The 115,575-nt window shown below is 40.5% G+C and overlaps 6 protein-coding genes across 11 annotated transcripts; 5 read left to right on the plus strand and 1 right to left on the minus strand.

The window, feature by feature from the left end:
• Window positions 1-2,024: 2,024 nt before the first annotated feature.
• SSBP1 (single stranded DNA binding protein 1) lies at window positions 2,025-19,344 on the plus strand. Of its 6 annotated transcripts, none has more exons than XR_006334927.1 (9): window positions 2,116-2,312; window positions 2,786-2,852; window positions 5,408-5,468; window positions 6,515-6,655; window positions 6,878-6,965; window positions 8,544-8,632; window positions 11,941-12,014; window positions 16,137-16,328; window positions 19,089-19,344. XR_006334927.1 is itself a non-coding variant. In XM_043872357.1 (8 exons), exons 2-7 carry the CDS (start codon window positions 2,829-2,831, stop codon window positions 11,982-11,984), a joined length of 447 nt encoding a protein of 148 aa, XP_043728292.1. In that variant the 5' UTR covers window positions 2,025-2,109; window positions 2,786-2,828; the 3' UTR covers window positions 11,985-12,014; window positions 19,089-19,344. The 6 variants fall into 6 exon arrangements, 4 of the variants coding, with proteins under 4 accessions (XP_043728292.1, XP_043728291.1, XP_043728293.1 ...); XR_006334928.1 differs by having other exon boundaries at window positions 19,201-19,344; XM_043872357.1 differs by lacking the exons at window positions 2,116-2,312; window positions 16,137-16,328 and adding an exon at window positions 2,025-2,109.
• A 6,141-nt stretch (window positions 19,345-25,485) lies between these two features.
• Window positions 25,486-27,369, plus strand: TAS2R3 (taste 2 receptor member 3). The gene has a single exon (XM_043873133.1). It carries the CDS (start codon window positions 25,486-25,488, stop codon window positions 26,434-26,436), a length of 951 nt encoding a protein of 316 aa, XP_043729068.1. The 3' UTR covers window positions 26,437-27,369.
• Window positions 27,370-37,358: 9,989 nt separating this feature from the next.
• On the plus strand, window positions 37,359-38,249 carry TAS2R4 (taste 2 receptor member 4). Its single transcript, XM_043873459.1, has one exon. The coding sequence runs from the start codon at window positions 37,359-37,361 to the stop codon at window positions 38,247-38,249; it is 891 nt and encodes a 296-aa protein (XP_043729394.1).
• A 7,827-nt stretch (window positions 38,250-46,076) lies between these two features.
• Window positions 46,077-49,164, plus strand: TAS2R5 (taste 2 receptor member 5). Its single transcript, XM_043871801.1, is given in 4 exon segments — window positions 46,077-46,338; window positions 48,296-48,628; window positions 48,631-49,069; window positions 49,071-49,164. Coding segments are annotated over 4 exon segments (1,128 nt in total).
• An 8,684-nt stretch (window positions 49,165-57,848) lies between these two features.
• PRSS37 (serine protease 37) lies at window positions 57,849-64,243 on the minus strand. The gene is made up of 6 exons (XM_043872576.1): window positions 63,515-64,243; window positions 63,093-63,197; window positions 61,093-61,234; window positions 59,591-59,844; window positions 58,624-58,760; window positions 57,849-58,102 (listed from the first exon to the last, which is right to left on the minus strand). The coding sequence occupies exons 2-6, from the start codon at window positions 63,124-63,126 to the stop codon at window positions 57,962-57,964; spliced, it is 708 nt and encodes a 235-aa protein (XP_043728511.1). The 5' UTR covers window positions 63,127-63,197; window positions 63,515-64,243; the 3' UTR covers window positions 57,849-57,961.
• Window positions 64,244-74,651: 10,408 nt separating this feature from the next.
• On the plus strand, window positions 74,652-83,543 carry LOC122674362 (cationic trypsin-like). Its single transcript, XM_043872622.1, has 4 exons — window positions 74,652-74,917; window positions 81,312-81,562; window positions 82,379-82,515; window positions 82,923-83,543. Exons 1-4 carry the CDS (start codon window positions 74,862-74,864, stop codon window positions 83,067-83,069), a joined length of 591 nt encoding a protein of 196 aa, XP_043728557.1. The 5' UTR covers window positions 74,652-74,861; the 3' UTR covers window positions 83,070-83,543.
• Window positions 83,544-115,575: the final 32,032 nt, after the last annotated feature.

The raw sequence follows: 115,575 nt of genomic DNA on the forward strand, positions 1-115,575 counted from the left end.
TTCAAGATAAGATTTAGGGTGTAAAGAAAGTGAACTGGGAAAACAAAGAAAGGATGATTTGCATAAAGAATTTTGAAATTACAGGAAAGGACACTTCTGATGATGAAGACACAGCAAAACAATGCTGAAGTATCTGCCATGTTGGGAAGGAGGATCTATTTGATAACAGAAGATGTTTTAACTCCATTCTGCCATGACATCATACATCTTAATATGATTTTCTTTGTCAAAGTAGACAGCACTTGCAACTTTTTCCAGCCAACAAAGGAGAATGTGAATTGGGAATTCCTGTCTGAGAGAGAATTCAGATTAGCCCAGATTCTCCACTAAGATATTATTCATAAAGTTTTGCATGTGACTTTCAATTTGCATGGTGCTTTCTGCTTTTTTTTTTAAATAAACTTTTTCACATTCCTTTCTCCAAAGTGTTTGTGAACAGAAAGAAAGAGGGAGTGATTTGTGGCCTAATAAAGAACTTTCAAGGCCAAGTGACTGGATGTGGATTAGCAGATATGGGTGATCAGGGAGAAGTTTCAAAGGTGATTTGAAGTTCAGGTCTGGCAGAATCTTGGCACCATTAAAACACACAAGGCACTTAGAAGAGGGAAACTGACTTTGAAGGAAACGATGAATCTGTTTTTTCACTTGACTCAACAGCTCAAGTAAAAGTAGGATTTTTCAATATGAAATCATTAGAGAGGAAGTTACAGTTGTAAACGGAGGCATGTAGGATGATTAATGTCTGAGCAAGGCCTGAAGGCAATTAACATGGTATATTTCCAGGACAAAACATGTTGAAGGTGGAAGTAAAACAGGCAAGCATCATGAAATATACCAACTAGGAAGTCATAACTGTTCAGAATGGGTTAAGGTATGTGTTGGAAATCACATGAAATAGTTGATATTTTTTCCTCTTAGGGCAAAAATGGGCTATTGAAGAGTTTTAAGTAGGGTTCTGAGGAGATTTGCTGATTAGGATGACATGGGTGTACCTTTCCTAGAAGTTGGACAGTGACAGGACCAGATGATGGAGAGGCCTGGGGAGGCGCCCCCCAGCCTGTATTCTACAATCTGTCAGCCTTCTTTCCCCTCTCTCACCAAGGCCAGGATTAGCGGGCCCAAGACAAAATTTAAGGGATGGCTAGGAAACCCAGCACTCAAGACTAATGCTTCATTTTAAAATTATTAAAATTAACGAAATCCACAATGAATTCTAAATGAAGTCAAGATCAGTAAGCTTAAGTTAATTAAGAATGCCACTTCCTCGAGAAAAATTATCAGAGATGGAAATTCTTGCAATTGGAAATAAGGTAATCAAAGGCTTTTGAAAATATTATCGATTGTTTTACTTCCATTCAAGGTAGGAAGGTAAAATTATAATTCTGTTTTTGGTATTAAAAAATACTTATCTTAAAACAGCGTTGTGAGTTTTAATACACCGAATTTTAAAATATTCAATATTTCTTCAAGTATTTTAATGTTCTGTGAAAAAAAGTTCAAATACATAACTTGTACACAGGCGCGCACATTTTTCCTGGTGCCTTAGCAATCTACTTGGCTCATGTACTGTATTTAATACAAATTATATGTTATTCACGGATTTGTTCCTTAATTCTGACTTAAAAATATTGCACTAATATTTATTTTGATACCCCCCCTTTTTCTGGGTGACCCTTAAATTTTGCACTTTCGGCTCTTTCCCCATTCCTTTTTCTGTTTTATTTTTATTTGTTGCTACTGTTTTTTTCTTCTTGCTTTTGGAGGCTTGAACCTTTTTAATTTTTTCCAGAGGCGCAGCTACCCTTTGTTTCGCTCACCTTGCCGAGTCCTGGGCGGGCCCCGGAAGCTCTTCAAATACAGTAATTTCATTTCATTAAAAAGTTAAAATCTGGTTAACTCGCCGATAGGCAGTGTTGATATATTGCTCCCGTCCGGAAGGAGGCTCCCGGAACTACCGCGTTAAGGGGGCGTGTTTCCCGTAGCACCGGCCGGCTGCATTTTCACGGTGCACGCAGAGGACTTTCCGGTTCTTCCTTCTCGCGAGCCTTGAGTCCCGGCAGCACCCGGAAGCGATTCCCTGCCTGGAGGCTGTGCGGCCCAGAGCCTCAGGTGAGGGCGGGAGAAAGGGCGGAAGGCCAGAGTGTTGCGTTAGGTGTGCGTACGGCTGTTCGTTGCCCGGGAGGAGTTGCTTTTTCGGCGTGTAGACCTCCTCTTTTCGCGCGGAGGACTCTTCTTTCGTCGCACCTCCCAGGCTCTTTACGTTGTTGCTTGGGAGCGTCAGCTTTGAGCCAGGGCGCGCGCCCATTTCAGCGGTGAGAGGGAGAAGCCCGGGGATCGCCTTGTTCTTTGCAAACGGGATTGGAGGCAGTAATTTTTGCGGCAGCACGTTCCAGATTGCAGCCGCATGATAACATTTTAGTATTTGCTGAGCTCTTACTTTGTCTTAGGAGCTGTTTTAGAAGCATTGGGTGTAACCGTGAAGAAATGAGGCAGGAATCCCTGCCAAAAGGGAACTTGCGTTTTAATTGAATTTGAGAAAACAATGGAATAGAAATGAGGGTAGAATCAGAATTTTTGTATGGGTTAAAAGAAGAGGAAGTTAAGGGGGACCAAAAAAACAGGTACGAGAGATTTTGGGGAGCGGGAGGGAATCCTTGTCTAATGTGCAGGGGTGTGATATGTTATGGTTGCAAGGTTGGTTGCATAAAAGCCCTGAATGCTTTTAGGAATTTTGGACTTAGTGAACTCGTGTTCGTGCTATAGGATATAATCTCTTTTTCTTCAGGAAAAGACTAAAGATTAGATTGGAAGAAAAGAGAGTAGAAGCCATGTTTCGAAGACCTGTAGTACAGGTAATCACTTCACGTTAATGTTGAGATGTGTTACTATAAACCATAGTGATCACATTTCTTTAGGGTTTTGCCTGCAGAGGCAGAAGTCCTTTGAGCCCACCTATCTTATGTGTACTTAGTTGATATGAGGGTTGGAGACAGATTTTGGTGGTAGGTGCAAGCTCAGTCATGTCTGACTCTCTGCTACCCCATAGACTGTAGCCCACCAGGCTCCTCTGTCCATGGGCTTCTCCAGGCAAAATACTGGTGTGGATGCCCATTTGCTGCTCCAGGGGATCTTCCCAACCCAGGGATCGAACCTGCATCTCTGGCATCTTCTGCATTGGCATGCAGATTCTTTACCACTTGAATAAATAATGTTCACTAAAGCAAAAAAAAAAAACAAAAAAAACCCACCACATTTCTAGTTTATTCACATATGTGATGAGAGTAATTACTTTTTAAAACGTGTTACTTGCATGTAGATCAGTTAGAGAGCATTTAAAGTCCTTATTGATCTAAAATCAATGAGAATTGTTTCAGCTTTTTTTTTTTTTTAAAATCACGTGGTTTGTTTTCTGACCACCGAGTTCTTTTGTTGTCAGTCTGCGTCCCCCACCACAAGCCATCTCCCTGCTGAGGAGAGCAGGTAAAGTTTCAGCAACTCTACAGATGAACTATGTTCAAAACTCCTCATTTCACCCAGTCAGACTCCTCACCTAATCTCTTCAGTCAATCTAGCCAGCCTTGAGTCAGCCTAGACACTCTTCCTCACTTACCTCATTTGGGTACGAAGTTGTATAGATTCTCCTTTATAACACTTTTCTCATAACGTCCATCTTGTTAAGGAAGAATCATTTCCTCTGTGAAGCATGTTCAGGTCTCCTCCAGTCTGCTGTAGAATTGGCTCTATGTTCTTGGATCCCTATTTTAACTTACACATACTTTTAAAATATATACTTTTTAATGTGTTGAAATGTGAAACCTGGAAAAGTTACTCGTGTCTTAATACACAATTCTACAGTATTAAGGTAAATTTAATACCATATATAAAAGAGTTAGAAGTTTAGTTTTAAAAAATTATCCCAGTTAAATAATTCATTCCCTATTTTTGCTTCTCTGGTAGGTCTTGATTTTTGTGTGCCCCCAGTGGGACAGATTATTATTCCATAAATCATGTGAGCTCTGGCTCATCTGAGCATCAGGTTAGTACATTTCTAGAATCATGACACAAGAACCAGTTAGGTTGATTCTTTACTATGTGGTAACTCATATTTTTATTTTTCTACCCATCCTCTGCCCGCAAGCATAGTGCTGGGATTCCACAGCCAAAAGTACACCTGGAATGGGTGTTGTTTCAATTGGTAGATGCCTACTGTATGTTAACAGTGCCAGTTCTGGACACATGTTTCTCTGAACCCAGTGGCCTTCTCAGTAATGTGTACTCAAATCTTGGCAGTAGCCCTTAAACAGAGGCAGCAAAGGGCAGTGGGAAAGCCAGCAGCCTTGGGGCAGGGAGCCCTGGGTTCTAGTTGTGACTTGCCACTTCTTTTCTGTAGGATTTTGGGCAAGTTACTCTATCTCTGAACTTCATTTTTGTCATCTGTAAAGTGGTGGTAATTTTACATAGTTTATAGGTTTATTCTGAGGATTAATTGATAAGAGGCAAAGCACTTACCTAGTATTCACTAATGATGGACTCCTGTGGACTATAGCTTGCCAAGCTTCTCTGTCCATGGAATTTTCCAGGCAAGACACTGGCATGTGTTGCCATTTCCTTCTCCAAGGGATCTTCTCGACCCAGGAGTCGAACCTTCGTCTCTTGCATTGGCAGGCAGACTGTTTACCACTGCGCCACCTGGGAGGCCCTTTCAGTAATGATGGCTCTGGTTATCACTGGGTGCTGCTGTTACCCGGCAGTGACTGTCTTTCTCTGACAGACTGATTCGAACAGTCCTACTTTCATATTTAATCAAAGAACCATATTTGCTTATCTTAGATTTTTTTGGGGGGCTGTCAGAAGCATAGATTTTTCCAACACGTGTTGTTTACCTTTTTGTGTGCAAGCACAGAAGCACCGTGTCAGAAGGTTGCCACCGAAGCAGCAGGAGGGGCCTGTAATGGACTCTGTGTACTCCCTCGGGCCTTCTTTGTGCCTGTGGGCTTCTGCCGGAGGCTGCCCCTAGGTGTGTGTGTGGCCCTCCTGGCTCTGTGGGGCTTCCCCAGTGGTGCAGTGGTAAGAAGCTCCCTGTAATGCAGGAGATGTGGGTTCAATCCCTGGGGTTGGAAAGATCCCCTGCAGGAGGGCATGGAAGCCCACTCTAGTATTCTTGCCTGGAGAATCCCCTGGACAGAGGAGCCTGGTGGGCTACAGTCTACAGGTTTGCACAGAGTTGGACACTGCCGAAGCCACTGAGCGTGCACGCGTGCCTGGCACTGTGACGGGTGCACCTCTAGTGTGTGGGTGTGTGCCTCGGGGGCTGCTGACTGGGTGGTGACCAGGTGTGAGCTGGTCTTCTGTTTGCATTTGCCTTTCCCCCGTACTAAAGCTGTTTTACTCCTTTGCTCCACTTTAGGTGCTTCGCCAGTTTGTAAGACATGAGTCTGAAGTAGCTAGCAGTTTGGTTCTCGAGAGATGTGAGTAGTAGCTGATTTCCAGTTTTTATAGCAGTTTGCTCATGTTCTCAGATATGTTGCAGAAGAGGTGCATTCATCGGGTTATACTCTGTTAACCATCATGCTTTTGGCTCATATCTGCCTCTCTGATCTTGGCCTTCCTATCAGGCTGCAGGGGCCTTCTGTAAACCTGGTCCTTCTTTCCTTATCAATCATTTTTTACCCACTCTTATCGTCACTTTCCTGCCAAAGAAATTCCTTGGGTCCTTTTTGGTTACCTAAGACATCCAAGGCTGTGTGCTAGTTGGCTGAAGTAGTGAATGTTTGTGAAAAGTGGTTGTTTCACAGAAATAGTCCCTGTATTTATAAAGATTTTCAGATCTCAGTTTTATTCTTTTAACCATACAACAGTTTAAAAAAGTTTTTTAAAGGTGCTTAAAAGATGAATCGATGCTTTTGAACTGTGGTGTTGGAGAAGACTCTCGAGAGTCCCTTGGACTGCAAGGAGATCCAACCAGTCCATCTTAAAGGAAATCAGTCCTGAATATTCATTGGAAGGACTGATGCTGAAGCTGAAACTCCAATACTTTGGCTACCTGATGCAAAGAACTGACTCATTGGAAAAGACCCTGGTGCTGGGAAAGATTGAAGGCAGAAGGCAAAGGGGACGACAGAGGATGAGATGTTTGGATGGCATCACCGACTTGATGGACTTGAGTTTGAGCAAGCTTCGGGAGTTGGTGATGGACAGGGAGGCCTGGTGTGCTGCAGTCATGGCGTCGTAAAGAGTTGGACATGACTGAGTGACTGAACTGACTGAATTGAAAAGAAGAATTTAGATAAAGAGCTTAATGCTTGTTTTGTGGGGTTCTATGGATATTTTCTCCTTTCTTGTCAGTCCTCTTTTTTTCCCTTCGATCCTCTTTTTATTTGCTCCTCACACCTGTTTTCTGACCTTCTAGTGTTTGGGTTTTGTTTAATGCTGAGATTGAAGTTGAAGTAGTATTTGTAGCTGTTCCTCTTCTGGACATTTCTGTCAGTCTTATGTTATCTACATTGCTTTTCAGCTCTGAATCGCGTGCAGTTGCTTGGTCGTGTAGGTCAGGACCCTGTCATGAGACAGGTAGAAGGAAAAAACCCAGTCACAATATTTTCCCTAGCAACAAATGAGATGTGGCGATCAGGGGAAAACGAAACCTACCAAATGGGTGAGTATAAAAGACTGGGTTTTACTTTTATCTGTAGTAAATAGACATTATTTAGTGTGACTTGTCTAATTATACACTTTAAGAATACTTTCAGAAAGGATCTTCCCTAACTGTCCTGTCTCTTAGAAACGGTGGCATGGTTTAGCTGGACGTGATACCCTTTGGCAGTCGTCTTTTGCATTTGTAACCACATTCCCTGTCCTTGTGATTCTCGTGACTTAGGTGATGTCAGTCAAAAGACAACATGGCATAGAATTTCAGTGTTCCGACCGGGCCTCAGAGACGTGGCGTATCAGTATGTGAAAAAGGGGTAAGTTGAAGAAGGAGGGATCTTACAGGTTGAATGTTTAAAAAACAAACAAACTGGGAACGTGTTTTCATGGACCCTGTAGCTCTTCTATTTATAAAGTACTGCTCATTACTTTGGGTTAGCCCAAGAGGTATTTATCAGTGCTTAATACTGTATGCATAGTGTCATATGTGACTAGTTTGAAGGTTTAACATGGTTTAGCCTTTTAAGAACTTAGGACAATAGGATGTGAACTTGCACAGCACTGATGAGGTAAGAGAGAAGGCAGAGGGTACCGTGTACCTCTGAGCAGGTGCAGCAGTGCTCGTGGGAGGCCCCAGGCCGCCACGGCCAGGGACCCCGATGGTGGTGTCTTCCTCTTGGCATCCATGTGGTGGCTTGACAGAGCATCTAGGAGGTTGGGAGCCTGACATGGTGAGGTATTCTGGGGATATTCAGAGCACTTAATTCGTATTTGATAATTTTATATGAGCTTAGCAATTCCGTTTTGAAATATTTGGATTATGTATAAGAAGTATCTTTTCCAAACCCACAGAAGGACAAAAGATTGTGTTTAACAGCAGCTGTAGTCATAGTTTAACTATTATAGAAATAAAACATTTCATGAAACATAAGTTTAGCAATAATTAAAATTTCTATTTTTTTCAGTAACTGCGTACCTTTTCTTCATATGTACCTCCATTGTCGTGTGTGTATAGTATGTAAATATGTATATACACACATAAAACACGTAGGGGACATTTCAAGGAAAAGGTATCCAATTTCCGTTACTGGTTGATGAATCTGTGTGACTGTTCCCTTTGGTGCCCAGTCATTGTACTAGTCTGCTTTCTATATTGTACAGTATCAGTGCTGCTAGATTCTGAGATTGGTGCCGCTGTGGCCATTTTCTACCCTTTAAAGTCGGCATTACATTTGTCTTCTAGTTCAGCCTTCTAGAGAGTGCAGAATAGTCTTAGTAATTAACTCTGGGTGAAATACTAAGCTGAAAACTTGTATTTTGAATTTTAATAATCTAAAGTCATTTGAGAGTAAGTTCATGAACCTCACTATAGAAAGGAACTGAAAAATAAGTGAAAAAAACCCCAACAAATCTGTTAGATAATTCAGAGTCAAAGGGGATAGAAAAATCACATGTTGGAAATCAGTCATAGAGATTTAAAGGATGCTCTTCATTTTCAGGGTCTTAAGGTTGCTTTTTTAAAAAATTTTGACTTAAAATTTGGAACTTTTTCCCTTAAACTTCATAAAGGCCACAGGCAGCTAAAAGACAAAAACATCGTTTTTTCCACAGTGTGGCAAGGCAAGTCCACGTGTACTTTATGTTTCGGTACTCTTGTTCTTTGGCTGTACCTCGTGGCTTGCAGGATCTCAGTTCCTGGATCAGGCAGTGAAGGCGCAGAGTCCTAACCATCAGGAAACTGTTTTAGCACTCTTAATTCTGAATTTTGAGAAGTGGTATGTGTGATTATCTATTTCATCCTTGAAGAGTATACTCATAACTCTTCTCTGACCTGACTCTGCTGTAAAGCATATTGAAATCTCCAGACTAAAACTGGTAAATTTTATTTGTATCAGGTCTCGAATTTTTGTGGAAGGGAAAGTAGACTATGGTGAATATACGGATAAAAATAATGTGAGACGACAAGCAACAACAATTATAGCTGGTAAGGCTCTTGTGATAATAGCTATTCTTTTTCTTTTTTTTCCCTTTGAAAGCTTGGCTATGTTGCAGCCTTACCTGAGGCTATTAGTACTGATGCTTATGAGATTGTAAGGCACCTCACCAGGAGAATCCCGAGTGGAGTTTGTGGGCCTGCTCCAAGTTTCTATATATATATATATCTTCTTTCAGAAAGTGATCTCTGTACTCACAGTTTTAGTTCACAAGTAACTTTAGAATTATCTGTTGTACTGTTGATCCCTCTTTGAAGGACATGGCCTAAATGGAAAAGCATGTACCAAGAAGAGTTACACTAATATTGGCATCAGACATTTGTACAGATTCACTCAGAGCCTGTTTGGTACTTAACGTGATGATTTTGTTTTAAACTCCTGCTCTCATTAAACAAAATACAAAACAACATGGAAAAATGGATGCACAGAGCTTACAGGAGGTTAAGAAGATATCCTCTAGACAAAGAGTGTTCAAGCTTTTCTGAAAATTCTGCAAGAATTTTGAAACCAATATACCCCTTTGGACACGTTTAGGTTGACATTAAGAGTTTTTTTCAATATAAAATTATGTTGCTGTTAAAGGTATTAAGGGATCTAAATACCATAACAATTTGGTATCCATCATCATTAAAAAGATACAAGCTCTTCAACATTTGGAAAGTTTATGATTCCCTTTTCTCTGAATTTGTTTTTCAATTCCATTTTCTCCTTAGAAGTGTATCTTAATATAATATATTGTATAGTCAAAAATATTTTATTATTCTGTTAAATGTAACAAAAGTACATGCATAAATAGAAATTTTAAAATATTTTAAAAACTTTGCGATAGTGGGGCTCTAAATGTTAGGTTTCTCCTTGAATAGGTTATCATTACAGTTGTTTTTAGAATATAATTGACCAAAACAACTGTAATATGTAAGTACCAAAGCTATAACGTTTTATTGAAAATGTGTCTTAATGAGATAGATGATGCATTTTTTGTCTTTTGGATTAATTGCTAAAATAAAAGTTATTAAGCATTCATTCTGTTTTCTTGTTTTTTATGGATCTAAAACTCAAGAAACTATTTTCTTAAATAAGTTGATGAGAATGAAAGAGCTATTTATGAACTTCTGAGATATGCCCAAATTAGATATTTAAAAGTTAATTTTTTATTATGGAAAATGTCAAACATACACAAAAGGAGAGAGGAGTGAAAAACAAAAACTCCCATCATGCAGCTTCAGCAGTTATCAGCAGATAGCAAATACTATTTCATCTATGCCCCAGCCCACTTTTCCCCCACCTGGATCATTTTGAGTGAATCTTGAGACATTGTTTCATCCATAAATATTTCAGTAGGTGTCTCTGAAATGTATGGATTCCTCTTTATAGTGCTATTATCAGAGCTAGTATTAAGAACTCATTGTTAAATTCACCTTTTACTAGATGTCATAGTATTGAAATTTTTTTGCTTGCTTCATGAACAGCAATCTATACGTTATATTACATGGTTTATGTATATCTTAAGTCTCATTTAAAAACAAAAAGAATTTAGATTTGGGAGGCTAAAAGCCTGACAACTTAAGTCTTCTGACAGATTTTCCTTTTGTAGTCAGATTTCTCTTTTTACTTGTTCCAGAGTTCATGTCTTAACTACTATGTGTTATTGATAAATTATAATTTGTTATAAATAATTAGCATATATTTTCTTACTGCTTTCTTGAAAGTATATTGACCTTGAGAACCAATATAGGTATCTTCCTCCCCTTATTATTAAACCTAAGAGGAGGTTCTTTCTGACCCGTTTGCTTTCATATTTCTTGAGTGTCTTGAGTAAATCACTTCCTGCCTGCCCTCTTCCTTGGCTTATTCTTGCAGAGGTATCTACCTGTTCAAAAATTTTTTTCCAGACCTGTGTATGGTATAAAACTATGCCTGTGATTTCAGCAGTGGAAAATCAAGCTGTCTAATAAAATAGTTGACATATTTATGAAGCATTTAATACTTTGATCTTCTACTGTGAACCTGTTGTGTGGACAAATTTCAAATTTAAATTGTGTGAAGTTTTATAAACCAGGTCAAAGAGAAACATTTCAAATTATCTGCCATTTTTTTCTTGTCACTATTATTCACCAGCATGGATGATTAAGCAATTAACATAGGTTTATGGCTAATAGTAAAATGAATAGGTCTTTAGTGCCTTTAGGATGGAAGGGAATAGAGTATAATTTGGCTCATCTGTTTTATGGGCTATATATTTTTTTCTCCTAGAAATCAATGTAACTTAAAAATAGCCACCAGCAGGTGGCAGTCTCGTCTTTTTACATAGTGATGTCAACTTGGATAATCTCTTCTGAAATAACTATTGTATACCAAAATACTCTAGTTTTAGAAGACTATAGTCATGAAGAAATACTCAGTTATTGTATAGTAACCATTTTTGGGATAATTCTAAAGTTTTAAGAATGTCAGTGTTTTGGTATTTTGTAGAAGGTACTGCTTCTTTTCCTTTGCTTGTCCTAAACTAATTGTTTTTGGACAACCTTTTAGGAGCAGTGTCTGATGTTTTTGGATAAAAATGCTCCCTCTGAAGTATTGATTACTAGAAAATTTCCCTGGAATAAGTGTGTAAAACTCATTTTGTTTGGAAATTTAGAAATACCGCGTGTTCTGTATGAGTGTTCAGACTTAAAAATCACAAGTAGATCTCTGTCCTGAGGGGGCCATTATTGAACCCCGTCCTTCCCTCTTCCCTCCAGCATGTGGTATGTGATGCCGTGATCCTCTTCTGTGTGAGGATGTGCTCCTTGGTTTACTGGCATCTATCTGAGTGTTGCAAGCATCAAAGTGTGTGACTAGCTCTTTTGTAGAAAGTTGCTACTGAGAAGACCTTTGCTACCTTCAGGGAAGACAAGAAGTATCCCACCTTTTCTCACAAGGTCTGAATTACTGATAAACTGTCAAAGCCCAGCTGTTAACCTCCATTATGCCCATCATAAATACCTGTCAAGAACATCAGTTAGTTCAGTCACTCAGCCGTATTCAACTCTGTGACCCCATGAACTGCAGCACACCAGGCTTTCCCGTCCATCACCGATTCCCAGAGCTTGCTCAAATGCATGTCTATCGAGTTGGTGATAAAATCCAACCATCTCATCCTCTGTCGCCCCCTTCTCAGCAGGAACCTAGTATGTTGAGAATTGTCTAAAGTCTCTTTGGTGAATATTACTAAAATATGTATGTGGTAGAAGGGAATGATTAAGTGAGGTGGAGAAAGAGTTCTGAAAATAACATTTGTGCTTTGGCTTCTTTACAGATAATATTATATTTCTGAGTGACCAGATGAAAGAGAAGCCGTAGACTGGAGGATTCTTCTCTGGCCGGTGTTTGGTACAGTCTCATTTCCAAATCATGCTAGTGTTTATAGTTCCTAAGGACAAGAATTAAAATACTCTTCGTTATAAAATGAGTGATAACATTTTCCTGACTCTCACTCCCCTTCCCCTTTTTGTGTCATGAACTCTGATAGCTCCTGCCTGTTAACGGTATTCACTGATTGTTTATTCTTTAAGAGAAGGTTTCTGTGTACAAAATTGTGAACTTTTAGGTTCATCCATGTTATGGCAGAGGGATGAATGTCCTTTGGGAAGGCCCCCTGACCGTCCCCCCTTTTTTTGTGCACACTTCTATTATAGCATTGAGTCAGCCACCACAGTGTTTCTGAGCATTGCTGTATGTGAGACATTTAGCCCATGGTTGCAGATACTGATTTCCTTATCTGGTTTATGGACCAGAAGGCAAGGGCTGTATCTTCTTTGTGTACTTGTGTGTTTAACCAGTGCTTTGCACAGAGTAGGCAATAAATGTTGACATGTGAATGATCCCAATAGGATAATGAGCTTTTAGCCCAAAGTGAAGGGGTTTGCTGAGCAGCAGTTAGTATCTAACCTAAATAGCTTCAAGACTAAGCTACCTCAGTCCTGTCTTTTGTTTTTGGACAGTTTCACTAGTAGCATTTATGAAACAGTTTACCAGCAGTAAAGACCTAAAGTGCAACTGGGGATGAAATTGTTCATCTCCAGGAGGTGATACAGGGACTCTGGTTTCACACTATTTTCTTTCTTTCTAAGCCCCTATTCTCTGTCCTTTTAGTCTCATCCGGAGCTCTCTCTTTTTAGGGAGCCCCCTCTGGCAATGCGTCTCTAGGTTAGCACCCCAGGTATGACATTTCCCTTTAGTTTTTCTACGTGGTTTCCTGCTGTCCATACTGCGTACACTTGTGTACACACAGTCACTTTCATTATAAGATTCTAACACAGAGCACTAACAATTTACTAATAATGATTAAATGAAATAAACTCAGTGTTTTAAATGCGTCTGTACGTGTTGAAGTTGGCATCAGTCCCTCCCAGGAGTGTGTGCCCGTTCGCTGCTGTGTTACAGAGGCTGGCCGCTGCTGGGCAGGTGGTCGGCTCACACGGCAGACGTCCCTGTTCTTGGCTCCCGCTCCGCCTCTGGCCCAGCCTGGTTGTTTGTGTCCCAGGCTGAGTGTCCTCTCCCCTGCCTCTGAGTGTGGTGCTCACTGGGGCGTGCATCCTGCTGGACTTAAACGAGAACCGCATTCACACGTTGCTTTATGGGCCCTTGGCTGTTTTAGGGTATATTCTACACACTTCAGCAGCTTTTTGTACTCACACTACAGTTTGGCTAGGGAAAATTGGAGTTCCTTAGTTTATCCTTTCCATGCCAAGACATGTGAGAAAATTACTGTTTCCTCGTATCAACTGTCTTTAAATTTAATTTTTTTTTTCCAGTCACCTTTTTCTTTTTTCCTGTAACTGGGACCATTAATCAGCATGTTACATCTGCCCTCTTGGTTCCCACATTAACACTCTGGTGTTGTAGTACCCACTCCTTGACCCCACATTCCTTAAAGCAAAATTGTGAAGTACATAAAATTTGTTTTGGGGGCAACTTTTTATTGTCCTCAGTGAAGCTACTTTTATGCTCCTTCAAAGTTGTAAGAGGTCATGCATATAAGTATTCCTGTTTAAACTGGGTGATGAATCTGTGCTTTGGGAAAGTGACATGGTGAACAAAACAGCTTAATTGCCAAGTGATTCTGAGTCTGGGTGCAGGGGCCAGAGACAGTGTCCTCTAGGATCCTGTGAGCTGAGGGGGTCTTCTGCAGACTCCCACTGGAGTTCACTCGAGAGGCTCTGAGGTGGGCAGCGGGGCTTTCAGAGTCAGGTGTTCAGGGCGGAGGCCTCAGCGTGCACGTGATGCTACAGACCTGGGGTCCACAACCTGCTGGGCTGCAGGAGCATCAACTCTGCCCTCCCCTGCAGGCAGCCCCAGCTGCTGAGAAACTTCCTGCTGTTCCCAGGCTGGTCTCAGAGGAGATGGAGAATCCGATAGCAGTCACAGACCGTAGGGGTCTTCTAGTTTTGTGTTCTGCCTTTCCTTATTTCATGGTCTTACAATGTCAGGGAATGTACCTATAGAAGACTGCTCTGTGACTTTGATTTTGGGATTCCGTGTTTAATGATGAGTATGATACGTGGAAGTGTGGGAGAAAAAGTGTCAGACAGCATGTGTGGTTTGAAAATATATCCCGTATTTGAAAAAGAAGTAATTGATAATAGATATATACCTCAAGAAGTCTAGAAGGAGAAAAAACAAAATGTTCTGATGATTTCTGAATGGGAAGATTGTATATGATTTACTTTACACTTTTGTATATTCTTTTTTTTTTAAGCATTGAGTATGTATTACTTTTATAATAAGAAATAAAGCTGTTTACATTTTTGAGGGAAAAAAAAAGCTTTTCCATTATTTCCAAGCCAGGCTTGCTCTCATTCACATTAAGCTAGTACCATCTCATGCTTAGACACGTCATCTTTTTTTTCTTGTATTCTCCTCTTTAAGTATGTATAGCCTGGAAGGGCTGACTTTAAAGACTATCACATATGAGATCCACTATTTGCTGCGAGGTGCAGTTCTCAGAGAGTCATCCTTTTCTTAAAAATCGCTGGGTGCTTACTTGTCCAAAGACATCCAGAATCATCAAAGACATGTTTCTGTGGCTGTTTTGGCGATTACCTGTCATTGCCAACTGGGTTTCAGCCTAACCTTTGTAGCTGGGGAAATTAATGGTAATTTCTCGTTGTTCCTAAAAGACAATGTGCAGTTCTTGAGGGCAGGGTTGTCTTTTACTCAGACTGCCCTTTTACCCTTGTCCAGCTCAGCCCAGCGCAGTGATGGTTTAGGGCTTTGTAAATGCGTGTTGTTCCTGCAGACTGCACTGAGACATTGACATGCAAATGAGGGCAGGATCACCTTACTTGTTTTGCTGTCAGGGTTTGCATTATATGCCCTGAAGATTGGTGGGAATAACAGCAAGCAAATCATCATAGAAAACAAGAGGTGGTCACAAGGTTAGTGAGTACAGAGAAATATCTTACACGGTGACAGTAATCACATTGGTGGCTGCACACCGGGCCTGAGCTAAGTACTCTCTACTATTGACTCATTTAACTAGGACGCTGAGAAGTAGGTCGAATTATCCCCATTCTACACGTGAGGAAACTTGGCATTGAGAGATTAAAGACACACGTCAAAGTGGTGCAGCTCATGAGAGTCACATCTGGGGTTTGAACTTGGATACATGAGGTTTGCATTTTGCTTTCTGCTCACAGCCTCCTTAGGGGCTTCCCTGTAGCTCAGCTGGTAAAGAATCCACCTGCAATACAGGAGACCCCGGTTCGATTCCTGGGTTGGGAAGATCCGCTGAAGAAGGGATAGGCTACCCTCTCCAGTATTCCTGGGCTTCCCTGGTGGCTCAGTTGGTAAAGAATCCACCTGCAGTGCAGAAGACCTGGGTTTGATCCCTGGGTTGGGAAGATTCCCCTGGAGGACGGCATGGCAACCACTCTGGTATTCTTGCCTGGAGAATCCCACGGACGGAGGAGCCTGGTGGGCTACAGTCCTTGGGGTCACAAAGAGTCGGAAATGACAGTAACTAGGCACAGCACAGCACAGCTTCCTTCCCACTCCTGTTGACCTTGAGTAACCAGAACCCCACTGCTGACTTCTGCCTGGAGCCCTGTGCAGGGTGCATCTGAATCACACCAGGATCCCGTACCTTCTAGGCTTTAGTGGGGGAAGAATTATGAGTGATGGAGAAATACCGCCACCTCTTCAGTATTCATTCTCGTTTTCAGTTTAATGATTCCCACAGGAAAATAAGTCACAGTTAATTTCCCTACCAGGTTATCTTTACATATTCCTCTTCTTTTTTATCAAGCAGTGTCTCCTTACTGGTTGAAGTAAGTTCAGGGTGTCTGCTCCTTTTATTGTTTCCTCCAGTTGTTTCCTTCCTTCTGAGTGTTGAGATTGTCTGGAAGATTGTTCAAGAATTTGTCAGGCTTACTTTTTAGAGAGTGAGACTTTTGGCCGGCACCAGTATCACTGATGTCCCCTCTCATTCTCTCTTTACTGTTCATCCATTAGCTCTCTGCCATCCTTTGAACCTCAAAGTCCTGCTTGTCCATATTGGTGTACATCTTGACACTTTCTTGTTTTTCTCCTCTACCTGTCATTTGGGGAAAAAACTGGTCTGCCATAGTAGTTCACTGAAGGCTGTGCAATCAGAGAGCCTGCATTTGAATCTCTGCTTTGGTCAGAGCAGATGAGTGAACTCTGGTGAGTTTCTTAACTTTGCATGCCATGATTTTTGTTGTTTTGTTTTCCAATGAATAAACCAGGGGTAATGGTAGCCCTACTTTTATGGCCCTGCTGTGAAGAACATAGTAAATAATATGTGTAACTTATTTACATGATGTAATAATAACATGTGTAACTCATTTATTAATAATAATGTATTATTTATTAATATTAACTTATTTATTAGGTTAAATTAATTTATTAAGTTAACTAATTTATTATAAATGTTAACTTATTTTAATATACATATTATTAATATGTGTAACTTAATAATATGTGTGATGTATTATTATTACATGATGTAATAATAATACATGTAACTTATTTACTTGATGCACATAGTAACTGCATCAAGTGCTCAGTACATACTGGATATTATTACTGTTGTTGCAGTTATTTTAAATAAGGTGTATTTTTCTTCCAGTCACTTTGTCCATCTCACTGGGTCTCATGAGATCCTTAGAGAGCATTTCAGTTTATTGTACTTTACCTTTTTGTGGTTGTATTATCAACACCCATGGATTACTGAGCACATATTCCACTTTGGTCATTCTTTTTTCTTTGCTTTATTGTTAATCTTCTATGGCTATTTCCCATTAACCTGGGTATCTTTTTAAACTCAGAAGCCATTTGGGCATCTGTCATATGCATGCATCCATGTAGCCAGGACATAAGGCTGAATATAACAGGGCTCCTGCATTGAAGGAACTCAGGGTGTAGGATGGTGGGGGTTGGGTGGGGAGGACGAAAGCAGGAGGCTGTGTAGTCGAGTGTGATACTCGTCACAGTGGAGACAGTCCTGCGGGGCCCAGAAAAGAATAGTTAAGTTAGGAAACATCATGAACAGGGGTCCAGAAACTTAAAGGTCTGTGAAACATTGACAGGTAAAACGTGAAAAGTGGTTTGAGGGTAGACTGCAAAGGGCGTTGGAAGCTTGTAGAGAACTTTGGCAGTAGGAGCCCTAGCAGGGTTTACAACAGGAACATCTCATCAGAATTGTCCTTTAAGAACTGTGGAGACAGGTGAAGGGTTAGAAGGAGGAAAGTGGAGAGGTCATTAGGAAGCTACTGAATAAGCCTGGGAAGGGTTAGTAGAGTGGGGATGAGAGGTGACATGACGGCCGTATGGGATTCACGTGGACTCATTCATCTCTGTGCCTACTATGTGCCAGATCCTGTGCTAGGCCCTGAGCTGGGGACACAGAGAACACATAACTCCTACCCAGGATCTAGTGGTGACAGAACACATGTGTTGGTGGTATGAGAAAAGTCAGAAGATAATGTGGAAACTTCTGCTTAGGCAGCTGTGGAGATGGCGACATTTTTATTTGAGACTAAGGAACGTGGGTACTGGGGCCTTGAAGATCCCTCTTCATGGATCACAGCCTTGTTGTGGCAAAGGGGCTTGCATAACTCGCTGAAGCTATGAGCCATGCTGTGTAGGGCCATCCAAGATGGACAGGTCATAGCGGAGAGTTCTGACAAAGTGTGGTCCACTGGAGGAGGGAATGGCTAGCCACTCCAGTATTTGTGCCTTGAGAACCCCACCAACAGTATGAAAAGGCAAAAGACATAAGACACTGGAAGATGAGGCCCCCAGGTCATCAGGTGTCCAATGTGCTGTGGGGCGGGGGAGTGCGACAGAGGCTGAGGTGGTTGGATGGCATCACTGACTCCATGGCATGAGTTTGAGCACACTCAGGGAGCATGACGTGCTGCAGTCCATGGGGTCACAAACAGCTGGGCATGACTTAGCTGCTGAACAACACAACAAGGGACGTGGATGTGGGAGCAGGTTTGAGAAGAGGGAAGATGGTTTAGTTTTGTTTAGTTGTAGACTTTTTAGCTTTTATTTGGGAGGGTGAAGGTTAATGAGTCTGGTGCTCAGAAGCCACGCTGAGGCAAGAGTGACATTTTTTTCTTCCCGCCAGACACACTGTAAGCAGATTTTTGTGAGGTGACCTTCAAATGTGGCCAGGATTCCAGCTTTCTGTTGTGGGAAGTGATGTGGGAAAGATTTCCAGTTGTCTCCTTGTTTTTACGATACGGGGTTGGTTTTAATCAGGGAAGGGTGTGATGACAGATACAGAGGCAGCTGTCTTTGAGAGAAGGGTTCCTTCCTTGCAGTTCTCAGGGGAGGGCATGGGCCACACCATGTACACATGAGGAGGTGCCAGGGTAAGTCAGGAGGCAGCAGGAGCGAGGGGGAGGCGGGGGTTTCCTGGGGGAAAGAGCGGGTGAGACAGGATAGGCGAGCCAAACAAGTTTAGAGTTAGTCAGCTCGAATACATTTCAGTAGGCAGTGGGTGGTCCCTCGGTATCATCAGGTTGTGGGGGGATTTCAGGCAGAGGAAGAGTGTCCTGGTGAGGGCTGTGAACTCAGGGCTGCTTGATGTGCATATCAAAGGCATGCTTGTGGGCAACTCCTCTACTATTTCTAGGAATCAGCTACCCTTTGGGGGTGGGGTGGGGGCGGTGGCTCGCATGATCTGCCAGGCCCCAAGATGTCAAAGCATCATAAAATACAGAAAATAAGACGCATTGTTTAAAAAAAGAAGCATGCATTTGCTGCCCAGTATCTGTTATTCCTTCTACATTTACGGAACCCATATTTTTGGGGGGTGACTGTGAACAGCAGAAGTACTGCATTCCTATTCTCCTTTGCAGTTAAGAATTGCTCAGGGCTGGGGGGTGGGAGGAGGGGTTTGTATAAGCAGAAGTCATTTGTTGGCATTTCCAGGAAAGTTCCTTCAGTGACCTAAGTCTGCTGGGAGTCTCATCCTGTGTGCTTCTCTTCACCGTCGTCTGACTCTTTCTTCCCTAAAATGTGGCCGTGGTGGCTGAATCTCCAGGAGCCATCTTGGAACGTGAGGTGGTCTTCAGGCTGGAAGACAGAGGAAGCTGGGATCCATGATGACCGTGGGCCATCATACCAGTCCCGGACAGCCTACTTCTGGACTTCTTTTGGCGACACAAATAAATCTGCCTTGTAACTACTTGTTTGTGCTTTGCAGTTAAACCTATTCCTTAACGAATTCACGCGTTTTTAACCTTTTATCTCCATACACATGATCAGCTCGTTACTCTCACCTTTCTCTTGCATGACTCTCCACTGTGAGTAGAAGTGAAATCTTAACTTCTGCTCACACAGTCCTCCAGGCTTTTCACTTAACGTCTCATTCTGAATTCGAGAAGGAGATTGGGACATAAAACCTACACAGAACTTTAGCAGTTAGCATTTCAAAGAGTGAATCTGAGCACCCTTGTCAAATAAATACTGTGCAGTTTTGCTTGAAGTCCCTAATGAGGACCCTTAATTTAACAGCTCCCTGTTAAATAAAGGAGCACTTAAGAACAGAAATACTACCCTCATACTTCCCCTGCAGTATAGCAGACCAGATAATCTGGAGTGAGATTTCCCAGAGGAAAAGTAACTGAATCCTGAGTTTAACATAGTTTTTATTGCATCATTGAATGTCTTAATTGAGGCTGCTATAACAAAGTAGTATAGACAAAGTGACATAAACAACAGAGGTTTATTTTCTCACCATTATGGAGGCAGGGAGTCCTAAGATCAGGGGGCCAGCATGGTTTCTTGTGAGGCCTGTGCTCCTGGCTTCGGGGTGGCTGCCATCTTACTCTGTGCTCACATGACCTCTTGATTATGAGTGCTGGTAAAGAGCTCTCATGAGGAGCTAATCCTGTTGTATCCGCGCAGTGAGGAAATGAAAAAAAAAGTATTAAGATAGCAAAGAAAGTTGCAAATGCTGGGATTCCATAGAAGGTACAAGGGAATCAATAGATGAGTAATTAGGAGTTGCTGGAAATAAGATCAGTGTACGAAAGTCAATTGCAAACAGCAAAGAAAATGTAATTTCAAAAAGATCCTATACACAAGAGCATCAGAAGATGGAAGGTGTCCTCAAGTGTGTGGTCCCTTTAGAGGATGTTCTAAAACTTTTGAAATGCATGAAAAGAAGATAAACTGGTATGCCGTGTTTATTGGACGCATCAAAATATAATCAGTCCTCCCCAAGTTGATGTTTTACAGATCAAAAAATTCCCAGAAGTGTTCTGGGGGCAACTGGACGAGCTGATTGTAAAGATGTATTCTTGAGCAAAAGTCTGAGACTAGGCAGTATGCTCTTGAAGAGGAACGGTGAGATGGGGGCTTGCTCTGCCAGTTGGTAAGACAGGTTTTTGTTTTTTATTTTTATTTTTTAAGTAATAAGTATACTATGGATGCAGAAATAAGCAAATAAAACAGTGGTATAGAATAGAGAACTCAGAAACAGGCCATGCATATATGGAAATGATAGGGTGAAAGTGGCATTATAGATCACTAGATTAAGTATCAGTAAATATTGCTAGGAAAATTTATCATCCATATAGGAAAAAAATGAAATTGAATCTTTACATCTTATGCAAAAGTTAATTCTTGGTTATTTAAAGAGTGTAAGGAAAAACAAAATTTTGGAAGAAAGTACAGTACAATAGCTAGTTTTTTTAAAATAAATCTTGAACATAGAAACAAGTGATAAATTTAACTTAAAAATAACCTTTTTAAATCAGAAGTCACCACAAAGAAAGCAAAAGGACAAGTCACAAACTGGCAGAGAAGATATTTGAAAATAATATAACTGAAATAGAGTGGAATATAGAAAGGCCTAGAGAGCAAAAAATATGAGCTGGAATATATGAAAAACTACAAAGCAAGAAAATGAGAGCTTAGTAGAAAAATGGTCAAAGACAGAAGCACTTAACAGGAAATATAAATTATACACTAATGTATGAAAGACTGGTCAATCTTGTTAATAAGGAAATGCAAAACCAGAAATTTCAATAAACTTTCATTTTAAGACCTCCGTGCTAGCAAGTTTCAACACATTTGACAGAACGAAGTGTGAAGGAGGATGTTGTAGACCATGGAAACTAGTGGGGGAATGTAAGTTGACACCTTTTGAGGGACGTAACTTGCCTTATTTGAGAAAACATTTTGACATTAACTTGTAATGTTGAAATTTCACCCAGTTATTCTACCTTTAAGATAGACTCTGTAGAAAAGTCTTGCCATGTAGACCAAGAAACAAGTCCGGAGGTGCTTATAGCAACAATAGGTAAGAGTACAAAACCAGGAACAATCCAAGGTTCATCCACACAGAATGGGTAAATAAATGCCCCCACAGTGGATTATCATACACCTGGGTAAATACAGTTATCTTGTAACAAGAATAATTTTATAAACATATACTGTGTTCGTATCAGGTTGCAGAGGATATTTGTATAGCATGTTGTTTTTTTACAGGTTAAAATCAAGCAAGTATACAGTATTTTAAATAGACAGGGACCTATGTGATAAAACTATTCAAAAAGGGAAGGAGTGATAAATACAGAATTCGATCACTCTTATTACAGGAGATTTATACTGTAAAGAGGAAGGTTGTCCAGAAATAACCCTCGGAGTTCAATCTAGGTTGCCTGGTCGACCTGTTATTTGGGAAAAGAGAGTCTCTTGCACTTACATGAAGCACTTCTGTATTTCACACAAGCTCAGTTCCCTCAGAAAGACTAGAGATCTCCTCAAGAAAATTAGAGATATCAAGGGAATATTTCATGCAGAGAAGGGCACAATAAAGGACAGAAATGGTATGAACCTAAGAGAAGCAGAAGATATTAAGAAGAGGTGGCAAGAATACACAGAAGAACTGTATAAAAAGATCTTCATTAAAAAAAAAAAAAAAGATCTTCATAACCCAGATTACCACAATGGCATGGTCACTCACTTAGAGCCAGACATCCTGGAATGTGAAGTCAAGTGGACCTTACAAAGCATCTCTGAACAAAGCTAGTGGAAGTGATGAGATTCCAGTTGAGCTATTTCAAATCCTAAAAGGTGATGCTGTGAAAGTGCTGCACTCAATATGCAAGCAAATTTGGAAAACTCAGCAGTGGCCACAGGACTGGAAAAGGTCAGTTTTCATTCCAATCCCAAAGAAAGGCAATTCCAAAGAATGCTCAAACTACTGTACAATTGCACTCATCTCACATGCTAGTAAAGTAATGCTCAAAATTCTCCAAGCCAGGTTTCAACAGTACGTGAACTTTCAGATGTTCATGCTAGATTTTGAAAAGGCAGAGGAACCAGAGATCAAATTGCCAACATCTGTTGGATCATCGAAAAAGCAAGAGAGTTCCAGAAAAATATCTACTTCTGCTTTATTGACTATGCCAAAGCCTTGTGTGGATCACAACAAACTAGAAAATTCATCAAGAGGTGGGAATACCACACCACCTGACCTGCCTCCTGAGAAATCTGTATGTAGGCCACGAAGCAACGGTTAGAACTGGACATGGAACAACGACTGATTCCAAGTCGGGAAAGGAGTATGTCAAGGCTGTATACTGTCACCCTGCTTGTTTAACTTATATGCAGAGTACATGTGAAATGCCAGGCTGTACGAAGCACAAGCTGAAATCAAGATTGACGGGAGAAATATCAATAACCTCAGATATGCAGATGACACCACCCTTTTGGCAGAAAGCAAAGAAGAACTAAAGAGCCTCTTGATGAAAGTGAAAGAGGAGAATGAAAAAGTTGGCTTAAAACTCAACATTCAGAAAATTAAGATCATGTCATCTGGTCCCATCAATTCCTGGCAAATAGATGGGGAAACAATGGAAACAGTGAGAGACTTTATTTTTTGGTGCTCCAAAATCACTGCAGATGATGACTGCAGCCATAAAATCTTTTAACACTTGCTCCTTGAAAGAAAAGTTATGACCAACCTAGACAGCATATTAAAAAGCAGAGACATTACTTTGGCAACAAAGCTAGTCAAAGCTGTGGATTTTCCAGTAGTCATGTATGGCTGTGAGAGTTGGACTATAAAGAAAGCTGAGCACCAAAGAATTGATGCTTTTGAACTGTGGTGTTGGAGAAGACTCTTGAGAGTCCCTTGGACTGCAGGGAGATCCAACCAGTCCATCCTAAAGGAAATCAGTCTTGAATATTCATTGGAAGGACTGACACTGAAGCTGAAACTCCAATACTCTGGCCACCTGATGAGAAGAACTGACTCATCTGAAAAGACCCCGATGCTGGGAAAGATTGAAGTGGGAGGAGAAGGGGATGACAGAGGATGAGATGGTTGGATGGCATCACCAACTCGATGGAGGTGAGTTAGAGTTAGAGTAAGCCCTGGCATTTGGTGATGGACAGGGAATCCTGGCATGCTGCAGTCCATGGGGTCGCAAAGAGTCAGACACAACTGAGCGACTGAACTGAAGTAGACTTATTACTGGACACTGTGCATTCTTCAGGTCAGGACTTTAAGGCCCTGCAAGGCTGCAGACCACTTATCATTTTATATGTATTGCTGGTCTCTCTGCTGTGTACACTCAACTCTGCTGATTTCCTTCTGTGTTCTTCAGATTAGTGAATTTTGGTATAAATGGATATTGTCTAAGATTTGTCTTGATGTCAGTCTGAGTGTACTGCTAACAGTTATCCACACAATTGTCATGCAGAGTAGTATCAGAAGCAGGAATGATGCAGAGACTTGGACCATGATGTCTAAGTCCTTGGGGAGAAAGTGCCAAGAATAATGAAGGGGTGGAAGATGAGTCTTGTTGGTCTGCTGACCTGTATTCTCTCAGCTGACTCTCTTCAGGGTCTCCCAGCTGAAAAAAATCTCAGGTAATGGTCTGGGGGTCCCCTCTACACACAGCTCTCTCTCCGGGAGTGGTATCATATTATAGTGCCCTCTGTTCCTGCCCTGGGGTCCTAAACTATTGGTTTATAGTTTCCCTAATACTCTGTCTTCATTTAAAAAATAATCCCTTTTTAAAACACTTCTGGAATGACCTAGTCTGTGCAAATTATTTTTGCCAGTGCCCTGACTTACCTTACTTACTTTGGTCTTTTACTGAAAAGAATGGTTGAGAGCAAGTGTGTGACCTCAGTATTCTTTCTAGGTATCTGCAGCCTGGGTTGCCACAATATCACAGCTCTAGTATTGATTTCTCCAACAAACTGCAGGCTTAATAGAATGGAAATACATGTGGTTACTTGGTAGACCATGGTCAATGTACATTTTGGAAGCAGCCTTTACTAATGATGTGGTTTTAGTTATAGTATGATGGTTCTACTATTTATCTTAAGAAATGAGAATAGTTATAACTGTGGGCTCATAATTCATATCACTGGTACCTGATGGAATGATGGCAGTGATAATGATGATATTCAACAAAGTCATTTGAGAAATTGAACTCTGGTCACCAGCTAATGAGATATACATGGAAGTACACTGTCCTGGGAAATTTGTAAGGCCCTGTTTTGGTTCACAGAGAGTGTCTGTATGCTTTTTTGGTCAGCCTGAATTATTACTGACATGTCAATACAGTGGTCAGGCCCTCTGAAAAAATCCATCCTTTGAGCAGCTTGTATGATACTTCATTATTGTTATCATTTAAATATTCAGGTACTTAAGAATTTCCTATGCCATGACTCCCTAGAGATGAGCTTGTAGCCCCTTCATGTGAGGCATACTCTAAGAAAACAAGGAAAGAGGCAGTAGGAGGCACTCCGTTTAATTCTGATCCAGGACCACTGACTCTGAATTTTTCCTATTTTATGAATGTAAACCTCCCTCTAGGATGATTGTGATAGTGCCGTATGGTGAAATTCTGATATTTCCCCCTTTTGTATGTGTCCCTGAGTCATTCCTCATGAGTGATTCTGTGTGACCCTTCTGGTGACCCACCTTTTCTACTCTGGGTTTCCACTCCACTTTGCACTCAGAGCCCTACTACCTTTGAAATGGAGTCCAAATCCTCCATCTTCTTGGTGACTCATCTCTTCCTTCTCTGCGTGACACCGGACACTACTCTATTTGCATTTTGGCAAAGAGCTTCTGAGTTTAGATCATAGATGGAACGTGACAAACCAAGTCGTCCTCTGAAGAGGACAGACTAACCTGAAAGAGCCAGAAGGTCTGCTGTGTTGTGTCTACAACAGACCAAATTGGGCAGAGATAAGAGAAGCAGCAGGTAGAGGTGATTAACAAGAGGAATTTCAAATCAGCAGGAGAATGTTTGTCAACGGAAAGAACAAAGGCCAGGTCTGCTGAACAGCTAACATGTTGAGGCTCAGCAAGTGGGGGTTTCTGGTTCTGACCACCCTTCAGTTCATGCTGGGAATGCTGGGGAATGGTTTCATAGGGTGGGTCAATGGCAGCAGCTGGTTCAAGAGCAAGAGGATCTCTTTGTCTGACTTCATCATCACTAACCTGGCTGTCTCCAGGATTGTTTTGCTGTGGATTCTCTTGATTGATGGTGTTTTACTGGTGTTCTCTTCCAAACTACATGATGAAGGGATACTCATGCAAATTATTGATGTTTTCTGGACATTTACAAACCATCTGAGCATTTGGCTTGCCACCTGTCTCAATGTCTTCTACTGCCTGAAAGTGGCCAGTTTCTCCCATCCTGCATTCCTCTGGCTTAAGTGGAGAGTTTCCAGGGTAGTCGCATGGATGCTATTGAGTACCCTATTGTTATCATGTTGCAGCGCCATCTCTCTGATCCGGGAATTTAAGATGTATTCTGTTCTCAGTGGAATTGACAAAACTGGGAATATAACTGAACTCTTCAGAAAGAAAGAAAAAGAATATAAACTGATCCATGTTCTTGGGACTCTGTGGGACCTCCCTCCCCTAGTCCTGTCTCTAACCTCCTGCTTTCTGCTCATTCTCTCCCTGGGGAGGCACATGCGGCAGATGCATCAGAACCGTGCCAGCCCCAGAGATCCCAGTACCAAGGCCCACAGGAGGGCCATCAGAGTCATCCTCTCCTTTCTCTTTCTCTTCCTGCTCTACTATCTTTCCTTCTCAGTGTTAACATCCAGTTATTTCCTGCCAGCAACTAAGATGATTTCAATGATTGGAGAAGTAATTGCAATGCTATATCCTGTTGGTCACTCCTATGTTCTCATTCTGGGAAATAGCAAGCTGAAGCAGATGTTTGTGGCGATGCTCCGGTGTGAGCCTGGTTGTCTGAAGCCTGGATCCATGGGATCTGTTTATCCATAGAGCATCTTGGGGTGTGGGAGGGAGCCTAGGAGTCCTTAGACCTAGGAGTCCTTAGCCAGGATCACAGGGCTCTTCCTAACCCTCCTGTGGCACCAGTTCTGTAATTACTGCTTCATCCTGTCCTCCTCGGGGACCCTTCTCACGGCCTTTCCTTGTATGGTTGCTTTGAAGAGGTGGAAATAGTCTTTGGAATATATAGACATGGAGTTGTATTTTAATAAGTATCAACTCAACATAATGAGCTGATTACTAGCTTTAACTTCAAGTTTATACTGACAGTGATGTAGTGAACTAGAAGGGAGAGAGCAAAAGCATTGTAGATCCACAGGCTCGGGTTTGAATTCTGGTTCAGTCCGTTTTCCAAGACTTTTTTTGGCCTTAGGGGAGTTACTTTAATTACCTGTTTGATTCTGGCTTTCCCCATTTTAAAATGCAGACTGTGATACTGACTTCACAGGGTTTTAGAGATTCAGAAGACAATGTGTGCTGTCATTTCAGCACAGCTTATTGTGTCAGGATTATATCAGAATTAGAGCAGAAGGGGGTGGTTGGCTGGCATCACTGACTCAATGGACATGAGTTTGAGAAAACTCAGGGAGATGGTGATGGACAGAGAAGGCTGGCGTGCTGCAGTCCATGGGGTCACAAAGAGTCAGACATGACTGAGCGACTGAACAAGAAGGAAATCTGCAGGAGGTGAAGCTGTTACTGTAACAGTGAAGTGTGCTGCAGCAGCAATTACCACAGGAGACCTGTTTCCACAAATCCATTGTGTACTGACAAGCAGAGAAATACAAGTCAAGACCCTTGGATGCTAGGTTCCAATCCTGTCTGCTGGTTAAGTCATTTAAATTTCAGTAGTCCTTTGCTTTCTTTTATCATTTTGCTAAAGCAAATTTTCAAGTAATTTGTAATTTTTTAGATTGGGCAAAATAATCCAAGCAGGTTTTTTTTTTTAATTATCCAAGATGTATATCTGTTTTTAAAATGTCAGAGTTTTGTGAAAAATAAGCGGTTTTTCTAAATGTAATCATTTTTATTTTAATAAAATTATATAGGCTTTGATTTCCTTCCTGTCACTGAACAGTGCTGACAAGTCAGTGAGAATATTATTACTTGAGATCTCAAACTTGTAAACAAATTTAGGACACATGGTAACTCTAAATCTGGATTTCTGTCACTAACAGGGCTCTCAGGTATAAAGTTTTTTGGCTAAAAACGTAGACCAGATAGCCTGAGCTCAAATCCTGACTCAGACCTTAATAAACTGAGTGACCTTGGGGATGTTTCTTAACCTCTATTTCACTTTTGTCATATAGTCAAAGCTATGGTTTTTCCAGTAGTTGTGTACAGATGTGAGAATTGGACCATAAAGAAGGCTGAGCGCTGAAGAACTGATACTTTTGAACTGTGAATTGTGGTGCTGGAGAAGACTCTTGAGAGTCCCTTGGACTGCAAGAAGATCAAACCAGTCAATCCTAAAGGAAATCAACCTTGAATATTCATTGGAAGGACTGATGCTGAAGCTGAAGCTTCAGTACTTTGACCCACCTGATTCGAAGAGCTGACTCATTGGAGAAGATCCTGATGCTGGGAAATATTGAGGGCAGGAAGAGAAGGGGATGACAGGATGAGATGTTTGAATGGCATCACTGACTCAATGGATGAGTTTGAGCAAACTCTGAAAGACAGTGAAGAACAGGGAAGCCTGGCGTGCTGCAGTCCCTGGGGTTGTAAAGAGTTGGACATGACTTAGCAACTGAAAAACAACAATTTATAAAATAGAAATAGTAATAGTGTTTCCTTGATAGATTGTTGAAAGGAGTAAGTGAATCAACATAAGAAAACTAGAGTCCCACGTGGAGTAAGTCAATAAATGCTGCTATTATTATTGTTTTTGTTCTTGTTTTGTGAAAGAGGTTACATTCTGACATAGCATGAAGAATTAACACATTTCTTAGCACTTTGTCATATGTAGCCCAAAGTGAGTTTTCAGGTTGTTCTGATTTATACATTCATTTTCAAAATTATAGAAATAAAATGTTTTTTGGTCTGTATTGTTTGCTTTCAAATTGATATTTGCCTCTTGGAGGTGCTAGGAAAATTCCTAATTCTGACATAAAGTTCTCTTTCAAAAAGGTATCTATGGAAACTTAAAATAATGATTTTTTTCTTAATAAAAATTTAGTTTGGAGGAAGAAGGGATTTTCCAAGATGGTGTAGACACACAGAGAGAAACAAATGGGAAAAAAAAGCTAAAAATATATAGAGAAAAATTGTCAGTGGAAATAATGATTTAATATTCATGCATAATTCACTAACATAGAAGGATTCTAAAAGGAGAATTTCTGTAATTAAAAAATCTGTGCTTCTTTTCAGCACAGGGAAGTATAACTGTAGAAAAACTGCAGTCTCAATTGCTATGTGCTTTGTTCACCTTGAGCCCTACTCCGGTTTATCCTCTCTGACTCTTGAACACTTGTTCTTATTTCTTGTCATTTTGACAGCTTCTCCACCTAGCCCTGACTTTCTGGTTTTTTAGTCCTTACCGGAATTTCTGATCCTGCCTTCTGCCTTGGGTGTGGGGATTTTCTTCTCTTTTAATTGAACATAACATTTTTTTTTTCAATTATTTTTATTAGTTGGAGGCTAATTACTTTGCAACATTGCAGTGGGTTTTGTCATACATTGACATGAATCAGCCATGGAGTTACATGTGTTCCCCATCCCGATCCCCCCTCCCACCCACCCCCCCCCCTACCCGATTCCCCTGGGTCCTCCCAGTGCACCTGACCCGAGCACCTGTTTCATGCATCCCACCTGGGCTGGTGATCTGTTTCACCATAGATAATATACATGCTGTTCTCTCGAAACATCCCACCTTCGCCTTCTCCCACAGAGTCCAAAAGTCTGTTCTGTACATCTGTGTCTCTTTTTTGGACATAACATTTTATTAGAGATTTTGGCTTGGCTGTTGTTTCTTTCTTGGTACCTTTGGCTAACTCCTGGATGTTTCCTCCTCCTTTTTCTACTGAGGTTTCATTAAATCCTACCCCGATCTAACAGATTCAGATGGGTGGGTCCAGTCAACTTGCTCAGACTACCGCTAATGTTCATTCCACTGGAACCTGAAGTATGGGTGGAAACTGTAGAATCCCCCAATAGGGAGTCTGTTGTCGTAGTCCAGTTGGCTGAGTGCAGAGTTTCCCTCCCTGAGAGCAAATGAAATCAGATTCATAGGTGTGGCATTCCCAACCCCTCCCCCGTTTCCTCTTTCAGAGAAATCTGGAGGTGACTCCTGGGAAAGCTCAGACTTTGTTATGTGACTTCAACAATATATTGGCTGCCCTTAATCAAAGACTGGTGTGGGAGTGGGGACGTGAGTCTGAGTAGTGGGTGATTTGCTGAGGAAAGGAGTCTTACTTGTGGCTAGATGCATCCTGAAGGGAAGTTTAGCTCTTTTGGAGAGGATATGGTCTTCTGAACCCACCAGGGAAAATACTTAATCTGCCAGTTCCTGACAGTCCAAGGCCATAGGGGAGAATTACCTAACACCTTACTCCCATTTTTGAGACACCCTGGAAGTGGTCATCTTGTTTGTTTTGTTTTCATTAAATTAACTTTAGTTGCTAAATCCCTTAAGACTCTTACATCTGGCCGTTTCATGCACAAAGGACCAGAGCATATCTTTTCCCTACTGTAACCAGGTTCTTAGGGTCAAAGTATGAGAACGAGAATCGTTCTTGCATTTGGAGTCCAGTTATAGGCTAGAGCTTGTTCCTGAGGCCACGTGTCTCTGCCAAGCACATGTCTTCTTTGGTGTATGGTGGAAGGGCCTTTAACATATGAGTCAACAGTAACTTAAGAACAGTACCTCACAAAACCTTCCACCAGGTTTCCACCAGGGCCCCCTATATATTCTTGTGTCTCAGGGAACTACTTCTCATTTTTGATACTCTCTGACCTCTCTGGCTTATCTTGATTCTACTTCATTCTTTCATACTACAGACACTTATTTAACATGCTCTCTGCACTTAACAGTGTACTAGATCAATCATTATTCTCAGAAGCATTGCATGTAGTGGGCAATAAAGATGCAGAAATGAGTATTCCATCTCTCCATCACTGAAACAGATGCTTCAGGTATGATGAAGGGATGCTGTCATTACCAGAGGGTTCTGGCCCAGGTGATCTTTAGCTCTCTCTTTCTGACAGCTATTAAAATGTACTGCTATAATATTGTAAAGTAATTAGCCTCCAATTAAAATAAATAAATTAAAAAAAAATGTACTGCTCGCTTCTCTTGCCCTGGGGAGCAAAGTTGACTGAGGGCTCCAGCTGCTGAGGCCACACTTCCTGCAGACTGCTCCCAGCCAGTGATGGAGACCAGAGTCCTAAGGTAGGTCTGCTCCACTGACACGAGACTCTTCCAACAGGCAGTTTTGGCCCAAGGACTCTCCATCAGCTTGGGTGACCCTTTTTTGGAACTGTGCTGCAGTCTAGAGCTCTTCTTACCCAATTCTTTCTTCTCTCTCTCTCTTTATAGGTATCAGACCTCCATTGCTATCTGAATATTCACCTTCCTTTGCTTCCTGCCACCTAAAATCTCTTGCATGTCTAATCCTATTTCTGCCTGTGTTTCTTGTATAAAAGATACAAGTGTTGTGTTTTTTCAAGTGAACTAGAATTTTGAAAATCACCCCAGATTCTTCCTTTTCCTTCAGTTTTTGATATTCATTTGGTCATTAAATCTGTTTGGCTGTACTCTAAAACTTTTTCTCTCAAATGCCTGCTAGTCTCTGTTTGTATTCTTTTCATTCCTTAAGAGTGACTGCAGCAGGATTTATTTATTTATTTTAATATCTATCTATTTATTTAGCTTCACTGGGTCCTAGATACAGTGTGTGGGATCTAGTTCCCTGACCAGGTATCGAACCCGGGCCCGCTGCATTGGGAGCTCAGAGTCTTAGCCACTGGACCAACAGGGAAGCCCCTGCAGCATGATTTAACTAGTTTCCTTTTCCAATTCCATCCTCTTCCAGCAAAGCATTTCCACATTACTGGGTTGTGGGCTTCATACAGTGAACATACAATCACGGTGCTCTTCTCTTAAAATCCTGCAGTGACTCTCCATTGCTCACCCCAGTCTTTTGCTTGGATAACCCCTTTGCCTCTTCAATAGTTACTTTATATGTCTCCTTAAGAATGCCTTTTGTGAATCCTCAAAGCAGTGTTAAAGGCCCCTCTGGAGCACTCCTAGTGTACCCTTTGTTTTTTCTTGTTATAGCACCTAATACATGATCTAATTGTCTATTTGTCTGTCTCTCCCACTATTCTGTATGCTCTTTGAAGGCAGGGTGTGCTGTGGGTGATTCTTCCCTGTTTCCTTAGCACATAATGTATAAGTGACTGGCTGATAATAACAATTTACTGAATGAATGAACCAATGAGGAGCTGCCTAGTGTACTGGACAGAGCTCAGTCTCAGAAGACCTTCCAAATTAGCCACTGATTTTCTGTGACATTTGGCAGTCACTTACTCCCTTTGACCTGAATTTTCCTCATCTGGAAGTAGGAGTAACCAGATTTCTCTCCTAGAACTGTTTTAAAGATGAACTGAGATTTATAATGCCTAGGAACATAATAAGCACTCAAAAAAGTCTAAGAAATATTAATAGACATTTCTTCTAAGCAACATTGGTACTCTTTTGAAAACAATTCAAAGTTTTTAATTCCTGTTTATCTGCGCCTGATCTCATTCTTCAAAGTCTTCATCAAATAAACCAAGTCATCCTTTTGCTTTGACTGTTTGCCCCAAGACTTTTCCTCCAGATCTACTGAGTAGCAAAGTATGGACTCAGGACTGCACTGTATCCACCCTGGGTCTTCTTGGTCTCTAATAAATAAACAAACAAATGATCAGACTCACAAGACTGTCTTAGGACACTCTGGCACCAGTGTACTCGGATGGGTATAGTTCAGCGATCCAGTTCAGCAGCAGGGGAATGTCAGACCTTCTTTTGCAGTGTCCTTGCTGCCAGTTATACGGTTCAGGTACAAGGAGAAGAGATCTACATTTAGGTAAGGGTAGAAGCTGCCCTAAAATAAAAGCCTCATGTCTCAAAGAATCAGTTTCTCTTGTAATAATTTCATAGCCTTAGTTTCCAGGTTGAGCCAAGGGATACACACCTAGGAGTTATCCCTCACATTCAAGGAAGCAAGAGGCCTCCATAATATATTTAACTGAAGGTCAAATTCTATGCAGGGGGAGAAGGGATTTTGTTAATGGTTTGCCTATAGTGACCCTTTCAGAAATGACTTCAGATAGAACCAGCTTACTCATTGCTCTTGCTAATTGACATGATCGCATCTTAATTCCGTGCCTCCTGCTACTGAGAACTCAACCACTTCGTGTATCAACCTCTGAATGTGGCCTATTACTGCATGACACTGGGTTTCCTCTTCTTTTTTGGAACACTTACTACTTTTTTCTTTTAATTAAAGTATAGTTGATTTACAATGTTGTGTTAGTTATTGGTATATAGAAAAGTGGTTAAGATATACACATAAATATATATATATATTCCTTTCAGATTTTTCCACTATATTGCAAGATATTGAATATAGTTCCCTGTGCTATACAGTAGGTCCTTGTTATTTATTTTATGCATAGTAGTGTGTATATGATAATCCCAAACTCCTAATTTATCCCTCCCTTACCTTTTCCCTCAGGGTTGCTTTGGCAGCTCTGGGTCTTCTGTGGTTACATATAAATCTTAATATTTGTTTTAGTTCTATGAAAAAATATCATGGGTAATTTGATAGGGACTGCATTAAATCTGTAGATTGCTTTGGGTAGGGTGGCCATTTTAACACTATTAATTCTTTCAATCCAAGAGTGTGGGATAACTTTCCATGTGTTTGTATCATCTTCAGTTTCCTTTATTGGTGTTTTATAGTTCACAGCATATAAGTCTTTCACCTCATTTGTTAGTTTTATTAAGTAGTTTTTTAGATATGATTTTAAAAGGGATTTTTTTTCACTTTCCCTTTCTGATATTTCATTGTTGGTATAAAGAAATGCAATTGATTTCTGTATACTAATCTTCTATACTGCTACCTTTCTGAATTTGTTGATCAGTTCTAATAGTTTCTGTGTGGAGTTCTTAGGGTTTTCTATATATAGTATCATGTCATCTACATATAAGGATGATTTTATCTCTTCCCTTCCAATATGGATACCCTTTGTTTCTTTTTCTTGTTGGATTGCTGTGGCTAGGACTTCCAATAATATGTTGCATAGAAGTGGTGAGGGGAGGGCATCCTTTTCTTGTTCTGGATTTAGTGGGAAGGTTTTTAGCTTTTCACTTTTGAGTGTTATGTTGGTTATGTATTTGTCATAAATGGTTTTTATTATGTTAAGTTCCCTTGATATCCACTTTGGTAAGAGTTTTTATATCATGAATGGATGTTAAATTTTATCAAATGCCTTTTCTGTATCTACTGAGGTGGTCGTGTATTTTTGTTTTCTTTTGTTGATGTGGTGTATCACATTGAATGATTTCCATATGTTTAACCATCCTTGTGACCCGGGGATGAAGCCAGCCTGATCATGGTGTATGATCCTTGCAAAAGCTAACAAAGTTTTGTCAAGAGAACACACTGGTCATAGCAATACCCTCTTCCAACAACACAAGAGATGACTCTACACATGGACATGCCAGGTGGTCAATACTGAAATCAGATTGATTATATTCTTTGCAGCCAAAGGTGGGAAAGCTCTATAGAGTAAGCAAAAACAAGACCTGAAGCTGAGTGTGGCTCAGATCATGACCTCCTTATTACAAAATTCAGGCTTAAATTGAACAAAGTAGGGAAAACCACTAGGCCATTCAGGTATGACCTAAATCAAATACCTTATGATTGCACAATAGAGGTGATGAATAGATTCAAGAGATCAGATTAGGCAGACAGAGTGCCTGAAGAACTATGGATGGAGGTTCATAACACTGTACAGGACATGGTGACTAAAACCATCCCAAAGAAAAAGAAATGCAAGAAGGCAAAGTGATTGTCTGAGGAAGATTTACAAATAGCTGAGAAAAGAAGAGAAACAAAAGGCAAGGGAGAAAGAGAAGGATATACCCAACCAAATGCAGAGTTCCAAAGAATAACAAGGAGAGATAAGAAAGACTTCTTAGGTGAAATGCAAATGAAATAGAGGAAAGCAATAGAATGGGAAAGACTAGAGATCTCTTCAAGAAAATTGGAGATATCAAGGGAACATTTCATGCAAGGGTGGACATGATAAAGGTCAGAAATGGGAAGGACCTAACAGAAACAGAAGAGATTAAGAAGAGGTACCAAGAATACACAGAAGAACTTGCAAAAAAGATCTTAATGACCTGGATAACCACAATGGTGTGGTCACTCGTCTGGAGCCAGATATCCTGGAGTGGAAGTCAAGTGGGCCTTAGGAGGCATTACTATGAACAATGCTAGTGGAGGTGATGGGATTCCAGATGAGCTATTTACAGTTCTAAAAGAGGATGCTGTTAAAGTGCTGTACTTAATATGTTAGAAAATTTGGAAACTCAGCATTGGCCACAGAACTGGAAAAGATCAGTTTTCATTCCAATCCCAAAGAAGGGCAATGCCAAAGAATGTTCAAACTACCATACAATCGCACTCATTTCACATGCTAGCTAGGTTGTGCTCAAAATCCTTTAAGCTAGGCTTCAGCAGTATGTGAACTGAGAAATTCAGATTTACAAGCTGGATTTAGTAAAGGCAGAGGAACTAGAGATAAGTTGCAAGCATTCATTGGATCATAGAGAAAACAAGGAAATTCAGAAAAATATCTATTTCTGCTTCACTGACTATGCTAAAACCTTTGACTGTGTGGATCATGACAAACGATGGAAAATTCTTAAAGAGATGGGAATACCAGATCACCTTACCTGCCTCCTGAGAAACCTGTATGTAGGTCAAGAAACATCAGAACTGGACATGGAATAACAAACTGGTTCAAAATTGGGAAAGCAGTATGTCAAGGCTGTATATTACCACCCTGCTTATTTGACTTATTGCAGAGTACATTACGTGAAATGCTGGGCTGGATGAAGCTCAAGTGGGAATCATGGTTGCCGGGAGAAATATCAATAGCCTCAGATGTGCTGATGACACCACCTTAATGGCAAAAAGTGAAGAGGAACTAAAGAGCCTTTTGATGAAGGTGAAAGAGGAGAGTGAAAAAACTGAAAAATCAACATTCAAAAATGAAGATCATGGCATCTGGTCCCATCACTTCATGACAAATAAATGGGGAGGAAATGAAAACTGTCACAGACTTTTTTCCTTGGGCTCCAAAATCACTGGGGATGGCGACTGCAGTGATGAAATTAAAAGATGCTTGCTCCTTGGAAGAAAAGCTGTGACAAACCTAGACAGTATTTTCAAAAGCAGAGACACCATTTTGCTGACAGAGGTCATATAGTCAAAGCTATGGTTTTTCTAGTAGTCATGTATAGATGTGAGATTTGGACCGTAAAGAAAGCTGAATGCTGAAGAATTGATGCTTTTGAACTGTGGTACTGGAGAATACTCTTGAGCATCCCTTGGACAGCAAGGAGATCAAACCAGTCAATCCTAAAGGAAATCAACCCTGAATATTCATTGGAAGGACTGATGCTGAAGCTCCAATACTTTGGCCACCTGATGTGCAGAGCCAACTCATTGGAAAAGATCCTGATGCTATGAAAGATTAAGGGGAGGAGGAGAAGGGGGCAACAGAGGATGAGATGGTTGGATGGCATCACTGACTCAATGGACATGAGTTTGAGCAAACTCCAAGAGATAGTGAAGGACAGGGAAGCTTGGTGTGCTGCAGTCCACAGGATGGCAAAGAGTCTGAAATGCCTGAGTGACTGAACAAAAAAATTGATGAATATGTATTCATTGCTGCTTTGAACCTTGTTTTCCAGTTGATTTTGTATTTCTTTTTGTTCCTTTCTTTTCCTTTTTTGTTTTTCCTTTTGTGGTTTGAAGGTTTTCTTTGTATCATGCTTGAGTTCTCTTGTTTTTTGTGTTTGTGAATACATTGTATGTTTCTGATTTATAACTACAAACCTTGGTTTTCAAGTATTGAACGTTAATTCTTATCAGTTCAGTTCAGTTGCTCAGTTGTGTCTGACTCTTTGTGACCCCATGGACTGCAGCACGCCAGGCTTCCCTGTCCATCACCAACTCCAGGAGCTGGTGATATAATTAAGATGTAATTCTTGTATCTTATACTATATTGTTTATTCTGTTTAAATGTGGTAGGTATAATATTTAACACAATTACTTCAATGTAGTAATCAATTTTGTAGATAGCTAAGTGGAAATATGTGCTCTGATATAACCTTTCCTTTAATTGTTTCCTTGCTTGCTCACTCTGTGTTGCCTGTTTGATGTGGCCACCTGTGGTTTTGTGTGTGTGTGTGTGTGTGTGTGTGTGTGTGTGTGTAGGAGCGAGGCATGGGAATTCCCACCATATTCTGGGTTTGCTATGAAGAGAAGTCCAGACATGCTGGACTAGAATTCAATCATTTGATTTTGATAACCTTGGAGTCTGCTGTAATTCTTCCCTCTAGCATTCCTTCTCTTGGAGAAGTGGACTCCCAGGTTCACTTTGGTGGTTTTAATTAGGCATTTCTAAGGAAAACAGGATATGAATGAAGAAATAGTAATGCAATCCTTGGAAGATTTGCATCTCAGTAAAAGCAGCTGGCTCTTAGACCACTGATGGTTCATTTGCCACAGTGGGGAAATTAAAATAGGAAATATCTTTCCTGGCTTGGTACTGGTGCCTACTTGTACATTACAATATTTTCCCTGCTCCCAGCATCAGCACCGCATCTCCTGAGTCCTCAATGAGTAAAGATGCTTCGGATAGTCTTTTTTTCTTCTATTGTTGTCTCTGAAATTTTAACTTTTATAGGACTCATAGTGAATATCTTCATTGTAGTGGTCAGTTACAAGACTTGCATCAAAAGCCACAGGATCTCTTCTTCTGACACACTCCTGTTCAGTTTGGGCATCACCAGATTTTTTATACTGTTACTGAATGTTGTTGTCATCGTCTCTCCAAATGTGGAAAGGTCAGTCTCCTTATCCTGTTTTCTCCTGTCATGTTGGATGTTTTTGGACTCTAGTAGTCTTTGGTTTGTAACCTTGCTCAACGTCTTGTATTGTGTGAAGATTGCTAACTACCAACACTCAATGTTTCTCCTGCTGAAACGAAATCTGTCCACCAGGACGCCCCGGCTGCTGCTGGTCTGTATGCTCCTTTCTGTCTTCACCACTCTCCTCTATGTTATGCTCAGACAGTTGGCACCCTCTCTTGAATTTGTGACTGTGAGAAATGGCACAGTATTTGACATCAATGAGGGACTCTTGTCTTTGGTGACTCCTTTGGTCTTGAGCTCATTTCTCCAATTCATCATTAATGTGACTTCTGCTTCTTTGTTAATCAATTCCTTGAAGAGACATATACAGAAGATGCAGAGAAGTGCCACTGTTCTTTGGAATCCCCAGACTGAAGCTCATGTGGGTGCTATGAAGCTGATGATCTGTTTCCTCATACTCTACATTCCATACTCAGTTGCTACCCTGCTCCATCATCTCCCTTCTTCTATAGGGATGGATTTGAGAACCAAGTCTATTTACGTTATTATGTCCACCATTTACCCTCCAGGACATTCTCTTATTATTATTCTCACACATCCTAAACTGAGAACAAAAGCAAAGAATATTCTTTGTTTCAATAAGTAGTGGAATTTCAATAATAAAAGGTGCTAAAGTCACCTCAGGGGGAGCAAGATTTTCTTTGTTGGTAGTTTTCCCAGTGATCTGAGAAATTGATTTTTGTATTTACTGATCTGACTCTATAAGCCTTTAAGTGCCCGTATTTCAGTTCATTCTACAATATATTGTTTAGTAATATTTTAAAATCAGGCATTTTCTATAAGGAACTTGGAGGCGTTGCTTATCGTGTGTTTTGCATGGGCATCGCATCCCTGGATCTTGGAAATCACCACACTGTTCCACTGGTTACAGAAGTGTAATGGGTAGTTCCCCCAAATTAAGCAATATATTAGAGGTCACTTCATAGTTAAATTTTTGAAGTTTAGCTGAGGAGCCCTGGGTAAGGGATCAGCAATGGGTAAATGGTCATCAGGAGCCACTCAACTGGCTTAGGTATAACAAGCGGGTGCAGCGAGACAAAGAGGAAGGGAAAGTTTCAGAGAGAAAAGAGAGGAAAGAGAGACATCAAAGGAGATAGGTATACATTATGTCTGATGTAGAGAAAAAGGGTCCTCAACTTGCTGAGGGACAGTAACTGCCAGGAAGCTCAGGACTGAATTTATTCTTTTGTTCTGGAAAAGAGGGAAGGGCCAGAATTGATGGGTGGAAGGGAGTGACCAGGATTAAAGAAACCCAATCCAGGATGGCTTTAAGGATCTTCAAATCTGGGAAGCCAAGTTCAAAAATTGTGCCAAAGAGTGAAATCAATATGATACGGAGTTCAGTAGAAAGCTGAGAGGAGTCACTGGACTGGTGGTGGAAACGCCTGCCCTTTGGTGGACTTCTGTCACCTCTGTGTGAATTTATGCACTGAGTTTTATGGGCACTGCGTGATTCTCCAGAATGTTGTGCCTTCTGCTTGTTTGTTTGGAACAGCAGGACTGTGGCTACAGAGGAACAGAAATCTGAAGTTGAAATACTGATGTTTTAAAATGGGAATTGGGAAATAATTTATGTAGTTTTTTGTGTGTTTACAGGATATGTAATATTTACACATTTCAAAATAATCTTAATTAAAATAACATTCTCCTTATTAAAAATTATCCCGAGAAATCTCCAGATTTTACAGCCTACCTGATATTTCTCATCCCAGCCACCAGAATCTTGACTAGAGTATTCAGTAAGATTACCCAAACCAATATTTTATACTCCAAAACCTGGAGGTATCTGTTAGATTAGAATCTGAAGGTTAGGAGATAAAAGGATTGCTGAGAGTGATTAAGCTACACTATGACATCAGAACTCTGAATAGCAGAAAGCCCGATGGACCCCAACATCTTTTCTTTTCCCCCATAAATTCATAGTTACAGAATTTTTAGCTACTTAGAATTCTGGTAGCTTTCTCTTGTAAGTAGGTCTTTCCATATGATTGAGTTCTGCCAATACAGTATGAGCAGAAGCTGTGTATATGATTTCTAGGTGGTGTCCCCAGAACAGGTGTTAGTAGATGCCTTGCCTTCCTCTTTTCCCTGGTCCTCTTTCTGTGGGCTGGAACACTGATACAGGGACTGGCCATCTTGCACCACAGATGAGGTGATGGCCTGGGGATGGTGGAGCAGATTTTCATCCTAGACTTGGCTGTGTGGTTCCTAACACTGTGGAACTGCCTTACCTTAACTCCAGGACTGTTTATGAAAAATAAACGTCTCTATTCTGTTCAACTCTGTAGTTTGATGTTTCTGTTGCCTTACTCAAATAACATGCTATACTGTAAGTATGTACAATAGCATACATCTTTATGATGAAGTAATGTGTAGCTATTTACTACTTTATAGTCAAGGAACATTTTTATATGATCTGATAAAATACTTATACTACTAAGTGAAATAAAAATAAAATAATTCATATGCAAAAAAATTGAAAACAACAATTATTTTTAGGTAGAAAGTTTTGAGTTTTGCTTCCCTGGTGGCTCAGATGGTAAAGAATCTGCCTGCAATGCAGGAGACCCAGGTTTGATCCCTAGGTCACGAAGATCCCCCGGAGAAGGGAATGGCAGTCCGCTCCAGTATTCTTGCCTGGAGAATTCCATGGACAGAGAGGAGCCTGGTGGCTACAGTCCATGGGGTTGCAAAAAGTCGGACACAACTGAGTGATCAACACTGACTTTCAGAAAGTTTTGGGTAATTCCACCCCACCCCCGCCCCCACAAAGTTTCCAGGTTTTCTATGATGAACATATATTTCTTTGGTAATCAGAACAAACTGCATACTTTAAAATATAAACAGTAAGAAATTATCTCTGTCTGTCTGTCTAAAGGAGCTGTGGGGTCTTCTGATGTCAAAATTCTATTTTTCCTCACTAAGAAAGGCTGCTATTCTTTGGGTTTATCTGGATTCTTTTTCTAGTATTGACAAAGTTCTGCTAATTCATTTCTTGATTGTCTTATATTGTATTCATTTATTTCCTATTTGGACTGGAGGTATTGGTTTTGTATTAGGAAATTTTTAAATTAGGTTTTGCTATTTGAAGAAAGTCTCGAACCTTCCTTCAACTTGAGACTCTTTCTTCAAACTCTTTCTTGAGAAGAGTCACTTTCTGAAATGAATGGCAGGCACCAGGACAATGTCTGTATAACATCATGAAATATTCACTGTGGTAGCTATAACTGGGGGATTTGTTACTTAGCTTTTAACTGCTACAAGTCCAAATATTCTCTGGGGTACATTTTCACGTGCTATTTTATTGGTTCCTCACGATTTCTTTGGTAATGTAGGTATCATTATGCCCATTATGTGACTGAGAAAATTGAGATACAAACAGATAAAGTAAATGACTCATAACAGTAAAACTAGGAGAGGGTAGACCCAAGGCTCCAATTCATCTTCTGATTCTAAAATCCAATTATTTTTCCCCTGTATCACAAGATGAGTGGGAAGACATAGTGACCCAAGTAGAATAATGTCCAATTATAAAGCTTTATTTTCTAGGACAAGAAAAAAGTATTCAAAATGATGTCTGAAGCAGGATGTATCTAACCTGAAAATCTCACCCTAAGGCGCTAGATTTATATTTATCTATTTATCTCTATCTGTCTATTTATCTGAGAGAGGTAGGGGAGATATGAAATCTTGTGGGTGCTTAGTTTCCTTCCAAAATAAGTATTATGGGATCCGATAGCTACTGGGTTTTTAGGCCCTGTAATTTATGTGAGATATGCTTTTTAAACCAGCAAGTAGGGACATTAAAGAAGAAACCATTTTATAATTTCTTTTGAATGCTACTATTTGGGAAGGAATAGGCCAATAGAAAGAGGGTGGGAAGGTAGATAAAATTCATGGAAAAACTAAATGAGATTCTTGGCCTTTTCAAGTATTTTGAAGGTTTCTCTGTATTGCTGAAATTTCACTTAAACATATGTGACTTTGGGTTTCCCTGATCGTTGTTACAAGCTTTTTTCAGTTGTTCCAGTTTAAAAAAAAACAACACTAACAAAAGAAAGAAGAGATTAAGAGGAAGAAGACAGTAGTGTTTGAAAGCATAAATTGAATGTAACTTTTAAGATCGCCTCAAATGCCAGGCGATCGCCTCAAAAGATCACCTCAAAAGCTGAAGCTTATTGAAAGCACTTAGAGTAGGTTTCCCAATAATGTTCTTTTTTTAAGCTCAAGCTGGAGATGTATCCTCTCATCTGCCCACTGTTTCTCAGAGAGCGCTGGAGAAGCTGGGACTTTCGAATTTTGTACGCTTGCTTCCTGTTCTTCCTGGGTGAGTAGAAGGTGGAAGTGGTAATTTGATAAAGCTCCCTAAGGGTTTAGATAACTGACCCTTGGCCAGTTTGATTCCTTAAGTGAAAAAGGGAGAAAAGAAACTCCATGGATGTGTGAGAAGTTGCCTGGCATGGAAATCGACTATAGGTAGGTGATAGAAGTTACTGGAGGTTGGGGAGGGGAGGGAGGGGGAGAGGGTCAGTGGGTAAGGACCGCAGCAGGGGAGGGGCACGGACTGCACAGCAGCCTCCCCGAGGCTGGGGGGGGGCGTGTAAGGTCAGTCTTCTTGGGGCATGCCAGCAGTAGCTTCACGTCGGAACAGCTGGCTTATTCTCTGGATGATGGCTGAGGGCTGTGTAGGGTCTGGGAAAAGGCAGGAATGTACCTCCATGTCAGGAGGAAGGAGCCTGAGGCCCTGGGTGATGGCTCCATGTGTGTACAACTTGCTTGCAAATGAGGTGTCTAAACACAGTTACATGATTTGTTTCATGATTTTCTGACCTATTTTATATATAAAGTGAAGTTGCTCAGTCATGTCTGACTCTTTGCGATCCCATGGACTGTAGACTACCAGGCTCCTCCATCCATGGGATTTTCCAGGCAATAGTACTGGAGTGGGTTGCTATTTCCTTCTCCAGGGGATCTTCCTGACCCAGGGATTGAACCCAGGTTTTCCGCATTGTAGACAGGCGCTTTACCATTTGAGCCACCAGGGAAGTCCTATTTTATATATTTATTTTTTAAAATTAGAGTATAATTGTTTTATAATGTTGTGTTGACCTATTTTAAATACAGAAAATTATTTGTCTCAGCTTTGCTGCTTTTATAAGTTGGGACAATGACTATATAATGACCTGAATTCAGGGCTCTCAAGAAATAATCAAATATATTGATACTACTCAAAAAACCTCTCTAACTCTCACTTATTCCTGTATATCTTTGACATCTCTGCCTGTTTTTAAAGGCCTGTCTCCTGTCATTACTCTTAATGTCCAGAAATTCTAAAATTGTGTAGAGCTGATCACCTTTTTTAGAAGCACCATCCCAGTTCTTATATTTGCATACTGTGAATACCAGCAGACTTCAGATGCTCCCCTACTTTGTTGACAGGAGTGAGTATGGAGAGAAATCACCAAGGAAGGAAAGAAAAATACTGACATTAATTTGTAGGAACCAGGCTAGGTAATTTCATATGTCCTTTTATCATCGCACTATCCCTGTGAGGTAAGCATTATTATAAAAACTTTCTTTATGAGGAGGAACCAGGAGCTCTGAGAGCTTAATTGACTTGTTGTAAGAACACAGCTTCTGACTGGTTGAGCGGGGAGGCACACCCAAAGCTGTCGGATTTTGAAGCAATGGTGCCTTTCTGTGAGTGGCCCCAAGGGCCCCTCTTTAAATTCCCCTTACAAGGAGCTTGTCGAGAGATTTGTGTCCCATTGAGGGTTAGATATCCGGAAAGTCCTGTCTGCCATCTCTGTCGCTCGACTCTTTTCTTAGCATGATCTTGCGAGGGGAAAACCTCTGTCTCCCAAATTTCCTCTAGAAAAGCACAAGTTCTAAAATGTTAAAAATGTGATTGTCATGTGAACAGCCTTCTGTAACTGGGTTTTATGTAACTTTTCAAAAATAAAGTTTGAATTTTATTTTGCGGAAAAGTTGCAAAGAGAGTATGTAGGATTCTTATATTCTCTTCTCTCAGCTTTTCTGATGTTAATACCTTACATAACCTGATATATTTGTTGAAACCAGGAAACCAGCATTCATATAGTAACTGTTAACTAAACTACAGACTTCATCCAAATTTTACTGGTTTTCCCACACATGTTCTTTATCTGTTCCAAGGTCCAATCCAGGATATCACATTGCAGATAGTCTTGGTCTCCTCTGGTCTATGATGTTTCTCAGTCTTTTCTTGTTTTTCATGACCTTGACAGCTTGGAGGGTTACTGTTTGGGCATTTTGTAAAACGTCTCTTCACCTGAGTTTGTCTGATGTTTTCCTCACAGTTAGACTGGGTTTGAATGCCTTTGGGGAAGAGTACAACAGAGGTGAAGCACCCTTCTCATCACATTACATCACATCACATCATGATGTCATCATGACTATTCATTGGTCCTGTTAACCTGGATTGCTTGGTTAAGGTGGTGTCTGCAGGTTTCTCCACTGCCTGCTCACTCTGCTTCCCTTTCCAGACATTCTAGTTTAGAGGTAAGTCTTTGCATCCAGTTCACTCTCAAGGGAAGCGGCATTAAGCCATGCTTCCTAGAGGGTCTCCCAAATCTTGTCTATCTTACTTATTTCTCCTCCCAAGTTTTCATACTTACAGAACCAGAGAAAATAGCTCCTGCTATCCTATCTGCCAGGTCTCCTCACTACCATTTACTTTTCCTGCCCCAGCAGTGCTGCTGCTGCTTATATTCTTACACTGGTCCTTGTAATGCCAGGCACGCCAGGTCCATGGCACGCCAGCCATGGAGGATGATGCACTTTGGCACTTCCTTCTCCCTGTAAAGACCTGAATTCTAGTACCCAAGACATGGTACCAATCCGAGAGAGCAAGAACTCCACCTCTTCATAAAGTGGTGGGAAAGAATCTGTAAAGACAATATATGTGTATTGATAGTTTTGGTTACACGTGCTATTAATAACATGCTTAATTTGCTCAATATCTGAATTTTTAGACTCATACAGTGTATTAAGAGAAGAATTAATTTGCTCAGGTGAACAGCTGCTATAGGTGAATTGCCTTCTAGATGCCTTCTGGTGGCAATGTGGGCACAGTTCTGGGAAGCATTGAAAAAGGCTGTGTGCAGGAGTACAGAATGGTTGAGTCCCTGAGATATGTCAGATGTAGGAGATGGAGCTGGACTGACTCTGGTAGCTTGTAGGTGAAAGGTATTTTTTGGATGAAAGTGTCAGACCTGAGTCTTTGAAACCAGTCTCTTAGCTGCTTCTTCCTTCTCCACGTGGCTTTCATGCCTTGGCTAGCCTCTCTGCCATCATCTCCAGCTCTTCCTCTGCTGAACCCACTACTGGCTCATCTCTGAGATACTCATGGCTGCCTTTACATATTGGGCTTCCCTGGTAGCTCAGCTGGTAAATAATCCACCTGCAATGCAGGAGACCTTGATTTGATTCCTGGGTCGGGAAGGTCCCTGGATAAGGGCTAGGCTACCCACTCTAGTATTCATGAGCTTCCACTGGTGACTGAGACGGTGAAGAATTTGGCTGCAATGTGGTGAGACCTGTGTTTGATCCCTGGGTTGGGAAGATCCCCTAGAGGAGGGTAAGGCAGCCCACTCCAGTATTCTTGCCTGGAGAATCCTCATGGACAGAGGAACCTGGCGGGCTACAGTCCATGGGGTCACAAAGAGCTGGACACGACTGAGCGACTAAGGACATTTCGATTATAATGGTTAGGAGGAATCAGACCTGTTGAAGAATTCTATGGACGGTGTCCACAACATGGGAGGGAGATCAAATCAGCCCTTACTCTAGAGAACTGCCAATAGTAAAATTCACTTACTGTAAAATTAACTTATTATAATTAACTTACTGTAGAGTTAATTAAATTTCTGTCCTCAACTCTTTTTCTTATGTCTTCTTTAAGTTTGAAATAAAATGAGAAAGTAATGTGGAAAACAGAATAGAAACCAGAGCTGTTGCTCTCTAAGCAATGCAAAGTGCTTGTTTTGTTAAACTCCGGATGTCAAAACTGAGTTTTCATGTTTTGCATGGAAGGGATCACATTTTTCTAAATTATTATAGGTAATCTGGTTCTCTTTGCCAGTGTAGACTATGTATCCCCTGATGAAATGAAGTAAAAAAAATAGCTGTAATTTTGAAATAATGAGTGTTAAAAAGACTTGAACCTTGCATTAGTTGCTAGATGTTTTTTAGACAAACATTTTTCTTATTAGAGTTAGCTAATTATCTCAGTTCTCTATGTGGTTTAGCTCATAATCTGTCAAGAAACCATCTTTTTGTTCCTGGTGGTTTTTTTTGAGGCAAGACTGGGCTTTCTGGATACATGTCAGTGGCTTCCCTGCTTTGCCTGAGGTTCCACTGCCCAAGACCTCGAATGCGGCAGGTAGGAGAGAAGGACAGTGGCACCTGCTGCCTGAAAAGTCACCACAGAAGCCTGGCTCCTGGAGAGGTTCATGCCTCATCCCGGCTCTCTGACCAGTGGCAGTTGTGGTCTTCCCCTTGCCTCTCCACAGCTGCAGGCGGGGTTCTCAGGCGCCAGGCCCTCAGGTGGGTGGGCTGCGGCACAGCGCTTGCAGCCTGGGCCCAGGGGCTGCTCACTGCTGTGTCCCTGTGCCTGCCGCGCTGCCTGGCACATGGTGCGCGGTGTGTGTCTGACCTCAGTGAACTGAAAGCCAGTCCTACAGTCCATTACATTTTCAGTGGAACAGCTGAGACCTCGCGAGGGTGCTGGCTCACTTGCAGCTGCATAGAGTGCCCCAGGTGCTGCTGGGACATGGGACAGAACTCTTCACTATGCCCGTGCTGCCTTCCTAAGAAGCCAGCCTGGCCTTTCCCCTCCAATCCAATTCCACTGTCTTCTCATTTCCTTTATGGTTGTTTCTAGCCTATATCGAATACCATACTGGTTTTCTGTTCTCTGCATAGCAAGACAAGTTTAGCAGCTTCAAACAGCATACTTTTATTGTGTCATGGTTTCTGTAGATTAGGCTCCCAGCACAGCCCAAGTGGGCCCTCTGTGCAGGCTTCTCAAAAACCACAGTTAAGATGTTGGCTGGGCTGTGTTCCTTCTGGAGCTCAGGGTGCTTTCCCAAGCTCCTGGTTATTGGCAGGGTTCAGTTCTTTGCATTTGTAGGATGAGGTCCCATTTTCTTGCCAGCTGTTAGATGGGGGTGTCAGTCTAAGCATCTCAGGGCCTCCTATAGTTCCTCAACATGCAACACTGTCATAACATGGCAACTGGACTCTTCAGGGCCAGCAGAAGGGCTCAGTTCCTCCTCCAAGACATTAACTGATTAAATCAGGTGAATCTCCTTTTTGATTTAACTCAAACTTGACTGATTAGGGCCTTGATTACATCTGCAAAAGCCCCCCATCTTTGCCATGTAATATTACCTAATCACAGGAGTGACATCCTCTGTTATTCATAGCCCTGCACCTGCTCAAGGATTATTCAGGGTGTGTACACCAAGGGGTGGGAACTTTGGGGGCCAGTTTAGAATTCGGCCTATCACAAACATATTTGCTTTTGGCTGGATCCAAGGAAGTTGGAATCTGAACAATAAATGAAGCACTTTCCCTCTATTTCTTGCTAACTGTGCTAGTTTTTTTTTTCACTTCTTGGAGCCAATCTCCTTTCTCTTAAGATTTTGATGTGAGGTGTACGCTAAGTCAAGTGTGTGTGGATAATTGATCATAAGGCAGATGACCTCAGAGATCATGATTAATAGTGATGGTTTCTGTACCCTATCTCCTATATATTTTTTTTATTATTTGCCACTTAAGTGGGATATGTTCTGGTTCTCTGATTACTTTCTTTTCCTGGACTCCCCTAATTCTGTCTTTAATGATAAAATATATTTTGAATTTCTGAGTTTATTCAGCTTTCATGCTTACATGTTCAAAGTTCTTTTTATGAAAATAGAATTTCTTTTTTATATGAATAAGCTCACATCTGGCATGGTATAGAATCTAAGAATGTTTTGACTTGGTCTCTCTTGTTGATGTGTGTATATGCTAAGTTGCTTCAACTGTGTCCAACTCATTGTGACCCCATGGACTGTAGCCCATCAGGCTCCTCTATGCATGGGATTCTCCAGGCAAGAATACCGGAGTGGGTTGCCATTTCCTACTCCAGGGCATCAACCCAGAGATCAGACCCTGTCTCTTCTGTCTCCTGCATTTGGCAGGAGGGTTCTTTACCACTAGTGCCACCTGGGAAAGCCCTTATTATATAATGTGTTAGTATCTAATGTTAACCCAATATCCTTGAGAAGGAGACTTGGTCTCTGTGATGTTTCAAATGTCTAGTCTCAGGGTTTGTTCCAGGTTCGTTCATGCGAATGCAAATAGAGAGAAATTTGTAACTTCTAAACTCTTTGCTTCTGGTCAGAGCTGTTCAGTCTATGCTTGAGGACAGATTGCAGAAGGGAGCGACTGAACTGAACTGAAGACCAAATCCAGATTTTGCGATCTAAGACTTTATGTTGAGTGTGGTATCACCTTCAGGGAATCTGCAGTGTAGCCAAGAGCTGTATACACCTATCTGCACTAAAGCAGAGCACCTTCTGCGACAGCAGTGAGAGACTTCCCCAGCCGTGCCGACTTCTGTCCTAGGACTGCTGATGCTGGTGGCAGTGGCTGAATTTCTCATTGGCCTTGTTGGAAATGGAGTTTTTGTGGTCTGGAGTTTTCGAGAATGGCTCCGAACATCCAGGGAGTCCTTGTATAACCTCATTGTCCCGAGCCTGGCAGTCTGTTGGTTGCTTCTGCAATGGTTGATTGTGGTGGACTTAAGTCTGTTCCTGCTTTTCCAGAGCAGCCATTGGCTTCGCTATCTCAGTGTCTTCAGGGTTCTGGTAAGCCAGGCCAGCCTGTGGTTTGTGAGTTTTCTCAGTGTCTGCTACTGTAGGACGATCCTGACCGTGAACATGCGGTCTTGTGGCTGAAGCAGAGGGCCTGTTACCTGAGTTGCTGCTGCTTCCTGGTGTACTTCACGATCAATTTGTAACTTACAGTCAGGGGTGGCTTAGACTTCTCCAGTCCTTCCCAAGGAAACAGCAGCATCTTATTCCCCCTTTCAAACTGGCACTATATATGTGTATTACAGCTCAATACAGGAAGCATGATGCCTTGCATGATGTTTCTTGTTTCCTCTGGGCTGCTGATTGTCCCTTTGTATGGACACTACAGGAAGATGAAGGTCCATACAGCTGGCAGAAGAGATGCTCAGGCCAAGGCTCACATCACTGTCCGGAAGTCCTTGGCCTGTTTCCTTATACTTTACGTGGTCTACATCCTGGCCAGCCCCTTCTCCATCAGCTCCAAGACTTTTCCTGTGAATCTCATCACTCTCTTCATCTCTGAGACACTACCCTTCTCCTCATTCTGTCATACTGATCATGGGGAACCCCAGGATGAAGCAGACATGTGAGAGAATCCTGTGGAAGACTGTGTGTGCTTGAAGAGCCCAGGGCCTGTGAGCTGGAGAGAGAGGAGTGGTCAGGAGACTGTTTTGAAATAATTTTTTGATAGCTCTCCCAAAGAGGACTGACTTAAAAAATTTTCTTTCTCCCCTAAAAAATTTTTTATTTTATATTGGAGTATAGTTGATAAACAATGTGTTAGTTTCAGGTATACACAGAGTGATTCAGTTATACATATACATGAATCTATTCTCTTTCAGATTCTTTTCCCATTTAGGCTATTACACGATATTGAGCAGAATTCCTTGTGCTACACATTAGGTCCTTGCTGGTTATCTGTTTTAAATTTACCAGTGTATACATGTCAGTCCCAAACTCCCAATCTGTCCCTCCCCCAAACTCTTTCCCCCTGCTAACCATAAGTTTGTTCTGTTAAGTTTGTGAGTCTGTGTCTCTTTTGTAAATAAGTTTGTTTGTATCAACTTTTTTCTTTTTAGATTCTGCTTACTAGCTCAGCTGGTAAATAATCTGCCTGTAATGCAGGAGACCCCCGGTCGATTCTTGGGTCAGGGAGATCTGCTGGAGAAGGGATAGGCTGCCCACTCCAGTATTCTTGGGCTTCTCTGGTGGCTCAGCTGGTAAAGAATCCGCCTGCAATGCAGGAGACGTGGGTTTGGTCCCTGGATTGGGAAGATCTCCTGGAGAAGGGAAAGGCTGCCCATCCCAATATTCTGGCCTGGAGAATTCCATGGACTGTATAGTCCATGGTGTCACAAAGAGTCAGACATGACTGAGTGACTTTCACTTTTTATAAGTGGTATCATATATCTGTCTTTCTCTGTCTGACTTATTCCACTTAGTATGATACTCTCTAGGTCCATCCATGTTGCTGCAAATGGTGTTACCTCATTCTTCTTTAAAATTTTTTTTATTGGAGTATAGTTGATTTACAATGTTATGTTAGTGTCAGGTGTATAGCAAAGTGAATCAGTTACACATATTCACATATCCATTCTTTTTGCAAATTCTTTCCTATACAGCCATTGCAGAGTATTGAGTAGATTTCCCTGTGCTATACAATAGGTTCTTATTATCTATTTTATAGTGTGAATATTTCACTCTTTTTAATGGCTGAGTAAAAACTTTCCTTCTTTAACACTAAATCAACAAATGGGAAATAGAAAATGCAGAATAAAAATCAGTATTTCTCTCTTGACAATATGAAGTACATTATTTTCATGTATTATAGAAATCAAGGCTGGGGCTTCATGTTTGGTAAAAGAAGTGTTATGTTCTGTTTATATATAACAAATAATTCATTTCTTTTAAATTTACATATATAAGTTGTGTTTTTCCTATTATATGAAATAGAGGTTAGGAACAATTACTATAGTGATCATTAATTTTTAAGAAATTTCATCTGTCTGTTAATGTTAGTCATTTTAGATAAGTTAAAAAAAAAAAGTACCAAAGGATTTTCCCATTTCTCTAGTTATCTAACTGAAAAACAAAACAAAATATATTTCTATTTCTGGAAGTTTCTTTGAGCCCTAGACTTTCCTTTTAGGATAAAAGTCAATTGGCTGCCATAATTGGTATTAAGTTCTGATGCCCAGGACCTGGGGGAAGCAAGATGGGAGCAAGGGGCACTTGCTTCCGCTCCCCAAAAGAACACTGCTCCCTTCAGAGGTCAAACCTTATTTTCTTTGGTCTTTAGCCATCCTGTCTGTCCACTCTGGCCTCTCCACAGCCTAAAGGCAGAGTTTTAGCACGTTGGGTCTTCGAGTTGAATGGAGATCATCCAGCACATCAAATCCATGGCAGTAGGAACTCTGCCTGTTTTTGTTTCCTCCTTAGGTTCCTGGTGCCTAGAATATGACCTGGGCTATAATAAACAATTTCTAAATGATTGATTTGCTGTGTGAAGTAGCCTTTTAACTCCTTTTATATATTATAGAGAAAATGAGGCCCAGAGAGGGTAATGGGCTGCTCCAGAGTTTCACAGAGAGCCAGAACTAACTTTCCTGACTCCTATCCCAGACTCTTTCTTTATATCACATGACTTTCCTAAGGAGTTAGCTTCGCATCCTTTGTATCTACTTCCTCAGCCTTCTTTTTAGGCTTATTTGAACACATTTCCCCTCTGTAATCTAAAGAACAGTACTTGATATACTTACATTTTTTTCATTTCTTACTCACCGTGCTAATCTACTTTCATTAACATGTTCTAACACATATCTTTTCCTTATCCAAAGCTGTGAACTGAGGAGTGTCCTAGGTGCATGTGGATATTGGTCATCGTTCAAAGGAGGCATAGCTCCACTGATGTCACTGTGAGTTGTGTGAGGCCAAGCACCATATTAGTCTTCTGGAAATGATAATAATCATCCTTTTCAAGTAGAGAGATACCTCTCTCTGGCTATATTTTTAGTAGTAGGATAGATTTTCCATTATGCCATGCCTATACAGCTGTCTGCTGTGACCAGTTGTTGTAATAATGATACTTACCTAACATTTGTATTGGGCTTTGTATCATGTGTTCTTATATGTAGTCTATTATCTCATTTGATTTTATTAGCAACTCTATGCAAGTGGTAATTGTTTTCCCATTATGTAGATGACAAAACTCAGGCTGGAGTGATGATTTGCTCAAGATCATCAGCTAATAAAACAGTCCCAGAGGTTTGAACCCCCAGTCTTGTGCTTTTTCCAGTAAACCTTAAGTTCTTCTTGTTCATACTTGTGAGACTTCATGCTGGGATTAGCCTGTGGCATGCTCAAGTTTTTGAGTATTTTTAAACAGGTGAAATAAGCAGCTAATCTTTCAAGTTTGGTGTTAGTGGGATGCTTGGAAGCCAAGATCCAAAATCATGACAGACTGAAGTTTCTGTGACTTGCTTTTCTCAGGGACAGAACACTTGCATTTTCCTAGTCATCTTTTGGGATTGAATTTCCTTCCTCTTCTGTATGTGATTTAGCTCATGATGGATGTGAGGCTACTTTGTGTTTTACCCAAGAAAACAAATCTGGAGGCAAATCTGTGCTCTTGAGTTAAATCTTGTGTAATTAAATCTTTTATAGTTTGCATTCTCAGAGCTGCAGCTGGGTCCGTGTTCATGTGCATGTGCGCGCGTGTATGTGTGGGTTCAGCTAACCTTCCTTTCTCTTATGGACTGAGATCTCTGATGGTGCAGCCTAGAGGGGAACTAGGAAGAGATGTAAACAGTACAGACAGGTAGAAAATGCCCTGACATTAGTCCCAGATGTAGTCACATTTTACCTTTTGTCGTCATTCTTCTGGTGATGACTTTCACAACTCTAAATATTTTGTCTCTCTTACTTGGTTTATTAGCTTTGAACTGTAACTTTTGAATCCCATTCATCAAAGTTTGGGGATTGTCTCACTTAACCTCAAATTTATTCCTCTCTTCAATATTTGATTATTTTTATTTACTTGTCGTTCTTCTGGTCACTAATTTTTGTGAATTTAAGTAATATATTTTTTACTTTGCTTTTTAAAATCATAACTTATGACAGTAGCTACAGAATCTGAACTATGTAGAAGGAAGAAATTAGTTCTTTAACTCTCCTGTACCCTCCCCACATCCCAGCTCATGTGTCCAACTTGATATGACTTAAGAATAAATTTAATTCATTGGAAGGGAATTGGCTATCTCTTGGAATCAAAGGGAAGAGGGAGAATCAATATCAGAAAGGGAATCAAGGGGTCTAAACAACTGAGAACACAACCAAATCATTCTTGAGGGACTGATGCTGGCACCACATTCACAAGGTCAGCATTGTGACCTTGACACTGCCACTGCCTCTGTGTGGCACATGTCCCTCTGTGCCTCACATGTCCCTTTGAACTATAGTACCGAGGTCTGAAATCCTGGCTAAGAACCTCTGCTTGGTTGATTCTAGATCATACCTGCCGTAGATGACAGGTCCTGTGGCGAGAAAAAATCTAATTCCACTTTGGTTTCTGAAACATGTATTTTTAGATTAGATGACATATTCAACAGTGACATTAAGCATCAGAATTGATACAGCTGACGGTGAATTAATGAACTGGAAGATCAGCTCAAAGAACGTTCTGAGAAGGTATCAGGAAACAGTAAAAAGATGGAAATAGGAGAAACAGACCAAAGAAATTAAGCATGTAGATTGAAGACAAAATGAACTGTTGGCGACAACTTACTTTTAATTAAAGAGAAAACATTAGCAATGTATGAGCATTTTAAGAACAAAGCTGAAAACTTTGCTGAGGTTCTTTCCTTTAGTGGGAGCTAGTGGAGTAGCTTCAAAACTTCAACATTCTACATTAAATACAGTTACTGTATAAGCCAGCAATTCCTCTCATAGGTATATAGCCAACAGAAATGAGAATATATGTCCACACAAAAACTTACCAATGAATATTCACAGCAACACTGTTCATACTAGTCAAGAAGTAGAAACAACCCAAATGTCTGTTGTCTGATGGACGGATAAACAAAGTGTGTGTGTGATGTGTGTGTGATTACACATAATCATGTAATAGAATATTATTCAGCCGTAAGAAGGAGAGAAGTACTGATACATGGTGCAGCACAGATGGACCTTGAAACATGCTCACTGAAAGAAGCCCGTCAGGAAGACTTCATGTTTTATGATTCCCTTTATGTGAAAGGTTCAGAATAGGCAGATCTATAGAACAGAAAGTAAATTAGTAGTTTCCAGGTGCTGGGGATATAGGTATTGGGTAGTGACTGCTTATGGATATATATCGTTTCTGTCAGGGTCATGAAAATGTTCTAGGTTTAAATAGTGCAGTAATTGCTTAAGTCTGTGACTATATTAAAAAAAACCCACTGATTTATATGCTTAACAACAGATTAAAGAAATAAAACATGTGAATATTAGAAAAGAAATAAAACTGTCATTATTTTAAGCAGATATGGTTGTCTACATAGAAAATCCCAATAATTAAAAAATTTTAGGAAATAATTTAGAAAGGTAACTATATATAAGGTCAATATCTAAGAGTTAATGTGTTTCTATACAGCAGTATGAAGCAATCAGTAAACACGAGTTTTTAGAAAACCATTTTTTGTAGCCTCTAGTGTTCTATAAAATTCTAGGAAATATTTAGATAGTACATGCTTCATGGTTAGTTTCAAGTTCTCAGTCTTGGCAGCACATGAGAATCACTTTGGCAGATTAAAAGGTATCACGAATGCCCAAGTCTTGCCCAAGAGCAATTCCGCCAGAGTCTCTGAGATAGGACTCAGGCATGATGTCTTTTAAGTGTGCAAAAGAGGTTAAGAAGAGTAGAGTATTAATCTCACTGTAGTTTTCTTAGCATAGTATCATTAAGATGAACTTATCCTGAATTTAAGGTAAAAGATAACTTTGAAAATCAGGTATCAACAGTTTAGGCTTTCTTTCTTTTAGTAAGGTTTTGTAACTCAGCACTGGGTATCTCTGAGGAACTAGTAGAAGAGTTGGGGGAATATCTGATGACAGCATCTTTCACTCCCAGGCCCCTAGCTTTGTAAATTGGTTTTGGGCTTTCCCAGTATCCCCCGAGGAATGGTAGCCAATTCAACCCTTACTCCTGAGATTCCTGTCCTGGATGTTCCCTAGATGGATCTCTTATTTTCTTCCCTTCTTCTGCCCATTTGTCAGCATCAGTGCTTTCTGGGGACGTTCAAGACTCAGGAGCCACATTCTGTCACACTTTACTATCACAACTTGTCATAAACATATTCCTCATCCTCACTTCCTCACTCCTGGTCATCGCATTTTGACTCTTCTATGTTAATCAACGATTTCTCTAGGAGAGCAGACACTGCCTTTCCCAACCACCTTTCAACTCTATTTTCTGCATTTCCAAGAAAATTTCATAGAACCTACTCCAGCTTTGGGGATCCTTGTTGAGTAATTCTCAATGTATGCTCTCTTTAAAATGTTACCTCAGTACTCTAGTTTTTTTTTTCATAGTACTTACCTGACATAATACATTTTAAAATTTACCTGTGTCTCTAAACTAGAATGTATACTCCATGAGGACAGAAATCTTTGATTTTCTCCTGTGTCTTCAGTGTTTAGAACAGTAGATATTATTGAATGACCACACATGTTATTGTGTATGATTGTACTGCCTTTTAAAAAATGAGCCACACTCTGTGGCTCCCCACCCTACCAGTGTTTTGCTCTCTATGGTGTTACAGTGAACATCTTGTAAAACTCTAAAGGTAGACATCAGAGAATATGCATATGCATAGTGCTAAAGTTTATCATATGCATTGCCAAATTCTTACAGAAGATGAACGTGCACCAGAAGTGGGGTCTTAATTTTAGATAGGGTAGTCAGACAAGACTTTACTAAGAAGATATTTATTTAAGTTACTTATTTGACTGCACCGGGTCTTAGTTGTAGCATGTGAGATCTAGTTGCCTGACCAAGGATTGAACTCAGGCCCCCCTGTATTGGGAGCATGGAGTCTTAGCCACTGAACCACCAGGGAAATCCCTGTAGTCTTAAAAAAATGTTTTTATTTATTTACTTTTGACTGCTCTGCGTCTTAATTGCTGTGTGGGGGCTTTTTCTAGTTGCTGTGAGTAGGGGCTACTTTATTACAGTGTGCAGGCTTCTCATTGTGGTGGCTTCTCTTGTTGCAGAGCACAGCCTCTGGGGTGCATGGGCTTCAATAGATGTAGCACGCAGGCTCAATAGTTGGAACTCTCAGACTGTTTAACACAGGCTCAATAGCTGGAACTCTCAGACTGTATAACGCAGGCTCAATAGGTGTGGTGCGTGGGCTTAGTTGCTCCGAGGCATGTGGAATCTTCCCAGACCACAGAGCAGACCCATGTCCCCTACGTTGGCAGGCAGATTCTTATCCACTGTGCCACCAGGGAAGTCCAGAAAATATTCAAACAAAGATTTTAGGGAATGAGGGAAGTAGCCATTCAGGAATCTGGGAAAAGTGTGAAAGTTTTGAGTAAAAAAGTGTCTAATGTGTTCAATGGAGAGCAAGGAGGCCATTGTGGCTGGAGTAGAGGTGTTGTGGGTGATGAGGTCAAAGGGGCAGGGGGGCCCATGGTTTTAGGGCCTTTATAGTCCATTGTACACATATTTTGTTTATTCTGAGTGAGGGAACCATTGGAGAGGTTGTCGCTGCTAAAAAACAGAGACAAGTGACAGAACTTGACTTAAGTTTTAAAAGAAGTTGTATTGAGAACAGGTTGAATTTAGTAAGGCAAAAGTGGGAGATACTGCAATACTCCAGGTTTACCAGAGTGGTAGCAGTGGAGACAGAGAGAAGTAGTAAGATCTGATAGACAGAGGGCCTGATGAACTATGGATGGAGGTTCGTGACACTATACAGGAGACAGGAATCAAGACCATCCCCAAGGAAAAGAAATGCAAAAAAGCAAAATGGCTATCTGGGGAGGCCTTATAAATAGCTGTGAAAAGAAGAGAAGCCAAAAGCAAAGGAGAAAAGGAAAGATATATCCATTTGAATGCAGAGTTCCAAAGAATAGCAAGGAGAGATAAGAAAGCCTTCCTCAGTCATCAGTGCAAAGAAATAGAGGAAAACAGAATGGGAAAGACTAGAGATCTCTTCAAGAAAATTAGAGATACAAGGGAACATTTCATGCAAAGATGGGCTCAATAAAGGACAGAAATGGTATGGACCTAACAGAAGCAGAAGATATTAAAAAGAGGTGGAAAGAATACACAGAAGAACTGTACAAAAAAGATCTTCATGACCCAGATAATCACGATGGTGTGATCACACACTTAGAGCCAGATATCCTGGAATGTGAAGTCAAGTGGGCCTTAGGAAGCATCACTATGAACAAAGCTAGTGGAGGTGATAGAATTCCAGTGGAGCTATTTCAAATCCTAAAAGATGATGCTGTGAAAGTGCTGAACTCAATATGCCAGCAAATTTGGAAAACTCAGCAGTGGCCACAGGACTGGAAGAGGTCAGTTTTCATTCCAATCCCAAAGAAAAGCAATGCCAAAGAATGCTCAAACTACCACACAATTGTACTCATCTCACACGCTAGTAAAGTAATGCTTAAATTTCTCCAAGCCAGGCTTCAGCAATACGTGAACCAAGAACTTCCAGATGTTCAAGCTGGTTTTAGAAAAGGCAGAGGAACCAGAGATCAAATTGCCAACATCCGCTGGATCATCGAAAAAGCAAGAGAGTTCCAGAAAAACATCTATTTCTGCTTTATTGACTATGCCAAAGCCTTCAACTGTGTGGATCACAATAAACTGTGGAAAATTCTGAAGGAGATGGGAATACCAGACCACCTGACCTGCCTCTTGAGGCCTTACAAATAGCTGTGAAAAGAAGAGAAGCAAAAAGCAAAGCAGAGAGGTAGCAGGGAACAGAAGCCAGTATCTGTTGTAATGCTATGGACTTGCCTATAATTTCAAGGCTAAGTGCATAGGGCTAAGAATCCAGCATTTTGGGATTCCATTTCAGGCTCTGACAAACTACCACCTATAGATAATGTTAAGTAACTTCTATTTGTCTCAATTTTCCCATTTGTAAAGTGGGAAGAAAAGAGAACTTTGAGGGTTTGTTATAAGCTTTAAATGAGATAATATATATAACCCAGGACAGTGTGGAAAATGCTTATTTCATGTTTCATTCTTGGTTCTTCAGCTCATTATGGGATATGCACAGAGATACAAATGAGAAAACACAAGATACTGGTGTGGTAAATCCAAATATTTCTATTTGGACGTTTTATTTTGAATGTGGGGTAAGTTGTGGTTGGTATCGTCCATGGCAGAGCCACTGGGACGCTTAGGGAGAAAATGGTCTCATTTGTCTTTAGTGGTGCTCTCAATCCAGGTGATATATTTCTGAACGTTGGTGTAGATGCCCACATCCCCTCCCATGAAGTGTCCGACCTCGATCCCCTGCAGCTTGTTTTTGCAGATGACAGTAGCAACGGCCACCTCCTACAAGGGATCACACACAGAGAAGGGGGCAGACAGATGCAGTCAAATCTCCTTATAGAAGCTCTCTAGTCACTGTGTGGATGCGCCCTGTCTAGAGGTAGCATGCTGCATCAAGGTAAGAGTCTGCAGACTGGAAGCTTGGTTCTTTTATGTAACTTTGTCGTAACTAGCCTTGTGTGACATTGAGAAAGTCAGAGAAAAGCCTTTCTAGAACTCACATGTAAAATGAGTCAAACTCCATTTACTTGAACTGGTGAAGCCTGTTTCAGTTTGTGAAATATTTGAATTAATTTTTTTTAAAGTGCTACAAAAACCAAGCAAAGTATGCATGATGCCCTTTAATGAATACAGGTGTCTCTAATGAGGGCCCTTTACTGAAGATAATGGGAGGCTTTGCTGCAGCCTTACCAAATTCTCAAAAATTTGTGAAGTTGTGGGCTTTCTATTTTTTAAATACCGTGGTTAAATAGTTAACTAGACATATCCAAAGGAATGAAAATTGAATAGAGAGAAAAGATTACCCCAAAAATTCGACTGAACACTTTTAGAAATTTAACGCATATGGAGTTTCTGTGGCTTTTTCCTTGTTCGGTTTCCTGGCAGGCTGTGTTGGACATCACAGGGGCCTCCAGGTTCTGCCTTAAATCAGGGTGTCTGCCTGAGGGAAGACAGGGATAAAAGAAACCTTCCTGTTCACAAATGTTATTTAGCTCTCCAATCCCCAGCCTCTGTTTCAACTGATGTTTTGTATCTGTCTGAACAATACTTGAACCACCGGATGTGAAGAACTGACTCATTTGAAAAGACCCTGATGCTGGGAAAGATTGAAGGCAGGAGGAGAAGGGGACAACAGAGGATGAGATGGTTGGATGGCATCACCAACTCAATGGATATGAGTTTGAGCAAGCTCTGGGAGATGGTGATGGACAGGGAGGCCTGGTGTGCTACAGTCCATGGAGCTGCAAAGAGGGCTGAACTGAACTGAACAAAATAATGAGGAAGAAAGAAGACGTGATTTTGTGCATGGTTATGAGGGTTAATCTTGAGGATTTTGAAATGGCCTTTATGTCTCTTTAAAAAGCAGCATTTTCTTTCTACTCTGTGTCTATTCTTGGAGGAATAAGAGGTGACCTGACTCAAGTTGTCAGGTGTCCTCCACAAGAGAAGTGAGCCAGTATGGGAAAGAGGAGCCTTTTTAATGTGAACCGTGCCTCTGACAATCAGGAGGCGTGGCCTTTGTGCTGAGTCGGGTGGCCTGGTGGCTCCATCTGCCAAAGCTCTGAAGAAGCAGTGGGGCTTTAGACACCCTGGGAAAGGAGGACTCTGGACTTCTGGGAGGGTCTCTTTTTGCCAGACCCCTCCGGTAGTACCTCCCCTTGGTCTCCACCCCACCCTCCTCTGCTCTCAGGTTTACGGACATGGGCTCCTCCCCAACTTGTCTCATCAGATATAACTGATGACCTGATGTTCGGTGGCAGGTGCACTCACCATTGTTGTTTTGGCTCCAGTCCAAACCTGAAAGCATGCAGATGGTGCCTGGCTTGACGGTGCTGGTGGCGAGGGCAATGGGCTGGACTTTTTCGTTGAGGGTGGCGGGCTTAGCCAGCCTAATAAGCATGAGGTCATCTTGGGGCGAACTATGACTATGGTTCCAGTAGCGGATAATCTGGATAGGGTTAATTGTTTGCTCTGTCCCATCTCTGACTCTGACCCTGAGATTTCCCAGCATCACCTTCAGATTTCTGGAGGGATAAGGGGTTGGAAGTCACCATCATCATCACTGTTGGTATCATCATCAAAGCTGATGTTACAGTGGGCCAGGTGCTTTGCCAAGAGCTTTGTCTGAATCCTGGATTCCCTCATTTACTACTCACAACAAGGCAGTGAGGGGGATTTTGTTTTGAATCCCCATGTTACAGATGAAGGAATGGAGGCACATGAGAGTATTCACCCATGGTCACACAGTTAAGTGGTGGAACCTTTAACTTCTCTGTTTTCATGTAGTGGGAGAGAAAAGAATGCATGGTCTAGAAATATTATTTCCCCTCCTTTCCAGCTCCAGCCTATCCGGGCATTTCCATTCTGGTGTCGGGAAGAGAATGAGGTGACTTTAGTGTTGGACAGCTCCTGTTTGCTTTATCAGATCTCCTCGCAACTCTATTTCATCCTTCTCTGTACTTTGGAAGGTGAAATAGGTGGATTAAGTCAATGAGCTTTCTTCTCCTCTGGCATTTGATTCTATTTGGCTGATAAGAAGCACCAAAAAGGAATTGGAAGGAAAAGGGAGAGGTTGGCGTGTTTATCCTCCCACCTGCACGACCCCGTTGGGTTGCCATAGGGTTGTGGCCGTCGACTGTCTCCTGACCAAAGGTTAGAACCTCCATCAGGCAGTCTGTGCACAGTGCACTCTCCTCTCTCACTGACTGTTTTCCTCTCCCCGCTTAAAGTCATTCTCCCCCTGCCCCTTTAGGTCTGGGAGTAGTAAGTGCATCTTTCTAGTACTGAACCCCAGAGGAACTCAACTGTTGTCTATGTTTTCCCTATAACTAGACCATACCTTTGTCATTAGTTCTTTTTATAAAGTCTCCTCAATTTAATAAAATCTGAGTGTACCATCTGTTGCCTGCTGGTTCCTTAACTGACAAAACTCATATTGCCAGTAAAAAAACCTTGGAAAGACTGATGGGAGACCGAGGAGGCATACTGCATAGGACAGGGCTCCCCAGCAGCCCTGTTGACATGCGGGGCTGGATGACTGTGTTGTGGAGGGGCTGTCATGTGCCCTGTAGGATGTTAAGCAGCATCCTTGCTTGCCCTGGCGTCTGTTCACCAGGCAGATGCCGTTAGCACAGCCCTCCCCGCAGCCCTCACTCTACTGTGACAACCAAGAGTGTCTTCCTTTGCCAAATGTACCCTGGGGGGAACGTTGGCCCTGTTTGAGAATCACCAGTGCGAAATGAGTAGAGTGGGTGAGGACGCTCAACACTCACGGTAAGTAGCAGTGAGCAGGGGCCAGCACCCAGTTGCTTTTGATGAGGACGCCCACACAGGGGTTGAAGTGAGACTTGAGGTAGGCCAGGTAGGGGGAAGGGTCGTCTTTCTGCACAGACGAGTGAGCGGAGAAGAGCGTCCCTGAGGGATGGAAATGAGAAGTGCTTAGGACAAAGGAGACAGTCAGCAGCTTCCCAGCTGGATGGAAATGCGGACGATTTTAAAGTGACAGTCATTTGGGCAGGAAATGTGAAGGTACTTGACATTAAAGAATAAAAATGTACATAAAAATGGCATACCATTTTATCTAATAGTTTTAATAATCATTTTTGTCTAATGTTAACAATATTCAGCCTAAGAGAGTACAATGAGAAAGACTCTCATTTACTGCTTATAGGAATGGGAATTGATTCTGTCTTCTTCAAAAGCAACTTAAAAATGAGCATCAAGAATTGTAAATGGTTTGTCACCTTTGACCTAATAATTACAATCCCAAGAATTCTTGATTCTAAAGAAATAATCAGATGTAGACCAAGATTATTAGTAAATGTGCTCATTTTAACACTATTTATAATAGGTAATTCTTTGGCTTCCCTTGTGGCTCAACTGGTAAAGAATCTGCCTGCAATGTGGGAGACCTGGGTTCTATCCCTGGGTCAGGAAGATCCCCTGGAGAAGGAAATGGCAACCCACTCCAGTATTCTGGCCTAGAGAATCCTGTGGATGGAGGAGCCTGGTAGGCTATAGGGTTGCAAAGAGATGGATATGACTGAGTTACTTCACTTTCTTTCTTTCTTATATGAATGTCCAATACAGTAATGTTGGATATTGAAATACAAAGGGATGTGAACAAATGGAACAGCATATATATTAAAACTGCATTTATAAAGAATATTAAACAGCAAAGGAATACTAATAACCTTTCAGTTAAAAAATAATAAAAATGTACATTTAATCTAGTAATCCAATTATCTAAGAACAAGTAAAGAAACAAAAATAAGCCATTAAAATAAATAAAATAAAGCCTGGGAATAAATTCAAACAGTGCATTAGCATGTGTTGACTGAGGTGGGACTATGAATGATGTTTATTTTTTATACTTTTTAATATTTCTCAATTTTCTAGTATGACCATGCAGTGCTTTTATAAATGAATTATTTTTAAAAAAAAGAGAAGAAAGAGGAGGAAGGCTGATTGTAATATCAGAAATATTGTTTTTATTTCAGCTGCCCTTGGTTCTTATTTTAAACCTTTCCAAGCCCAGGCCGGTACCTCACCATACCCTTTTCTTTGGAGTCACACTGTTAGAAACCCCAAGGAAAAAGGGTGGGGTATTAATAAGGACAAGAGCCATTGCACTCTTGTTCTAAATCTTCACAATGATTCTATAATGTAGGTAGGAATATTCCCATTTTGACTGTAGAAACTGAAGCCCAGATAGATTAATTAACTTGTCCAAGCTCACGCAGCTAATTTGTGATGCAACAACCTAGGCAGTCAGGGTGTGGTGGGAAAGCCCACTCTGGAGAATTCAGAAGAGCTTCATGATAGTCAGGGAGTACAGGATGGAGGGTCCTTGCATTTGATATTTTGTTCCCATCTTCTCCATTCCCCGAATTCTGAGTCTCTAAGCTTTTACAACAGGGAGGCATATCAGTTGTCAAAATGAGTTCTCTGTCCTTGTGACTACACTTGAGACTTGCCCCTGTGTGATGAAGCCCGTATTTTGGAATAACCAAGGTGGAACACTCACTGTTGAGTGTTGAGCGTGGAACTCTCCAAGGCAGACATACACCATAACCTACCCCCCAGGCTTAGCACTGGGCTTCTCAGCCTGTCCAGAGAGCCTGTGGCGAGAGTCTGAGGGGAATCCCCAGTGCTGCTCCTGACAGTTTCTCTTGACTCTCTTTTGCGCCATCCCCACATCCTGCATCTGCCCTCCTCCGTTCTATATTAACCTATGCCTTATATGACAGAGTAGAAAGTCCTGGATACATACCAGCAAGGACACTCAAACAGAAGGTAAACTTCATAGTCTCCCTTTGTGAGGGGCAGAAGATCAGCAGAGTATGGAGCTCCCAGTTCAGTAGTTTCTCTGGAACACCTAGTAGAACCAGTGGGTATGGTTAGGCAGAAGGGTTGAAAAGCAGCTCTGGGCATGAACACAACAGGGAAGGAGGGCTCCAATGGGCAGATGGAGGCCCTTCTGTTCCAGGGAAGGTGGGGGGCTATGCCTCTCACGGAAAAGACAAGGAAGCTTCATGACTGGTCTTCTGGACCCAGGTCCCTCAGTTTGCTGTCCCTAAAAGCCCATCTGCCCAAAAGCAGTTCAGCTGTCTGTGGGAAAGGGAACTCCAGGCTTAGGACTTATGTCCCCATGGAGTTTTTCAGGCCAGGGCTGTAGGGGACAGGATTCTTCACCTTAGTTCAGGAAGACGGTGTGCCCAGGTTTGCTCTGAGCCCCCTAATATATAAGCCCCCTAATATAATAAGCCCCCTACTTATACTTTTCTTCAGCCCCTCCCCTCTTTGTTACATTAGCTTCATCTTTCCCTGGGTTCACTATTTCATCACTCCGCCATCATCACCAGCTTGGCCTGGTTGTTGTGATCAGCAGGTCTGAGCTAAGGAAATGGGGAAATGTAAAGCATTCATTGAGCAGTCATTTTGACAGTCAGGGAATGATTTACATTAGATCTAGGATCTATGGAATGGTTGGCAGGACCTCTAAGTGCTTTTTACCTAATGAAGAGATTGGTCAGCCAATAATAGACTGCCATGTCATCCTTGGATAATTGGAAACACAAAGAGCCTGGATGCTAATAGCCAACGTTCTGTGAGCCTTTACTGCATCCCAGTCACTGAGCAAAGTTCTTTACAGACATTGTTAGTGGTGATTTTATATCAGGTTAGTCTGAGATACAAAATTAAGTAAGCTTTGTATCATTCTTACCCCTGAAAATTTCCTAAACTCATAGTCTTATTCCAGTGTCACAGCAACCCTGGAAAGATGAGGCAGGGCTGGTATCATTCTTTCTTTTCTCCTGATCTATAGTGACAGGACCAAAACAAAGAATTTAAATGATTTTCTCAAAGTCACACATGGCTGGAAAAACTAGAAGTACAGTATCTATATTTTATTACCGGATACCCACCACTTTTTAGCCACATCCTCCAGGCTTCAGCTCATCAGCTAGCATTCATGAATCTTGGAAAACTATACAGTCCCTCACACAAATTTCCTGAAGTGTGGAATGAAAAGTTAACATGGGGACTTCTCTCATGGTCCAGTGGTTAAGAATCTGCCTGCCAGTGCAGGGGAGACGGGGTCAACCCCTGCTCTGGGAAGATCCCACATGCCTTGGTGCAGCTGAGCCCCTGAGCCACAACTACTGAGCCTGAGCTCTAGAGCCCGCAGGCCGCAATGACAGAAGCCTGCGTGCCTGGAGCCTGTGTCCGCAGCAAGAGAAGCCACTGCAGTGAGAAGCCTGGACACCACAAGGAAGAGCATCCCCCGCTTGCCACAACTGGAGATGGTCCGCGCATGGCAGCGAAGACCCCGCGCCACCAAAAACAAATCAGTTTTAAAACGTTAACATGGCACATACTTTCCTAAACCTCACAGTGAACACAGCCACACTGGGACTAGGGCTTGTTTATGAAATACACTTGAGATTCCTGGACAAGATGGAGTTGTGGAAGGTTTTCTGTGGTGGGGGTGGGATTAGTTAAATAGAGGTTAAAAATTTGAGAAAGAGAGAGACTTTACTGTCAGATGGTTTTTCCTGGTTCTTTTGGAAAGATTCTGGACCAGGAAGGGAGTTTGTCTGGGGATGTGAGGACTGAGAGCAGAAAAGCAGATTTTCTGGAGAAGCTGGCACTGGGGTCTGCTGCCTGCTGATGAGCTTCACATTGGTATCTGTAGCCCAGAGCTCTGGTCACGCATACACGACTGCTTCCTGGGAACCACTGTTTGCATCTCCTCTCAGCTCCTGAAATTTAGCCTGTCAAGCTAAACTCCTTATTCCTCTAGCTTTTCAAGTTCAGTCTTCTGCCTGTTTTCCTCCTTTTAGGAGACAACTCTACCTTTCACTTTAAATTTTTTTCTCTTTTTCTGGCCACTCAATCCCAAAGTCCATCCTGCTTCCCCAGATCTCTTAAATCCATCCATGTCTTTCCATTCTCACTGCTGTCACCCTACTCCAGGCCATAATCTTGACTCACTTGAACTAATGCATGTGCCTGCCTACTATTGCTCGACTTAACATTGTTTTACTCAGACATCTTTCCTAAACTGTAGGGGAGAGAGTATTAGTCTCTTTCTTAAAACTCTTGAGTAGTTCCCTACTGACTGTAGAATGACCCCTAGCATGGTTTAGGGAGATCCCTTGACATCACCTCATTTCATCTCTTCTCATCCCCTCTTTGCCACCCACTCCTGCCTGCCTACCCCACACACTTATTTGCAGGCCTACAAAACTACTTTCAAGTGTTAATTTTCTTGTTTCAATAAATAACTTTTTTTATGATACATTAGCCCTCAAATGTTTCCTTTTGTTTGCCAATTTCATTTTTTTCCCCCTTTTTGTTTTGAGATATTGATATCTGATATTGACAGTGTTCTTAAAGTTTCTCTTTGTGAAAGATAACTTTAGAATCCTATGAGTATGTATGTATATGTATGATATTCAACATTTCCTCGTGTTTGTAAATTTCTTATCATTAAGTTCTTTATTAGAGTTATTATAGATTCCATACATATATATACATGGAGATATACCTGTCCATGGCCTCATTCCTAATATCTATCTAAGGCCTCATATCTAAGGTTTAAAGCGACTCTAAATCTATTATTGTTTCATTCTGCCATATAACAAGATTTTCTATTTAAGTAATATCCTTGTTGTATTTGGGCTTCCCTCATAGCTCAGTTGGTAAAGAATCCGCTTGCAATGCCGGAGACCCTGGTTCAATTCCTGGGTTGGAAAGATCTGCTGGAGAAGGGATAGGCTACTCACTCCAGTATTCTTGGGCTTCCCTTGGGGCTCAGCTGGTAAAGAATCTGCCTGCAATGTGGGAGACCTGGGTTTAATCCTTGGGTTGGGAAGATCCCCTGGAGAAGGGAAAGGCTGCCCACTTCAGTATTCTGGCCTGGAGAATTCCATGGACTGTATAGTCTATGGGGTCGCAAAGAGTAGGAACACGATTGAGTGACTTTCACTCAACTTGCATTTGCTGCCAAAAAATCCATTTAAATAAGGCAACCACAGAGAAAGGAGAGAGTGAGTGAACAAGAGTACTGTCCAGAGGGCAGCGTAGTAGGAACAGTGCTGCTGTCCCAGAGGGCAGTGTAGTAGGAACAGATTTGGAGATCTGACGGGGGCCTCTAGTACTGGTGTTGGTTGAGAACTTTTCTTCAAATGGTATTTGTGAATACAACCGGTACAAGTGAAGTGGTTCTGAGGAGGGGTGGGCCGAGTGTGACATGAATAAAGGAGAAGGGAGTCCGTGTCACAGAGAAGGGTGGGGACATAGCTCTGCTTCGTCAGAGTAGCCCAGAAAGCAGAGGGTCAATGGGACATGTAGAGGGAGGGCTGCTAGTTAAACTTTGTGGGGAAGGAACTGGTGAAAAGAACTGAGAAGCTAGGGAAAGAACTTGGGATGAATTTTAATACCACAGAAGGTTCACTCTGTTCTTACTTCCTTAGATAAGGGATAAAGCTCAGACCCCTGAAACTCATCTTCTCATAGGGCAGATATCAGTTAGACTGCTAGGATTTCTGTGCTAATTGACTGAGAGAGTTGGCAGGTGTAACTAATGAATCCTTTTTTACTAAGGATCAAGACTGGAAGAAGCAGTCTCTAAATGACAGACTTATAGAATCCACATCCCAGTTCTCTCATTTGCACTTAATCCTGCTGTTGAGAATCCCTGAGTGGGTTATAAGTTCTGTTCCTGCTTTGTGCCTGTTTCCACTACAACCTTATCCTCAGGACAAGATTCAGGCATCACCATGAAGTGTATCCTATTAACCTTGCTGATGATAACTGGTGAGTGACTGAAGGCATCTCTCTCTCGTTTGATTGGGCCTCAGCTGGAGATAAGGCTGTAGAGCTCTGTTGGGAGGGAAAGCTTATGGGTCAGAACCGGGGAAGTTTGGGAAATATGTCATCTACCAGTCGTTTTCTCTACAGGCTGTGCAGAAGCTTTGTAGTTTGGTGTACCATCATTTGTTGATTTTTGCTTTTGTTGCTTGTATTGTTACTGTCGTAATCAAAAAAATTGATAAGACCCATGTTAAGGAGTTTCTTCCCTATGTTTCCTTCTAGGAATTTTATGGTATCCCATTTACAATAGCATCAAAAACAATAAAATACCTAGGAATAAATTTAGCAAAGGAAGTGAACGATCTGTACAATGAAAACTATAAGACTTTGAAGAAAGAAATTAAAGAAGACATAAACAAAATTGAGATATCTCACGTTCATGGATTGGAAGAATTAATGTTAAAATTTCCACACTACCCAAAACCATCTATAGATTCAATGAGATCTCCATCAAAATTCCAATGACATTTTTCACAGAAATAAAGGAGCAGCCTTAAAATTTATATAGAATCACAAAAGACCTCAGATAACCAAAGCAATCCTGAGAACAAAGCCAGAAGCATCACATTTCAAACTATACTACAAAACTATAGTAATTAGAACATTGTGGTATTGGCATAAAAATAAAAACATAGCACAATGAAACAGAATAGAGAGCCTAGAAATAAACACTTATGTATTCAATCAGTTGATATTTGACAAAGGAGACAAGAACACTCTATTTTTCTTCAATAAATGGTGTTGGGAAAACTGACTAACCACATGCAGAAAACTGAAATGGAAAACCTGTCTTACACCACTCACAAAAATTAAACCAAAATGAATTAAATACTTAAACAAAAGACCCGAAGCCTTGACATTCCTAGAAGAAAACAGGAAAGAAGCTCCTAATTGATTTTCAAATGTTGAATCAGTCCTGCATACATAGCAGAAATCCCACGTGGTCTTAGAGCATGTATAATTTTTTTTATACTTTGTTGAATTAGATTTGACTGATGTTTTGTTGAGGATTATTGATCATGAGAAGGTTTTTTTTTTTTGTTTTTTTTGTAGTTTTCTTGTAATGACTTTGTTTTTGGTATCAAGATAATGCTGGCCTCATAGAATAATTTAGGAAATAGTCCCTCTACTTCTATCTTCTGAAAAAGATTGCAGAGAATTGGTGTAATTTCTTACTTAAATGTTTGGTAGAATTCGTGAGTCAGCTCATCTGGGCCCAGTGCTTTCTCTTTTGGAAGGTTATTGTTTAATCGGTATCTTTAATAGATTTAGACATATTTAGATTGTCTATTTCTTCTTGTTTGTGTTTTGGCAGAGTATATCTTAGACAGAATTCATCTAGGTTTTCATGTTTGTAGGCACAGAGTTGTTTATAGTATCCCTTTATGGTCCTCTTGGGCTTCTGGGTGGCACAGTGGTAAAGAATCCACCTGATGATGCAGGAGACATGGGAGATGTGGGTTTGATCCCTGGGTCAAGAAGATCCCCTGGAGTAGGAAATGGCAACTCACTCCAGTATTTTTGCCTAGAAAATTTGGTGGACAGAGGAGTGTGATGGGCTACAGTTCATGGGGTTGCAAAGAGTCAGACATGACTGAGCATTCATGCTAACAAGAGATGGTCTAGATTCAGGGATAGATTGTGGGAGTTAAATAAGACTTAGATTTATGTGCTGGAAGAGCTTAGAGTAAGAAGGAATGAGAACATTGCCTATGCTGGTGGTTTGCAACCTTTTTGACCATAAGAACCCCTCTTAGTCTTATTAATAAAACATGATGTATTAACATCATATATCTTCAGAGTCCCTTGGACTGCAAGGAGATCAAACCAGTCAATCCTAAAGGAAATCAACCCGAAATAGTCATTAGAAGGATTCATGTTGAAACTGAAGCTCCAATATTTTGGCCACCTAATGTGAAGAGCTGACTCAGTGGAAAAGACCCTGATGCTGGGAAAGACTAAAGAATAAGATGGTTAGATATTATTACTGACTCAACGACCATGAATCTGAGCAAACTCCGGGAGACAGTGAAGGACAGGGAAACCTGGTGTGCTTCAGTCTATGGGGTTGCAAAGAGTCAGACACAACTTAGTGACTGAACAACAACATTAACATCATAAAAAGATTCAAAATATTTTAAGACTAAAAGGAGTTCTTATGCTAAAAAAAAGTTGTGAAGCAGGTGGCGCTAGTAAAGAATCCACCTGCCAATGCAGGAGATGCAAGAGACACGGGTCTGATCCCTGGGTTGGGAAGACGCCCTGGAGTAGGAAATGGCAACGCACTGCAGTATTCTTGCCTGGAGAATCCCATGGACAGAGGAGCCTGGTGGGCAACAGTCCATGGGGTCGCAAAGAGTCTGACATTACTGAAACAACTTAGCATGCATTCATGCATGCATGGCAGAAACCAATTAGTATTCAACAGATTTAAAAAATGCACACATGTATATATTTGGACAGAACTACACATGTCTGTATACATAATATTAGCTTTTAGTGATGATTCTTGCTTTATATATGAATCCATAAAACCCTTGCATTAATTTCAGAGCCTTCCAGTGACCCCTTTCATGCAAAGTGAGTTTTACTCTAATCTCTCATTAATTCATTTGTATATGCTGCCGAAGCGAGCACTCGTTAATTCATTTGTATAATACCTATGTATTGAGTTTATGCCATGTGCTGGGCATTATGCTGAATGCTTGGGGATATAGTATAAATCATTGTTCTTTTACTACTTATTAGATGAAAACCCATAGACCCAGAAATATAAATTGATATAGCAAGAGAAACCCCAGTTGGAACATAGATTTTTTTAAAAAAAGTAATAGTTTTATATTTTCCTGTCTCCTTTCCTGAACTGGAGAAAGCAATATTTGACCTAACTTGTTGAACCCACTAACCAAATGCCACCAAGAAAAACACCAAGAATTTTTTAAAGTGAGGTTTATTTAGCTTTATGCAGCAGGGACAACACACTCCAGAGAACCTCACGTGTCCCAGTAAAGGGAACTTGGGAGGGGCGTCTTAAAGGGTTTGATGGATAATTCGGAAGATGGAGTTAGAGAAATGGAGTCAGTTCAGAACTCGGTGTTGTCAAGAAGGAACATTCTGACTCTAATTGGGGTACCCTAACCCTAATTGGGTTCTTCAAATTTTTAATTAGTAGGTAGGAGGATTAAATTAGGGCTGGAGCTGTCACTGATAAAGAAGTAGCAATAACACAAAAAAGCAGGGTGATATCAGTCAGTATCCAATGTTTAGTTATTTGGTAAGTAATGGAGAGGCTTTGTCTCTATCTTTTTCTGAGTATTAGTTTGCCATTTATCAGTGTAAAAATATTCTTGAAACTGCCATAGTATAAAATAACATTTATTGAACACACATTATATGCAATATATGCCAAGCATTCTTTCAAGCTATTTACATACATTAATGCATTCAATTTTCACAGCAACCTTAGGAGAGAAGTTTGTTTGTGATTTCGGTGTACAAGTAAGGAGATTAAGATATAGAGATCTACCTAATTTGTACAAGTTTCTACTACTGGTAAGGATAGAGCTAGGATTTGAATCCAGATAATCTGTTTTCAGAGAATAAGTACCGTCCTATATTTAAGTGCCCATCTGTTCAGAATATCTCTCCCTATATTTTCAAGCCAGAATTAAAGTTTTAATTTTGATTAACTAATGAACTTATTGCTGTTGGAGTCACAATGACTGGTCTCTGAGCATCCCTGCAGTGTGCTAGTAGAAACAGTCAGGGGCTGCAGGACAGGCTGCATGACTATGAGTGTGGAGAGAACCGAGAAGTCTTAAGCCATTGGGAGATTGGAAATGAGCTAAGTCATCCTGGAAAACTGCAGACAGGGTGAAGAAAAGCGGGAGATTGTGTGGAGGAGAAGGATGTACATGGGATTTGGAATCAGACTGAAATTGGGATCCTTGAACAAACCATCATTTACTAGTTGTATGACTTTTAAGTATATTTCCTAAGGTTAAGTTCTTACTTTGTAAAATAACATAAAATGTATCTACTCTATCTTTTTGTTTCCCATGAAAATTTAAAAAAAAAAATTTTTTTTAAAGTACTTAAAGTGCTTAGTGGGGCTTCACAGGTGGTTTCAATCCCTGGTTTGGCAAGATACCCTGGAGGAGGAAATGGTAACCCACTGTAGTATTCTTGCCTGGGAAATCCCATAGACAGAGAGGCCTTGTGGGCTACAGTCCATGGGATCTCTAAAGAGTCAGACATGACTGAGTGACTAAACAACAATAACAAAGTGCTTAGTACAGTGTTTGTATAGTATGGAACTCGAGTACCATGAAGTGAAAAGTGAAAAACTGGAGTAGGTTGCCATTTCCTTCTCCAGGGGATCTTCCTGAACCAGGAGCTGAACCCATGTCCCTTACATTGGCAGGTGGATTCTTTACCACTGAACCACCTGGGAAATCCCACTGAGCACTTGCAGTTCAGTTCAGTCATTCAGTCATGTCCGACTCTTTGCAACCCCATGAACTGCAGCATGCCAGGCCTCCCTGCCCATCACCAACTCCCGGAGTTTACCCAGACCCATGTCCATTGAGTCGATGATGCCATCCAACCATCTCATCCTCTGTCGTCCCCTTCTCCTCCTGCCCTCAATCTTTCCCAGCATCAGGGTCTTTTCAAATGAGTCAGCTCTTCGTATCAGGTAGCCAAAGTATTGGAGTTTCAGCTTCAATATCAGTCCTTCCAATGAATACCCAGGACTGATTTCCTTTAGGATGGACTGGTTGGATCTCCTTGCAGTCCAAGGGACTTTCAAGAGTCGTCTTCAACACCACAGTTCAAAAGCATCAATTCTTTGGTGCTCAGCTTTCTTTATAGTCCAACTCTTACATCCATACATGACCACTGGAAAAACCATAGCTTTGACTAGAAAGACCTTTGTTGATGAAGTAATGGCTCTGCTTTTTAATATGCTGTCTAGGTTGGTCATAACTTCCCTTCCAAGGAATAAGTGTCTTTTAATTTCATGGCTGCAATCACCATCTGCAGTGATTTTGGAGCCCAAAAAGATAAAAGTCAGCCACTGTTTCCACTGTTTTCCCATCTATTTGTCATGAAGTGATGGGACCGGATGCCATGATCTTAGTTTTCTGAATGTTGAGTTTTAAGCCAACTTTTTCACTCTCCTCTTTCACTTTCATCAAGAGGTGAAAGTTCTCTTTAGTTCTTCTTCACTTTCTGCCATAAGGGTGGTGTCATTTGCATATCTGAGGTTATTGCTATTTCTCCCGGCAATCTTGATTCCAGCTTGTGCTTCCTCCAGCCCAGCGTTTCTCATGATGTACTCTGCATATAAGTTAAATAAGCAGGGTGACAATATACAGCCTTGACATACTCCTTTTCCTATTTGGAACCAATCTGTTGTTCCATATCCATTTCTAACCGTTGCTTCTTGACCTGCATACAGGTTTCTCAAGAGGCAGGTCAGGTGGTCTGGTATTCCCATCTCTTTCAGAATTTTCCATAGTTTATTGTGATCCACACAATCAAAGGCTTTGGCATAGTCAATAAAGAAGAAATAAATGTTTTTCTGGAACTCTCTTGCTTTTTCGATGATCCAGCGGATGTTGGCAATTTGATCTCTGGTTCCTCTGCCTTTTCTAAAACCAGCTTGAACATCCAGAAGTTCACAGTTCATGTATTGCTGAAGCCTTGCTTGGAGAATTTTGAGCATGACTTTACTAGCGTGTGAGATGAGTGCAATTGTGTGGTAGTTTGAGCATTCTTTGGTATTGCTTTTCTTTGCGGTTGGAATGAAAACTGACCCTTTACAGTCCTGTGGCCACTGCTGAGTTTTCCAAATTTGCTTGCATATTGAGTGCAGCACTTTGAGCTCAACTGGAATTCCATCACCTCCACTGGCTTTGTTCATAGTGATGCTTCCTAAGGCCCACTTGACTTCACATTCCAGGATGTCTGGCTCTTGGTGTGTGATCATACCATCATGATTATCTGGGTCGTGAAGATCTTTTTTGTATAGTTCTTCTGTGTATTCTTGCCACCTCTTCTTAGTATCTTCTGCTTCTGTTAGGTTCATACCATTTCTGTTCTTTATTGAACACATCTTTGCCTGAAATGTTCCCTTGCTATCTCTAATTTTCTTGAGGAAATATCTAGTCTTTCCCATTCTATTGTTTTCCTCTATTTCTTTGCACTGATGACTGAGGAAGGCTTTCTTATCTCTCCTTGCTATTCTTTGGAACTCTGCATTCAAATGGGAATATCTTTTCTTTTCTCCTTTGCTTTTGGCTTCTCTTCTTTTCACAGCTGTTTGTAAGGCCTCCTCAGACAGTCATTTTTCTTTTTTGCATTTCTTTTCCTTGGGGATGGTCTTGATTCCTGTCTCCTGCACAATGTCATGAACCTCCATCCATAGTTCATCAGGCACTTTATCAGATCTAGTCCCTTAAATCTATTTCTCACTTCCACTGTATAGTCATAAGGGATTTGATTTAGGTCATACCTGAATGGTCTAGTGGTTTTCCCTACTTTCTTCAGTTTAAGTCTGAATTTGGCAATAAGGAGCTCATGATCTGAGCCACAGTCAGCTCCCGGTCTTGTTTTTGCTGACTGTATAGAGCTTCTCCATCTTTGGCTGCAAAGATATAATCAGTCTGATTTTGATGTTGACCATCTGGTGAGGTCCATGTGTAGAATCTTCTCTTGTGTTGTTGGAAGAGGGTGTTTGCTATGACCAGTGCGTTCTCTTGGCAGAACTCTATTAGCCTTTGCCATGCTTCATTTGTGCTCCAAGGCCAAATTTGCCTGTTACTCCAGGTGTTTCTTGACTTCCTACTTTTGTATTCCAGTCCCCTATAATGAATCTTTTTTGGGTGTTTGTCTAGAAGGTCTTGTAGGTCTTCATAGAACTGTTCAGCTTCAGCTTCTTCAGCATTACTGGTTAGGGCATAGACTTGGGTTACCGTGATATTGAATGGTTTGCCTTGGAAATGAACAGAGATCATTCTGTCATTTTTGAGATTGCACTTTAGATACTTTAAAAATAGATATTTTTAAATTTTCACAGGAAATAAAAAGGTGGAGTGGATGCATTTTATATTATTTTACAAAGTAAGAATTTAACCTTAGGAAATTTACTTAAAGTCATATAACTAGTGAATGATGGTTGATTCAAGGATTCTGACTTCAGTCTATCTGATTCCAAATCCTGTGTATGTCCTTCTCCTCTACATGATCTCCCTACTTCTCTTCAGAAGGAAATGGCAGCCCATTCCAGTGTTCTTGCCTGGGAAATCCCATGGACAGAGGAGCCTGGTGGGCTACAGTCCATGGGGTCACAAAAGAGTTGGACATCACTGAGCAACTAAGCAACAGTAGCAAAGTGCTTAGTACAGTGTTTGTACTAAGTATGGAACTTAGTACCATAAGATAGGCTAAGTGATTAATGTGGTAAATATTGATACTATCTGACACTGGTATCTTAAAATCTCTATAACCATGCCAGTTCCCTTTAATCAGCTGGGTTATATCCCAGTGATTCTTCTGTTTGTGTGTTTCAGGTGTTATTTCAGTTTTTATTGAAGATGTTGCAGACCTAAGCAATCTTTTCTACTTATTATATCTGAAATCCAGTTACAAGTCCTGTATGGGGACTCTGATTGCTCCTCAGTGGGTGATAACGGCAGCACACTGCTTCTTACCGTAAGTGGTGGGCAATGTTCTACTCTATTAAGGCTTCCAGGCTGGGGCTCAACACTCCTGTGGAAATTCTATAAAACTTGTGCTAGTCAGGAAGTCTTAATGATTTGATGGTAAAGGGGAGCTCAAGTCTACAGATAAAATTTAACTACACACTCTTATGTTTAACATGTCCAGAAAGGAAACAGTTTTATGGTATAGTACAATATTTCATATACACATAAAAATAAACCTGCACATTGTTCTTAACATTTTTAAGATTCATCCAAAACTGTTAGATGTGACTGTATTTAATTTTTCACTGCTGTATAATTTTTCAATGTGAATGTCACAGAGTTTGGTTCATTCTTTTCTTTATAGATGTTTCAGTTATTTCTAGCTTTCTGCTATTTTGAAGTGTTACTGTAAACATATGATGTACCTTAGAACTTATTCTTGTATATGTATCTGTGAGATATATTCTGTATCTATATATGGTATCACAACATATTGGTTTATATCTGTGAGTACACCTCTTGGTATATAAATAGAATATATAATAACAAGTGGAATTTCTTGGTTGTAGAGCTTGCAAATGTTTACTTTTACACACCCTCCAGCAATTTATGAATTCTTCCAACATTGGGTATTGTCAAGCTCTTTAATTTTTTTGCTGATTAAGTGTCAATTATCTTAATTGGGTTACTTTTACCAGTACTGATGATCAACATCCTCCCTCCCCATCCTCCTCTTCCTTCTCCTGACGATAATGTATCTTTTGGGAAATAATCTTTTTTGTCTTTTGAACATTTTGTGTATTGTAAAAATACTGCTTCATAGGATTTCTATAAGTGCTCTAGATATTACTTGTTTGTCAGTTATACATGTTGAAAATATCTTCCACTCTGTGGCTTTATCTTCTCTTTATGGTGTATTTTCATGCATAAGAGTTCTTAACGTCAAAAAAAAAAAAAGAGAGAGAAAATATATAAATAAATAAATATTTATAAATAATAAATGATATATATATATAAATAAATTAAAAACCCAAATGGTACTTTGCAACTAATGTTTAAGACATGTATTCAAACATATACAGCATGCAAGCTTTCAATGAAAAAATAAGTGATTCATTAATGTAAAAAGAGGCCTTAACTTCAGTATAATTAAATTTAAAACTTAAATTATCAGTCTCTCTTTGTGGTTATTGATCATTGTACCTAGTTAAAAATATCTTTTATGTTCATAAGCAGAAAGGTATTCCTTTACATTTACCTCTAAAGATTTTAAAGCTTTGATTTTCGTATTTAAATTTTTTGTATAATTTGGAATTGATTTTTGTGAATGGTGTGAAGTAGGGATCCAATTTTATTTTTTTTAACATATTAAGCGAAATATCCAAATATCATTTGTAAGTAGTCTCTTCTTTCCCCACTGATCTACAGTATCTGTTTGTCATCTATCAAATTTCCATCTGTACATGGGTCTGTTTCTGGGCTGTCATTGTTGTTCCATTGGTTTATTTATTACAGACCACAGTGCCTTAATAATTATGACTTTATCATAATTTGTGATGTGTGATGTGGTTGGCCAGCCATCTTATTCTTCATCAGGAATGCTTAGGAATTCTTTTACATAAATTTAAAAATCAACTTGTTGCATTCTATGAAAAATTCTATTGGGATTTATTTGGAAGTGCTTTGACCTTTTATATCAGTCAGACAGTAGTATCACTAATTATTAAAGAAATGCAAATCAAAACCACAATGAGATATCACCTCATACCTGTCAGAATGGTAATCATGAAAAAATGTACAAATAACAAATGTTGGAGAGGATGTGGAGAAAAGAGAACTCATATACACTATTTGTGGGAATGTAAATTGGTGTGCCAGTGTGGAAAACATGATGGAGTTTCTCAAAAAACTAAAAATAAAACTGTAACATGATCCAGCAATTCCATTCCTGGTCAAATATCCAGAAAAAATGAAAACAGTAATTAAAAAAGATACATGCACCCTTGATGTTCATAGAAGCATGATTTACAGTAGCCAAGATATGGAAGCAACCCAAGCGTCCATCAACAGTTGAATGGATAAAGAAGTTGTGAGATATATATATATATCTCCACATATATATGTTCAATGAGAAGTTACTGAGCCATAAACAAAAGGAATTCTGCCATTTGCAGCAACATGGATGGACCTAGAGAATATTATGCTTAGTCAAATAAGTCAGAGAGAGACAAATATGATATGATTTCACTTAAATGTGGAATCTAAAAAATAATACAAATGAGTGTATATGCAAAACAGAAACAGACTCCCAGATATAGAAAACAAGCTGAGATTTACCAGAGGGGAAACAGATGGAGGAAGGGGAAAATTAGGGGTATGGGATTAACAGATACAGACTACTGTGTTTGAAATACATATGCAACAAGGATATATTGTATAGAATAGGGAATTACAGCCATTATCTTGTAATGACTATGAATGGAGAATAATCTGTAAAAATACTGAATCACTATCTTGTACACTTGAAACTAATATAATGTTGTAAATCAAATATACTTCAATAAAAAGCAATAAAATAAAATTTCCACTTGATTAAATCTTCCATTTGTAAGTTTAGAATTTTGGGAGTCAATTTTCTAAATTTTTCCAAATTAAAAAAATGTTTTGATAAGGGAAACTTCCTTCACTGTTGGTTGATGGGGATGTGAATTGGTGCAGCCATAATAGAAAGCAGCATGGAGGTACCTTAAAAGATTAAAGTAGAGTTACCGTATGACCTAGCAGTCCTACTCCTGGGCATATATCCAAAAGACAGAAACTCTAATTCTAAAAGATATATGCACCCCATTGTTCATAGCAGCATTATTTATTGTACAATAACCAAGATATGGAAGCAACCTAAATGTCCAATGACAGATGAATAGATAATGAAGATGTGGTATATCAATATAAAATGGGATATTACTCAGCCGTAAAAAAGAATGAAATAATGCCATTTGCAGCAACATGGATGGAACTAGAGGTTATCATACTAAGTGAAGTAAGTCAGACAAAGACAAAGATCATATGATATCGCTTATTGTGGAATCTAAAAAATGATACAAATGAACTTATATAAAAAACAGAAATAGATCCACAGACGTAGAAAACAAACTTATGGTTACCAAAAGGGAAATGTAAGGAGGGATAAATGAGGAGTTTTGGATTAACAGACACACACTACTGTTTTGTGGTCTGAGAATGTGATCTATGTGATACTGATTCTTTGAAAATCATTGAGACTTAGTTTTGGGACTAGTATGGAGTCAGTTTTTATAAATGTTTCTTGTGTGCTTGAAAGAAAGTGTACTCTCTAATTTTATGGGTGAAGGTTTTATGTATGTTCAGTATATCCAGTATATCAAACTTTTAAATTATGTAATTCAAATCTTCTATAGCCTTTCTAATTTTTTTTTTTTTTTTTTTTGCTTGATACCAGGAGATGAGAGGATTGTGTTGAAGTTATTCCTCTGTGTTAGTAGACTGGTTAAATAGTTCTATGAATTTATTTTTATTTTTGTTTTTTAAAAATATATTTTAGGCTATTTTATTTGGTATCTATAAATTTAGGTATATTTATAAATTTAGGTACTTGGTACATTCCTGGTAAAATCAAATCTGTTATTATGTCATTTCTTTCTCTCATACAGTTAATATGTTTTATCTTAAAACCTATTTTTGTCAGCTTTTAATACACCACCCCTGGTTTTCTTTTGGTTACTGTTGTCCTGGTATATCATGTTTACATCTTTTCTTTTCCACCTTTCTGTATCCTTTTGATTTAAGCATGTATCTTAATTTATATATAGCAGGACTTAAAAAATTTAATACTATAATTTGTCTTTTAATTGGTTAGTTTAGGCCATTTGTGGTTATTTTGATTATTGCTATGTTTATATTTACTTTTTACCTGTTTTGAATTTCTACTGTATTTTGTTTGGCTAAAATTACTTTTGCTTTCTTCTTAGGTTAGTAATTTAGATAACTTTTTAATTTTCCTTTTTTCTATTCTTTCAGTTATTACTTTGTAAATTTTAATGGCTTCCCTGGTGGCTCAGCTGGTAAAGAATCCACTTGCAATGTGGGGCACCTGGGTTCCATCCCTGGGTTGGGAAGATCCCCTGGAGAAGGGAACGGCTACCCACTCCAGTATTCTGGCCTGAGAATTCCATGGACTGTATAGTCCATGGGGTCACAAAGAGTCAGACACGACTGACTTTCACTTTCACTTTTCAAATTTTAATATGAATATTTAATAAAGTCTTAAGTTAAACAATACCCTAATGTTCATCCTGTACTCCTTCTCAGTTGCTTTCCACTCATATTTCTCAGAGGTACCTACTATTCTGGTACTTTTTCACCGTAATTTAGTTTTCTGAAACACTATTTTATTTTTGGCTGTGCCGTGCCTTCGTTGCTGCAGTGGGCTTTCTCTGGTTGCAGTGAATGGGGGCTACTCCGTTGTGGTGCGTGGGTTTCTCCTTGTGGAGCATGGGCTCTAGAGCACAGTAGTTGTGGTGCACAGGCTCAGCTGTCCCGCGGCATGTGCCATCTTCCCGGACCAGGGATCACACTGGTGTCTCCTGCATTGTCAGATGGATTCTTTACCACTGAGCCATCAGGAAAACCCTCCTCCATGCCATAGAGTTCTTTTAAGCTGAAATTCACTTACCATAATTTGCCCAAGAATCACATTTACTTATGAATTTTCTTCAATTTAAGTAGACTTCTAAATTATAAATATAGCTTACGATGCTGTTGTTGTTCAGTTGCAAAGTTGTGTCTGACTCTTTGCAATCCCATGGACTGCAGCATGCCAAGCTCCCTTATCCTTCACTATCTTCTGGACTTTGCTCAAACTCCATGTCTATTGAGTCAGTGATGCTATCTAACCATCTCATCCTCTGCCACCCCCTTCTCCTTTTGCATTCAGTCTTTCCCAGCACAAGGGTCTTTTCCAGTGACTTGACTCTTTGCGTCAGGTGGCCAAAGTATTGGAGCTCCAGCTTCAGCATCAGCCCTTCCTATGGACATTCAGGATTGATTTCCTTTAGGATTGACTAGTTTGATCTCCTTGCAGTCTAAGGCACTCTCAAGAGTCTTCTCCAGCACCACAGTTTTATCTTATAAACTCCCAACAGAGTGACAAGAATAGATTGAGACAAATTATACTGCTGTTAGGAGACAAATTTAGCATTTGGGATTGCAACAGAAAAGTGGTGTTCAGTACCAATATGATATTTATTTCACTGTTATGGTTGGAGAGACCCCTGAGTGGGAGACTCAGGGGCCTCAGTGAAGTGTCCTGTTCTGAAGAATCTTGAGCCATGCTAGTGAGTGGATTTCAACTGGATCTCAGTGGAACATCCAGTATTTTTGACTCTTATTCTTGTAAAGGACCATCAGAAAACCCTGTTAATTCAGTGAATTTTTGATTGAGATGAGCAGAGCATAGTATATCTGGATGATCCTCCCTAGCTTTAAAATAATTCAATTCTCTAAGCTGTTAATTATTTCATTTGTACAATCTCATATTTCTTGTTTACCCCCAACACCCAAAGAAGTCCACTTAACAGAAACTACTTTCAGAGAAGACTTGACTATCCACTTGTGTGCTTCTCTCAGCTATTTTTGGGTGTCAGATTGAAGCTTCTCCCTAGAAATATGCTAAAATTGGAGACCAAGCTATTTGTATGCCTTAAGTCCTGGAGGCACCATTCACATTATAGTCTGGGTTAACGGCAACCATAAAGAAGGCTGAGTGCTGAAAGATTGATGCTTTCAAACTGTGGTGTTGGAGAAGACTCTCGAGAGTCCCTTGGACAGCAAGGAGATCAAACCAGTCAATCCTAAAGGAAATCAACCCTGAATATTCATGAGAAGGACTAATGCTGAAGCTCCAATACTTTGGCCACCTGATGCGAAGAGCTGACTCATTGGAAAAGACCCTGATGCTGGGAAAGACTGAGGGCAGGAGAAGGGGGTGACAGAAGATGAGATGGTTGTATGGCATCATCAACTCAATAGACATGAGTTGGAGCAAACTCTGGGAGACAGTGAAGGGTAGGGAAACCTGGCATGCTGCAGTGCTTGGCGTTGCAAAGAGTCGGACATGACCAAGAAACTGAACAACAACAATGGCAACCAGCTACATTTTATGGCAGACAACCTACATGACCACAAGTGGTAGCTATGTATAAAGGTTCAGATGGACAAATATGAGAGGAGGTTAAATGGATTACTATGGAAGGAAAGTGCACGTGACTGTGTGTGTGTGAGGGAGATAGAAAGAGAGAGAGAGAGATTAGCCTTGTGATATGTGGTAGTAGATAATATCAACCTTTTTTCTCTCCATTTTCCAGAGATCTCCAGGTTATCTTAACTGGTGGAGCCATCACTTTTCAAGAGTTTATTGGGGAAATTCTGCCTTATGAGGAGGTCATTGTTCACCCAAATTTCACTTTCACTTCTCCTAAAAATGATCTTATGCTGATAAAGTTGTCTGTACCTCTCACCTTCTTCTCTACCAGCATGTTTCAGTTGCCTGTTTCCAATGCAAGTGACATTTCAGATTGCTTGGTTTACACCTGGATGGAAGAAAAAAGATCTTTTGGTGAGTGACTGTCAACAAAGAATAGTTAGCTGTATTCTTGGATATGTTCACATATTCAGGATCTCTGAGGAGTCAGGGGAAGGAATTGGAACTAATTTTTAAGCATCCAATTATAACAGTAGAAATAGAGCAATGGTGTCAGCTCTTTAGAATAGAAGGGATCATCTCCTTTAGGGCTTTGGGAACCAAATCCTAAATCAATGTGTTGCGTGTATGTATCACATTGGTACACACTGCAGAGGGCTGAGGCTCAGGGATTTATGTTTGAGTTTTGGTTCTGCCATTTATTATATGATTACTGACAGATCCTTTAGCTTCTCTGAATCTTTATTTACAAATTGATGAAAATCATATTTTTCCTTTACCTGCCTATCAGTGATATGGTTATCACTTACAACAATGATAGATGCTACCATTTGCTGAACACTAATTATGTCCCGGGCACTAAGCATCTTATATGTATTATTCAGTCATCATCATATATCATGTAGATCAATTTTCTTAGGATTTATATCTTATAAATGAGGAAACCAAGACTCAGGGAGGTTAACTAGTTGTCCAAAGTCATAAACTTCGTGATGGCAGAGCTTGGATTCAGATATTGTTTGGAGTGTCTTGGTTGGTACCACACCTTGATGCTGATCATCTTTCAAAGATGATAAATAAACAGGAGGACATGTTTAATCCATGATCTATTCCTTCAGTTCTTTCTCTGCAGTCCATTCTAACTGAAAAGAAGCCCTGAAGGAGAGGGAGGCAAAATACCTTATGAAAATGCAAATATGACTGAAACCCTCCTTTATTTATTATGTTTAGGAAATACAAGAGGTTACCTGCAGAGCTTCATGACTGAACTGAGTATTGATTCAGTCTGCAGAACATTACTGCATGAAAAGTTTTTTGAAGACTTGTTCTGTATGGGACGCTTAAGAAAAAACACAGAAGAATGCCAGGTAACCTTTCTCATTTCCTTTGCCCATAAGCTCAGTCTCTGTTCTTTCTCTTTGTCTTTGTGTCTCTGTTACCTCTCATCCTTCATGAGGGTCTATATTTTGCAGACAGACTGAGAGCTCAGAGAGTAAAGGGCTGAAGAATGATGAGTCTGTCTCCTCCATCCTATGTGAGAGATGAGAGAAATAGATTGTTGAGGAGTGTAAGGCTGTCTTCCAGCTACCATTTTGAAATTTCTGTCCAGGGATGACTAGGAGGTAGGAGTGGTTAATGCAGTGGAAAGCAGCTTTCAGACTATTGCATCCCAGGGCCTTTTGCATGGCAGATATAATGGCCTTTGCTTTTGTTCAAGAGTTGACAAATTTCCAGGTGGGAAGGAAGTTCTGATCCCCTCTGTTCTGTCTGGCAGGTGACCACAGGTGCACCAGCCACATGTGGCGATAAATTACAAGGAATTATGTCTTGGACAACTGGATGTTTTCCGACAGATCTTTCTGCTGTCTTCATTAACATCTACAGCCACATTCCATGGATCAAGAACGTTATTTCTACATAAGCTGATTGGCAACTCCATTGACACCCTCGCTACATCCCAGCTGATCCATGGAAACCACATTCTGTATCTTAGTCCCAATTTTTCCTAGCATCTAGGCTTGAGTGGAGTGTCAAAAGAAATCATTGATGACTCCTTGGTGTTGACATTTCTCTAGTTTCTTTAGCTACTTCTTTGCTTATTCCCAGCTCACAAACAAGTGTTTATATAACATTGAAAACATGGATGCTGGTCTCAAGAAGTGTAGTCCTACTAACTCAGATACTTCTGTTAAAACACTGCCTGTTTTATCCTAAGAACACAGAAGACAAGTGGGTATGAGGAACAATAACTACTAGGAGTCTGTCTGGGCATGATGCGAATCACATAACTGAGTAGTAATTGGCTGAAATTAGTTAGAAGATTTAGTAATTCTTCTAGTGACCAAATGTCTCCTGGGTGAGTGAGTGAGTGAGAGAGAGAGAGAGTGTATGTGTGTATGGGTGTTATAGTTAATGTTTCCATTACCTGCTTAAAAGATCTGTGAAATCAAAATTTTCTGAGGTTTGCTGAGGCCACCCATAGGTCAGTGTAATTTTGGAATATGGGTTTATCTGAATTTTATAATTCATATTACAAATATCAAGGATTTCATAAGTGGTTGGATTGTTTTTTTTTTTCAATATATTTTCCTTCCAATACATTTTCCTTTCTTACAGGGAAATGCAATAGTAAAATTCATGAGGATTTTGGCTGAGAGATTTTATGCATGACCCTGAATGCATTCTCTAGGCCATGCATATATTCGTGAGCACACGCTTTTATTCTCAAGCACACCCAAAAGACACTTGTTTGTTGTTCCACAAATATATTCTCCACATATCAAGTTTCATTAATTTATGATAGAGTAAACTGATTTTGATCTAAAATCTGCTAATTTTTATATAAAATACTGAGTGGTCAAGAAATTTAGTATCTGACATGTAAAACACCTTTTTTTTTGTCCAATGCAGTGAAATATTGGGATTCTTTTGTTCAAATTGGTGATTGATATGAATTGCTTACTTTCACAAAGCTTCTCAAAATCAAAGCTATTATTCCTTCTAAGACTATCATGGTGATCAGAGATAATGTGTTAAGTGCTAAGTATATTGGAATGCATAGGAGGAATTCAGGAATTGGCAACAGTTAGTAATTTTAAGTTTCCAACTGTTTCATTTTTTGTTGCCTACTTAATTCCTACTCCAAGTTGTTAGAGATTTTCTCTGTCCTTACATGATATGCCAGATGGTATATTGTCCTCAGCCATTTGAGCTAGTTGCAACCTGAACTTTTCATTGGCATGATTTTCCTAACAATCTACCTGTACTTCTGTCCTCCTTTTTCTGGCCTCATTCTTAGAGTTCTCAATGTGTTCATCCCACTGCAGTTGTTCTAGATTCAATCAGGCCCTCTACTTGCAAGCCTATCTTATTGATTGGGTCACCAATACTTCAACCATTGGGCATTTTTGCTTCTTCATATCTTCTGACTTTGGATTTTCCTGGTATGAATTGCCTTCTTTCTATCTCACCTTGCTCTCCAATGTAAAAAGGAAAGAGTAAATCATTGCCTCTATCTATTTAATATTAATCTATCTATGAATGTGCTTCCTTGGTGGCTCAGATGGTAAAGAATCTGCTGCAATGGGGAAGGTCCAGGTTTGTTCCCTGGGTCAGAAAGATCCTCTGGAGAAGGAAATGGCAACCCACTTCAGTATTCTTGCCTGGAAAAACCCACGGACAGAGAAGCCTGGTGGGCTACAGTCCATGGGGTCACAAAGAGTCGGACACGACTGAGAGACTAACACATGAGTGGACAGTTAATCAATCTACTAATTTGTGGAGAGTGTGAATACCTTTCTACTTATCCAGTCAATTTCTTCTAAACTCAATACTGTATAAGAAAGAAAGTGAAAGTGCTAGTCACTCATTCCTGTCTCACACTTTGCAAGGCTATGGACTGTAGCCCACCAGGCTCCTCTGTCCTTGGGATTCTCCAGGCAAGAATACTGGAGTGGGTTCAGAAGACTGAACCCAGATCTCCCATATCATAGGCAGATTCTTTACCATCTGAGCCATCAAGGAAGCCCCAATCTTGCATATGGTTGATTGCAAAGCCTTTTCATTTCTATCCCACATTTAACTTGGTTTATCAGTAACTTCAGGTAGCCTGTGCCCTGTCTTCCCTCACATCCACCTTCCTTTCCTGACATATCCACCAATCACTGTTGTATTCCCTTTCTGGTTCCTTTTTCTCTTTCCATGGATTGGGGTTAATATCCCATGCCCTTCTCTTTAGCTTACATCCATTCCACTGAATGGACCCCTGATACAAAACAGCAGATTTCAATGTGGTAAGTGAAGAGCACAACAAAAATGGGAACATGAAGGATGGCCTGGTCAGGCAGCTGGTTCCCCTCTGCAGTGTGGAAGAGAACTATCTTGTCTCCAACCCTCTGATTCAATCATGTCTGGTCTTTAGCTCATGAGAGATATCACCTTTCTTGGGTCTATAACTTATAGATTGTTTCAAAGATCCTTTCTAAACTCATGTGTAAATGTTGCCTATTAACTTCTATTTATCCCTAATTTATTCTGTTTTTATTTATTTATCTTAGACCCATTCTAGTGTCCTGAAGGGTTCATTCCAAAATCTGTTTATGGGTCTATTTCTATTGGTTCCCTTGGTAAACTATTCTAATTGCACCACCTCTATTATTACCACATACTTGCCTACTTTTGCATACTTCTGACATCACATCTTTCCTTCCTCAGTCCACCTTCTTCTTTGGAAATATGTGAGGGATGATATGCAGTAGATTGTGGTTCCTTTATTAGAATTTACAGACTATGTAAATTTAGAAAATCATTGGGCTTTGGCTTTTAGATTTATTTGATATACAAAACAAAAGAATTAAACCTGTGGATGCTGTGGTTGCCTTCTCAGCATCCACTTCTACCTCTCCTCTATTATGTCACAATGATGCACTAGGGATGTGACCTGCTTGTCCTAAGCTTAGCAGTGAAATCCCTGTGTTTGGTTCAGGAGTGGGTATATGACACAGTTGGTCATATTAAACATCAGACCCTTTATTTATGTTCAGTGTTGGGATAACACAGAGTGAGCTGTGTTGAGACATTGCTCTGAACATATGAACATGGCCGATGAATGAGAATCAAACTTGCTGCTGTCATTTTGCAGTGACCACTGGGGAAACTGCCTAAGGATGAAGCCCTCGCACAGAAGTCAAAAGAAGAGAATTGCCCAGAAGTGGAGCAGAAGTCCTAATAAAACTGTGACAGAATGTAGGCCTTTTCTCTAGACATTTTTCAGTTATCATCTACTAAATTCCTTTCAATGTGTAAGATAGTTTGAGTCAGGCTTTCAGTTGCTACAATTAAAACCATCTCCAGTGATAGTTTCCAAAACCTCTTCCATCTCTGCATCAAGCTATACTTAATGCTTGTGCTATCTAGCTATACTTGTGATATATGGCATTCAGTTCATTTCAGTTCAGTCGCTCAGTCGTGTCCGACTCTTTGCGACCCTATGAATTGCAGCATGCCAGGTCTCCCTGTCCATCACCAACTCCCGGAATTTACTCAGACTCATGCCCATCGAGTCGGTGATGCCATCCAGCCATCTCATCTTCTGTCGTCCCCTTCTCCTCCTGCCCCCAATCCCTCCCAGCGTCAGGGTCTTTTCCAATGAGTCAACTCTTCGCATGAGGTGGCCAAAGTATTGGAGTTTCAGCTGCAGCATCAGTCCTTCCAATGAACACCCAGGACTGATTTCCTTTAGGATGGACTGGTTGGATCTCCTTGCAGTCCAAGGGACTCTCAAGAGTCTTCTCCAACACCATAGTTCAAAAGCATCAATTTTTCGGCGCTCAGCTTTCCTCACAGTCCAACTCTCACATCCATACGTGACCACTGGAAAAACCATAGCCTTGACTAGATGGACCTTTGTTGGCAAAGTAATGTCTCTGCTTTTTAATATGCTATCTAGGTTGGTCATAAGTTTCCTTCCAAGGAGTAAGCGTCTTTTAATTTCATGGCTGCAATCACCATCTGCAGTGATTTTGGAGCCCCCCCAAAATAAAGTCTGACACTGTTTCCACTGTTTCCCCATCTATTTTCCATGAAGTTATGGGACCAGATGCCATGATCTTAGTTTTCTGAATGTTGAGTTTTAAGCCAACTTTTTTACTTTCCTCTTTCACTAGCTATACTTAATGGTAGAACAAATGCTTTATATGTTTATTCTTATTTTCATGGCATATCCGTGGGTTCATTTTAATGGACACAATTCTATAACTTCTCAGATCCTCTCAACCACCTCTTCTTTCCAAGGGCACTGCCTGCATCCTGGGTCATACTGCTATCACCTTTTCTGGGCCCTTTCCAAGCTGACTGGAGGTCACATGAAGCTCTGAGCATGAATAGCTCTCATGTCCCTGAAAAGTGAAAGCAAAAGTTGCTCAGTCATGTCTGACTCTTTGTGACCCCATAGACTATACATTCCATGGATTTCTCCAGGCCAGAATACTGGAGTGGGTAGCCTTTCCCTTCTCCAGTGGATCTTCCCAACTCAGGAATTAAACCAGTGTCTCCTGCATTGCAGGCAGATTCTTTACCAGCTGAGCCTCAAGGGAAGCCCAAGAATACTGAAGTGGGTAGCCTGTCCCTTCTCCAGCGGATCTTCCTGATCCAGGAATCAAACTGGGGTCTCCTGCGTTGCAGGTGGATTCTTTACCAACTGAGCTACCAGGGAAGCCCGTAAGCTGAACCCATCCAGGCCAACTTGCCATACTACTTTAAAACTTGTCTGAAAAAACACATTTTCAGACCTTGCTTTGGGCTTCCTGGGTGACTGTCAAGGGAAAGATGATGCTATCGTAAATTCTGAGTAGTTATATCCTGGGATATGAACCTTGACCTATGAAAAATGAGATAGGGAGCCATACAGATAAACTGCCAAGGGCTGCTCTGAGCTGTGTTTTTGTCTATCACATCTTCCTATAGCTTTACTTCATGTGTCTTCCTACTTCACTTCCACTTTCTTCTCACCCTTCCTTCCCTAGTGTTCAAATTGTGTTAGTTCTTTAATCCTTGCCTCTGCTGCTGAAAGAACCATCTTTATTCTAAAAAGGTAGTAGCTCAGGTATTAGCTTATTCAGGATCACTCAGTAGCAGCTCCTGGATTTGCATCTGGGTCTCATAGGAAGCCAGATTGCCATAAATGTTTCTGAATATTTACTTTGCTTGCATGCTTGCATGCTACGTCGCTTCAGTCATGTACGACTCTGTATGACCCCATGGACAGCAGCCCACCAGGCTCCTCTGTCCATGGGATTCTCCAGGCAAGAATACTGGAGTGGGTTGCCATTTCCTTCTCTGATTTAATTGCTAAGTCACATCTGACTCTTTGGAACCCCATGGACCGTAGCCCTCCAGGCCCCTCTGTCCACGGGATTTCTCAGGCAAGAATACCTGAGTGGATTGCCATTTCCTTCTCCTAATATTTACTTTACAGTTTGTAATTTGCTTTTCACAGAACACTTACAAACAGTTTAAGGACCACTGGTCATTGGACCACACTTCACATAGTGCTGTTCATACTAGCACTACAGAAGCTTCAAAGTCTCCAGTTGTGTTCTTTTGGCCTCTTCACCTCAGGCATCCTTCCCGCCACACTTGCTGCCAGTGGACTTGACTGGTTGGGAAGATATCAAAGGGACTTTAGTCCATTTATTTATGCATTAAGTAATTCATACTTCATGGCATACCTTCTTTATTTGGAGATGGAATCCATGCTTTTGGGCCCTGGAACATCTCCCAAGAGTTTGTAATGGCATTGTGTTTGATGCAGGGGGAAGATCAGAATTTGTTCCCTAGGCTTTTAGTTTATCTATAGATATCTATGGGGCTTCCCTTGTAGTGCAGTCAGTAAAGAATCTACCTGCAATGCAGGGGACCTGGGTTCGATCCCTGGATTGGGAAGATTGCCTGGAGAAGGAAATGGCAACCCACTCCAGTATTCTTGCCTGTGAAATCTCATGGACAGAAGAGCCTGGCAGGCTATGGTCCAGGGGGTCACAAGAGTCGGACACAACTTGATGACTGAACCATCACCATAAATATCTATAATATTCACAAGTATTTTAGCTTATATTTCACTTAGGCTGTATCCTGTCTTCCTGAATTGAGGCCCAAAGCTCTGCCACTAAAAATATTTCTAAGTTTATTAGACATGAGAAGAAGTTAATTTGTAAGGAAAATAGTAGATGGTAGGAGTTGATATGAAGCTGTATAATCAGATAAGTCTAATTTCAAAAACCAGCCTCACTATTAATAAGCTGTGTGTCTGGGGGAAAATTATTTAAACCCTCTGATCCTTAGTCTTGTCAGTTCAAAAGGGGAGATAATAATAAGTAGTCACTCTAAGGGCTCAGTCTATAGAGTAGGGCTGCTGGCATTAGCATCCTGGCTTTATTATTTATACCTAATGAGAATCTTGAGTGTGTTACATAACTTCTATTTCATTCTCCTTCGGTTCAGTTGCTCAGTCGTGTCCAACTCTTTGCGACCCTATGAATTGCAGCATGCCAGGCCTCCCTGTCCATCACCAACTCCCGGAGTTTACTCAAACTCATGCCCACCAAGTCTGTGATGCCATCCAGCCATCTCATCTTCTGTCATCCCCTTCTCCTCCTGCCCCCAAACCCTCCCAGCATCAGGGTCTTTTCCAATGAGTCAGCTCTCTGCACCAGGTGGCCAAAGTATTGGAGTTTCAGCTTTAGCGTCAATCCTTCCAATGAACACCCAGGACTGGTCTCCTTTAGGATGGACTGGTTGGATCTCCTTGCAGTCCAAGGGACTCTCAAGAGTCTTCTCCAACACCACAGTTCAAAAGCATCAATTTTTCGGCACTCAGCTTTCCTCACAGTCCAACTCTCACATCCATACGTGACCACTGGAAAAACCATAGCCTTGACTAGATGGACCTTTGTTGGCAAAGTAATGTCTCTGCTTTTTAATATGCTATCTAGGTTGGTCATAAGTTTTCTTCCAAGGAGTAAGCGTCTTTTAATTTCATGGCTGCAATCACCATCTGCAGTGATTTTGGAGCCCCCCCAAAATAAAGTCTGACACTGTTTCCACTGTTTCCCCATCTATTTTCCATGAAGTTATGGGACCAGATGCCATGATCTTAGTTTTCTGAATGTTGAGCTTTAAGCCAACTTTTTCACTCTCCTCTTTGACCTTCAACAAGAGGCTTTTTAGTTCATCTTCACTTTCTGCCTCACTCTCCTTACCTATGTATAATACACTAAGTCCTCACTTTTTAACTTAAAGGGGAAACAGTGACAGACTTTATTTTCTTGGGCTCCAAGATCACTGCAGATGGTGACTGCAGCCATTAAAAAATTCTTGCTCCTTGGAAGCATGACGAAGGAGCTGTGACCAAGCTAGACAGCGTATTAAAAAGCAGAGACATTACTTTGCCAACAAAGGTCCATCTAGCCAAAGCTATGGTTTTTCTAGTAGTTATGTGTGGATGTGAGAGTTGAACTGTAAAGAAAGCTGAGCACTGAAGAATTGATGTTTTTGAACTGTGGTGTTGGAGAAGACTCTTGAAAGTTCCTTGGATTGCAAGGAGATCAAACCAGTCAATCCTAACCTAAAAGAAGTCAGTCCTGAATATTCATTGGAAGGACTGATGCTGAAGCTGAAGCTCCAAATTTTGGCACCTGATGTGAAGAGCCGACTCGTTTGAAAAGATCCTGACGCTAGGAAAGAACGAAGGCAGGAGGAGAAGGGGACGACAGAGGATGAGATGGTTGGATGGCATCACTGACTCAATGGACATGAGTTTGAGTAAACTCTGAGAGTTGGTGGTGGACAGGGAAGCCTGGCATGCTGCAGTCCATGGGGGTCACAAAGAGTTGGACATGACTGAGCAACTGAACTGAACTGAAAGTCTCAGTACAAGGAATTGTTCTGTGTCTCAAGGCAACAGATCTGCTTTTGCCTCTTGGACACTGAGAGTCACGTAGAGTGATCATTCCTTGGCTGGTAGAAAGTTCTAGACTGAATCTGAAGCCCACTGCTGGCAAGTGATCTGGGAGGGGTGTACTATATATGCCACCTACTTCTGGTTTCATCTTTCTTTCTTTTCATATAGTGTCCCCACTTATCCTATGTATCTTCTTATAAGCAGCTTTATATTCCTTTTGGAAAGAGGATACATGTGAAATAAACATGAAAATGAATGTATTAGTCACTCGGTCATGTCCACCTCTTTGCGACCCCATGGACTGTAGCCCATCAGGTTCCTCTGTCTATGGGATTTCCCAGACAAGAATACTGGTGTGGGCTGCCATTTCCTTCTCCAGGGGATCTTCCCAGCCCAGGGATTGAACCCGGGTCTTCCACATTGCAGGCAGATTCTTTACCACTGAGCCACCAGGGAAGAAAATGTTAAGTGCTTCTTACAGAATTATACCCAACAAATGAGTTTCCTTGGTCTTTGCCTAGTACTGTGCTTTACTGAGAATATCAAATGTTTGTAGCTTGGTCTGTGCCCTGTACTGACGGATTCCAGTGAATGGAGCTAGCTCTAAGCAGAACTGCCTGTGATGAATCCTCCTTTCCCTTTGCTGTCCATTTTAAATAAGAGGTAGGATCCAGCTTAGTTTTGAGGAAGAATGGCCCAGAATTTTGAGTACACTGCAATTGTGAGTGCAAAGTACAATGTAACTTGAGGATCATGAGCAGACTCAGTACAGAACATGCCACTAGTCATCTTGAGGCTTAAGATAGGAATTTTTGTTTGATGAATCACTGGAGTGAGATCTGTAAATTTCTGTAATTCTGATTCTTTGGTCTCTCCTAAAACAAATATATCATCAGCTTTAAGAATCCCATAAGGTAAAAATTCTACATACCGGAAAAGTCTTAAAATTGTACCAGGCGTGGGCTTCCCTGGTGGCTTAGAGGTTAAAGCCTGCAGTGCGGGAGACCCGGGTTCGATCCCTAGGTCGGGAAGATCCCCTGGAGAAGGAAATGACAACCCACTCCAGTATTCTTGCCTGGAAAATCCCATGGACAGAGAGGAGCCTGGCAGGATACAGTCCACCGGGTCGCAAAGAGTCGGACATGACTGAGCGACTTCACTTCACTTCACTCTGTGAGAGAAGAGTAAGAAAACTTGTTTGAGTGGTGGTATTTTTTTAATTGAGATATAGTTGATTTACAGTATCATTTAAGTTTTATAATTTTTAAAGATTATATTACATTTATAGCAATTATAAAGTATTGGCTATATTCCCTGTACTGCACAATATACTCTTGTAGCTTATTTATTTTATACATGGTAGTTTGTACCTCTTAATCCTCTACCCTTATTATGTCCCTTTCTTCTTCCTCTCCTCACTGGTAACCACTAGTTTTCTCTATATTTGAGTGTATTTCTCTTTTGCTGTACTTACTAGTTTTTGTTTTAATTTTTAGATTATGCATACAGTCTAAGTGGTAACATTTATTTATCATTTTCTGTCTGACTTATTTCACTTAATGTAATGTCCTCCAGATCCATCCATGTTGCTGCAAATTGCAAACGTCCTTCTTTTTTAATGGCTGAGTAATATTCCACTGTATACATGTACCATATCTTCTTTATCCATTCATCTGTTGTTGGACTCTTAGGTTGCTTCTACATCTTGGCTATTGTAAAGAATGCTGCTGAGAACATTGGGGTGTATGTATCTTTTCAAATTAGTGTTTTCATTTTCTTTGAATATGTATCTAAGAGTTGAATATCTAGTTCATATGATAGTTTGATTTTTAGTTTTTTGAGAAATCTCCATACTGTTTTCCACAATGACTGTGCCAATTTCTATTCCCACCAACAATATACAGAGGATTCAGTTCAGTCCAGTCACTCAGTCGTGTCTAACTCTTTGTGACCCCATGGACTGCGGCATGCCAGGCCTCCCTGTCCATCACCAACTCTTGGAGCTTCCTAAAATTCATGTCCATTGAGTCGGTGATGCCATCCAACCATCTCATCCTCTGTCGTCCCCTTCTCTTCCTGCCTTCAATCTTGCCCAGCATCAGGTTCTTTTCCAGTGAGTCAGTTCTTTGCATCAGTTGGCCAAAGTATTGGAGTTTCAGTTTCAGCATCAGTCCTTCCAATGAATATTCAGGATTGATTTCCTTTAGGATTGACTGGTTTTATCTCCTTGCAGTCCAAGGGACTCTCAAGAGTCTTCTCCAATACCACAGTTCAAAAGCATCAATTCTTCAGTACTCAGCTTTCTTTATGGTCCAACTCTACATCCATACATGATTACTGGAAAAACCATAGCTTTGACTAGATGGACCTTTGCCAGCAAAATGATGTCTCTGCTTTTTAATATGCTGTCTAGGTTGGTCATAGTTTTTCTTCCAAGGAGCAAGCATGTTTTAATTTCATAGCTGCAGTCACCATCTGCAGTGATTTTGGAGCCCAGTAAGATAAAGGCTGTCACTGTTTCCATTGTTTCTCCATCTATTTGTCATGAAGTGATGGGACCAGATGCCATGATCTTAGTGTTTTGAATGTCGAGTATTAAGCCAGCTTTTTCACTCTCCTTCATTTTCATCAAGAGGTTCTTTAGTTTCTCTTTGCTTTCTGCCATAAGGGTGGTGTCATCTGCATATCTGAGGTTATTGATATTTCTCCCAGCAATCTTGATTCCAGGTTGTGCTTCATCCAGCCCAGCATTTGGCATGATGTACTCTGCATATAAGTTAAATAAACAGGGTGACAATATACAGCCTTGACGTACTCCTTTCCCAGTTTGGAACCAATCTGTTGTTCCATGTCCAGTTCTAACTGTTGCTTCTTGGCCTGCATACAGATTTCTTAGAAGACAGGTAAGGTGGTCTGGTATTCCCATCTCTTTCAGAATTTTCCACAGTTAGTTGTGATCCACACAGTCAAAGGCTTTGGCATAGTCAATAATACCGAGGATTACTTATCTATCAAAATAGAGGTAATGCAAAAAGCAAGGAAGAGAGGGAAAGGAATGTACAATTAAATGCAGAGTTTCAAAGAATAGCTAGGAGAGACAAGAAGGACTTCCTCAATGAACAGTGTTTAATAAGAAAACAACAAAAGGAGAAAAACTAGAGGTCTCTTCAGGAAGGTTGGAAACATCAAGGGAGCATTCCGCCCAAGGTTGGGCACTATAAAGGACAAAAATGGTAGAGACCTAGTAGACACCAAAGAGATCAAGAAGAGATGGAAAGAATACACAGAACTGTATAAAAATGATCTTCATGAACTGGATTACTACAATGGTGTGGTTAGTTACTCAGAGCCAGACATTCTGGCATGTGAAGCCATGTGGGCCTTAAGAAGCACTGCTGTTAAAGCTATTGAACGCAATGAAATTCCAGCAGAACTATTCAAATCCTGAAAGGAGGATGCCATCAAGGTGTTGCATTCATTATGTCAGCAAATCTGGAAGACCCAGCAGTGGCCACAGGACTGGAAAAGGTCAATCCTTATACCATTCCCCAAGAAGGGTAGTACTAAAGAATGTGCTAATCATCGGACAATTGCACTCATCTCCCATGCTAGTAAGGTAATGCTTAAAATCTTGCATGCTAGGTTTCAGCATGATGTGAACCAAGATGTTCAAGCTCTTGGTTCCAGATGTCCAAGCTGGGTTTAGAAAAGGAAGAGGAACTAGAGATCAAATTGCAAACATTCACTGAATTATAGAGAAAGCAAGGAAATTTCAGAAAAGCATCTCTGTTTCATTGACTATGCTAAAGCCTTTGACTGTGTGGATCATGACAAACTGTGGAAAACTTAGAGGTATGGGAATACCAGACCATCTTCCCTGTCTCCTGAGAAACCTGTATGCGGGTCAAGAAGCAACAGTTAGAACCCTGTATGGAACAACTGATTGGTTCAAGATCGAGAAAGGAGTACGACAGGGCTGTCTGCTGTCACCCTGTTTGTTTAATCTGTACACTGAGCACATCATGAGAAATGCTGGGCTGGATGAGTTACAAGCCAGAATCAAGACAGGCGGGAGAAACATCAACAGCCTCAGATATGTGGATGATAACCACCCTAATGGCAGAAAGTGAAGAGGAACTAAAGAGCCTCTTGATGAGGGAGAAGGAGGAGAGTGAAAGAGCCGGCTTAAGACTAAATATTAAGAAAATTAAGATCTTGGCATTTGATTTTTTCAATTTTGTTCAAAATTTCAAATTTGTTCGAAGTTGATGCTTTTGAACTTTGATGTTGGAGAAGACTCTTGAGAGTGCCTTGGACTGCAACGAGATCAAACCAGTCAATCCTAAAGGAAATCAGTCCTGAATATTCACTGGAAGGACTGACGCTGAAACTGAAACTTCTTAGATCCCTAAGACACACATCACCTCTTTTTGAAAATCATAATATATGCATGCATACATTAAATAACATTTGGAGCTTTAGTTGACAAAACTTTTCTAGAAATGAGAGCCCGAGGAATTCCTTAGTTATTCACATAGACATTTATTTCTCTTTTTAACAAAATCTTACTGAATACGTGCAATGTGCTAGATACTGCACCAGACTCTGTGAAGACTGTAAAAGTGAGCCCTGTACCTGAACTAAGAACTTTGAACTAAAAGCTGCATAATTGGGATAAGACATATCCACAAATAACTATGGTACAGTGCTAAACCTCCTAAGTTCTAGCGGAGAGTTACTACAGAGTGCTTGAGAAATTCCAAGGAGGAAGAGATCACACGTGGATGGAAGAACAGGTTACTGGAAAGGTAATCGTTTGTACTAGTCCTTAGGATATGAGTGGAATATTGATATACAATGATGGGAAGAGAAGGCATTTCAAGCATTAGAATCAGCATGAACAGAAGTTTGAATTCAGGAAGATACGGACAACATTTGGTAAGTCAGCATTTGGCAAACAGTAAGAATGGGATAGTATAGGGTATGTGAGCATAGATTAGCTGAATAGAACTAGAATGGTAGATTGTTAGATAAAGTGTAATAGATTATTAGGATAGTTACATTTATTCTGTCTCACTGGTTTCTAGAAAGAAAGGTTGTTCCCAAACACACCTGACCCTTTACCCTACTCCTTCCCTTGCTCCTCCTGATGAAAAGTGGGAGGATCTTTCTGCTCAATGAATTCAGAGGCAGAGACCAAATTCAGCTCTTTGTTAGTCTTCTATGGCTTCTCTGACAGCCAGCGATGTACAAGAAGCCTAGCAACTCCATGCAGTGAGCTTTGCAGGGGGCAGAGCCTGCAAAAAAGGGGCAAGGAGTGGGTCAGAGGGAGCCTGCAGCTTTTTCTCCCTGCCTGAGTTTCATTCATCTCACCTTTCTAAGCCTTGCATATTAGCTGACTTTTATCAGTGATAGGCTGCTATATATTTGTTTATGTTTACATGTTTATCTCCATCAATGTCTGTTCCTTTTATGTGTGTTCTTAGAGATGTTATGTCACAAGACATAACCCCAAATATCAATCTCCTGTTAGTATAGAGAAGAATGAATCTTAAAGCTCATCACGGCATAGTAGATGGAAATACTGTTACTCCACTCTCTCCTTCTGTGAGCATCTCTCAAAGGAGTTGATCATTAGAGAAAGCAGTTGTTTTTTTTTTCCCCTCTGTTCTGCCTCAGTCTTCCCAACAAATCATTTTTACCAGTCTGATAGATTAGAAATGGTATCTCATTGTAATTTTAATGTGAATTTCTCTTATAATGAAGGGAGTTGAACATCTTGTTTGTAAGGGCCATTTGTGTATCTTTCTCTGTTTATTTCTATGTTTTTACTTTTTTCTTTTGGGTCTTTTCATCTATTTTCTTGACTTTAAAAGCTTTTAATATATATATATTCAGGAGACTACCTTTTGTCTGTGGTAAAATTCATCAATATTTTCTCTAAATTTGTCTTCTGTGTTTGACTTTGATTAAGGTCATTTTGGCAGGCAAATGTTCAACTTTAAAAAAAAATTATGGCACGAAATGTATCTATCATTTCTTTTATGCTTGGATATTGTATCACAGTGAGAAAACCTTTCTATAATTGAAAATTATAATGGAAAATTTTCTTTCTGTTTTGGTTTTCAAGTCTTAGATTTAGCTTTCCTATTTGGGGTTTACTCTAGAATAAGAGGTGGCTAATTATGGAATTCTCCAGGTCAAAATACTGGAGTGGGTAGCCTTTTCTTTCTCCGGGGGATCTTTCCAACCCAGGGATCAATCCCAGGTCTCCTGCATTTGCAATCCCATGGAGTATACAGTCAGCGGTTTTTCCAGTAGTCATGTATGGATGTAAGAGTTGGACTATAAAGAAAGCTGAGTGCTGAAGAATTGATACTTTTGAACTGTGGTATTGGAGAAGACTCTTGAAAGTCCCTTGGACTGCAAGTAGATACAACCAGTCCATCCTAAAGGAAATCAGTCTTGAATATTCATTGGAAGGACTGATGCTGAAATTGAAACTCCAATACTTTGACCTGATGTGAAGAACTGACTCATTTGAAAATACCCTGATTCTGGGACAGATTGAAGGCAGGAGGAGAAGGGGATGACAGGGGATGAGACAGTTGGATGGCATCACCGACTCCTTGATGTTGGTAGGCTCCATGAGTTGGTGATGGACAGGGAGGCCTGGCGTGCTGCAGTCCATGGGGTCACAAAGAGTTGGGCACGACAGACTGACTGAACTGAACTAGAATAAGAACAATGAATAAAATTCATTTGACATCTATTGTGTGTTAAAATGAAGCAATTTCTACAAGGATATCTTTGAATTTTATAATATCAGAATTTGTAGGTTCTAAAAGATCATCCAGGACAATTTACTATTCATAGGATAAAAGTCATTCAGTTGTGTCCAACTCTTGCAACACCATGGATTATACAGTCCATGGAATTCTCCAGGCCAAAAAACTGGAGTGGGTAGCCTTTCTCTTCTCCAAGGGATCTTCTCAACCCAGGGATCGAACCCAGGTCTTCCGCATTGCAGGCTGATTCTTTACGAGCTGAGCCACAGGGGAAGCCCATTCATAGGATATCCTCCACAAAACAGAATTTGTCCTAATAATGAATACTAATCTAGGAATCAGGAGACTCTGGTCAGTAAATTTGTTTTGCTAGTAAATTACGTGTAATCTTGAGTTAAGTTATTTGACCTCATATTCACTAATATTAAATATTTGCTACCTTGAACTCCAAAGATTTTCTCAGTTTATTTATTATTTATTGGTCAAAATTAAAGTACTCCTTTAGAAGAAAGATAGTATTCCTACAATTTATTATGATAGTAATGAATAACTCATTTGGGCAAGAATTAAAGTAGATTGAATATATGTATACTGAAAAAAGTCATACATTTTTGCCCTGAACTACTAAAGGATAATCACCAGACAGTTTAAAACAAATGTGAAGCTGTCTCTGTTTGTACAAATAGCAAAGTTTATTGAACAAAAACTGAGAGAGAAAAAAGAAAGCAGTGAAGATCACTTATAGTATAAAAAATAGCACAAGAGAAAACATTTAACAAAAACGAAAGAATATAATCTTGGAGTGGGACTTCGTAAACAAAACACAAAACTGGAAAGAAAAGATTGAAAAATAATACTGTGTAATTAAAAAAAAATTCATACCAAAGCATAATCAAAATTAGCAAGCTAAGAAAGGTATTTCAAATATATATTAGAGTAAAAGAGGATAGTTATTTTATTGTATACAAAAACTTATTAAAACTCATAAGTGAAAATCCACCAGACCAATAGGAAAATAGCAAGTATGTGAAGAGGCAATTTTCAGAGAAACATATTCACATGGCTTTAAAAACTGTGAAAATACGCTTAACTTCACTCTGTTGTTGTTATTTATTTGCTAAATTATGTCCGACTCTTTGTGACCCCATGGCCCATAGCCTATCAGGCTTCTCTGTCCATGCAGTTTCCCAGGCAAGAATACTGGAGTGGATTGCCATTTCCTTCTCCAGGGGATCTTCCCAACCCAGGGATTGAACTCGCTTCTCCTGCATTGGCAGGCAGATTCTTTACCACTGAGCCACAAGGGAAGCCGTAACTTCACTTACAGTTAAAGAAAAACAAAAATATATTGTCACTCCCTTAATACATGACAGGGACTGTGAATATAGCAGGGAGGAAAAATAGAATGATCTCTTCCCTGATCTCTCCCTCTGATACAGAGGGAAGGACCAACAGTGATTACTTACAAAATGAGTCACAGAAAGCCTTCCTAAGTGACCTTTGAGTAGAGTCTGCAGGATGTAAAAGTTAACTATGAAATCTGGATGGGAAGGGGAAAAACATTTAAGATAAAGGAAATAGAATGTTCAAAGGCTGTGAGACGGGAGGAGGAGGCAAAACTTGGTCAGTGAGCCAAGAGAATATCAGGGTACCTCAAGGGGAGAAAACAAAACAAGTGGGAGTATGAGATGGGGAAGAAGCGGACTGGGACCATATTACTATATAACGCTGAAGGGTTTGCTAGGTGTTGGAGAGTTGCCCTCAGAGCATTGAAACATGTTGGAAGAGTTTTAAGCAGGGGAGTAAAATGTTGCAATATGGCTTTCAAAAATATTACTGACCACTTCACACCCACTCGGATGGCTTAATCCCAATTAAAAAAAAAAAAAAAAGAACCCTCCCCCTCCCATAAAATACAATAAAAAACCCAAATAGGAAATAAGTGTTGACAAGGACGTGGAGAAACTGAAACTTTTTTTTTTAAATGGCAATAATACATGATATTTTATTCACTTTAAAATGCTTCAGTTGATTTTGAAGATTTCATTTGGGAAATAAATATTTAAGAAAATAGCCTCTTTAAGCAAAGGGCAGAAAAAGATGGCAGGAAAGAATTTGCAGAGAATCTGTTTTGTGTCTGGATTCAATTTTTATTCAGATTTTTCATCAGTTCTTTTTTTAAAAAATTATTTTTTAGGGGTGTGCAATTTATTGAAAGCACTGAGCACCTGCTGTGCTATGTCCTGAATCATCACAAATGAGATGATGGATAGAGCCTGACTGTGCAGTATTGACAGGAATGTAAATGGTGTGTATGAGTAAGTGAAGTCGCTCGGTCATGTCCGACTCTTTGCAACCCCATGGACTGTAGCCTGCCAGGCTCCTCCGTCCATGGAAGTTTCCAGGCAAGAGTACTGGAGTGGGTTGCCATGTCCTTCTCCAGGGGATCTTCCCAACCCAGGGATTGAATCCGGGTCTCCCGCATTGCAGGCAGATGCTTTACTGTCTGAGCCACCGCAAAGCCTATAAAATGGTACAGCGTATAGAAAACCGTGTGGTGGTTCCTTAAGAAATTAAAAATAGAATTATCATATAATCCAGCAAATTCTGCTTTTGGGTATATACTTAGAAGAATTGAGAACAGAGAGATACTTGTATTCCCGTACTCATAGCAGCATTATTTACAATAGGCAGAAGGTAGAAGCAACCCAAGTGCCCACTGACAGATGAATGGCCATATGTGGTTTAGATGTACAATGGAATATTATTCAGCCTTTAAAATGAAAGATTTTTTAGATATGCTACAACATGGATGAAACTTAAAGACATTATACTAAATTGAAGTAAGTCAATCAAAGAAAGACAAATGCTGTATGATTCCACCTTATATGAGAGTCATCAGATTCATAGAGAAGAAGAAAAATGGTGGTTGCCAGGGGCTGGAGTGAGAGGATGGTCTCATAGGTGCAGAGTTTCAGGTCTGCAAGATGAAAAGGGTTTTGGAGATTGATTGCACAACAGTGCAAAAGTGCTTAACAGTACTGAACTGTGCACTTAAAAGTGGTTAAGATGGTACATTCATGTCATGTATATTTTACCAAGTTTAAACAAAAAAGATCTTGAACTTGCTTCTTGCAGAATGGAGTGGAGGAAGTTGAGAACTGATGTAACTGAAGAGTTTCTGTTTAATTTTCACCTCCTGAATGAAGACAGAAGATAGTGTTTACCAGTTTCAGGGATCTTAGTTTTCTCTGGCCCATGATAGTTTTTCCTTTTCATCCTAGATAGTCTCCTTTCTGTAATTTGGAGGGAAACAAGGAGCCATGAACTTACTTAGTCACGGAAAGAATCAGTTATGGAATTCAGAACAGTAGGCTCTTTTTACTGATGATCTGATAGGGCCTTGAATTTAGTCTAATTTAAGGAATCTAGGATGTAGGACTGATATAAGAAAGTTGGTTCTGAAAAAGGAGTTCTGAAAGGTTTCGAGTCTATGATATTTGGATATCTTTATTTGCCAGCAACCCTCCTTTCACATTTCCACATCTGTCATCACATGACCCAACACTGCTGCTCTAAGGCCAACAGGCAGATAATAGCAAGAGGCTCCCTGGGTGGCTTTCAGCATTGTTCCCATGGGCCGAGGACCTCTGGGATATGTCCTTCTTTCCAAGACTCTATCCAATTATTGATTTCTATGATCTGCACAGAGTTAAGAGTGAAATGGAAACATCTTGCTTGGAAGATTTGTGGACAGACCTTGAAAAGATCTCTTGACCTCGATAAAATTCAGGGGAAGGCAATCTGATAAAAGATAGAAAAGTTTAACATAATTATTTACAGTTATATATTTTAAAAAGTATGGGGCTTGCCAGGTGGCTCAGTGGTAAAGAATCTGCTTGGCAAACAGGAGATGTAGATTCGATCCTGGGGTAGGGAAGATGCCCTGCAGAAGGAAATGGCAACTCACTCCAGTATTTTTGCCTGAAAATCCCATGGACAGAGGAGTCAAGTGGGCTGAAGTCCATGGGATCACAAAAGAGTTGGACATGACTTAGTGACTAAACAGTAGCAACAACTTTCAAAGGTACAGAGGCATATATACAGGTGTTATATTGTGGTATTGATCAAAAATTGAAAACAACTTAGTGTTCATCAGTAAGGAAATGGTTATAGAGTAATGGCATATTCATAAAGAGAATATGAAGAAATTATTGAAAATACTGTAGACATGGGCTTCCCTGGTAGCTGTGCTCCACCTGCAATGCAGGAGACCCTGGTTCGATTCCTGGGTTGGGAAGAATACACTGGAGAAGGGATAGGCTATCCACTCCAGTCTCTTGAGTTTCCCTGGTGGCTCAGCTGGTAAAGAACCCACCTGCAATGTGGGAGACCTGGGTTCAATTCCTGGGTTGTGAAGAATACACTGGAGAAGGGATAGGCTACCCACTCCAGTATTCTGGCCTGGAGAATTCCATGGACTGTATAGTGCATGGGGTCGCAAAGAGGCGGACATGACAGAGTGACTTTCACAGTAGACTAGACTTTCACAGTAGACTTAGATGTGCTACAATATATTACATGGAAAAAAACAAGTTTCAGGACAGTATGTGTGATGGAGTACTACTTAAAAAAGCACATGTTATATAGATGGGACATCTTTAGAGAGATGTTTAATTTTTAACTATCCTTTTATACAGGTTTAATTTTTAACATGAGCTTTTTTAGTTTTTAATATATCAGTAGTTATTTATCCAAAAGCAAAGCTAAGCATGTTTATCATTTTTATAACTTTCCACCTCTGCATTTTGACACTCTACCCTGTACCTCTCACTGCAACCAGCTCAGGGAGGTGACCCCACAGATCTGAAGGGAAGTATATGGCTGAAAAGCCAGTTGGAATGCATGCACATTGGATAGGCTAGAATGGCCATGAGGTTGGATGGGTGGCAGATTCTTTATTTCTCTCTTACTGAGGTTCCCATTACAATGGCCAAAGGATCCTGGGGGAGGGGGGCGGGGGGGGGGGAGTAGTGCCAAGATCATCTGGGGAATAGGGTCTTGTGAGGACTTCAAGATGAAGACAACATTTTTGACAGAAGCCCATTTGCCATTTTTCCCCATCTCTCTTAAATACTCATCATGTCAAGGTCTTTTTTCTTACTGTGGTAAATAAATATAGCATACCATTTACCATTTAAATAACTTAAAGTGTAAAACTAGGGCCTCTTAGGTGGTGCCAGTGGTAAAGAACCCACCTGCTAATGCAGGAGACATAAGAGATGCAGGTTCGATCCCTGGGTTGGGAAGATCCCCTGGAGGAGGGGATGGCAACCCACTCCAGCATTCTTGCCTGGAGAATTCCATGGACAGAGGAGCCACGGGAAGAGGGCTACAGTCCATGGGGTCACAAAGAGCTGGACATGACTGAAACGACCAAACACACACAACTGTAAAGCCAGCACAGTTAATTACATTAATTATTTTCACAATGTTTTGCAGTCATTGCCAATATTTCCAAAACTGTTTCATCACACCAAACAGAAGCTACTCATTAAGCAAGAATTCTCCATTCTCCTCTGCCCGCGGCCTCTGAGAATCTCTAACCTATTTTCTGTCTCAGAATTTGCCTATTATTGTTATTTTGTATAAATGGAATTATACAGTATTTGTCCTTTTGTTTGATTTATTTCACTTATCATAATGTTTTCAAGTTCATCCATGTTTTCAGAACTTCATTCTTTTTTTATGGCCAAATAAAATTCCATTTTATGTGTATACTGCATTTTGTTTATCCATTCATCTGCTGAAGGCCACTTGAATTTTTTCCCACCTTTTGGTTATTATGAATAATGCTCCAATGAGCACTGCCATACAAATGTCATTTGTGGCCCTCTTTTCAATTCTTTGGGGTATATGCCTACAAGTGGAATTTCTGGGTTATATGGTAATCCTATGTTTAACTTTTTAAGGAACTGATAGATTGTTTTCCACAGCAGCTGGACCGTTTACATTCCCATCAGCAATCTATAAAGATTCCAATTTCTCCTTATCCTTATTGTTTTCTCTTTGTTTTAATGGTAGAAGGTGTGAAGTGGTTTCTCACTGTGACTAGTGACATTTTCCTAATGACTAGTGATGTTGAACATCTTTGGTGTTCTATTAGTGATTTATGTATCTTCTTTGAAGAAATGATTATTCAAACCATTGCCCATTTTGGGGGGATTGATTTGTTTTTGTTGCTGTTGTTGAGTTGTAGGAATTATTTCTATATTCTGGATAGTAAACTCTTATCATATATATATATGGTTTGCAAATATTTTATCCTATTATGTAAGTTGTCTTTTCATTTTCTTGATTCTCTCCTTTGATGAACAAACATTTTCAATTTTAATAAATTCTAAAATTCATCAAGATGAATTCTTCAAATGATGAATTTGATGCATCTATTTTTTTGTTTGTTTCTCATGTTTTAGATAGCTAAGAAGCCATTGATGAAATAAAGGTCATAAATATTTACCTCTATGTTTTCTTCTAAGATTTTTATGGTTTACCTCTTGTATTTAGGTCATAGATCTATTTTGAGTTAATTTTTGTAAATGGCATGAAGTAGGGGTCCAACTTGATTCTATTACATGTGGAAATCCAGTTGTCCCAGTACCACTTGCTGTAGAAATTATTCTTTCTGCATTATTTTTGTCACCCTTGTTGGAAATCAGTTGGCCATATGAGTTTATTTCTGAATTCTCAGTTCTATTCTGTTTGTCATGCATTTTTTCTTATGCCTGCACCATGCTGTTTTGGTTAATATAGTTTTGTATTCAGTTCAGTTCAGTTCAGTCACTCAGTCCCGACTCTTTGCAACCCCATGATCCGCAGCATGCCAGACCTCCCTGTCCATCACCAACTCCTGGAGTCTACTCAAACCCATGTCTATTGTATTGGTGATGCAATCCATCTCATCCATCTCATCCTCTGTCATCCCTTTCTCCTCCTGCCCTCAATCTTTCCCAGCCAGGGTCTTTTCAAATGAGTCAGCTCTCTGCACCAGGTGATCAAAGTATTGGAGTTTCAGCTTCAACATCATTCCCTCCAATGAACACCCAGGACTGATCTCCTTTAGGATGGACTGGCTGGATCTCCTTGCAGTCCAAGGGACTCTCAAGAGTCTTCTCCAACACCATAGTTCAAAAGCATCAATTCTTCGGCACTCAGTTTTCTTTATAGTCCAACTCTCACATCCATACATGACCACTGGAAAAACCATAGCCTTAACTAGATGGACCCCTTTCTCTTTTAGGGGTTCACCTCTGTGAAGGAAAGAGTAGGAGAGGATCAGGATGGGAAGTTGTGGTCCTGGCTGGTGTCTAGATAAAGGACACTTCGAGCCTGAAGAGTAGGCCAGGGCAGCAGCAGCGTGGAAGGACTCATCTCCAAATCCCCCTGCATTGCAGAGGGGAAGAGCTGAGTCAGCTCTTCCTTGACTTCATGCTGGACACAGGCACAGCTCCTTGCTGTGGTTAGGAGCCTCCTCTTGTCTTTGTGTTCATTTAGTCCCGGCTAAACAGAAAACTGGAAGCTCCACTACTTTCGTCACCTGATGTGAGGAGCCGACTCATTGGAAAAGACCCCGACGCTGGGAAAGATTGAAAGCAGGAGGGGAAGAGGGTGACAGAGGATGTGATGGTTGGATGGCATCCTTGACTCAACGGACATGAGTTTGAGCAAGCTCCAGGAGAAGGTGAAGGACAGGGAAGTCTGGCATGCTGCAGTCCATGGACTCGCAAAGAGACATGACTTAGTGACTGAACAACAACAAAACAGAAATTGTGGAAGGCAGACAATTAGGTTCTCCCAACAAATATACCCTTGTTACCCAATTGCCTTTTATAAGAGATTTCCTGAGAGAGGGCTGCATGTTGACAGGGAAGTGTTTCAGTGAAGACAGAAGGGCAAGTTTGCTTCAAAATTGGCCAAAGCCAGGACTAGATACGCTTTGTTCGTAGATTCTTTCCTTAATTGATTGATTCATTGGTTTGTTCATTCAAAAGTATTCATTGAGTATCAGAAACCATAAGTAAGCATGACAAAATTTCTGGTTTCATGTTGCTTACATTATGAAACAGGAGACAGGAAATAGGCCAAAAGTAAACATCGTTTTAGGTGATGAGAACTAAGGAGATAAACAGATCCTTGTGAGGTGGTAGAAAGTAAAGGATGGTATGTGTTCTCTTAGAGAGGATGATGAAGAAAGGCTCCTTGAGCTTTGGCACTTGAGCAAAGGCCTGAAGGAAATGAGGGAGGAGCCCAGAAATCCTAAGGGGCTCAGATCCTTGGGTCCATTTCATGTTACTGACAGCTCAATCTTTACTCTTTTATAGGATTTTGGAGGAAAAAACTGGTCATAGAAGAAACATTGTCTCTGTGGACACTTTCTGCTTTAATTATTATTTTTTGAAAAATTTATTCATTTTTAATTGGAGGATAATTGCTTTACAATGTTGTGTTGGTTTCTGCCATAAATCAACATGAATCAACCATAGGTATACATATGTCCCCTCCCTCTTAAACCTCCCTCCCATCTCCCACCACATCCCACCCTTTTAGGTTGTCATAGAGCACTGGGTTTGAGCTCTCTGTGTCATATAGCAAACTCCCACTGCTTGTCTATTTCACATATGGTAATGTATGTATTTTAGTGCTACTCTCTTAATTTTCACCTGCTTTCTCCTTCCTCCACTGTGTCCAGAAGTCTTTTCTCTATGTCTGCATCTTCATTGCTATCCTGCAAATAGGCTCATCAGTATTATCTTCTAGATTCCATATATATGTGTTAATATGTGATATTTGTTTTTCTCTTTCTGACTTACTTCACTGTATGATAGGCTCTAGGTTTATCCACCTCATTAGAACTGACTCATGCACTCCTTTTCACAGCTGAATAATATTCCATTGCATATATGTACCACAACTTCTTTATCCATTCATCTGTCAATGGACATCTAGGTTGCTTCCATTTCCTAGGTATTATAAATAGTGCTGCAGTGAACACTGGGGTACATGTGCTTTTTTCAATGATGGTTTCCTCAGGTTTTATGCCCAGTAGTGGATTGGTGGGTCATATGATTGTTGGAGGGAGTGTAAACTGATACAGCTACTATGCAGAACAATATGGAGATTCCTTTAAAAATTAGGAATAAAATTACCATATGACCCAACTTCCCTGGTGGCTCAGAGGTTAAATCGTCTGCCTGCAATGCATGAGACTTGGATTCAATCCCTGGATCAGGGAGATCCCCCTGGAGAAGGAAATGGCAACCCACTCCAGTATTCTTGCCTGGAGAATCCCATGGGCGGAGGAGCCTGGTGGGCTACAGTCCACGGGATCGCAAAGAGTCGGTCACGACTGAGTGACTTAACTTTCACTTTCACTTTCATGACCCAGCAATCACTGCTTAAATTACTTCTATGCACGATGCCACATTCAACTTCAGGATTTAACTTTTTCTGAGGTTCCTGGCCCAAGGTCCAACAGTGACAGTACACCTGTGTGGATCCTCTCAGCTGGTAGTTGTGAGAAGAACTCACTCACAACCCTGACATTATACCAACCTCATGGCCAAATGGGTGTGTTAATGCGGACAAGTCTATTTTCAGTGGGCTTTCTCAGAGTGTGGAGGGAAGTTCTTGGAAAGAGACATTCTCTTATCTAGCATCACTCACATCGTCATGGCAGCCCTAAATTTGGGAGGGAAATGGCTGGGATATGGCAGCTGAAGGTGACAAGGGAAAACCACCATGCTGTGTCCCTGGGTTGAGGGAGGATACAGAGGGGACAGAGAAAGAGAAGAGAAGTGGCATCTGGCTACTTCTCCCTGCCTTTCTCACACTGTGCAATCTGACCTGTGCCTTTCATCTCTCTTCTCTCTTACCTATGCCAATCCCTCTTGTCTAGTTTCTTTTCTGATTCTTCCTCATGTTTCACTTGCTGGGGTTGCCAGATTCATTTCTGTGTTCTCTTTCTTCTCCCATCCCCACCCTCAACTTTACCAGGCTATCTTTCAACTCTACTCTGAGCTTCCCACTCTGCATGTTCCTATTCTAATATTGTGCTATTTCAGTCCCTTTTTCTGTCACATCACTATTGCCGATGCTTATTTCTGCTCTTCTTGCATGGCCAAGCAGGGGTCGAAGAACTGTGCACATGTGACTGTGTCACCAACTTTACAAATGTATGACCTGACCTCCCTGAAAAGGGAGAGGCAAAAGGGAGTAACTTTGAAAAACAGTGTTATTATCTGGAATCTGGAAGGCTGAGTTAAAAAAAAAGGAACAGTGCCAATCATAGTACTCTTGCTAGTAAGTTTGTTTCTCCAGAGGGTGTGAGTTAACAATTCTGAACTAGCTGTATGTGTGTATAGCAGTTGAGGAAGTGACTAAAGGTCTCACTGTGGTTAGGCAAATTACAGACAAGCAAGGAGAGAAGGCTGGAATAAGGCATATGGTACTGGACTACAGTTGGAGGCATCAGTATGCACTCAGATTTATATGAATGTATGGACATAGGTGGATAGAATAGTATGCGATATACATAAAGAATTGACGCTTCTTTTTCAAAACTTATGGTTATTCCATTGCCAGAGCCTGCTGGCCAACGAACTGGTCAAGAACGCAATTACCAGAGTACTTAAGAAAAATAAGACTCAGAAAGATGGGGTTGAGAGGGACGGAGTCCGCTTGCGTCTGACTCCGCCAACTTTATTGAAGAATACTACGCCTATACATACACTAACAGGAGTTACTAAGAATAGATCGAGGGTTTGCATACGTGCAGAGCTACAGATGTTTTAAATTCCCACACTCAAGATCAGTAGAGCATTAATTACCCTAGCGCCCAACATGATTAAGATCAATAGAACATTATATAGAAAACAGGCTTCATCAATAGAACATTATACAGATGGAAAACAGGTTTCGAGCATGATGAGTTTATCAGCACCAGAAAAACAGGCAAAAGGTCACCGGTGTGTTTTTTCCCTGAAGGAGACAAATGCCAGTCTATACTTTTAACAAGAAGAGGTGGCAGGACAAAGAGAGACCCTTTGTTCTCTCTTAGGGCCGTAAGGGGCCTGTACATTCAGGCCCGCTCCCTGCATTCCATTACCATTTTCTTTCTGTATAAATCTTAGAATCAGTTTGTAGATATCTACTACAAAGCTTCAGTTCAGTTGCTCAGTTGTGTCCGACTCTTTGCGGCCCCATGGACTGCAGCATGCCAGGCTTCCCTGTCCATCACCAACTCCCGGAGCCTACTCAAACTCATGTCCATCATGTTGGTGATGCTGTCCAACCAGCTCATCCTCTGTTGTCCCCTTCTCCTACTGGCTTCAAACTTTCCCAGCATCAGAGTCTTTTCCAATAAGTTGGTTCTTTGCATCGGTTGGCCAAAGTATTGGAGTTTCAGCTTCATCATCTGTCCTTCCAATGAATATTCAGGACTGATTTCCTTTAGGATGGACTGGTTGGATCTCCTTGCAGTCCAAGGGACTCTCAAGAGTCTTCTTCAGTACCATAGTTCAAAAGCATCAATTCTTCAGTGCTCAGCTTTCTTTATGGTCCAGCTCTCACATCCATACATGACTACTGGAAAAATCATAGCTTTGACTAGATGGACCTTTGTCAGCAAAGTGATATCTCTGCTTTTTAATATGCTGTCTAGGTTGGTCATAGCGTTTCTTCCAAGGAGCAAGTGTCTTTTAATTTCATGGCTGTAGTCACTATCTGCAGTGATTTTGGGGCCCCAAAAAATAAAGTCTGTCACTGTTTCCATTGTTTCCCCATCTATTTACCATGAAGTGATGGGACCAGATGCCATGATCTTAGTTTTCTGAATGTTGAGTTTTAAGCTAACTTTCTCACTCTCCTCTTTAACTGCAAAGCTTGCTGGGATGTTAACTGTGGCTGTGATGAATCTATAGTTAAATAGTTAAAGCCCCAAGATACAGGACTCTCAGTTTATGTATGATGACGATGGGCTTGCATGGGGTCAATCCTTCATCTCCCCTCTATCTTTCATAACTGTTGTCTGTATCTCATTTCAAATGTAAGCATAGTTGTCTTCCCTCTGTGACATTAGGCTTGTTCCTGAGTCTTCCATCTCTTTGTACCAGTGGTTGTTCTTTCATATTGTGTGTCTACTATCATGATGATATTGTACAAAACTGTCTGGTAGGTTTAGATAAAGAAGGCATTTATCTTTATCATGTCACCCTTGTGTATTTGAGTCCTCATCTGTTTTACCTGCAGCCACCTCTCCTCCAATCCAAAGAGCCAATATTGTTTTTATACTCTATGCCTGATGCCATCTGTCCCACTCAGGTACATCGCCAGCAGTTAGCAATGGTCGGCTGCTTGTAATAGACTCTGAATGAGAGGAGTCAACCCAACCCCACCTGGGGTTTTTTCCCTTTTACTTGTCATACCTGGAGAGTTACTTTTATATACCAAAGTTTATATAATTTGCTATTAATAACTTGAGAGTCCAAAATAAAAGGAAACAGTAGCATTTTTTTTCAATCATAGCAACATTATTCACAATTGTTAAAAAGTGGAAATAACCCAGAAGTTATCACATGAATATACACCCTAAATGTGGAATCTGCCTACAACAGAATATTATTCAGACATAAAAAGCAATGAAATTCTGATACATGTTGCAACATGGGTGAATCTTGAAAACATATGCTAAGTGAAACAAGCCAGACACAATAGGACAAATATGTATGATATTCCACTTAAATGAGTTACCTGGAATAGCCAAATTCATAGTGATTGAAAGTAGAACAATGAGTAGCAGGGACATGGGGAAGGGAATAATGGGAGTTACTAAGTAATGGGAACAGAATTCCAGTTTGGGATGATGGAAATATTCCAAAGCTGGTCAGTGGTGGTGATTGTGCAATAGTATGAAAGTACTTTGTGCTATTGAATTGCACACTTAAAATGGTAAATTTTATGTTATATATTTTTATTAAAAAGAAAAGGCATCAAATAATGCTAAATGATTTATACAGTAAATCATCAGGTTGTTGTCTTTTTCCTTTCTAATCCATAGTTTTGCTCTTCTGAGGCAACCATTTTTAACTTTCTACTGCTATATATTTATAACAATTTATAACAATAACAATACAGGTTCTTCTAAATTATTCAATTGATTTTTCCTTTATTTAACAATTGCCTTATTTGAAATTTTACTGAAACAGTCCCCTTCTTTTTTCTTTTTTTAATTTTTATTTGTTTTCATTTATTTTTATTAGTTGGAGGCTAATTAGTCTACAATATTGTAGTGGTTTTTGTCATACATTGACATGAATCAGCCATGGATTTACATGTATTCCCATCCCGATTCCCCCCTCCCACCTCCCTCTCTACCAGATCCCTCTGGGTCTTCCCAGTGCACCAGGCCCGAGCACTTGTCTTATGCATCCAACCTGGGCTGGTGATCTGTTTCACCCTAGATAATATACATGTTTCGATGCTGTTCTCTCGAAACATCCCACCCTTGCCTTCTCCCACAGAGTCCTTTTTCTTTTTGCAAGTTTCAGAAATCTTAAACTTCTTAACAAAACCTTTGTGCTACATAGGCCTTTTTTTCTTCATTTGCTTTCAGGTTTTGATGGAGCAGTACTGCTTGTATTCTTCTAAGGGAGGACTCAGGTGAGTTTTCTGAGATTGGATATTTTTACTCCAGCTTCATCATTCATTGCACTTTGGCCGGATAAAAACACCTGGGGCGTCGTCACTTGCCAGTGCACCCAACGCTCTGTACCTCAACACTGACCCCCAGCGCTCAGTACCTCACCCATCCCCACGTTGTGGCTGACTCCTTGTACACATTCCCAGGGGCTGCTTGAGTGAACCTTGGTGGAAAGCCAGTGAGCACTCACAGCAAGCTAATGTCTATGAATAGGAAAACTATTATTAAAATGTCAGTTCTTCCGAATTTGGCCTTTTAGGTTTGACCCCACCCCAGTCAAATTCCCAGTAATTTGTTTTGTGCATATTGCTAAATCAGTACTTGTGTTTATATGAAAAGGTGAAACACTGAATATAGCCGATGCAACCCTGAAGAGCAAAGTCAAAGTGCTGGTACTACCAGTACTGAAGTTACCAAGAGTGTGTGTTATCGGTGAAGCAACAGAGCAACATGTCCAGGGAATAGAACAGAAAGCTAAAAATCAGGCCAACACATATGTTATCAACTGACCTTTGACGAAGAAGGAAGACAATTCAGTGGAGAAAGGATAGCTTTTTCAAAAAATGGTGTTGGAATAACTGGACTTTCACATGTAAAAAAAATAATCTGGAAACATACCTTACATCTTTCACAAATATAAACTCACATTGGTTCATAGACCTAAATGTAAATGGAAAAGCCTATACCACAGCAATATACAACCTAAGAGAAAATTAGGTATCTTTTGGCTTGATGGATAATTTTTAGATACAACACCAAAAGCATGATCTATGAAGGAAAAACAAAAAAAAGAAGGAAAAGTTGGGCTACATTAAAAACTGTGCTTGGGAAAAAAATGACTCTGACACTGATTTCATTTTTGTTTTTTTTTAAACTCCAGATAGTTAACTCAATTTTTCATGGACACTGACAGAGTATCCCACATATTTAACTCAATTCTGGCACTATTTATCTATTCAGTTCAGTTCAGTTGCTCAGTCGTGTCTGACTCCGGGCGGCCCCATGAATCGCAGCACGCCAGGCCTCCCTGTCCATCACCAACTCCCAGAGTTTACTCAAATTCATGTCCATCGAAACGGTGATGCCATCCAGCCATCTTATCGTCTGTCGTGCCCTTCTCCTCCTGCCCCCAATCCCTCCCAGCACCAGGGTTTTTACAGTGAGTCAACTCTTCTCATGAGGTGGCCAAAGTATTGGAGTTTCAGCTTCAGCGTCAGTCCTTCCAATGAACACCCAGGACTGATCTCCTTTAGAATGGACTGGTTGGATCTCCTTGCAGTCCAAGGGACTCTCAAGAGTCTTCTCCAACACCACAGTTCAAAAGCATCAATTCTTTGGCGCTCAGCTTTATAGTCCAACTCTCACATCCATACATCTATGGATTGTGTCATATTCCACAGGTTAAGGGTCAGTGCCTGTGCTTGTGACCATAGATCAGATCAGATCTGGCTATAGATCAGAGGCTCCCCTGACCCTTTTCAACATTTCATTAATTCTGCTCACAGAACTCAGGGAAATATTTAATTTATTAGATTGCTAGTATATTATAAAAGGAGATAACTCAGGGACAGCCAGATGGAAGAGATGCATAGGGCAAGGTATGTGAGAAAAGGGTACAGAGCTTCCATATTCTCTGAGCTTCTGACTCCCTGAATTGCACATTTTCACCAACTTGGAAGCTCTCTGAACCTCTTCATTTTGGGTTTTTATGGAGGCTTTGTGAAATCAGTTGATTGGATATTGGCCTTTGGTAATTGATTCAATTATCCAGTTCCTTTTCACATCCTGAAAATAAAGCATGTGACTGAAAGTTCCAATCCTCTACTTATGGTTGGTTCTTTGACAACCAGGCCTCCATATTAGGGGATTTCTGGAAGTCACCTCATTAACATAAACTTAGTTGTGGTTGAAAGATCCTTGATGTGAATAACAATACACCCATTTCACCTCTATGGCTCTGAAGGGATTTCAGGCTTTTAGGAGCTGAGGTCAAAATACCAAATATAATAACAAAGGGTGGCTTTTATTGCCTAGGAAATTTCAAGGATTTTGGGAGCTCTGTGCTAGAAAAAGAAGACAAAAACCAAATATATATTTCTTAATATAAATTACATGTCACAGAAAGACACTTAATAGAATGGAAAGAAAAGCCCCAGTTTGGGAGAAAATATTTACAAAACACCTATGAAATATAGCACATGTATCCAAAATATTGGGGGATTCCCTGGTAGCTCAGCTGGTAAAGATTCTGCCTGCAGTACAGGAGACCCCAGTTTGATTCCTGGGTCAGGAAGATCCACTGGAGAAGGGATAGGCTACCCACTCTGGTGTTCTTGGGCTTCCTTTGTGGCTCAGCTGATAAAAAATCCACCTGCAATGGAGGAAACCTGGGTTTGATCCCTGGGTGGGGAAGATCTCTTGGAGAAGGGAACACTCCAGTGTTCTGGCCTGAAGAATTTCATGGACTGTACAATTTATACAGTCCATGGGGTTGCAAAGAGTCAGACAGGACTGAGTGACTTTCACTTCACTTCACATCCAGAATATACAAAGAACTCTTAAAACTCAACAATAAGAAAATGTAAGATAAAAATAAAATGGCCAAAGTATCTGAACAGACACTTCCATAAGAACATATGCAGATGACAATATGCACATGAAAAGATGCTCAGTATCATAGATCATCTGGAAACTTCAGATTAAAGCAACAATGAAATCACACTACACACCTAATAGACAATATGCACATGAACAGATGCTCAGTATCATATATCATCTAGAAATTATAGATGAAAACAACAGTGAAGTCACACTACACACCTAATAGAATGATTCTAATCTGGGACACTAGACATCACCAAATCCTGGTGAGCAACAGGAACCTTCATTACTGATAGTGGGAATGTAAAATGATGTAGCCACTTCGGAGGACAACTTGAGAGTTTCTTTCAAAGCTAAATACAGAGGGTCACCAACTTCTAATGGCTTGACTTACAATTTTTTGACTTTAGGATGGTGCAAAGAGATATACATTCAACAGAAACCATACCTTGAATTTTGAATCTTGTTCTTTTCTCTGGCTAGTTATACTGAGAGGGTAACAGGCAGGAAGGCCAGGGGTCTCCAAACAGAGGAAATAGGCTGTAAGTGCCAGACATTTTTGTCTCTTTTAAGCTGCAGGAGGAAACAAACCAGTGACATTTTTTTCTTCTCTATACAAATTTAAAAGGAGGTTTCTCTTAAAATGCTGTGTTGCCATGACACCTGGTTTCACCTGAAGCTAACTATACTCAAACCTTGAGTTAACCAATACATTTTTTTCTTATGGAAATGTTTGTCTTAAGCTATGTTAATGTGCTATGCATTACCCCAGACTCTAAATTCCGCCAAAATGGCTCAAACTATACTGAGATATTGTTCCCCTAATCTATGTAAATGAAACTATTTGTTTGGTAATCTGCCCTTCTACAAGATTCAAGTCAATCGTTTATGGCCGGAGATGAATTATCTGGTGCCATTCTAAATGTTATGACATCTCTTTCTTTTCATTAACAGAATGCGAGTGACTATATAACATACAGCTAAAGACTAGCAGGGGGGTACTCTTTCTGCCCCCTTCTCATGCCTATGTCAGAAGCTTTCTCTATCTCCATTATGCTTTAATGAAACTTTATTACACAAAAGCTCTGAGCGATCCAGCCTCGTCTCTGGCCCCGGATTGAATTCTTCTCCTCCGGAGGCCAAGAATCCTGGCGTCTTCTTGTTCAGCAACAACCTTTCAATATGAGGTATGTGATAGACTTGTAATGCTAGGCAGCAGCAGCAAGCTGCCACTCCCACCTAGCCACTTGATCACAAGGATGAATAACTGATACAACCATTCTGTTTTTCTACTTTTAGTATGGTATGTAATGAATTACATGAG

Source organism: Cervus elaphus, chromosome 18 (assembly GCF_910594005.1).
Source record: "Cervus elaphus chromosome 18, mCerEla1.1, whole genome shotgun sequence".
NCBI lineage: Eukaryota > Metazoa > Chordata > Mammalia > Artiodactyla > Cervidae > Cervus > Cervus elaphus.

Bases quoted from the DNA above. Each gene is read 5' to 3' on its own strand.
- SSBP1 (XM_043872357.1), top strand. From the start codon at position 2,829: ATGTTTCGAAGACCTGTAGTACAG. The intron at 6,656-6,877 runs GTGAGTATAAAA...CTCGTGACTTAG, and splicing joins AAACGAAACCTACCAAATGG to GTGATGTCAGTCAAAAGACA. The intron at 8,633-11,940 runs GTAAGGCTCTTG...GCTTCTTTACAG, and splicing joins AGCAACAACAATTATAGCTG to ATAATATTATATTTCTGAGT.
- TAS2R3 (XM_043873133.1), top strand. From the start codon at position 25,486: ATGTTGAGGCTCAGCAAGTGGGGGTTTCTGGTTCTGACCACCCTTCAG.
- TAS2R4 (XM_043873459.1), top strand. From the start codon at position 37,359: ATGCTTCGGATAGTCTTTTTTTCTTCTATTGTTGTCTCTGAAATTTTA.
- PRSS37 (XM_043872576.1), bottom strand. From the start codon at position 63,126: ATGAAGTTTACCTTCTGTTTGAGTGTCCTTGCTG. The intron at 59,845-61,092 runs GTGAGTGTTGAG...TTATCCCTCCAG, and splicing joins CCTGCTCACTGCTACTTACC to AAATCTGAAGGTGATGCTGG. The intron at 58,761-59,590 runs GTGAGTGCACCT...GTCTTCCCTCAG, and splicing joins CTGGAGCCAAAACAACAATG to GCAGACACCCTGATTTAAGG.
- LOC122674362 (XM_043872622.1), top strand. From the start codon at position 74,862: ATGGGGACTCTGATTGCTCCTCAGTGGGTGATAACGGCAGCACACTGC. The intron at 74,918-81,311 runs GTAAGTGGTGGG...TCCATTTTCCAG, and splicing joins GCAGCACACTGCTTCTTACC to AGATCTCCAGGTTATCTTAA. The intron at 82,516-82,922 runs GTAACCTTTCTC...TCTGTCTGGCAG, and splicing joins AAAACACAGAAGAATGCCAG to GTGACCACAGGTGCACCAGC.